General features: G+C 32.4%; 15 protein-coding genes across 27 annotated transcripts; 7 read left to right on the plus strand and 8 right to left on the minus strand.

The window, feature by feature from the left end:
• Positions 1-3,679: 3,679 nt before the first annotated feature.
• Positions 3,680-5,077, plus strand: LOC111289980 (heavy metal-associated isoprenylated plant protein 39-like). The gene is made up of 3 exons (XM_022881356.2): positions 3,680-3,831; positions 4,273-4,348; positions 4,459-5,077. The coding sequence occupies exons 1-3, from the start codon at positions 3,826-3,828 to the stop codon at positions 4,788-4,790; spliced, it is 414 nt and encodes a 137-aa protein (XP_022737091.2). The 5' UTR covers positions 3,680-3,825; the 3' UTR covers positions 4,791-5,077.
• Positions 5,078-17,131: 12,054 nt separating this feature from the next.
• ACS6 (1-aminocyclopropane-1-carboxylic acid (acc) synthase 6) lies at positions 17,132-20,332 on the minus strand. 2 transcript variants are annotated; one of them, XM_022880548.2, is made up of 4 exons: positions 19,998-20,332; positions 19,768-19,899; positions 19,501-19,661; positions 17,132-18,489 (listed from the first exon to the last, which is right to left on the minus strand). In XM_022880548.2, exons 1-4 carry the CDS (start codon positions 20,142-20,144, stop codon positions 17,499-17,501), a joined length of 1,431 nt encoding a protein of 476 aa, XP_022736283.1. In that variant the 5' UTR covers positions 20,145-20,332; the 3' UTR covers positions 17,132-17,498. The 2 variants fall into 2 exon arrangements, with proteins under 2 accessions (XP_022736283.1, XP_022736282.1); XM_022880547.2 differs by having other exon boundaries at positions 17,132-18,507.
• A 3,908-nt stretch (positions 20,333-24,240) lies between these two features.
• On the minus strand, positions 24,241-28,888 carry LOC111289561 (2-C-methyl-D-erythritol 2,4-cyclodiphosphate synthase, chloroplastic-like). 3 transcript variants are annotated; one of them, XM_022880707.2, is made up of 4 exons: positions 28,112-28,811; positions 27,729-27,859; positions 24,483-24,742; positions 24,241-24,388 (listed from the first exon to the last, which is right to left on the minus strand). In XM_022880707.2, the coding sequence occupies exons 1-3, from the start codon at positions 28,644-28,646 to the stop codon at positions 24,509-24,511; spliced, it is 900 nt and encodes a 299-aa protein (XP_022736442.2). In that variant the 5' UTR covers positions 28,647-28,811; the 3' UTR covers positions 24,241-24,388; positions 24,483-24,508. The 3 variants fall into 3 exon arrangements, with proteins under 3 accessions (XP_022736442.2, XP_022736441.2, XP_022736440.2); XM_022880706.2 differs by having other exon boundaries at positions 24,241-24,742; positions 28,112-28,795; XM_022880705.2 differs by lacking the exons at positions 24,241-24,388; positions 24,483-24,742 and adding an exon at positions 24,750-26,686 and having other exon boundaries at positions 28,112-28,888.
• Positions 28,889-29,746: 858 nt separating this feature from the next.
• Positions 29,747-32,646, minus strand: LOC111289562 (DET1- and DDB1-associated protein 1-like). 2 transcript variants are annotated; one of them, XM_022880708.2, is made up of 4 exons: positions 32,357-32,646; positions 31,079-31,139; positions 30,174-30,235; positions 29,747-30,034 (listed from the first exon to the last, which is right to left on the minus strand). In XM_022880708.2, exons 1-4 carry the CDS (start codon positions 32,438-32,440, stop codon positions 29,957-29,959), a joined length of 285 nt encoding a protein of 94 aa, XP_022736443.1. In that variant the 5' UTR covers positions 32,441-32,646; the 3' UTR covers positions 29,747-29,956. The 2 variants fall into 2 exon arrangements, with proteins under 2 accessions (XP_022736443.1, XP_022736444.1); XM_022880709.2 differs by having other exon boundaries at positions 29,747-30,031; positions 32,357-32,638.
• A 1,607-nt stretch (positions 32,647-34,253) lies between these two features.
• LOC111291063 (G-patch domain-containing protein 1-like) lies at positions 34,254-38,023 on the plus strand. 5 transcript variants are annotated; one of them, XM_022882616.2, is made up of 12 exons: positions 34,254-34,531; positions 34,616-34,700; positions 34,878-34,954; positions 35,059-35,083; positions 35,164-35,254; positions 35,379-35,445; positions 36,187-36,283; positions 36,627-36,805; positions 37,073-37,300; positions 37,379-37,495; positions 37,633-37,671; positions 37,830-38,023. In XM_022882616.2, the coding sequence occupies exons 1-12, from the start codon at positions 34,454-34,456 to the stop codon at positions 37,875-37,877; spliced, it is 1,131 nt and encodes a 376-aa protein (XP_022738351.2). In that variant the 5' UTR covers positions 34,254-34,453; the 3' UTR covers positions 37,878-38,023. The 5 variants fall into 5 exon arrangements, with proteins under 5 accessions (XP_022738351.2, XP_022738350.2, XP_022738352.2 ...); XM_022882615.2 differs by having other exon boundaries at positions 34,255-34,531; positions 35,056-35,083; XM_022882617.2 differs by having other exon boundaries at positions 34,258-34,531; positions 35,056-35,083; positions 37,633-37,703.
• Positions 38,024-38,177: 154 nt separating this feature from the next.
• Positions 38,178-40,626, minus strand: SPO11-2 (sporulation 11-2). Of its 2 annotated transcripts, none has more exons than XM_089767799.1 (11): positions 40,456-40,626; positions 40,264-40,347; positions 40,044-40,173; positions 39,805-39,942; positions 39,591-39,679; positions 39,303-39,409; positions 39,086-39,217; positions 38,941-39,003; positions 38,639-38,715; positions 38,426-38,553; positions 38,178-38,312 (listed from the first exon to the last, which is right to left on the minus strand). In XM_089767799.1, the coding sequence occupies exons 1-11, from the start codon at positions 40,534-40,536 to the stop codon at positions 38,178-38,180; spliced, it is 1,164 nt and encodes a 387-aa protein (XP_089623925.1). In that variant the 5' UTR covers positions 40,537-40,626. The 2 variants fall into 2 exon arrangements, with proteins under 2 accessions (XP_089623925.1, XP_089623924.1); XM_089767798.1 differs by having other exon boundaries at positions 38,426-38,589; positions 39,086-39,180; positions 39,281-39,409.
• A 3,160-nt stretch (positions 40,627-43,786) lies between these two features.
• On the plus strand, positions 43,787-45,303 carry LOC111290534 (WRKY transcription factor 22-like). The gene is made up of 3 exons (XM_022881882.2): positions 43,787-44,304; positions 44,410-44,526; positions 44,650-45,303. Exons 1-3 carry the CDS (start codon positions 43,934-43,936, stop codon positions 45,107-45,109), a joined length of 948 nt encoding a protein of 315 aa, XP_022737617.2. The 5' UTR covers positions 43,787-43,933; the 3' UTR covers positions 45,110-45,303.
• Positions 45,304-47,300: 1,997 nt separating this feature from the next.
• LOC111290469 (Transducin/WD40 repeat-like superfamily protein) lies at positions 47,301-55,657 on the minus strand. The gene is made up of 9 exons (XM_022881785.2): positions 55,450-55,657; positions 52,349-55,018; positions 52,160-52,263; positions 51,291-51,360; positions 50,192-51,004; positions 49,516-49,718; positions 48,563-48,686; positions 48,092-48,298; positions 47,301-47,684 (listed from the first exon to the last, which is right to left on the minus strand). The coding sequence occupies exons 1-9, from the start codon at positions 55,603-55,605 to the stop codon at positions 47,541-47,543; spliced, it is 4,491 nt and encodes a 1,496-aa protein (XP_022737520.2). The 5' UTR covers positions 55,606-55,657; the 3' UTR covers positions 47,301-47,540.
• Positions 55,658-56,014: 357 nt separating this feature from the next.
• Positions 56,015-65,943, minus strand: LOC111290470 (RING/U-box superfamily protein). 3 transcript variants are annotated; one of them, XM_022881787.2, is made up of 16 exons: positions 65,624-65,943; positions 64,918-64,990; positions 64,647-64,712; positions 63,956-64,021; positions 63,635-63,717; positions 62,946-62,997; positions 62,788-62,859; positions 62,496-62,563; positions 62,358-62,406; positions 62,164-62,248; positions 61,977-62,078; positions 61,805-61,856; positions 58,758-58,809; positions 58,080-58,196; positions 57,153-58,004; positions 56,015-57,045 (listed from the first exon to the last, which is right to left on the minus strand). In XM_022881787.2, exons 1-16 carry the CDS (start codon positions 65,803-65,805, stop codon positions 56,272-56,274), a joined length of 2,745 nt encoding a protein of 914 aa, XP_022737522.1. In that variant the 5' UTR covers positions 65,806-65,943; the 3' UTR covers positions 56,015-56,271. The 3 variants fall into 3 exon arrangements, with proteins under 3 accessions (XP_022737522.1, XP_022737521.1, XP_022737523.1); XM_022881786.2 differs by having other exon boundaries at positions 61,805-61,859; XM_022881788.2 differs by lacking the exon at positions 63,956-64,021 and having other exon boundaries at positions 61,805-61,859.
• A 2,355-nt stretch (positions 65,944-68,298) lies between these two features.
• LOC111290437 (serine/threonine-protein phosphatase PP1-like) lies at positions 68,299-72,476 on the minus strand. The gene is made up of 4 exons (XM_022881740.2): positions 72,120-72,476; positions 69,861-70,420; positions 69,278-69,490; positions 68,299-68,669 (listed from the first exon to the last, which is right to left on the minus strand). Exons 1-4 carry the CDS (start codon positions 72,295-72,297, stop codon positions 68,655-68,657), a joined length of 966 nt encoding a protein of 321 aa, XP_022737475.2. The 5' UTR covers positions 72,298-72,476; the 3' UTR covers positions 68,299-68,654.
• Positions 72,477-78,923: 6,447 nt separating this feature from the next.
• LOC111289460 (uncharacterized) lies at positions 78,924-84,581 on the plus strand. Of its 2 annotated transcripts, none has more exons than XM_022880526.2 (6): positions 78,924-79,350; positions 80,076-80,405; positions 81,699-81,854; positions 82,097-82,434; positions 82,814-83,321; positions 83,798-84,581. In XM_022880526.2, the coding sequence occupies exons 1-6, from the start codon at positions 79,203-79,205 to the stop codon at positions 84,313-84,315; spliced, it is 1,998 nt and encodes a 665-aa protein (XP_022736261.1). In that variant the 5' UTR covers positions 78,924-79,202; the 3' UTR covers positions 84,316-84,581. The 2 variants fall into 2 exon arrangements, with proteins under 2 accessions (XP_022736261.1, XP_022736263.1); XM_022880528.2 differs by having other exon boundaries at positions 82,097-82,260.
• A 791-nt stretch (positions 84,582-85,372) lies between these two features.
• LOC111289461 (protein LURP-one-related 17-like) lies at positions 85,373-86,384 on the minus strand. The gene is made up of 2 exons (XM_022880529.2): positions 85,995-86,384; positions 85,373-85,900 (listed from the first exon to the last, which is right to left on the minus strand). The coding sequence occupies exons 1-2, from the start codon at positions 86,259-86,261 to the stop codon at positions 85,520-85,522; spliced, it is 648 nt and encodes a 215-aa protein (XP_022736264.1). The 5' UTR covers positions 86,262-86,384; the 3' UTR covers positions 85,373-85,519.
• A 20,835-nt stretch (positions 86,385-107,219) lies between these two features.
• Positions 107,220-116,098, plus strand: LOC111289430 (respiratory burst oxidase homolog protein A-like). The gene is made up of 14 exons (XM_022880472.2): positions 107,220-108,054; positions 108,155-108,314; positions 108,565-108,613; positions 109,077-109,190; positions 110,382-110,804; positions 112,508-112,891; positions 113,009-113,104; positions 113,388-113,503; positions 113,872-114,039; positions 114,161-114,320; positions 114,432-114,629; positions 114,717-114,845; positions 115,052-115,130; positions 115,219-116,098. Exons 1-14 carry the CDS (start codon positions 107,457-107,459, stop codon positions 115,326-115,328), a joined length of 2,784 nt encoding a protein of 927 aa, XP_022736207.2. The 5' UTR covers positions 107,220-107,456; the 3' UTR covers positions 115,329-116,098.
• A 1,152-nt stretch (positions 116,099-117,250) lies between these two features.
• LOC111290639 (late embryogenesis abundant protein At1g64065-like) lies at positions 117,251-118,060 on the plus strand. Its single transcript, XM_022882039.2, has one exon. It carries the CDS (start codon positions 117,329-117,331, stop codon positions 117,884-117,886), a length of 558 nt encoding a protein of 185 aa, XP_022737774.1. The 5' UTR covers positions 117,251-117,328; the 3' UTR covers positions 117,887-118,060.
• Positions 118,061-121,175: 3,115 nt separating this feature from the next.
• Positions 121,176-122,395, plus strand: LOC111290582 (late embryogenesis abundant protein At1g64065-like). The gene is made up of 2 exons (XM_089768703.1): positions 121,176-121,822; positions 122,254-122,395. Exons 1-2 carry the CDS (start codon positions 121,176-121,178, stop codon positions 122,393-122,395), a joined length of 789 nt encoding a protein of 262 aa, XP_089624829.1.
• Positions 122,396-141,588: the final 19,193 nt, after the last annotated feature.

A 141,588-nucleotide genomic window follows, 5' to 3' on the forward strand; every position in this document is an offset into this window, starting at 1 on the left:
AAATTCAATATCAAACCCAAATTTCATTTTTATGTTTCCCTGTGAATGCATTGGTAATCCTATCAAATATAAAATACAATTTTTTTAAACTTTTTTAATAAAAAATTTAGAATTAGAAAGAAACATTTGCTTTTACATGTATATATATAACTCGTTAGTACACAGTAGAAGGGAAAAAAATGATTGATCAAATACTTATGGGAAAACAAAAGAATAAAGAAAAAAATATGAAGAAATAATGGGCTTTCAAAAATCTTTCTCATGTACGACAACAAACCCAAATTAAAAAAAACAAAACAAAACAATAATAATAATAATAGGAAAGCTGCATATGACACACTCAAAGGCTCCTTGTTGGAGAAGGCTACGTTGTGTCTCATATCCAACCTTTTTTATTTGACTCGTTTTGGCGTTTTTGTCAAGCCTTTGTTCACCCGGAAAATATTCCCACCCTTGTTTCCTCTATTGCACAATTTTTTTTTTCTCATCGTATAATGAAAATTGTTAGACTTTTAAAAAAATAATAATAAATAAAAGATAAGAGATCGAAATAATATATTTCTCTTTTACAAGTAATTTCGCACTTCATCTTTAAAATTTTAAGTTTAAATCTTACTCTATATGTATTTGATTGTTTAATTAAATTATAATTTATTAATTAATTAATCAATGATATAATAGTTAATTATTCAATTGATTATATAAAAATAATACTTAATTATGAATGTAATTTAAAAAAAAAAGTAATATGGCACCTTTTGCAAATATATATATATATATATATATATATATTACATATGATGTGATTATTAGTTTTTTAACTAGATTTAAGCTCATCCAATACACGGGTGATAATTTTATTTTTAATAATTTTAAAATAAGTAAAGTGAAAATTTTAAATATTAATAGTTGACTAACAATAACAATAAATTAGAAGTAATTATATAAAAAAGATTTGAATTAGTAATAATGTTCATTTAATCTATAAACACTTTAACATAAAAAGAAATAAAAATAGAACGAATGAAAATTTTGATTATGAGATAATTATGCATATAAATATTTGAATATATGAGTAACAAATTTCTTTTTTATTTTTGTAATTGAATTTTGCTAATAATTAGAAACTTTTATCAAATTTAAGCTAAAATTTATAACATTATTAAAAGTTAAATATTATCAAGTAAATCAATTTGGATATGTGATACTAAATTAGATTGCCGCGTAAAAAAAGATAGATCAACCACAAAATTAGATAGTTTTTATTACATATATTACTATTTAAAAGTTAAAATATTATTTATTAGAAAAACATTAGACTATTTTATTTTGAGAAACGCTATATTTATAATTTTGACAAAATTATTTTTTAATAATAAAATATGTTGTTAGTATTCTCATAAAAAATAAAACTTATCAGCTTCAATATATATAATACTAATAATTTATTATGCACATTTAATTTTTTTTTTTTGTTGATTGTATATTCCAATATATTAAAGGTAATAAAAGTTCACATTTGGATTTAACTCTTCTTAAATCCAAATGATATTTTATATATTTTTTAAATTATAAGAAGTTCAACTTATTCTAAATGTTTTAAAAAAATTTCACATCCTTAAAAATTTTGTAAAAAAAATAATAATATAGTAAAATGTTGAATAAAAAATTACCTTTTTGAATTATTTGGAGAAAATAACTATCATTTACCGTAAACCTTATAATACTTGTTATATGTATCAAAAAATTGAAACTAAAGAACTACTTCTATCAATTTGCATTTACTTGGATAGTAATTAGCTTTGCTTCAAGTTAAATCATGAAAATGATAATATCAAAGCAACAAATATAATATCAAAATGACAAACAAAAAAATCATATCACTAAGAAAAGAAATAAATCAATTCACTTCATACAAAAAATAAAAAATAAAATCCATACTTGATACATATGATAGGATAGGTGATAAGTGATCATTTTTCTCTAATTTATCATTGAGCTTATTCTTTTATTTCATGATAAAGTATAAAGGGAATTTGGTATATAAATCGATATCATATCAAAAACTAAAAAAAAAAAAATTGTATAAAGATGTATACAATATATGAATAGGTAAACTATAATAGAACTAATAGTAATAGCAAAAACTTGAAAAGAAATCCAAAACATTAAATTTTCATGAAATTTTGCTTAATTTTAAATTTTCTTTCCAAAATATTTTTTTTTCAAAAAATAAATCATTATACAACTATGATGAAGAATTAATCTAAAAGATCCTAATACAAAAGAAAAAATAAAGGAGCACCTAAAATAATATAAAACCAAACATAAAGTAATTTGTGCATTTAATCCATCTATATATAACATCACAAACAAAAAGAAAGAGAATCTAAGTTAGATTTACTATATGGTAAAAGAATATCATGACAATGGAAAAAATATTGTAAGGATGCAATTTATTTTTTAAGCATTTAAGAATACCCTTATTTATATGATGGGTCTTAAAAATAATCATTGAATGATTTGTAACTTTTGAATGTTTAATTGATTAAGATGAATTTAAGAATCAAATCAATATCAATAATAGTATTTTAAATTAATAGTAACTTATACTTGACAATTAGAAAAATCAAACATATTATGTATTTAACTTATTAGGGAGAGATGAAAAAACAAGATTTTGAAATTAGTGTAATAATGGTAATGAAATTCATTTTATTTGATATATTTCAAAATTAATTTTAATTAATTTGATCATCTATTAATCATTTTTAAATTAATATATATATATATATATATTAAACGTGTATACAAAACTTAAAAAGTGAAATAAATAAATAGGTCATAGATTTCAAAATTGGAAAGTAAATTTTTTTTTTAAGACAAATGTAATTTAAGAGTTGAATATTATAATTGAAAAAAGAGAATACAAAATTATCCTATAATGATGGCAATGAAAGTTGTATTATCTTCAATATGAATTTAATTGAGAGCAATTTAAAGTAATAATAATAATAAATAAATATAATTAATTTAATATTTTAAAAATAATTCAAATAAAATAAAATATATGACCCATGGTGATTTTTTAAGATTATTCAAATGTCATAATATAAACCATTCATATTGAATTTTTTTTTTCTCCCAAAGACTTTGACTTTTATATATTTATATAAAATAAAAAATTATTGTTTAAAATAAATTAACAATGGAACATTATATTTCTAATACAAGTTTAATTACAAGAGCCAAAACCAATGGATTCTATTAATACAAGTCATATAATTAAAAAAAAAATCACTGTCAATGTAAATTAAATTAAGTTACAAGAAGTAAATAATTTTTCTTTTTCCAATGAAAAATGAGAATTAATAGTAGAAATTCATAATGACAATAAAGGAAAAAAATTAGGAATACAAAATTTGTTATATAATTCGTTAAATCCATAAAAAAAAATGTTTGAATGAACTTACAAAAAATTATATTGTACAAAACTTAAAAATCTCTTATGGTTAAAAAAATTAAAAAATAACTATTTGGAATACAAAATTTGCCCTTGGGTGCGGTCCATATTTTGTGCGTTCTTAGACAAGGAAACGGTCAGAGTTCAACGTCTTTGAAACCAAAATTTTCCAGTCTTTTTCTTTTTTTTGGGACGAATTTTTTATTTAATTTTCCCAGCCTTGTTTCCATTGGTTATTTATTAGTTTATTTATATATTGTCTTCCTCTCTCTCTCTCTCTCTCTTATAATTTGCGTGTGTTGTGGGTTAATTATATCAGTGTATGTTCTGAAGTCTTGGCGCAGCTTTAAGTTTCCACAGCAATGAAGGTGAAGTTTCCTTCCCTCAATCTGTTCTTCTGATCCCAGTTTCTTATTACAGAAATGAATCTTTCTTTACTTAATTAGTTTTATATTTTCATCAATTCACTTGTAACATCAATCATCTCCTGCTCTTCATATTGAAATATAGAATAATAAACAAACAATCTTTGATGGGTTTTCTTGTGTTAAAAAATATGGTTTTTCATGCTTTTTAAAATTCTTTTATTAATTCAAAGCCCATTTTTTCATGGGATTTGCTTTTTCTTATTAACAAACAATCTTTGTTGGCCGCTGTTCGAGATGCTGCTGGTTTTTCACTTTTTTTGAGTTATTAAGATTCTGTTATGGTTACTCAGAGCAACAAAAAGCACAAAGTTTTCTTTCAATCATGGTCAGGACAGGGGTGTTTTGTTGCCTCTGACATGAAAATCTTATTTTTTCTTACAGAAAGTTGTCTTGAAATTGGATTTACACGATGACAAAGCAAAGAAAAAAGCCTTGAAAGTAGTTTCTGGTCTATCAGGTACTGATTTAAGCCTTTTTTTTTTTTTTCTGTTGATTAAATAATTGTTTACAGATACTTGTTTTGTTTGTAATAATAAACTTGTCTCTGTTTTTTAATGAATTTTGCAGGTATTGATTCTATCTCGATGGACATGAAGGATAAGAAATTAACAGTGACCGGCGATGTTGACCCAGTTAACGTGGTGAGCAAGTTAAGAAAACAATGGCACACAGAGATTTTAACAATAGGACCAGCGAAAGAAGAGAAGAAAGAGGGAGAGAAGAAAGGCGGAGGCGGCGGCGGCGGCGGCGGCGGCGGCAAGAAGGAAGATGATAAAAAGAAAGAAAGTGATCAGATTGCTGAGCTTGTTAAGGCCTACAAGGCCTATAATCCTCACATGACTACATATTACCGGGTCGTGAGTGCAGAAGAGAATCCGAATTCTTGTGTTATCTGCTAAATTTGAGACTCTTGAAAGACATAACACAAGGATTTGGAACATTTCCATGCATCAGTGAATGAACTTTGAAGATTTCAAAGCCCCCATTGGAGACAAACCCAGAAAAGAATTTCTCAATCCTATGCATATAAATAGTTTAATAATACAAGGATTGATATTTTGCTGTTGTTCTGTAAAGGACATGCTGTAAAAAAGTATAGAAAAAATGAATAAATTTAGGACATACAATGCTACAAATGTATTTTGCTTGATTTTCCAATTGTAACTACAGCTTGTTTTTTTGGTAATGTTTAGGGTTTAGGGCCATTTGATTAATCCAGGATTGCTAACCAATTAGTGAATACCAGTAATGATTTGGTGATAAAAAATACCAACACTGAATCCCACAGAATTTCTGATGGATTAAAGAATTACATAGCCTTTGATAATATGTTGGAAGCCTTGACTGGATTCTGGAGGGTGAAGGTTGATCGGATGATGAATAAATGATGCAGAGATGTATTTTTCTATTAGGAAGAATCGATCTTTTCAGTTGGGCATACATCAACTAATCCACTAACTAATACACCAAGAACAGGTATTTGTAATTTAAATTAAAGACTGTGGGCCAGTTATCAGCATGCTTACAAACAATTTGACTCCAAATGAGAACGAGAGAGCACATTGGTTGAAGATCATTGTCCGTGTGTAACTGTGAGAGTAAATTATTTTTCATTTGCAGACCCTACACGCTGTTGGAAACGCTTGTTTGATGACTTCAGAAAGTCGGGATGGACGTTTCAATTTTCAAAGCTGATGCCTTCTGCGAAGTCTCCAGAAGTAGAAAACATAAAAAAAAACAAAAAGGAAAAGTCTCCGGAAGTAGAAATTGCTTCCTCCCTTGGGTTCAATCTCTTCAGGACCGACTCTCCTGGGGTCAACCTAAGCCCAACTTTGGGCATTTGGGTTTCTTTGTTGCCTTTAAATAACAATGTAATCATGAGCCCAAGTTGGAAGAAGACAGAAGGTGCCGGCAGCTTAGTCCCCACAGAAAGAGAATAAAAAATCAGAAAACTAGGAAGAGAAATATAGATGGATGGCAAACAAAAATTATTAAATGGTAGATTTAAAGAATGCCCATATTTCCCTGTACCCACTCGAGAACCTCTTAATATTATAGGATGTATTTGTCAAAAAAAAAAATTGTCTTGCCGATTTTCAGTTCTAAACTCTCTTATTCTTGCAAATACTCTTTATTTTTTTTAAATAACATTCATAATTAAATATTATATTTCTAAATAATTAATAAATTATAATTTAATTAAACAATCAGTACAATAAAACTTGAACTTAAAATTTTAAGACCCCTTCTTCTTCGTTAAACTTAAAAGTCATTGGTCGACAAACACTTCTTATTGAATTAACAAAACCTGGTCAAAACCCTAAAGAAAAGCACAAACAAGCAGGTCATGCAGATCGAGAGCAGCTCAAGTGGCCGAGTTCTCAAACGGGATTGCCTTATCACATTTGACAGTGACATCAAAGTCCTGAAAAACTAATATTATGAATTATCTGTTAACGCAGGATTTGAATTCAATTTAAAATCAATTAAAAATAAGTGAAAGAATTTAATTTAGATATAAAATTATAAAAATTTAGATATTTATTAGATATATGATAAAATTATTTTAGTAGGCCTTTATAGTGTGTAAAAAGAGACAAAAAAATTTATCATATGATAAATTTAAAAGTGATAATATAAAAAAAAATCTTAATTTTTATGTGATATTAATCATCTAATTTAAAATTAATTAATATTAAATGAAAGATCTTAACTTAAATATAAAATTATTAAATATTAAATATTTATTAAATTTAAAATAACATAATTTTAATAAGTCTTATTACGTATTTATGAAAATAAAAAAAACTTACTACTTAACAAATTTGAAAAAAAAAAAGATATACTAAGAATTAAATCTAAAACCAATTTAAATATAAAATTATTGACATAGGAATTATTAAGGCATTAGCAACTGTCTAGGCTTTGGAGGTACAGTTCAAGTTGGTGGTCAAAAAGTAATCATGGAAGGGGATACAAGGATTGTCATCAACAAGCTAAAAGAGGATGAAGAAGAAAACTCACACATCGATTCGTTGGTGTCGAGTTTCAATTTAAAGGTGTTTTGGTGAATGTAGAAGAGAAAGACGGTTAGGGGTAAAGGTAGTTAATGTTTTATGTGTTTGTACTTTGATATTTAAGTCAGTAAAAATTAAGTTGAGAAGAAAGTAGAAAGTAAAAAGAAATGAATGGAATTAACTTACTTTCATGGTACTTGAGTCTTCATATTTATAAGTAAGTTGAGGGGATCATAAGGGGACAATTAAGATAAAGTTGAGCTGAGGTGATACTAACCATGTTAAGTTAGGTTGGCACAAATGACAAAGATACCTCTGATTGTCTACTGAAAGCTTTGAGAAGGAAAAAGACCTATGTACCCTTTTAACTATCAAATGTCTTTAACACTCTATCCCTTATCAAGTGGTTTGAGTATTAGATTACCAAATTTATTACTAACGTCCCCAGTGTGGGATAGATTGGCTGCATGGTTTGTCAAAGGTCGACGTTATATGGGGAGTTCGATTTTGGATGATGATTAGCTTTGAGTCACGGTCCAACTAACAGTTATTCAATCTCGCGCTTGTGTTCTAAATTGATTGCATAATCGGTGATAATAATTGTCTGGGATGATTCGATATTAGTGTTGAAGTTTGTTTGATTGTGGTGAGATTTATATTTTCTTTCAAAAAATTGGATTTGAACCTCTATTTTGGACCCTGAAAGTGAACCGAGCTCTTGGTTTACTTTAGATAGTTGTCCAGTTTAAATGGTCTGACCTGGGGTTCGTTCAATTTGGTTAGTTTGACAGCATTAAATGAAAAGATATGTGGTTTAAGTTGAAAAATTTAAAGCAAAAGGACGAAAAGACATCTTCCCAACCATGCCTCGACATGTGGAGCAGAATGTGTCGTTTATCTGATTTGCAACGTGTTTATATAAAGAGCTGGTAGGGCTTTAAATTTTCACCATTTACCTTTTTTGTTCTCCATTCGACCTAAAATTTGCGATCTTAATAACTTTCTAGGCTTCAAAGTTTTTTTTCTCCTATTCAGTACGTATTTCTAACCATGTCCTCTAGTACAAGTTTTGAAGAGGCTAAGAGTTATAGGATAGATTCAAGAGGAGGTCAACGAGGGTAGCAGGATGATGACCTGATCTACCCTATTATTGGGGGTCGTAACCATACGAAGACGGCTTATTGGTTCAACCTGTTGTCCGATGAAGGGTAACGGTGCAATGAAGAGAATGCTCGGGCAAGAGGCGAGCGAGTTTTGAGCACAGAAGAGTTGTATGCTCAAATCGACTTTGAACTTCAACATCCACCTGCTTTCCCCACCACTCAGGTTGATCCATCTTCTATGGCCAACCTTCTTTCTTCTTTGGTCGTTTCCTTTTCTGGGGTTCGATCTCTTCCACCTCCTGCGACTTTTACTCTCCCCCTCAATTAGTTTTTCTAGACATCTTGTCCTTTCCTAAGGGGTTTCCACCTTATCCTTCTTTTTTTGGGATCGAACTGCTTTCATCCACTACTCTTTCTCGAGATTCGTCTCCTACCCAAAAGTTAGATTCTTCCAAATGGGGTTTTTAAGAAGGAACAAGAGGAAGGGAGCACCTTAACCAGAGAAAGTGACAACGAGGGGGAGACTGTTGTGGTGAGGGACGAACTTGTTGAGGCTCTTGTATATACTTTGTATGACCTCGGCGTGATCTTCAAAGACATGATAAGCGAGCTAAAGGGCAAGACAAATCTAGAAGACTATCCTAACATGTTGATAATTCTAATTTTTATAGAATTATTATGAACTTATTTGATTTAATTATGATAATTACTTGATTAATTTTACTTGATTCTTAGCAATTTAATTTAATTATCACCAAAGTTTATTTTATTGTCCATCGTGTAGGTCACTTAAATAATTAAAGTGACTTAACATGTGAGTGACCAAATTGGTTAAGAGTCCATGGCACAAGAACACAAAAATTAATTGCTGCATGTCACGGTTCTTTTTGTTGAATTGGTGCTGTCACAATTGGTTGCTAACTTTGATGTGCACTTGGCTTATGATGAAGATATTATTGGTGAATGATAGACACCTAAATAGTTGCTACATTCATGCAAGAAAAGAGAAGAAGCCAACTGGACATGCAACCAAAAATTTCTCCAAAGAAATGACGCCTCGATCCTGGCTGCTTCTCCAATTCTGCTGCTGCTTCCTTCTTATTGATCACGGTTTAGAGATCTAAGGTTGGTGCTAAGTTAGCCAAAGATCAAGGCAACAGCTGGACATCTTTGCATGACCAAGGGATGACTCACAATGGGATAAATAAATGATAGCTGCTACGTATAGGGAATATGGCCTGCACGGGGTGAGCTTGCTCGAGCTGCTCCATCAGATTTTTGTTGCACACTTTTGCTAATAAAAGGGAGGTAACGTGGCAGCATTGTAACTGGAAAATTTCTTACTAAAAAAGCTCAAGAGCGCTACACAAAGAAAAGAAGACAGCTAGAACATGAACAAAGAAGATTCCACATGAAGTCTCACTAAATACTATATGCGTTGTGGTCACTGGTTGCAACCAGAAACTTTCTTCAATTAGGAGCACAATTGAGCTAAATATGAGCTCGCTGACTTGGCATTTAGCAGCATGATGATTGGCCAATGTTGGAGACTTGTGGATTATCTCATGTTCAGCATTACAAGGGAAGGAAGCAAGCTGAAAACGTGACTGGTTGTGTTGGAAATTAACGCCAAAGTTGTGCATGTGCTCTCAGATGCATAGTTCCATTTTCAAGAGAGTTTGTTGGCTGTCTTTGACAATAGAGTGTGATAATTTTCAAGTATTAAAAATGGGGACCAAAAAAAGGAGAGCCGAACAGGGGATACATTTAATTTTTCTTCTTGCACTTTTCTAGTTGTAACGTGAGTTTGCATTTTTTCTAGTCTTACCTTAACTTAGATACATCTTCCATTGACATTTGGTGAGGAAAAGAAACACTAAGGGAAGATTTTTATGGGCAAGACTCATGCATTTAATGGGGAGAAGCCTTGCAAAAAAGGGAAGAACCGAACCAAGAAGTCACGCCATTTTCCTGCTCTGTTCTTCTCCAAGTAGCAGCAGCAGTTTAGTTTTTGTTTTACCGTCTTTCTCTGAGATTTTTCCTTTGCATTCGTTCCCAATTCTGTCCTCTTTTATTACCTTTTCTAATATATAATTTTAGATTAAAGGTTGATGAATTAAACAGCAACAAAAAAGCTTGGAGGAGGGCCAAACCATGCTGCTTATTCTCCATGGCAGTAACGGGTTGAGCCCTCCATGAAACTTCATTTCCTTTATTTTTATTAGTAGCTTTTGTTGTTCTAGATTCATGTTTTACTTCTTATTTTGTAGCTCATTCCAGCTTTAAATTTGAAACTTAAGCATGTATGTTTATGTTTTTTTGTTTTATTTTTGTTCACATCATTTCTCCCAAGTGTGACGCCAAATCTATTGCATTTCATAGCAGTCACGGTTTTGCTGCATTCTATGCTTTTTAATTTCTTTTTTAGTTGCTGTTTTTGATTATTTTAATTCAATGCTCTTTAAGTTCAATTATTCATTTAAATTTTTAGTTAATTTTTTAGTCCAATCGCCTTAAATTTCATGATGTTTAGTACTTGTTTATGCATTAGTTTTCTGTTCTTGTCCTTTTTAGATTAAGTTTCTTTGTGTGCTCTTTAATTTTCTTGTAATTTAAATTTTATATGTAATTTATGTTTCAAACATTTTAATTTTTTATGTTATTTAAATTTATTGTAATTTTAAATTTTCATGTTATTTAAATTTTTGTAATTTTTTTTTTGTAATTTAATTTTAAGTGTTTAAATTTCATGGCCTCATTTACTTTTTATGTAATTTATTTTTTATGCGCTTTAAATTTATGTAATTTAATATTTTCATGTACCTTAGTTATTTGCAATTTAAATTTAATGTTTATTTAAATTTTTAAGCTTTTTAATTTTTATTAGATTTGAATATATCTAGGGTGCCCGATTTTAGTACTTGACTTTAGATACCATTGCAATCCTCGAGAGAAGATATTCAGAGTTAATACTTTTACTTTATTATTGTACAATCCGTATGCTTGTGATATGCGCAACACATGTGCTCAGCACATCATGTTCGTGCTCTAAGTATCACTTTCCTTTTGCCTAGAAAGGGGTATAGTATAATAATGCTGAACTCCTCATATCAGGTTACTGATAGATTAGAGCCACATTGGCTCTACGTATATTGGGATTCGTTCATGGCTGATATGAGATTTTCACTTCATCATTTATTCATTTCAATTTTTAATTCTTACAACTAGACCATCACTCAGCTCACCCTAAATTGTATTCGGTACATAGTCACTTTTATTATTTTTTGTCAACAACTAAATATTCTTCCTTCTTCCTCTTTATTCAGAGAATTTTTCTTTCTTAAAAAAATATTTCAGTGAAAATATGTGATTTTATATCATAGCTAGGCTAAATAAAAGACTTCTCGTCGATTGCTTGACCTTGATAAAAAATTGAAAGCTGCTATTTTTATGCCTTGAAAAGCCAAAGGTAAATAAATATGGTGAGCCCAAAGTTGAAGCCTGAAAAATAAAAAGTACATCCAGCTCATTTGTGGATATACCAGTGGCCCTTTCCATCTTTGATTTATCAGATTGGGATAAGTTTTTGGATTTTACACATAAGGAGAGCTCGTTATCAATGCTCATGAGCTGATTTCCCTAAAAGTAATATACATGAAAAAGTATTGGGGTAGCTTTGAGGTAACCTCAAAGTGTTTTATTTTAAATTAATTTTTTATCTAACCGTTAGCTCAATTTTACAAAGATAATCGATAGAGATGACTTCAATGCCTCATTATACCAATATGCTCAAGACCCAAAAAGGGCAAAAAAAAGATCTAGCTCGGGGCCTTATATCATGAGAAAGATAAGGTGGTCAGCACCTTTATGCTCCGCTCTTTTTTAGATTAAAAATCGAAAGCTAAGGCAAGACAGGACCTGTCATCCACATTAACACCGACACCATCATTTCCAGTTAAAATATCATGGATAAAGACCTCATTCTCTGCTCTTGAGAATCTTGAAGCTAGGGTGATGAGGTCTAGCTCAAAGAGAATATCCATGGAATTGGAGTATGTTCTAACAGATGACCTTATCTCCAATCTTGATATAGCTAGTGGGTTTGCAAGGTCATGGTTCCTCCTTTTAGTGAGTATCTCCTAACCCCAGCTTGATTTCTTGTTATTGTTATTATTTTTATTTTTTAAGTCAGGTCTTTCCATGTAGTCCAAAAAAAGTTTCCACCTTAACTTGTGGGGAACAGTAACCAGGCCTACCGCCATACTTATCTTGTCATAAGGCATATGCTGAAAGTTGAAAAGGATATAGCTGCCCTTATTAAAGAGCATAAAAAAAGCTTAGAGGCATTAGGTAATGTTAGGTCAAGCCTTAACGTGTCCCACAAGAAGAAGGTAGAGCTGAAAGAAAAGGTGAACGAGCCGACAACGATGTTAGAGGCTATCTCAATTGATAAGGCCTCAACCAAACCTATGAAGGAACAAGCTGAGCTGAAGCTTAATGATGCTCAAGCTGAAATCACAAGGTTGAGGTCCGAGCTGAAAGCCCAGGATAAGAAGAAAAAGGAGTTGAAAGTGAAGGTTATAGAAGAGTACAAAACCTTCAATGATTATCTTTGGGTACAAATAAAGTTTTCAAAAAAAAATGTACTTGATGCCTTCCAGCTGGCTAAGGATAAAGTACAGTTTAAATTCCTCTCTCTTAACCTCAACTTTTTTTATATTGACATCAATAATATCAAATCGAAGGCTTATCCAAATCAGCCCGAAGAGGATAAGGATGAAGAAGAGAATGATGAAGATGAAGCCATAAAAGGTGAATTGGAGGCCATTTTGGGGATCGAGGAAGAAATTATGAAGGTTGTCGAAGGTGAAGTTGTCCTTCCTACTCCTACTGATGAAAGTACTCCCCCACCACTATTGCTACTGATGAATAAATTTTATAATTTTTTATTTTTGACTTTGTAAAATTTTTTTATGTAAGGTCAGCTTTTTGTAATAACTTCTCATACTTTATTCGATATATTTTGTTAAAATGAAATAAAAAGGAAATTTTTTTCAAGTTTCAGCTTGAATTTATCATCATTTCTAAAGACGGATAATTGGACTGAAAACTTACATAATTGCTTAGATAAGATGAACATAATTACATAACTCTAGGTCAGATTTCTTTAAATCACTTAAACGTAAGCTTACCGAAAATAATTTAATTCATGTGTTTGCGTATAAAATAATACAAGTGTGAGCTCGATTTGAACCGACCTACTGATAATAGATTTGATTTGTATTTCACATCCTTGGAATGGTAGTGCCATTCATAAAACAATACAAGTGTGAGCTTTTTTTGGCCAAGGTGAACTCTTTTAGCCAAGTTAATCACTTTGATCGAAGTGATCTCTTTCGGTCTATGTGAGTTTTTTTGGTCAAGCTGAGCTCTTTTGACCAAGATAATTAAGCTAAGCTTTTATAAAATTAATTTATTAAGATAAGCTCTTTGGTCGAGATAGTTAAACTAAGCCTTTGTAAAGATAATTTACCAATGTGAGCTTTTTTAGTTGAGGTACATTCTATCATTACCATGCTCAAGTTAAACTTTCTTTTTGTCGAGGTGAAACTACCTCTTGTGATCACATTAATCACCCTGACAATTGATCTACTATTGTTAGCTTAGCCCTCTTCTTAATTCGACTCTTTTCATCAGGTATCCATTCCTTTCTGCTCTACCTTCCTTCTTTGCCCTGGGCGAGCGTTCTGTGGTCTTGTCTGTAGTCCATTCTAAGTTGGTTTTATTTTCTCTACCCCATAAATCTCTTTAATTAACCTTATCTTATCAGAGCTTCAATCTCATTTTTTAGGTCAACACAATCTTTAGTGTTATGACCGATGTCTCTATGAAAGTTACTTTTTTTGTTAGATCCTTTCTTATGTTTTGTCTCAATGGCTTAGGCCATCTGAGGTCGGGATTTCTTTCAACTTGCATCAGAATCTTCTCGTGGGAGGTATTTAGTGTAGTGTAGCTCTTTTTTTCACTGAGAGTTCTAGCTTTATGCTGCCTCTCTCTTGAGAGAAGATCATAAAAATCTTTATCTTTTTTATGATCGAGAAAAGGGGATGAACCTCTTTCACCTCAACTACCGAAGAGGAGGGAAGACCCTTTTTCATCTTGGTTAGTTTTTATTGTAGCTTCAGTATTATGTCATCTTTCTTTTGAAAGAGGATTGTAAAATTTTTTACCTTTTTTATCACAGATAAGGGGGCATGAGCCTCTCTCACCTTAGTTAATTTTCATTATAACTTCAACATTATGTCGTCTCTCTTTTAGGGGAGGAGCATAAAAATTTTTACCTTTTTTATGATCGATGAAAGAGAAAATTCTCTTTTACTTCGATCGTCGAGAAAAGGGGATTAGCCTCTCTCACATTGGTTCCAAGCTATTGTATCAGGACCAAGCTGCGCCTTTTAATGTAGTGGGTAGACCTTTGCATATTATAGCCTTGTTTGCCCTCTATATCATCATGTTAGTTCTATAAAATTTTAAATGATCAAAAGGGTCGAAAGTACCATCATATGTCTCCAAGGTTGGCATTTTAAATCCTTTGAGAGGCATAGCTTTATCAATTTCTTCAATAAAGGGTAAGGTCTCCAGGAACTTCAACTCATCTTTAAATGCCACTGCCTTTGTTTTTAGCTCTTTTTACATGGCTTGCATCCAAGCTTTCAAATCTTTGTTCAATTGAAATTCATGGTTTGTTTGTTTGAATTTTTAAGTTATGGCATGTGTGAAATTATGGATGGGGTAGTGATAAGTTGGGTTTATGTGTTCTTCTTTTTTGAAAGCCGAGAATGCCTCCGCTTCTTCGTAGCTTGGTTGTTCGACAATAACTTTTAGACTAGGTGTGATTAAGTTTAATATTTTTGAAACTTGTTGTGGGGTTATAGTTTGAAGTATCTACTTGAAAGCTTGTATCTGTTCTATCGGGGCTTGAAATTGTTTTATTATGGATCCCGCCTATAGTTAAGCTGAGCGAACAGAATGTTGGATAAGGTGAGTTTCTATTTCAACCAGGGTGGTTACCTCTCCTTCATCTTGGGTTCTTTTTATTGGTGGCATTGTTTTGTGCTTAGCTAATACGAGATAACCCCTATCTTATGCATCAAATGTTGGTGTTGAGCTCCAATTGAAGGGTATTCTTATGAATACATAAGAGAAAGACGATTAGAGGCAAAAACAGGGGATGTTCCTTGCATTTGCACTCCAACATGCAAATCAGTAAATATTAGATCGGCAAGAAAGTAAGAGGGAGAGGTGAATAGGATCAACTTGCTTTCATGGTGCTTGAGTCTTCATATTTATAAGTAAACTGAGAAGGATCATAAGAGGATAATTAGGACAAAGTTGAGTTGAGGTGACATTAACTATATCAGGCCAACTTGATATGTCAAGTCGATACAAATGATAAAAACATTTCTGATTATATGCTAAAGGTTTTAAGAGAAAAAAAGACTATTATATGCTTTTGATAATCAAATACCTCTAACACGATCCAATTATACAAGATGGAAGAAAATGGAGGGCACACTTTGAAGAATGTTTTGTAGTGCGCACTTTGAGAGAAGGAAATGCAGTTGCTCATGAGCTAGTTGGGAAAGGCCTATCAATAGTGGATGATCTCTAATGGATAAGGGAAATTTCTCAATTTATACACTCAACTGTTTCAACTGGCATTCGAAATAATTTATTATGAATGGATCCTATCTTTACTCAAAAAATGTATATATAAAATTATAAAATATTAAATTTTTATTAGACATAAAATAACATCAATTTGTCGTTGAAAAATGCTACCAGGATAGAAGTCAGCAGCTTATGTATGGAACTATGATGAAAATTTGTTTTTCTGAAGATCCTCTCTCTAGCTGGATTATTCTTTTTCCCTATGAATTAACAAAAATTTGTAAACCCGCAAATATAGAACGTAAAATTACGGTGCTAGGGATGTCAGACACCTAAGTTTGGATCAAGTACAGAATCGCAGACCAAGCAGCCAAGTCCTCGTGGGATTAGCTCGGCCTCATTTGACGCTGTTATTTAATGGGAAAACTACCAAGATACTCCGGAAATTTTACTCTCCGAACAAGGCTGATGCAATTGAAGTCATCTTTTTATGTCATGTCCGATGCCTTTATATCTGCTAATAAGGTCGTTGGATCAATAACCTCTCCATTATGCATAGCACATGATGTCATCTACTGAAGCATTCCTCCACCAATTAAGCAAAACTCATTACGGTTGTTCTTGCATCAGCATATCATGGATGCCATTCGGATAGCATGCAATTGACAATGACTGGCTATTAAATTGCAAAAGGATCAAGACAAATGGAACAGGCATTATAAATTAAACCGCCGGCTGCCAACTTGTTTGCAATACTTTTATTATTAGATGATCTCACACATTCTGATTATGGCAATTAATAGTTTGTAACTTATAAAAAATTGAATATTGGACAAACTGTTTGTAATCCATTCGTCATGAATAGCCATGAAACAGTAAACAATGGGTTTCCTTGTTTTCACATGGTTAGAGTTTATACGACTTCGAGAATCCCAAAATGTGATGAAGAATTGAAGCAATTTGCTGCTTCAAATTCCCTCTTTCTCCCCCTTTCTTTTTTTTTTTTCAGGATTATTTGCATTGCTGGGACTGTTTATCTTTACCAATCCACTGGTTGGACTGTCTAATGGGCCAATCTTTTTTCCTTGGTGAAGAAAAGATTTTATTCTATATAAAAACCTTATTGATTTGTTAAGCAAACTGTCACCCTCATTTGCATGTTCCTGCAGAAATCTCATCCTAAAGGTTAATCTCAATGAGCGTGTGCAACTTTCAGGAACTTGAGCAGTAGTTGGAGCGATACTGTTTTGCCCAACAGGTTCTATGATCTCCTAGTAAAATTGATGTTTGACAATTTACATATGTTGTTACAATTTCATGGGTGAAATCTGTAATCAACAGCTACGACCGTACAGACTATAAATATATATTTGCAGTACAGGCTTTGCATTTGAGAAGTTATGCACTGAATGACAACCATAATTATATTTACCGCTACGAAAAAAAAAATCAAGAATTAATCCTTTATTTAGCACATCGAATGGATTCACTCTTACAAATTCAGAACTAACAAAAGACAACATCAAACAATAGTATACATGTAAAGGAACAGTGCTCACCAACATTGAACTTTCCTCACAATATTGCCCTTTTGCATGTGAGGAAAGAAAAAAAAATGCAATTGTTGAAGCAACAGGATAATGATGCTTAAGAACAATGAGGCCACGGGTTATCTCCATGGGAAAGAATGCAGCAGATTCTCTAATTTGCATATTAATAAAAAAACAACTAAAATAAAGTTTCTAGGAATGAGGAAAAGAAAGATTCAACCCTTTCTTAGTAATGTATAATGGCTTAAAGTCGTCGTTGATCAGCTTTAACTCCTAGCTCGGACGAGGGGTGATTGAGGTAAGGGAGAGTGAGGAGACATGATGCCTGGTGACATGAAATCATCCACTCTTCGTGAAAAGCTGAGTTTAAGGCTGCTTCGCCTGCAAAGTTTGTTATGAGGAATCATGGCCGCGTTGTTCTTACGCATAAAGTCTCTGATTCTCAACAAAGCAGTTTCCATGGTGTCGTCATCCATGTTAGCAAAGCAAACCCTGAACCAACCTGGCTCGTGGCAATGGAAAGAAGAACCGGGGGAAACATTGAGCTTAACTTCATGTATTATCACCTGCCACAAATCCATTTCTGCTTCAAATGTCTTCGCTTTGAGGAGTTTACGCAGATCCATCCATATAAACAGGCCAGCATTGCTCTTCAAAGAACCAATACCAACTTGAGAAAGACTCCAAGTGAAATACTCGTGCCTTTTGAATAACTTCTTTTTGCTTTTAATAATAAAATTATCAACAAAATCATCATCAGATAACATTGATGCAATTAAATGCTGAGTTTGTGAAGACACCAATCCAAAGCTGGACATTTTGCGGGTACAGCTCACCAATGCATCATTGTATGAGTATACAATGCCAACCCTGAAGCCAGGAAACCCCATGTCCTTGGAAAGACTGTAAACAATGTGGATGAGATCACGATTACATTCGACTTCTTCTATAATCTCAGAAATACTGACGAACTCAGGCTCCATGAAAACTGTGGCAGCATAAATCTCATCACCGATCAGGTGGATGTTCTTTTCGTTTATGAAGCTTACAATACTCTTCAACGTCTCTCTATCCAAGATAGTACCCAATGGATTTGATGGATTTGTTATGAGCAAACCCTTGACTCTAATGTTATCTTCTTGTGCTTTTTCATATGCAGCTTCCAAGGCATTTCTAGTGATCTTGAAATTATTAGAACTCTCACAAATGACCGGAACAAGTTCAACCCCTGTTCTCCATCTCAAGTCACGATCAAATCTGCATAAATTAAGGATGCTAAATATTTTGAGTAAAACAGGAACTAATTACATCATGAAAATACCAAATAATTATTAAAAAAATTAGTAGTAATTGATCATTTTTCGATTCCAAATTGCTTAAATTAGTCAACTCATTTAAGCCTTAATCTCATCGGTCACCTGTTTTCCTTTACAACATCATATTACGTGTCTATTTCATGCATCCAGCTGTTATGCTTCAGAGGTGGGTCTATATATAAGAGAAATGATCAGTAGACTGATTCAAATTGAAAATGACTACTCAACTTTCTAAAACTTACTGTCCCACTGAGGTTTATGAGCCTCATATTTATAAGATATATTTTTATTTCCTTTCTGTTTTCGCCAAAAATTAGCACGAATTGTTCAATTATGATTATCCTCCATCCTGCATAAAAGATTATGAAATTTTTCTATATCTGTTAAAGGGTATCTCTGTACTTGACAATTATATATGTCCTTGCATGATTCCATCAATAATACAGAGATATGGGCCAAAAGCTTAGAAGTTTTTGACATCAAAACGAAGGAGACAATGTTGCTTTCATGAATCCCATCAGTGGAACGTGCATAGAAAACTTGGATGTCAAGAATTTTTTCCTTGAGAAAAAATCAAAAAAGAAAGCGGAAAGTACTGAATTACCCAAACTCTATCCCCTTCGAACCAATCCCACGCGGCGACGTCGTCACATTTGACATTACAGCTAAGTTGACTAAATATAGTTTCTATTGATTTAATCTCAGTAGTCGTAATTGAATTGCAAATTGGCAATCCCCCCCCCCCCCCCCCCTTCTTCTTACTTTCCATGTGTGGGTGGGTTTGGGGACAAAGGTCAAGGTTGGTCATTACAAGTGTGAAAGAAAAAACTCAAAACTCAAGTTAAGCAATTCGAATTTGAGCTCTTGTGTGCATCTAATTTCCATTTTTTAGTATATATTTTAGAGGAAAAATCCCAAAATAAATTAAGAAAAAGTCAAAATGATGTATTACCCTGGATAATATGGAGTGGGAACCAAAAATGCTTCACCGGGATCTGCCAAGCAAAAGGTAACCATCTCATGAGCTCCGGTTGCTCCACCGCTCATAACAATGCGGTCTGGGTCAAATTTTACTCTATCTCCCCTCACTTTCCCCATAAATTTTGCAATAGCCTGTAGTAAAGCAAAGGTTTCATTGATCAGTATTAATTAATGAGATTAATCAACAAATTAACATGTCATGAAGTAGATGAAAGAATTCTGTTATTATTTGCCATACTTGTCTGAACTCAGGCATCCCATGATAATCCTGGAAAAGTGCTGTCTCCTTGAATTTGTTTACACCTTCTGCAGTACAGAGAGAGGCTTCTGGGTGTTTCATGAGCCACTTTTTGATGAAGTCAAAGCAAAGCTGGAGATGTTAAGAGCAGGAAACTATCAGTTTCTACCAGAGTCCAGAACACAGATAGTAGTCATGTTACTACAAAATTCCTGGAGGTTTCTAGTTACCTGATTCTCAGCTAGACCCATCTGAATGACTCCTTCAGGTCTGTCTGTGGGATGAAAAGGATTAGTCTCGTATGCCTTCCATCCATCGAAGTAAGGAGAGTTTTCACCGTGACCATTACCAGCTGCGATCTTGGACAAGGCAGCCATTTTTTCCTGCTTGAAAAGAATCGTTTCTTTCGAGTACAAAGAATATATTAGCTTCGGAGAAAAGCAAACAAGTAGTTACAGAAAAAGAATAGATCAGCTTTCGAGAAGCAAACAATTAGTTACAGAGATGAGAAAGAATAGGTTAGTCTTGGTTAGAGTGTTGGAATTGCTTGAACTATTGTGGCTTCGGTTTGCCTGCTTCAAAGCGTTGCTATTTATAGTGTTGATGACATCAAGTCTATGGTGGATGGGTCTATCGGGGAACTTCCCTGAAGGATGAAAGGCAGTTTACGTTTGACAATTTGGTACGCATTTTAACATTAAATTTCCTATTGGAATTTAGAGAATTACATAATAAATTTGAACTTGGATTCCTCCTCTTTACACACAAAAAAAAAAAAAAAAAAAAGCATGAGATTAAATGGTCATCAATTAGGTTAATGCTGACTCCAGAACATGATAGGCGGCAGGTGTCATTAGTAAACTAATACTTTAAAGGACTGAATCAATGTTTAAATAAATTTTATCTTGATGGCTATATTTCACTTGAAATATTTAGGTTAAATTTTCGTTATTAATAGGTTTTTTGTGGTAATTTGTAATGTAAAATTTTGTTAAGACTGTGATATGCTTTAATCTCGAAATAAAATAATCTTTTTATTTAAATTTTTTTAATAAAACAAAAATAAATCGTACTTATTTACTTATTGTAATTGTTTTCTATTTAAGTGTACAACATTCGTTAATACCGTTTTTTTTTTGTCTTATAATTAGACCTGTGCAAAAAACCCTTTATTTTATGATGAAATTTAAAATTTTCATAAGTATTGAATTATGAAATTATTATATTTAATTTATCAAAAAAAAAAGAAATTATCATATTTAGTTCAATAAATACGACACTTAAGTATATACTGATAATTGATCACTCAATCATAAAATACATAACTAGTATTTAAAGAACTAGATTTGGATCTCTCCATCAAATTATATTTGATCAACAAAAAAAGTTCAATTATTGCTAAATTGTATAATTCTTAAACATAATTATTATCATATAAAATAGAATAAAATATGTCATTGTTCACTTAATTATGATTGAATTTTTAAAATAATTACTTAATTATTAATTTTTTGATTTAATCATTTATATTTAAATAAATAAAAATTTTTTATCATTCAATCGTTAATCTTTAATAATATATTAACATGACATTATCATATTAATTATCAAATATTATATTATTTTTCACGTGAACGAACTATTAATATGTCTCGTGACATATGATCATTGAGGTGATAGTTTTATATTAATATATAATTATAAACTAATGGTTGAATGATAATAAGATATTTACTCAAATTTAAATAATTAAATAATTATTTTTAAAATATTCATATAATTAAATGATTAATTGTATATTTTATCTTACATAATAATCTAGTTTTTTTTTTCCCTCCATTCCACACGCTATTTCTGTTTAGTGAAAAGAGTTCCACAATTTATACATTTTTTTTTTGTGGCCAAGAATTTTTAGTAACATTTATAGGATGAAAAACATTTTCCATGACAATTAGGCCTCTTACGCAATAATTTTGGTTTCCAAAATTCGGCAGACGGGGGGGAAAGTGGATTTTTTGGTTCTCACACGCGGTACCGTGTGTCAGTCCACAAATAACACGTTGCAAAGCCACGAACTAACTAAATTTAGTAAAAGGGGTTGCGAATACATCAAGTATCGATTAAAACCAAAACCGTCCCATGTGACTATCATACTACTTTTGTACGTAAAAATTATCATTTTTTACACGAGGAAATGCTTCCCCTTCCGGTACTTTCCTTTTGGTTTGCCACGTGGCATTAGGCATTGTTCCATTTTTCATATGTTAAATATGGACTATGAAATCAATCTCAAGATTTATTTAACCAAACGATAAGATTAAAAATAATAATTAAAATAATTAAAAAAATTATTGTAATTATAATTTAAAAAATTTTATATAAAAATTTATATTAAATAAATTTTATTTAAATTATTATTTAAATTTAACTGATGATGATATAAAATCAATTATATCACGTTAAAAATATGGTGGAATTCGAAGCCCCCGTCAGTTCCGTAGTTTGAAAATGCTGTAAATACTTATATATCGGTCTAAGCATACAGTATAGCTCCCTCTTGGGACAGTGACAGCAGGGCTGTGCAGCCTCCGACCAGGTCGTTCAAAGAATATCAGGCGACTAGGTATCCAAGTTATTGGTGCTATCCTTTGGGCCTTCTTCAGTAATTAGTGTTAGTGTATGTTTTTTTCTTTAAAATCAAGTTGCTCAAAACAATGATAGTTTCAAATTGAAATCAAAGTAAATGGAGTGGACATTGCTAGAACATTGCTTGTAAAGCAGGATAGAGTTAAAAAAAGCATATATTTGCAAGATGCACACCGACACAAGGGAGCTAATCCGCAATCACCAACAATTAATTAAGAAATTGGAGATAAGAGAGACAGACTTCACTCCGACAAAAAGTTAGAGGAATTGAAACATCCGAAGAGAACTTAGTGTCAAATTAATTTGCCCATGGCTCAATCAATTCAGTAGAAGGTCTCAATCTGCTTATCTGCTATATGTGGCCCTTCTCAAGAATAATTCAACTCTCTTTGGCCCCATTTTATAAATGCAATATTACTCGGGAAGTGTGATCAGAGAGGCAGCAGCAAGCAAACTGTCGACTGTTATGCAATGATTTTATTTTTTTTATTGGTTAGTACAGTTGGATTACACAAACTAAGATAATGGTTTTATATCACTTTTATATGATGCTTAATCTTTTAAAGGAAGATTTGATCAAGATTCTGTGTGTTAATCTGTCTGCTAGGTTAATTAGCTGAGTAGTTTCCTTCGATTTTTTAATATTTGGTAAATTAGCTTACTGTCCTCCATCGACCTTTGACTGCAATCTGCAATCTGCAATTCTACCATTTTTTTTTAATGCATTTAATACCCTTTTCTGCATTTCTTGTATTACCCAACCTAACCATAGTGACTTAAATTTGATTGGACTTGAATGAATGATTTTATTAACTCTCAACTAAAATCTAAATTTTAAATCTCGAATTCTTATGTCTCCCACTATTGAATACATAAATAAAATAAACATTACTAAAGCATAGAACAATTCATCCTCCGACATTGGCAGAAATTAAGTTATACAAAAACTCAATGAACTTTCACATGTCCTTCTCACTTACTCTGTGCTGATTTGATTTGCCTCTTTCTAAAACTTGGTCGGGGGTATGCGACAAAAGGAACAATATATGACAAATTGGAACAACAAGAAAGAGATGTTCTCGGTGGCTTCTAACTTGGTTACAGACTTTGTAAACCTCCGGGGAGGCTACGTAGTGGTCTTCCTCCGAGGATTTTCATGGTCAGAAACTGATCGAATGAGACCTTTGAGGCCTACATAGGCGTCGAATTCGACCCACTTGTTTGACTTTCTCTTTAATAGTTGAAAGCTTGCAATTCCTTGTTCCGGACGTCAAGTTTTTTATTCCAACTATATTAGCGTTGAAAATTCTAATCTAGAACAATAAACCTTGAGCTAATTGAAAAACCTGTTAACAGTCTGACCGGGTCTTTAAAATGGTCGAAGCATAACTTGAGAGACTTTTCTGGGTTTATTGTAGTGGATGACAATCAAAACACCAGAAAATATAAATAAACGATAATCATATGGGGAATATCATCAAAAAAATGAATTCATTGCCAGTGGTCAGAGAGAGTTCTAAAATTGGTTTTTAAGTCTTATAGTTTGAGCTTATTTTTCCAACAAAACATCAGTGGATTCCAAAAAAGCTAAATTCTTATTCCCTTTGCGGTTGCCGTGTTGGGATGGGGAGTTTACAGGGCGCAAACAATATTTGAAAAGAGTGAACTCACCAAACTTATTCCATAATCATGTGTGATTCATGGTTGTCATGTATTTGAAGATTTAATGTGAAACTTGAGAATGATTCAAATTCAAACAAACAAATGAGTAAATTCTTGAACACGTGAAGGCAGCCATGGGCACTTTAATGCAGTAGAAAATAGGAATTGAGCATTTGACTTTGGTATGTATTCTATTTCAAGTGTTGAAACCTTGACAAACTTCATAACCTAATAAGCAATTTGGAAACTGTAGCCCGTCAAAACTGAACATCATTGTTCATTCGGACAGGTAAAGTGTCAATAACACAACATCCTGGTCCAACCAAATACATTAAGTTGTCACACCTAGTAATACCACGTTAATGACGGTATAGAATAATGCTCAAGATGGACAATTGCCACCATACCTTAAACCGATATCCAACACCAATATTTACGTCCTCATCAGTAACACCACGGTATGTGCTGCAATACTTCGATTTTCACCAAGGCTATCAACCTTCTCATGAGTCTTTGCCTTAAGATTGACAACAGATGGGTCGGCTCCCAGCAACTCAGACAAGTTGGCTTTGATAGCCTCCTTGTGTGGGCTCAGTTTTGGTCTTTGAAGAATTAAGGTGGCGTCTAAGTTTCCAATCTCATAACCTGCCTCATGCATGAGTCTCACCTGAAATGAACCATGCTGCAGAGGATTAGCATGATTAATCTAAATAGTCTGAACAGCTAAAACTTAGTATAAGTTCCTAGAATGGATGATATATACAATGATGGCCTAGCATAGCTAACTTGAGCAGAGTACCTAATGCATAAGGGGAAAAAATCCCAGACAAAAAGTCTTTCAACTCATTTTATTTTTTAAATAATACATTATTAGTAAAGTTTCTTTCTGATTGTGCCAGTATATCAATATGTACAAACTTAGCCAGGGAGTACTTCAAATGATATACACATTTAGTTACTATTACTTTCTAAGATCTGAATTCAGTAGAAAGAGGACAGCTGCCTCTTTCCTGAATTAAATCAGTTAAAGGGTCATCCACGTCCATATTTCAAAACAATCATGGTTGTCATATATTACCCCACTTTATAGTTTGTTTTGCCTTGCTAATTTGTTAATCATTCTTCCTTATGCTGGTCCTACAAACAAATTTTAGGTCTACCAATTTAGGTTTGACAATCTCACATTAAGTGAAACTTTTAGAACACTTAACATTAAGTTAAACTTTTAGAACACCTAACAGCCAAATCCTCAAGAAGAAAGTAGCACTAAAAGAGTTGGATGAGAGGAGGCATTGGGGCACATTTCAATGATTTAGTTTCTTTTCTGACTGAAGCAGTATACATGTAAATTCAGGCCAGCAAGGATTCTTCCACAATACTATACATACAGAAAACCACATAAGAACTTCTAGGTGAAGTATATAGCATAAGATGTAAATAGCATTTCATTTTACGGCCTAGATTGACATCAGCATAAAGCATCACTTTGCACCTTGGGTATGATACAGGGTTTTCCTGCATGTACATGAATATCCATAGTTCGGTCAATAATAAAAGTTGATTCAATTTCCAACCACAAACAAGTTTGGCCGTTTTGAAGAAAGGTTCATTGCATTGTAGTAGGTGATGTCACCGTCAAACAAAGCATCACAGTTTTTACAGAATTCTACAGTGAAACAATATCATACCCGATATATTGCTCTTAAAAGCATCAATTTTTATTTTTTTTACCTATAAATTTTAAGTGAAAAATAATGTTTACAAGGTGCATCTGCTTGTACAATCACTTTGCAGGCTAAATAGAATACAAGGATATATAAAGTTTTCTTCAGTTATGTACATGCACATACCATATTAATTATTACAGTCCAACATAATAACTTAACCCCATTCCCAACAATAAACAAATTAAGCTGTTCTGAAGAAAGATTCACAGCCTGTTAGTGGGGCTTGAGTCAGTTGGCACTCTATTTGTAAGCCTAAGTCAGAGGGTGGACTGGGGCTAAAAGATATTGAAAGCTGGAATCAAGCTAGCACTCTAAGGTTATTTTGGTCCATTTTCGCTCAAGCAGGTTCCTTGCAGATTGCATGGCTGCAGAGGTATGTGCTGAAGGGAAGGAGCATATGGGAGATGCCAATCACCCAAAATCAAAGTTGGAGTATGAATAAGTTACTCTAGACGAGGGGAATTGCTACCAGGTTTCTAGTGCAGACTGACAATGGGATGGTTTGGTGCCAAAAAGGCCATGGGTACTCTGCTGCTGCTATATGGGATGAAATAAGGATAAGGCAGGAAAAGGTCAGATGGCACAAGCTTGTTTGGTGTAAGCCTCTTATTCCCAAGTATGCTATAATAACCTGGATGGCGGTACTCTACAGATGAGGCTTGTGTGCTATGCAGGCAGGACAGGGAGAGCAGGGAACACATATTCTTTAGCTGCAGGTACTCAAAAGATGTGTGGATGCAGTTGCCGCTATTGTGCAACCTAAGGAGGAAAGTTGCAGATTGGGAAGTTGAGTTCCAATAGGCCATAAACAAGCTCCAAGGGAAGCTCCAAGGGAAGGCTCTGTTATCTGTCATACTTATGCTGGCCTGGAGGGCATATATATACTGGACATGGGCAGAAAGAAACAGAAGAGTTTATAAGGCAGAGGAGCTTGAAGAGAATCAGATAGTAAAGCAGATAAAGGAAGCAGTTCGGCTAAGGTTAACTGGGTTTAAAAGGGCTTGCTCATGATCATGTAAATATACAGCTCTGTGAACGATGGGGGCTAAGTAGATAGATGTTAGAATAGTGAACTGAAATAAGTTGTACTTGTACCTTTGTAGCAGCTTACTGCTTCTTGGATTATGAATACATTACTTATCCAAAAGGAAAAATATTCATTGCTTGTTAGGGTCATTGTATCAAATAAAGAACAACATTCATTGCATTAGGGTTGGCATGTCAGTATCAGAGTCAAAGCATTGGAGTTTTGCTCTAATCCAGCAGAGTCATATGCACTTCTCCACTCCTCATCACAGCAGACATCTATTAATTTGCTTTGCTAATGCATCTAAGACAAACTACCAATTCTTTTGAACTAGTGGAAAGTTTTCATTTCTAGGCAAATAAATTAACCAGCGATGCCCCTCAAGAAATCAACAAGTAGTGCTATAAAATTTATGGGTTAACCACAAAGACTGACCATGTAGTCCAACCCACTCAAGAAGTTTCTTTTTATTTTTGTTTTTTTCTTATTAACAAAGCTAAAAAAGATATGTCATAAAATTTTAATACTAAATATTGAATCAAAGTATATTAGTGCAGCCTTTAACTTTAAGACCCATTTATATTTTCCGTGCTTAGCTATGCATCTGAACTAAACAATCGCACAATTCAGCTCTGCGTTGTCTTTCTTTTACTTTCTATTCAACTAGAGTTTTGACAGTACTATGGTGGATTGGCATCCCAACCTAACACGTTCCATCTAAACAAGGCCACATTACATTTGGAAGTTTCATAGTCTTTTCTTTTTTCCTCTGTTTTTAAGGTAACCAGCAGTTAATCAGTCAAAGGCTCAAAGAACCCACAGGAAATAAACACCCCCAAAAAATATAAATAAAAAGAATTTCTCAAACTATGCAGAATCTACACCAAAGAAAAACTCACAGCTTCTTTGATAAAAACTGAAGATGGAGCCCCTTTCCACTTCGGATCAGAGTCTGGAAATATCTGCCCTATATCAGGAAGCCCTAAAGCTCCCAGAATTGCATCCACAACACAATGAAGCAGCACATCCCCTGCAACACATTAATCCCTATATAGTTAGAATTAAAAGCAAATTGTGGAAAATTCAAACAAAAAATACAACCAAGAAATACAGAATCCAAGATAAAATATGTTAGGGAAAACAAAGAAATTTTATAAATTAAGACTATCCAAATGCAAGAAATTAAAGAAATAAAAAGTGTGGTGTTGACGTGGAAAGGAAAATAAATAGGAAAATACATATATTTAGTAGGAAAACGGGAAAAGGGAAATGAGAAAAATACCATCAGAATGAGCCTCACAACCTCTATCATGAGGAATATCAATCCCACCAATGATCAAAGGGTAGCCAGGCTCCAAGCGATGAAGGTCGAAGCCATGACCCACTCTAAACGGCAAAGACTTGGAAGGTTTAGTGGAAGTGGCCGGTCCATCGAATGCAACTGAAGTAGCAGCTGGTGAAATTGAAGCTCGAAGAGCAACAGCTGAAGAAGATGAAGATGGTGCGAGTTTACTATGATGTCCGGCGGGCGAGATACGAGGATTAGGCAACAAAATGGACTTGTTTGAAATCGCTGTGGAGGTGGGTTTTGCTGGAATCGGTGAACAACTGTAAAAGTTAATGGCCATAGCCGTTGAAATCTTTGTTTTAGCAAAGAAGGGGCTATGTTTTTCGTGGGGCAGTTTCAGTTTCTTTGTTGACTCGGTTTCGTGGGTTTCGTGTTTTTTTTTTATTATTATTATTATTATTATTTGTGGACATAAAATTTTCCCTTTTTTCTTTTTTTCTTTTTTAATACGCATAGTTACTAGTGGCATATAATTGCAGGAACCAAACAATTTCACTCACTGTTTCAAGTTTCAACTGGTCTGCTGGGATTAATAACTCCATTTAATGGCAATTTCCAATGTTTGATCAATGATTCATATTAGCTTAAACATGGCCACTGCAATCCACTTACTATATGAACAGGGTCCCAAATTCTCAAGTAACTGTTAAAAGGCGTTTTTTCAGAGAGTTGCTTGGGGCAGTCGATGCCAAACTTGAGACTTGAGAGGCCTAACATTCCCAATTTTGAAACTCCACAAATAAATGACCCTTTACTTCCTGAAACATGAATGGTTATCTTAAAGTCTCCACCTCGTGGAATATTCTGCCAGCCTCTAACATTTATTCCGTAGAGGATGCGTCTACCTCTACACGGTGTTTTAAATCTCAATTGATTCCTAAAAGTTGTTCTTCGAATCTCATCTTTGGGCTCCAGCACTGAGTTAATCAGGTCAGGACCACAACTATTTATTTGCCTGGACCACAAGGAAAAGAGAATTTGAGGGTTGGAACGAATGTATAACACGAATTCTAGAATTCTTGGAACGAAAGTATAAACACAAGATCCTTGTTTGGCTCTCTCTTTAGCTTTGTCTCTTATCTCTAGGAGGTCTCCCTCCACTAGCAGGATTTTAGGAAAACTCCATTTATTCTGGTGTGGGTGTTAGGCAGATCTATATTTTTTGGTTTCAATACGACTTCTTTGGAGCGTTGTTTCTATCTATTATTATCTAAAATTAATCAAGTTATTAATGACTGGTCGAAACCATGAAATAACCCCTCATGTGCGACATTATAGAAGATTCTTTGCCTGGACCACAAGGAAAACCTTCAATTTATATAATTGTAACAGGCAAAAACAACTTCATAAAGAGGCTCAGCAAACCAGACAAAACAAATGCATATGATTCCAGTTAAAAAATGCAGTTCCAGGAGCCCCAAGTAATATGTTCAAACCTGTGATTACCTAGACATGCACTTGTGCACATCATTTTAAGATGAGATATTGAATACTTAAAATGAACATACAAGGATTTAGCATTTCAGCAATTCAGCCATGCCACATGGAATGAATATCAAGAAGAGAATGTAGAACTAAACATAGCGCTTCTTGTTATTGTCATAACCCAGCAATAGGTTTGATTTGTACACACAAAATATACAAATATACAAGTATGGCATCCCGGTTTACAACAATGGGGTAAGCAACTTTCCTCGCAGTTTCTAAAACACACATTTCATATGAGAAGATACATTTACATGTGCACCAAAGAAAAGAAGGAAAATCTCATTATGACTATTAGGTAGAAGCCCTAGGCTGCTTGCATCCATGCTCTGGTATTAGATGTTCAGTGGCAGGTCTCTTCGGTCCCAACTGCTACAAGAAAAGCAGTAAGAAACTAAATGAAATATACACACACCTGCTCTCAAAGCGAATGCATGTGTCTGTGAATTTCTATCAGTGACTGAATTATTTGTATGCTCATAACATGTAAAAACATAAATGAGTTACCAACCTTCTCCTCAGCACGCTGATAGAAATTTCTAATAAGTATATTTTTGGCCTCAGTAGTTATAACTGTCAAAAGTGTTTGAGAGGTCAGTTACATATAAAAATGTTCAAAGGTCAATTAAAAAATATATTCATAATAAAAAGTCTAGAATTTAAGTCAATGAGCTGTGGCACTCTGCACCAGAATGAAATTTCAGTCAGTAGTGCCTTTGTATCAGTAGCACAGGTAGTTCAGAACACACATACAAATAAGATCCTCAACATTTTCATTCCAATTGATAAACTTCAAACAACTATTTCAATCATGTATGCAATCAATGATTATATTCTGATTAGAATTCTCTATTTTTTTCAATATCAAATCAAAATTGAGAGAAGATGGAAAATTCCAGATGAGTAATCTATGACATCTAGATTACTGCAGAAAGAAACAAAGAACTAAACAAACAAGGTTAAGCAATTCCACCATTTCAGAGGAAGATAATAAAAAGTATATAACAATAGCAGCAGTGGCATGCATCAAGTGCCGCATAAAAATCAATTTCTCAATCCATAACCATTTATTTGAAGCCCATTTGTCAAGACAATACCATTTTTCAAGCAAAATTATATCATCTCAAGTTCTAATTCAGGCATCACAACATACTTTTCCAGCACTCGGTGCTCTCAAACACAAGTCAACATTCAAAATCCTAGAAGGTATCCTAGCCAAAAAATTATCACAGTATATGAAACACATTATAAAATATATTATCACTATGTGGATAAAGCCTGAAAGAATTTACCAACCAAAGGCTACCTTCCTATTGTTACTGCAGCCAGTTTTAAGCGCCAAGAATATCTCACTTTCACTCAAACAAATATTGTTTCATAAGTAAATACAAGGAGATAGAAATATCTGTTCAATACCTTGATCAGGAGGTGGAAGAGTCCGGCTATGAGTAGGGCGGTAGATGGCAGGTACCATTTTCTAGCCAAAAAAGAAAAGGTTAGACTATAAAAGATAAGTGCAATCAATTCTTAACAAGACTGAAAAATAAGGAGAAGCATTTTATGCTCCTAAAATCTTCAAGCAAAGTTACAAACCATACAAGTGAAGTCAGTGTAATTTTGTTATAAACTGTTTATTTAAAAACATAGAAGAGCTCAATATGAACTCCATGCAATAGCATAGATGTCACATGCTAAAATAGCTCAAAAGGATAAAAGGATAGGTGAAAATTGTTCTATACCATTTGGACCTTTCAACTATTCTAGGCTTAATCAGAAACGTTATAGCAGTTAAGGAAGGAACCACTGTAAACTATTGAAACAAAAATAGATCACAAATACATATATCAACATGTCTAAGTATATGTATGCACACATAGAAGCAAACTCTTAACTTCCGTCTTCGCTAGAAAACATAGAACTTCGTGACCATTGTTAAGAACCAGTCCTAAGAACTAAAACTACCATGTACACAGCAAGATCTAGAAAGCTTCTAAAGCATAAACTTAAAGTCTTAGTAGTTTTTGAAGCAGAAAGTGACATGCAATGGGCAAAATCTCATGCTCACGAAGAATAGTTACAACCCATTTTAAGGAAACTCCCTTCATTATCCCGTGCAAGAAAGCATTTCCAGGCTAATACTTGTGTTGTATAAAGATCTTAGTCATTTTGGCAAACAGATAATAACTGGTATTAACATTACACAGATGCCTCACATAGAAACATCACCATATTACACTCCATTCAATCACATTAATCAACATCCTAACAATAAATGTATCTTGCAATGCAAACAATAAATCACTGCAGTCTAATAATACCAGAGGTAGAATTCCATGAATCATTTAAACCCTACAAATCAGGAAGCAAAATATTCATTTGTAACCACAAACAACTTTATCCAAAAAGCAACTAACTGATTACATGGACTACAGTATTAAGGTCCACATTTTAAAAAATTACTGACAAAAAAAAAACCACTAAACAAAGTACACCATATCTGGGAAAACCCATAATCCTAATCATAAAAATGAAACAGTTTTCCACTACTCATCTAAACTAAATATGGTGATTTATTGCAATATCAAGAAAGCTGAAACAAACAACTTATTTTCAGATCAAACCCAGAAATAAAATTCGTTTGTTATGTGTTTTAGCAAATGGGGTTGGGTTGAAAAGGATTGTGGGGATACTTACAGACGGATTAGAAGGATCCGAGGGACGAAGTTGGCTGAAGTTGTGGGGGTCAAATGACGGCAGGTCACCAAGCATAGACCCCATTGGAAAGGAAAAATGCTGGTTTTCTGGCCTGCACCCAAAAAATCTCTGGAGACTAGAGAGAAAATGAGAGAGAAACCACAACAATGCCTGCCCTGGTTCTAGAATCAGCCTTATTTGTGCTAGTGGTGGATGATTAATCGGTAAATTGATGATTAAAACTTTATGTAATACAGGAATAGCTTAAGCACCTAATAAGGTGGATTCGCTTTGATAATTTGGAATGGAATTAATTAAAGTATGTTATTTTATTTTGTTTTATTAATTGAATTTAATATGTTAATTTTAAAATTTTATTGAATTAATTAAATTCAATTGATTTAGTTAATTTTTTATTAATAATAAATATATTTAAATTATATTATATTTTAAAATTTAAAATTTTTTATATTTAAAATAAATTAAATAAAATTATTCAATAAAATATAAAAAATACAAAAATATTAAATTAAAAATTTTAATAATTTTTAAATTAAAATAATTTATTTAATGTGTTTAAATTTTATATTTCAATTTTATTATTTTCAATTATAATTTTGATTAATTTAATTTTAAAAATAAATTAATTAAAAATCAAAATTTTTAAAAATTATTTTTAATAATCAATCAAAATTAATTCAATTACAATTAATTAATTAAATCAATATAATTAAAATTGAATTTTGAACATCTCATTTATTATGGTTTGTGCCCTGTTTTGTTTGTACCACTCCATTCCATTGCTTAAGTGGAAAAAATGTGGATGTCTTATCTATTAGTGTTTGTGTGTGTGTGTATTTTTACTTATCTTCTCAAAATGGAAAAATAATTACTAGCCTAACCTTTTTTTTTTTTTGTATTTTTCCTTAGTTTTTTAAAGTTAAATTTCTTCTCATTTTGTAAATATAAAAACTTGTGGATTTCAATTTTCAAATTCATTTGTGTTTTATGTGAGTGTGAAATTTTGAAGTCCCATTTTAAATTGTTAAAAATTATATACATTACTATCAAAATTTCTTATTTAAAAAAAAATTACACTATTATGTTTATAATTACATGTTTAAATTTGTAATGATAATTATTAAAAATTAAGGAAAGAAAATAAGCAAGTGGCAATTTATAATGTGTAGGCACCAAGCAATATTATATGGTATAGTGGAATTTTACAATAAGGTAGCATGTAATATTTTTTAAAATACGTGTTGTTATTATATTTTTAATGATAATTATAAAATATACACAATTTAATTTTAAATTGATATTGATAGATTTTACATCCTTTAATATTATAAAAATTCAAATTGTGTGAAATCAAGAAATCTCAAATTAAAAGAAAATCTTAATTGTAAAAGTGAAAATTTTTACCAAAATAAATTAAATTTGAAAAAATATAATTAATGTTAAGCATTAATATAAAAATATATTTTTTAATCCAAAGACATGCAAACCAATAAATCATAATTATAAAAAATAAAAATAAGAGATATTTTTTAAAAAATTAATCACCGTCTATTATATAATTTACTTAAAAAAATTGGTTGAGAAACTCTTAGTTGCCAAATAAAATAATATGGATCTATATCTCATTAATTTTTAATTAAAATACGAAAAAAGTATAATTAGTTTTGAATAAAGATATTTTGCCTAGTCTCCACAGTCCACAGAACAGCCGCTGCTGAAAAACGTCGCCGTTTCTAGCGGTAGGTGAAAAACCAACCGTTAGAAACGCATGTCAAAAGTGGAAACTGAATAAGCGCTTTACAACCATCAGATCAGTCAAACATCACAACTGAATAAAGGGCACCTACACTCCAATTCTACAACCTATTCACAACTTAATAAACTACCCACCGCTAGATCACCGCGCGTCCACCGAACTTCAAAACCCTCGATGCACCGCATATCCCCTCACTTCCACCTAGGCTTTTGTGTTAGAGCTCCCGCTTCGACATTTTCTTTCTCACTTCTCAACCTTCAAAAAACACGGCTCAGAATCGTCGACGGCGTAGCAGAGAGGAAGAAAAAGAAGAATCAAACATGGCTGCACCCGAATCTCCTCTCTGCTACGTCGGCATCGCTCGCCAATCTTCTGCTTTTCGCCTCATGAAGCAAATGGTACGTATCCGTATGTACGTATATTTTGTATATATAAGCATATTTGTAATGTGTATTTATTTATTGTTTGGATGGCCCGGTTAGGGATGGGAAGAAGGAGAAGGGCTTGGGAAAGATAAACAAGGGATCAAAAGTTACGTTAGAGTTAAAAACAAACAGGACACTAATGGTTCGTTTCTCTTTGCTTTCTTTTAAATTTTTTTTTTTTATTGATCTGTTAAGGTAATTGTTTGCCTTTTTTAAGTTATTTTTTAAAAAAATTATAGATATTGGTTTGCTTATAATAGGAAGAAATGATGAAAAATATTTGAAAAATGGATTTTTATTTTTGAAAAATATGGAGCAGGTGTTGGATTAGATAAGCCGAATCCATGGGCCTTCGATACAGCTCAGTTTGATAGTATTCTCAAAAGATTGAAAGTGGTGCGTATTGCATTATTTTTTACTGAATTTGATTGGCTAGAACAGTGTTGATTTGATACAAAGCTCATTTTTGTTTTGTTTGTTTTCTTTTGATATTTTAGCAGCAAGCGGTGCAAACTAATGATGAAGGTATGATTGATGCCAAAAGAAAATTTCATCTCATATTTATACTTTATAGGATTGAGAAGTGATTTTATTTTACTAAACAGCCGACAAGAATGAAAATCAAGTAGAAACCAAGACCAATGTGTCTAATGACACTGAAGAACAAGTTTTGAAGGCTACCCGACCACAGGGAAGGTTGGTGCATTTATTCTTTCTTTTTTTTTGTTACCATGTTTTTATTGATAGTGGATTATTGCCAATTAATTTAATTAATGCTTGATGCTAATTATACTTGTTTTTTACTTTGTTTGGTTCTTAGATATAAGAGAAGAGAAAGAGGGAAGCTTGTGGATGCATATTCTTCAAAGGATCTTGAAGGAATTCTTGTAAGCTCTAAACCTTCATTATGTCCTTTCACCTTTGTCTTCTTCAAAGTTATTTGTACGATTAAAAATATTTGTTTGAAGCTGTGCCAATCATGCCCTTTTGATGCATATTTCAGTATGTGATATTTGTTTTCCTCTAGTGTTATTTTCAAGATACAAAACAATTCTATTATTACAGCAGATCAAACTGTAACATGTTATGAGTTTGGTTTGAAATGTTTTCACTTGTCACTGATTATTCAAATTTGATGTGTTAATAATGTCTGACTTAATAAGACTCTCTTGGTATATAAATACATGAGAGCTCAAGGAAAAGTAAATCTTGAATATTGTCTTCTTGGATGTGGTTGTAAGTCAAACTGTCAGTATAATCGTATATACTTGATCTATCTGTTCATTGTTTCATAGTAGCACAAGTCACTCAACTTTTTGAACAAATTCTAGATGCCTTTACTTGAGTTAGTAAGGCAGAAACACAAAGCACTTTTGAAACATAGTGATTTAGAAATAAATAGTTCTTATGTTTTGGTTAAAGGCTAAATGATCTTACAACATCATATAGAAGTTGAAATAGTCATTCTAAAGTAGTTTTCATGTTTTGTTTGATAGAATTGCCAAATTCCTTTTTAGATGGATCTTTTTCCCTCGTAATTAGTATTTGATTTGATGCATCTTTAACATTTACTAGTATTTTTTGTTTAAACAATCACTGTATATTTACCCATGCATGCTTTGCAATAGGCCAAAAAGGTTGAGGAGTCATCACTGGCAAATCCTGATGTGGGTGGTGAAATTGAGTTGATAGAGACGACTGAAAGTCAGGATTTTACCACTGAAGGTAATACTACTAGCAGATTGATGAAAGACATTGATAGTAACTCTAGTTCATACTCAAAACTTGGGGTGTATTCTTGTAGTAAGGTGTATTTTCCGTTCCATAATATTAGCAGTGGAGTCTTTATAGTCCATGCAGTAATATTGACGGTGGAAACCCGGACTGGACTTTTATTTAGATTTTTTCCCCTCAAGAGTATGTTATCATGCACTTGAAGACCTGTTATAGTCTTTTGCTGGCAAAAGATATTCTTGGCCTCCTTCTGTATCTTGCTTGCTTTTTGCTGGTGGCAGCTGTCTGATGTTGATCATTTCTGTTTCTGAGATAACTTGGCTCTTTGACACAGGGAACAAAGTTGAAAGTGTTTCCCCAGAATGGTGGGGCCATAAATATGGATTTGTTTCTGGAGGTTTCCTGGGAGAATCTACCAGAAAGAAATCAGTCAAAGCTGGAAATTCTAAAAATTTAACTGAGAGAACTGTATTTTTTGAAGATGACCAGGAGAATCTGTACAAACTTGCACAAGTATGTCGCTTCACCATTCAAATATTTTTGCATGAAAACCATGCGAAGGTTATTTGTACAATGAAGAGAAGAATTATAATTTTTCTTTTAATTTAACCTTTCAGCTGAAGATGAAACACTAAAAGTCTTGTGAATAAGTGGTATTTTAATTGATGATTTTGCATGCTTTTGTTGTATGTGAATTCTAGTAGCATGTTTTGGATGGGGAGACTAAAGGAGCTGAGCACGTTAGATAAGTAATATATGTCTTGTATTACAAAATTTCAGGATAATGCCACAACTGGAAAGCAAGGTCTGGGTATTAAAGTTCAACCAAAGAAAATAGCTGGAGTTCGGTTTTTGGGGAGAAAGACGTCATTTAGTGATAGTGATAGTGAGGATTTTGATGATGTTGGTCCTCCAGCAAAACGAATGCGTGAGAATGCACTAGATATGGAGAAAGCTGATGAACCAAAAGTGAAGTTGAAAAAGCTATGTAAACAGCTTCTTTGGCAGGTACTTGATATAAAATGCAAGCTGTTTAAAATTGTGGTGCAATTTTATCTCTAATTAATAGTTATCTGCCTACTTCAGGTACCCGGAGAGTCATTAAAACTAAATCGGCTGAAAATTCTTATTGATGAACAATCATCCTCAGTTTTTTCCAACTTTTCTTCAAAGAAAGATGTTCTTGCCTACTTGAAACGAAAGGTATGCTTTGTCTGAGTCCATCTAACAGTACTTTTTAATACTTTGTGAAATGACTTTCATTTTTGTTGAAGAAAATGGCTTCATCTCTTCATTGCTTTGTGGTTCTGAATTCTGATATTTCTTGCTTTTGGCCACAGCTTGAAGGCAGTAGCAAGTTTTCTGTGGAGCGGAAGCGAGTGAGTCTTACATCACAGAGCGGCTAAATTAGGTTTTGATACAATTCTGATATTCTTTTTGCGTGTGTATATGCTGAGACTGAATTAGTGCATTTTTATACATTTTGCGTTCATATTGTTCTTGTAGTAATTCAGTTTTCTTCTCTTTTGATATTTAGGCTTCATTGGTATGGTTTGATCAGTTTAATATTTTCATTAGAATTTAGAGATACGAAAGTTGTAAGGATGACAACAACCATGTTTGCCGTACCAAAAAATTTGATAGAAGTGGCCAAAGCATTGGATGTTTATGCGAATATTATCCCAGAGATTTCGAGGACTATCATTTAATGAAGTGTTAATGATTTATCAATGTTTACTCGTTTCACAGTTGCCACAGGTATGTTCTCTTCAAGCAGTTATATCTTGGTACTGTTTCTAAGCTTTATTGCTTTGTAAATGTAAAGTCTGAACCCAACAATGTTATCCACATGCTTGCATCGAAGATTAGACAATGCTAACTGTTGTCAAATGTAATTGGCTTGTACAATTTTCTTTGCTAAATACTTACCCAAATAATCATATCCATGAAAATATAGAGCTTCGATCTCAGCTCTCTGACCACCCTGCATCATTAATGCCAACTCTTCCCTGTAATGCTCCTGTGGAACACCATTTAAATCTTAAAATAGGGAGATACGGATACTGGGTTATCCACCAACTTCCTAGAAGGATATTGGGAACATGAAGTAGAGATGGATGAAGGGTATAGCACCTGCAAGATTTGTGAGGAAATCAAGCTTTTAGCAATTTGAAGGTCCCGTGGCTTTAGTGGAGCTAAAGATTGGTCAGGTATCAGTTTTAGATCATCACCACGCAATCCCAGCCACTTCACGTTGCAAGCTGAATGGTGCATGAAAAATAATTTTAGTTTACATCCTAAACAAGAAGAAAACGGGTGCAAATTGGCGTGACTTCAAGAAATTACCATATCTATATGCCTCTAGGCCCATCCCTATGCTTCCAAACTTGTAGGTACACAATATAGCCAATCCGGCTGGATTCCTATAAAGGTTCTAGTTAGCGTCTATGGTGCACAACTATTGACTATGCTCAGTCGAGCTCGAGAATGAAGAATCCTAGTGCCAGTAAGGTGATAAGTGTAAGGGGCAAAGACGTAAGTGTCATCTCAAAGTAAAGAAAGTTGTGCTGAAACCAGTTTAATATTTTTAAATTGTACCATCACATAGTGAAAAAAAGAAGTCCTTGGTATTGACAGGAGATCCATACCAGTCAACCAGTGCTAAAATTGGCAAATCTGGAAAAGCCCGACTCATTCGGTGAAGAAGAAATCTATAGGTATTGAGGGTCGTGATTACAATGACGCATCCAAATGACAACAGGCTTAAGCTACAAAAAAAACAATTATAGTTACCTTGTGGCTATATCTGGGTAACCTTTTGCTGTGAGTAGAATGCTTGGAATCTGGTTAAATACATTATCCTCTGCCAATCGCTGGAATATTGCATGCTTCAAAACAGAATCATGCCGGATGGTGTGTAATTGGATGTAGAAATCATAAATTAATTAGTGATTTCTGATTGGATTCCAATGAAGATCAAGAAATCACCTTTTCTACCACTATTATATAGCGTGCATCTGTCTTCAAGCTCAAGCTCTCCAACAATTTCAGATCACCAGAAATTGCATATCCAGAAGACCCACAAGCAGAACAATCAACAACCTCTTGGTTTGGCTCCTGTCACATGGTCCGTAAGTGAAAAAAAACACAAGGAATCACCCACATGTGCATGTTCATTATTACATTATTGGAAAACAGAAGAGGCGAGTGGCCTGTGAAATTTCATCAATTCTTTCCTGAACAAGATTAATGATATTATCAATTCGATAAAACATAACAGGAAAGAGAATTGAAGTGCCTGAAGCAAGATACGCCCAGCAACAAGTCCTCTGCTAGATGCCATGATTCCAAGACTGTAACGACTGCACCGAAGCAATGCTACGACATCTTTGGCACAAAGTTCTCAATTATTTCAACCATTAAAATGATAATAAAAACCCTTATAGTGAACACAAACCATCTTCCAAAATGATTAATATTACTATAAATGAATCAGAACTTAGAGAAGTAACCTTGGATTGTCCTATTGACCTGCAATTGAGAAGAGAAGTAATCTGGTGAATCACAAAGCAACTTGTAAAAGAGTTCCCTCTGCGTAACTCGCTTCTCTTGAATCAGAATCTCAAAGCACATCTCCATAACCTTCCATACTTCAATTTTTTTTAGGTATAAAATCAAGAACCAATTCAATTTAGAACAAAAAGGATAAAAAAAAGGGGGTAAAAGTTAAAACCATTACAAAAGAAAATACCCCTAATAAAAGCCTTAGCAGCGTTGGCTCTTATCAATGATCTTGTACAAAAGGAGTGAGACAGAAAAAGCCACGAAACATCAGTCAAGATGCTTTCACTCACTCTGCTATTACTCGACGTCCTATTGATCTATATCATAATTGGAAAAAAAAGAAAACTACTCAGAAAATATTTCCTCAAATTTCCGGGCAACCAAACGAATAGAAAGTTTTAATTTACCAGAGGGAGATCGGAGATTGCGGGATCAGGAGAGTTCAAGATCTTGAGGAAATTGAGGACGGCTACTTGGATCCTGGCTCGAACCTGAAAGAGAGATTTTCAATTTTTTATTTTATTTTTATTTTTTATACAAACGAAAGAGGCAGAAAACAATGATTGATGGATCATCAATGATCGCTGAAGAACAATTACCTCTTGAGGAGGAAGGATATCGGCGTAACAGAGCTGTTGATCGGAGAAGAATTTCATGGAGCATTTGCAGAGATCGTCCATTGTTTTGTTGATTCCGTCTTCCGAGTTAGTGGCGCGAAATGATATTGTATTTTTGAATTTCCATGAGTCTGTTAAAACTGTCCGCTTAAAATCGGGCTCGTTAACATTGAAGGCCTACTATACTTGGGCTTCTAGGGTTTTGAGCTTCAAACTCTTCAATCGGGCTTCGTCTCACACTCTGCAACTCTTCTTTTTTTTTAATTCTTTGAAAAATAAATTACAAAAATTATATAATATATTTTTTAAAATTATAATCAAAATCAAATATTACATTCTCAAACAAATTAAAATTATTGAACCAAATCAACGCATAATAAGGCTTAAAACCTCAAGATTCTAGAACATTCTCTTTGCTACTAAACCAAAATTTTATTGGCAAAATTTATATTATATATTATTTTTCCATTCCCTCAACCATTCTTTTTTTATAGAAATTTTGAGCCATTGTTAAAGATTTATAATTTTTAAAAAATTGATGAGTTGTAACTTTTATTGTGAAGCTTTTTTCTATTATTTTATTAAAAGGAGTCAAATTGAAAACTTTTAATTAGTACTTCCTTAAAAAAAAAAAAAAATCTATAACTTTTAAGGATTTACTACAGTTTCAATGTCACATGTGTTTGTTATATGGTCAAACTAATGTACAATCAAATTAATTTAGACTTTGTTTGATAAACGTTTTAATTTTTTGTTTTTGTTTGTTTCGAAAAAAGGAATGAAAAGAAAAAAAAAAGTAAAACAGTAAAAAAGTAAAATTTGACTAGAAGCTAAAGACAAATAATAAAAGGTAAAAAAAAAAAAAGCGTTCATCAAATGCAGTCCTATTATATATCTTTTCCTTCTTAAAAGATTATGATTTTGTTTCAAAAATATTCAAAAATAATAATAATGTATTAACGTTTAAAAAAATTAAATCAAGTATTTTTTTGGTCACTTGAATCATTAGTATTGTTATTTTGATTAAAAATAAAGTTACGTCGAATTCGATTTAATTTAATTAATTTAAATAATTATTTTTTAAATATAATATTAATAATTTTAAATTTTAATATTTATAAATTTTTAATTTTCAAATTACAAATTTCTTTACGGAAAAAAAGAAAGATAAATTCCTAGTAAAGACCAGCACTAAATGCGTGCCGGAACAGGTTAGAGAGGAACTAAAAATATGTTGAAAATTAGTAAGTCCTAAGTGCCGAAATTCCCAGATACTTACCTCATTTATAGAAAAACAAAACAAAAAACAAAATCTTAGTACTATAAAACATTAATAAAACACTATTTTTTATGACTTTTGTTACGTTAATTTCTCTTCAAATGTCGGTTACCAATTTGCCATATGACCATTTCATTCTTCAAACTTGGCCGGTGAAAAGGAAAAATTCATGATCAGTCCATTATTTTATATTATATATATCGTATTATTACGTACTAGAAGGAATATAGCCAGCAGGAAATGTTGAACGAAACCAGACCAACAAGACTTTGGGATATCATCCGGTTTGGTGTATTCAGTTTAGATTGCAAGAATTTTCGCCCTCCTTTCCGCGTGGTGCAGTCCCCAAAGACCAAAACAAACAGGTTTCAAGATTTTTCATTTTTCAAACTTTTATAGGTTTATAGCTTCCATTATGATTGCTAGGAAAATGATGCGGGAGCCCAAATTGGAGTTTGAAGTAATTGACAAAAGTGACCAAAAAAAAAAAAATTCTCATGGGTGGGTTTAGTAGCATTTTTTGTGGTCCAAAAAAGCTCCATTCTTTTGAGTTTTTCCTTAGCTTACGTAATGATAACTTTCTTTTTTTTTTTTTTTTTTTTCGATAGCCAAATACCCGCAAGCCATCACCCCGCACTGCTGTGCTCAACCCTATGTGCAGAATCTTTTGCAGGCTGCAAATGGAGTGCTAAGAGAAGTGTTTGCACTTTGCAAGTTGCAGACAGCTACCGATCATATGTTCCAAATGTAGTTTCTTTCCTTGACTTTGAATTTGTTTCGCCTGGACCCTAGCTTTGGATGATCGAGAATTGGCAGGATAAGCTGATGAATTCCATGAACAGGACCTCCATGGACCATGCAAAGAGAGAATGTTAAAAGACAAGCCTATGGTTTCATATGTATATGAGGTTGGGGACCAATAATGGCAATGCCATATATGCAAACTGGCAACATATGGGGTTTGTGACATAGCCATACCCTATTTCTTCATTCAAATTCAAGCATATTAATTATAAATTTTCATGTTTGGGTACCTCTATTTCTTTGGTAAAATTTCTGGCAAAGTTTGTTACTCAATTATAAAAATATTTCCGCCTAAAATTTTATCTTCCAACCATCTTATTAGATAAGTTCAAGTTGCTCAAGAGGAAAGGGACAGGTTTATCAGGGTTCACAACATATATTTATACAGTACATCCACAATTTCCAAATAATTATTTGTCACAGATGAAATCATAGAAAACTGCTTTGGCAGTGAGCAATATGCAGCAGCAGTTTTGTTTCCCCTCTTTTGTTGAAATAAAACTTTAATTCCATGATAATTTATTCAGCTCAGAGAGAAATTGTATTTGTTAAAGTTTTGTATGTTAAATATATGATTTTACGTGGTTTTATATTTAAGTTGAAATTTTTTATTTATTATCAATTGATTTTAAATTAAAAATTTAACATATATTTATTAGAGTTTAAATTCTGTTATAATATTTTATCTTATTATTTTTAAGTTAATTACATGATTGGTTTATATATCTGGTTACACGTTATAAAGATTTATTTTTGTCATGTAATAAGATTTATTTTTATCTCTTTTTACATATGATAGAGATTTTTTAAAATGATGTTATTTTATTTTTAAAAATCTATTAATCTAATATAATTTCATATTTATTAAATATTTTATGTGATTTTATATTTAAATTTGACCTTTTCAATCTTATATTAAAATTAATTTTAAATTAATGTTGACAGTATTCAAATTAAAATTCCTTAAATAGCCAAAAAAACTTTTTCTTTTCACACCGACGTCGTTATTAGCTACTGAAGTCCCCGAACGCCAAGGATGGACAGCTAACTGGTAAAAATTTTCAGAAGTGAAAAGTGCTAAAATGCTGAATAAATGAGCTTTAAACAGCTATAACCCCTTTGACTTTTGAAAAGTCAACTTGGTGGAAATGCAAAACCAGCCTTATCGAATTGCTGCTTAATTTCCCAGTAAAAAAATCTCTCTTTCTTACCAATGTATATATAGACAAAGGCCTGATTTTAGATTTTCTCACATATCTCTTCATTACAATTAATCTCTGACAGGTCTCAAGTCAGCGCCACAGCTCTTTGTTATCTTCTCTCCTAGTGTTCCTTCTGTATATCTCTCCTTTCTTCATAGAACATAAATAATTGTCGATGAGTGAATTCTACATGGAGAAGTGGGATTTGCAAGCAGTAGTTGGAGGAAGCAGCAATGATGCCTGTATCTCTGATATTATGGAAAACCCACAATTCAGTTTTGAATGTCCTTGGAGTTCTCAACAGGAAGATCTTACGAGTTTCCCAGAAATTTTTGAAACGAACCCTCAAGTTTTGGATGAGTTGGAGGAAATTTACAAGCCTTTCTATCCCGAGTTAAATCCATATTCCACACAAACCATCGTTACCAGCTCCCTACCTGTCCCCCAGGATGTGGAAGAACCAGAGAAACGAAAAAAGCGGCAATCTATTTCTGATTCTGCTATGTCTGGTACAAATAAACATTCAGCCAAACCTAAAAGATCCAGGTTTGTATTCGTGCTTATGTTTAAAAATAAAGAATTTGATTATTGGAAACTCAAAGTTATTGTAATTTATTAAACAATTGATGTTGAAAACCTCACATATTTCAGCCGGAAGAATCAGCAAAATAGAGTAGTGCAGCATGTAACAGCTGACGGTCTTCACTCGGATACATGGGCTTGGCGAAAATATGGACAAAAACCCATCAAGGGGTCACCGTATCCAAGGTGAAAATCTCTCTCTCCATTGTCATTTTTGTTTTGGTGTATCAAGCTAGAGAGTTTGAAGGGTAGTTTTCTTCATGACATTGAATAAACTTGTTGCTTAGTTGGTTGAATGAAAAAACACAGGAGCTATTATAGGTGCAGCAGCTCAAAAGGATGCTTGGCAAGAAAGCAAGTGGAGCGTAGCAGTTCGGATCCTCGCATTTTTATTATCACCTACACCGCTGAGCACGGCCATGACCACCCAACTCGTCGAAACTCGCTTGCTGGAAGCACTCGCAACAACTCATCAACACTACCCAAACTTCTTGCCAACAACAATGAACCCCATGAGGCAGCGGGAACAACTCCAACAACCACTGAAGATGAGTCTGTGCAACAAGAGAGCGTAAAGATGGAGGAATATTTACAAATGCTTGAAGATGGTGATCAAGGGGACAAAATTCTCACGCCAGACATCATGTTGAGTGACGAATTAGTTCAAAGCTCAGAGAATTTTGAGGGTCTCTTTCTGGACCAATTTCCCGAGTTGTCTTATGAATTATGGTCCATGAATGAATCTGCAACCTTAACCGGCGGTTGGTGAATATTAGTCTTAGCCTCTTAGGTAGCTAGACCAGACCAGGCACAAGCCATGCTGCAACCAAATTGCATTTCTCTAAGAGGCACAGTCGTCTTTTGTTTTTTGTTATATTTCGTTTTCATATAGCCTTTCCTTTTTGCTCTTTCTGCTTCTGTAATCCATCTTACAAGAAGTAATTGCATATATCATAGTGATAATCGATTAATATATATATATATATATATATATATATATTAACAGAAAAGAATTTGTTTTTTGTTGCACTAAAACAATGAAATTTATACAAAAGATTTATTGTTGACAAAAAATAAATGGAAGTAATTACCATTAAAAAATTGGATTACATTTAGAATCCATGCCACCAACAAAGCAACCATACGTTTAGCGCACAAGACACGGCTACATAGTACTTGTATTGTTCTTTGTAAGGTTTGATTTTGAATATCAATATACTTCTAATATTTCTTAAAGTATAAGAGTTTTTCATTGATTAAATCTTTACTAGTTACCCACACCATCATCTTTTTCATTACAAAATGAAAATAGAGTGTAACTTAGTACATTTATGAGGCTAAAAAAATGCATGAGATTTTGAATTACAAGTTAGACAAACTAAAAAAAAAGAACCTCAAATTTTGCTGAATTAGGTTCCAGAGAAGAGGTACCCAAAATTTGAAAAATAGTTTGATAGTTTAAAAAGTTTTTTGAATGACATTAATATTTAGGGTTCAATTAAAATTTTGATTGAGGAATTTTAACGTATAAAAAAATACATTTTATAATTGAACCCGTTGAATCAAGTTTTCAAATAAAATTTTTTAAACAAAACTAGAAAAATATTGAACAATGTAATAAACAAGACAAAGAAAAATAAAAAGAGAGCAAGCACAGCATTGAATACATATATAGTAAATGTTGAATGACAAGAAAGTCAAGTTGACAAAGTTTTCCAAATGCTTATAAGATTAATCTCGATTAATATTTTATTATGAATATGTCCAATTAAGATCCAACCAACTTGCATTTCACGGAATTCTTTTGTTTAGGTGCAAAAAATGCGACAAACCCGCGTGCCGCCGAACTGTAATGGAAAACGACAGTAAAATAATACAGTATATTTTGAACAAGATAAAGCTTTTCTCAGAGACCAAAAGCATGCTTTTATTTTGTCATCCACGGTTTATTCTATGATTCTATCACTGCAATCGTGGAAAATGATTGCTTTAATTCAATGAAGTAAATATCTTAATCTGGTATAAAATTTAAGATTTGTTTTATTGTTTTTGCTTATTTCTCCTATCACCTGCTACCCCTTAACAAATTATATATTCTAGTTTGTCATAATTCTAATTCAGGCTTTGACTAGTGAGAATAGATACAGCTGGCTTTGACTCTTTAATTTGTTGCTTAAGATTAGGTTTGAACTGGTCAGATCCTCGGAATTTTTGTGTACTGTGTACAGTGGTATAGATATTCTTGCTTGTAAGTTTAAACTACTGAATCCCCATGACTGGAAATTCATGGGTTTCTATTAACCAGCAGCAGTTGCAGAGGCTCCTGCTTACTTTCATCGGGCAAAGCAGCCATTGCACCCACAGAAGCTGCATTAATGCAAGTTGTGGGTTCGGAATGAATGAGAGTAATCGACATCAAATCATTGAAATAGTCATTTGAACCAGGACCACCGACAATGGCTCCGACATGTTGATTTGGATTTGGATTGTTAGAAGAAAGATAACTGGGGTAACCATCATTACACCCCACCTGGCTCGGGTGACCGCGGACGGGGATACAAGGGATAGAAGGAGAAAAAGGAAAATTGAAGAAAAGGAAGGAAACCAAGCCGAGCGGGAAGACTGAAGCCTGAAAAGTAGAGAGCAAGAGAGAGAGAGAGAGTGGTTTATATACATGGTTTAATGAGAAATGTCGAGAGTGGAATCACTTGATTATTAAGATTTCATGCCTACAACCAAATTATTAATCAATTTATCAAGAGAAGAGAAGAGTATCTGGAGAGGAAACGAAGATTCTAAAACAAGGATTAAATTGGCTTAAACCGTCATCTGGTTGGTCAAAATCAAACAGAAAAAACGGCAATATATGTGTAAGAAAATTGAATACAATGGGCAATTTAATTTTATGCTTTTGGATCCTCCATGCTGCTGAAAAACAATGTCACAACAAAGACGGAGCATATCAGTAACCACCACGTAAAAAAAATCTCATTAATTCAGCACTCTTATGTCATCAATAATACATGCACGATCTTCTGACCAAAATTGTTTGTACCAAACTTTGAAGCATTCAAGGGGCTACCTGAATATACATGGACCTTGTCTACCAGGAGAAAAATACATAGAATGTATGCATCCAATGCTGGACTGCTCAAGTTGGAATTTTCAAGGAAAAGTATTTCTTGCAGTTGCCAGCATGATTATAATGGGAAACTGCCTATCTCAAGGCCATGTCTTGTAAGCAGTACTTTACGTTCACCAATCCATTCGAGCCGGTAAGAAAGGTCAAGGTTGTGAATCAACAGTTTTAATCTGTCTGCATAACACAAAGTCCTAGCAGTCTCCTGCAGAAACGAAATAGCAAATGGTATTACACTTTCGAAGGAACAACCGCAAGAGCATTAATCCTATGGAAGTAAATCAAGTGTGGAGCCTATCATGTTCTCAATTGTCTTTTCCACCTTTCCTAAAAGCACATCCACGGCAGGGGAACAGGTACATAAAGACATCATTCAATAATGACTCAATACTCTTCTTTATTCTTCATCACACTAGAATTTTCCTTATATCGCCCTTCATCCTTATTTAAGTTTCATATTTATACCACACTATTTTCAAAAGTAGAAATTAAAAACCGTTAGTATTAACACGTCCTCGTATGAAGCATTTAAATTAATTGAATGAAAGGTAATAAATATCGTGGGTAAGACACTACTTGATAAAAGGGCTACTAATGGGGACAAAGAATTACCTGTGAATCGGCCTCCCCATCATGTCCCAATATGCTTCCCATTATGCTAGATCTTGAAGTGTCGGGCGAGAATCCCTCTCCTGGAGGAATGAATATCACTTTGGTGCAATGAACAGGAGCAAGATTCCGGCTCAGCTTCTCCCACCACACAGATCCCAGGGACCACCATCTGATCATCAGCCCATGTTCAGAGAAAGCTACCAACCCCTGCAAATAGTAGGATATTTTAAATGGTTGTAAAAACAGACACATCAGCACACCAAAGTTCACCCCCCCTAAAATGATAATAAACAAATGATAGAAAAGAGTAAAAGGAGAAGTGTGACTGCATAAAAACATTTCGAACATTTTTATAAAGGAATAGAAGCATAAAAAATTATTTAAAGATAATACCAAAGATGCAATGGCATTAGAAACCAGGACAAGAATTTGAATATCTGGTTATGGGGCCAATGGACTAATTAGATATACCTCTCCATCTGGAGAAAAGCTCAGAGCTGATATCACAGTAGTCACTGACGTTTCTGGTGCTCCTAAAAGCAGACTTGGCAGTCCAGGAGGTCCACTTGCATCCAAAACTTTGATTCTTGTCACGCTACAGAGAGGAACAAAAATACAGTACATTGAAGTTATTGTTAACTTCTTAGTTCATTCCTAATAGAAGAAATATGAAAGCTACTAAGATCAAAGAACATGTAGCAAGGAAGAGAACTGAAAAGACAGCAATAGAAGAACAGTTAACCAACAAAAAGAAAAACAAAGGACAAGATATTATTGTCACATAACCTTTGAATGCTACAGATAAATTCCTCACTAATCCAGATGAATAACGGAAAATAAACAAATCTCGAAAGCCCCAAATCCAGATGAATAGATCAGGGTAACTTAAAAACCATAATTACATTATTCTGTGTTTTTAGTACAATCATTTAGCTCTAAATGATGCAGAAGCCTCATGAAGAAGACGCCTGAACCTTAACTGGACACACAAAAAAAAGAAAAACAGACAGGCTATACTGAGAAACAATGCAATTCATATTTGATGGCATGAGTAATGCAAAGGCAACAATCATTCTATTGATCATTATGCAGTACAAATAAATAGTGACAATAACCAGTCAAGAGTCGTCTGATTCAGCTAGCACATTCGGAACAAGGATATCTAGCAAAAAACTTAATATTCAGCTTAAATTATTACAAGAATAAATGGCTGTCCCATTTTCACATTAAGCTTCACTGCAGTGCAAGTTTCTTCTCACAAGTCACAAAAACTTAGATAGGATAAAACCCTATTGAAAGAACATTGCAAAATTTACTTGTTAGATAAATTTTATTTTGTGACACATGGATGCAATGATCAAATAATATTTTTCTAAACCTAATTATAACTTCCTTAATTCAAATCTATATTTGATCTTCAATACCTTTGCATGTCATACACCCGAATGCTAGCACTGTTAATCTCCGCAATGGCATCACCAAAAGCCAATTTGGTTGAGCTTTCATTCATGGCTACCATAGGAAATACACGTATAACTTCTTTCAATGCTGTCATTGAACGTTGAAGGCAAGTTTTGCGCATGACTGAGTTGCCAGGGTCCATAGTTTGCAGGATGAAGTTAACCACCTGTGAGTCAGTCCAAAATCAGAATAATTCACGCTAACATTTCGGGCACAATAGTTCTGCAAAGTCTAATTTACCATTTAAGAAAGTAACCAGGATTCTTGACACCTGATTTAATAAGGAAAACCTGAAGTGATTCAGACTTCTGTGAGCAGGAAATACATGTTGACAGCCCATGAAGAATTTAAATTTATCAAAAAAGAAGCAACATGGACAGACAAAGAAATCAAAGCACAAAGCAGCAAATAAACAATTTTTCATGGAAATACCATGGGCAATAAAGAAACAAATACTATTGTTAAGACTATAGTATGTTGAAATATATCAACCTAGATATGCATCAGAAACCTGATCTACTAAACTTTGTTTTTTTTTTCCCCATGTATTTAAGAGTTAATCTATTTTTAGTCAAATCAAAATGAAGATACTAATATGTAGTTATGTACTGTGACTCACTTGGAGCAAGATATACTAACCTTATCAAGGTACTGAACCAAGTTTCTTGAAGAACCATGCACAACCCTGATCAGAGTCGTGAGAGATACCAGGTGGACAGGTGAATCGGATGCAGTAGACCAGATTTGGCTTTCTATTACAGTTAAAAACCCTAGAATATCAGCCATTGCTAGACTTGGAAGAAGGGTCCCAACTAAGGTCTCACGGATGGAACCTGGTACAACTGGATTTTGACCAGCTGAGTTGGCTGATGGGCTACTTACACACTCAATTTGAAAGAATATGTCACCAATTAAACGAGGTATCTCAGAGCCAATGCACGCCCTCCATGTACTCTCCATGCCTTCTGCAAGGAGCTCTGCTGCAGTGGAGCTATATTTTTCATTCATTGCCATAACCAACTTCACCAGTGGTTGAACAACTATTGTGGCAAGACTTGGCTTCACGAGACTAGGGTACCATATTACCAATGCTGCAGCAACAATGATGTGAGACGTCATTGCATCTTGACTTGTTCCCCCAACACAAGAAATCCAGTCTTGCATTTCATAAGATTCTAGCCATGCAAGCAGTTTAGCTTCCTCAACCTGAGAAGTCCCCTGTGTTTCCAACAAACGTTGAGAATTCAATCCAACTATAGACGTTCCTTCATTTCTTGAAATTTCATTTTCACTTTCTTCAATTCCAGTCAGAGATCTCAGAACTTTTGCATGCTGAGTTGCTTGTTGACTATACAGAGGAGCTGGAATAGCTCGTGAAGCAGCACAGTGAAATAAAGACCGTGCAGCCATTCGTACATGTTCACTTTCATCTTGCCAAAAGCTCACTAAAAGCTGTAAAGAAAATTAAAACAATCCGAGCATAAACACAGTGTTGACTATGACAATAATTTAGTAAATGAACAAGAAACCACATCAACCATATCACCAACATAACCAACAATCTTCTGCTATTAAGGAAACAATTAAAGGCACTTTGAAAATATAATTATGAAAACCTCAGAAGATAAAAAGGAAAAGGCAGACAAACTATGAAAGCATTGACAATTATAAATTATTACACACTTTTTAGCTCAGAATCAGAGATTCAAAGAACCAAATTATCAGTACAAGATGGGACCTGTAGTAAAGGTGGCTTTATATCTGGAAATTTGTCTGCGAAATTCCTAGTATAGAATGCGGCTAAGGCACTGCAATAAATTGTCAATAAAGGCAAAATCGTTAATTACTGCTAATAACTGCAAATGGCTGGTGACAACAAATGAACTATGCACGGAACAGTATTTAATAATTGCTCAATCAAATTGTCTGACTGTTAATCTTGTAGAGGAAAAATACATACTTAAGAAATATATCACCACTAACACAATACACAGGTAAATCATCATGCGGGCATAATCAGAAGCCAGACCAGACATCCAAGTCATTGAAGACTACTCCTATAGTCAGTGCTACCTTCTAGATTAGCCAGAATAAAGATAACTTAAAAGAGGAGAAGTTAATCTTCCAGTTAATATAATTTACCAAGACAGTATCATTTCATAGATAATGCATGGACAGGATAACTATTCACTTAAACATAATTGTATCCTGGACTGATAAAAAGGTAGAATCCACTTCAAGCAATATGCCCTTATGTATGGTCACAAAATGTAGAAACCAACCTTGAAAAGATCAACCTTTCTATCCAGAACAAAATCTCAGAATCATAACAATAAATATCTGCTAAAGCTTAAATTTTGACCAAAATACTTTATTTTGTTGACAGCTATTTGGACAGTGGTTAAACAAAAAAAAAAAAGGATTTTTGTTGCAAATCAGCTAACAGATTGAACTTGGTATAAATAAAAACAAAAACAAAAAACAAAGAGAAAAAGGAGATAACAAATATTTTAACAGGGCAAAGTAAATGGAGAATAATCAATGTAAAAATAAATAACAAAAGTTCATTGATTCTGTGAACTGCTTTTGATGGAAAAACTGTGCTACCTGCTGGCAGCAGAACTCGAGTGGGACAGGCTAATCATGTGTTGGGCAAGTGAAACCATTGTCAGTGACCTCATTGCACAAAACTCTGATGATGATTTCCAAAGCTGAAATGTTAATCAACAACTCAGGAGAGATTGGAACAAGTCAAATAGAAAACAGGCACCAATATCAACACAACCTCCAAAATACCTCAAGAGTTGCAGTAAAATCAGGAAATGTCAGCGTCAAGGACCCTTTATCACCTTGCAAACCAGATGATACTATAAAATCATTTGGTCTCTTCAGCTTCATGTCAGTAATTAATAACTCATCAAGCCCACAATCCACATCCCATAGATGCAAAAAGGACAAGCTAAACCGAACTAGATATTCTTCAAGCGACCTTATCCATTCATGCTCTTCTATGGCATCTTTTGAACTCCAATCAGTATTAAAGCCATCATCAGAAATCATATGATGGGGACTAAATACCTCACTTCCTTGCTGCTTGGTATAGCTACTCTCTCGCTTATCACTATCCTTTGCTAAAGGCTTATGCTTCTGACAAGGATTAAGCATTGCTGCAAGATCAAAACTCAGGGTGGCAATTCCAGGATATGGGCAAAAGCATTTTATGGGTTGCTTTCTGGTTTGAAAAACAAATGGTGTGATTGGGACTGCCTTTCCAGAATTCACTTTATTAATATTTCCTAGTGAAGAACTAGACCCAGTCATTTTTGACAAAGTGGCCCTACTTTCAGAATTATTTAAATTATATTGAGATAAGCTCCCATCTTCATGTATTGGAAGAAGTAATGAGGAAACTGAGGTATTTCCACAAAGCAAAGAACCAGAAATGGAAGTCATACTAATTTCTTGGCAGAAATGATCAAACATCGAATGAGAAGCAGTCCCACGAAGAACCCTCTCTCTAGCACCAGTCTTCACATCCCATATGTAGAGAACATCAGTGATATCAGAAATTCTGGAATGGTGCTGGCAGAGAGATGCAATATAACCTCTCGCACCATCCCAAACAACTTTTGCAGGATAGTTAGGATGTCCAGGAAACATTCTCTCTACCCTTAGAGTTTCAAGAGAAGTAAGAGCAATACAAGAGTCCTCTCCAACAGAGAGAAAGCAATCGCTCCAAGGGCGTTCAGTTCGAGTAGGGGGGAGAATAATTTGGCGCACTGGACCAACATGTTGGTGCATCACTGTAATGAGATTACCAGAATCAAGATCCCATATATGAATTGTGCAATCCATGCTTCCAGAAACTAAAACCTGACTAAAACTCCATCCTTTTGCAGCACCCACCATCCGATGTGCTGCCAGACATAGTATAGCACCAGTGTGCCCTGCAAATATTTGTTTGGATATATGAGAGTCTACTTCAATGCGTGGACTTCCAGCAGGAGAATCAAGCGCCCGAAACAAATTAAACCAAACAACTTGAATTTCACCGCTAAAGAAGCCATATACAATCGCAGAAGGAGCATAAAGATTTTCAGAAATAACCATGGAAGAAGATACAATTTGTCCCTTAGGGGCGGAATAACAACTATCATCTGCGTGTATTCTATTCATAGTTTCTGACAAAGAAACAGAGCTTTGAATAGATGTTAATTTGATCTTGCATCCACCCAAAGACTCATCTGAAGTCCATCCAAGAAAAGAAATGCCTTCTCCAAGCATTCTGCATACGTGAAAGAGCTTGCCATGATCATCAAGTTTCTGATGAAGTGACCAGAATGTAACACGTGGTCTCCACTGAAATGGATCTTCAACATTGAAGCAAACTGATTCAATGCGAAGAAGAATTTGGCTCAACTGGACAAAAGAAAATGACAACCTCGCATCAAGGGAGTAAGAAGCAGCAGGGATTTCACAAAGAGGCTCAGAATTAAATGTGTCATTTAAATATGATATTGCATACACAACTGCAGATCCTGTATTACTCCACACTAAAAAATTTTCATATTCATGGGCTTCACCAATTATTTCTGCATTCCCAGAACTGTTATTTTCAAGAAACTTACCCCCCGCTACATGTGATTGACCATAATCGCCTTCAATGCAAAGGACATTGTTCATGAAAAAAATCACTCCTATTGTAATAGCACTGCCCAACTGCCTAAATATAGATCGATCTTTTAATACAGTAGCAACAATATTCCTACATGTTGCAATTGACACAACTTGTCCAGCCTCAACAAAGCCCTCTTCCCATGTCTCTATTTCCTGCTGAGAAGAATTTCTCTGCAACCCAGTTTCATCCTGGCCACCTTGATGAGAGTCCTTTAATAAAGGAACCAATTGTAGCTTACCAAAGGAGTCAGCCATGAGTGAAAAATGTTTTTCTCCATCAACTGAAGAAACAACATCCATAAACCTCAAAGGCCCAATGGACAAATTCCCATGAAAAACAGTCTGTACAATGGTGAGAGTGTACGTATCAACAATAACAACAGTACACTTAGGACGCTTCCTGTTTTGAGATTCTTTATCCACTGAAATCTCAACCCCTTCAGCAGATTCCATCAAATGATGGTCAGGTAACTGGGCAGCATCAATAAGACAACAGCCTACACAAGCATATCTTTGATTCCAAGGCAATGTACGAATAATGGAGGGGCTGCCCACCCAAGGAGGCAGCTTTCTTCTACACCTGCAGTGGCCACTACTTCTGCTCCAGACGCACAACATGCTGTCAGTGCAAGCACTTATTAAGGCACCATCATGATCAAAGAAAGAGTTTAGAGCAACATTACTTGAATAATCTGTATTTGGTTCCCCGGATACTACAGCAGGACAACAAATGCCGAGATCAGCTATTGGTGCGGCATGACCACACAACATAGCAATTGGTTTAATTTCCTGAAAAATGGCAAAATTTTCGACCATCAGTCATTAAAATCAACAATCTGAGCTGTAACCTAACAAAAGCTGGATTTAGCACCAAGAAATTACATGAATGGATGCATCACATTATATCTTTAAATATAAAACCAAAAAACAAAAAGAAATAAACGCAAGCTCTTTGGTTATTCAATTGTATAATACACAATATAATAAGCAAATTTCTTCTTTAATAAAAAAAGAACTGAAATCGGAATTTTTTTAGTTATATTATCTTCATAATTTGAATAAAACTAGCTAATGAAACAAAACTTTAACTATTAATCACCATTTAGTTTAAGTAAACTAGGTATTTGATCAAATTAAATAACAACTAATCAAATCTAATTCAAAGAAAGAATGTCGAACTAAATTTAATATTGGAAATGAAAAAAGGAAAAGTTTGTTACCGAGTGAGAATCGGAGTTGGAGAGGTTCCACCAGAGGATGGAGCCATCCGATCCGCCGGTGTAGAGAGTGGGAGGGTAGTTGAGGGTGGCGGTGGCGGTGACTTGGTGGACCGGAGGCGTGCCTGACCATATACACGCCACGGATCGGCACTTCATGGCCCCGAGTTCGGCCGGGATGAGTGAGTTAAGCGAGTTATTTTTCGAAGTTGGAAAGTTCTAAGTTCTAACTTCTTATAAAGGCTAAAGACTAAAGACCAGGAAAAGCGCTCGGCCCACGATTGTGTTTAAATCTCTCCGAATCTCCCCGCTCGGTCCGTACCTTGTGGTTTACCGGTTGGATAAAAGCAAGAATCGGATGCAGTCCAACGGAAGTTTTAATCGCTCAGCTCGGGTTGAGATAGTGGGCTGGTTGGGTTTCCATTGCAAATGGGATAATGGACTAAGTATTAAAACCTTCTTAAAAAAGGAATAGCAACCCAGACTGGCCCCAAAATCCATACTCTGGTAACTCGTGCATCACAAATCCATAATCTAGATGGAGTTGTACAAAAAATGCCATCAAAACTGGAACAAGCACACACTCTCCCCATAACATGCAAACATGATAAACCAAGAAAATACAAGTCTACAACAAACACTATTAACTAAGAGCAAGCTCTTAAACCTTATCGGATACAGGTGACAAAACCAAGTATAGGCGAAATTGAAATCACTTTACAGCCCGGGGAGACACTGTACAATGACTGTGTGATACTCAAAATTGACCATAATGTTATATAGAGAGCTTCATCATATTCATTCCCCTTCCACACCAAGTCAACACTAACGCATCCCCCCCGACCTATCTGGCAGAACAACAGAACTACCATTCATGCCAGCAGTTTCAGTTATTGCATTATTTTGCATTTGAGGGACAGCTGGATTCCTGCTATTTGCGAGAAGCGCCTGCAGATGTGGTGGAACACTAGGTGAAGAGGTTAAATTTGCCTGTGGCCTTGCAGCTTGTGCTGATTGGGTGGGTTGAATCATTAACTGGCTAAGAGCTTCAGAATACGCTCGACCTGTGAGACTTCCTCGCATTCGGCCTGTAGGGCGCCAATTCTGCTCAGACACCAAATCAGCTGAGGTGTCAGCTCGTGAAGCTGCTGGTGTTAATCCACCCATGTTCAGTCTCTGCTCCACAGCTGAAGCCCTACTCCCATCAACATTTCCAGAATAAGATGCTGCTCTTGATGATTGGGTTTGAACTGCCACCATTGGGGGCTGTCTAGCCATTTGGGTAGCTCTCTGGGCAGCAGCCATAAATCTGGTAGGATTGCTATTCACATTGCCTGCTGTGTAGCCTAACCCAACTTGTGCAGCTCCTTGTTGAGTCTGTGTCCGTAGTAGAGGCGATGGTGACCGAATTAGACCTGGAGATGGGCTCCTGGGTTGAGACACCCTTGGGTTCAGTGCTTGTTGCAGGTGTGGGTTTTGGTATTCACCAAGAAGCCCAGAAGATGCTCTGTATGAACCTGGGAGTTGACTTGAAGCTGCAACACCAACTTGTTGAACTGACTGACCAGGAGCAAATAAACGTTCTTGCTGATTCCAACTCTGCATTGAAAAGATCATAACCTAAAAATTAGCATGAAAGCCTAGAAGAAGAGCATAAACAAGAGCAGACACATAATAATAATAATGATGATGATGATGATAGTGACCTGATGTGGATTAGCAGGGGATCTAGAAAACTGTGGCTGCCTCTCCATGTCACTGGAGACTGAAGGTGCCATGGACATGTTGGCCTGGGGAGGAAGTGGAGAACCATTTGTGCTCAAAGTATTCAGACTATTTCTTGATCTCTGTTGCAGGGTTGGTGTCTGAGACAGAGCTGGGAGGGCCTGAACTGCAATTGGTGTTCTGTTTAGATGTCTGGGTATGTGCTGCAATGTTCCATATTCATGAGTTGGCATTGAATTTATCAATTGTGACTGCTGTAACTGCAAATTACTAGCAGCTGAAACTTGATTTTGAATCCCAAGTGCTGTAAGATTAGCATTACCACGAGCCTCAGTTCGATTGGGTGCCGGAGAAATAGCATCAGAAAACACGGGTGATACTGTAAAATTTGACGGAGTAGACTCAGATATGCCACCAACTTGGGCATCTGTCCTAGCAGTGGAGATGCCAGACCCATGACTTGAGTAAAGTCCAGACCAAAAATCTTCATCCATATGAGAAGCAACGTTTTGATTAACTCCAACTGTGTTAGTCAATTCTGGTGTTATGGTTAATTTTGGAGCAGCAGACTGACTTTGAAGATTAGCCACCACAGGCTTCCTATCTTCAATTTCAATAGTATCCATTGCATCTACCTCGTCATCATCCTGAGTAAGATCCAGAACAATAGGAACGGCCTTAGCAGATTCTGGCTGCTCAGACCCATCTTTCTGGTAATTAAGAATCTTATCATGCAACTCATCTACATTATCATCATTATCCAACACAGCTTTCCATGATCCATCCGCAGAGATAATCACATCAGACACATCCTCTGATACATCTTTCAGCACCTGAGGACAAACCAAAAATTTAATAGAAGTAAAACAAGATATCATAAAGGCAAAGACAACTCCTTAGTAACTTGCCTTAAACATATTTTGATCAACACGGATGTCAGTGTAGCATACATGCTGATTGCAATGTGGGCAGCGCCAGGATGGTCTTCTAGAGTTTATGTCAACATAGTTATTGAAATCAAAGCACTACAAAATATAGAAATCAAAGACATTATAAACATCAGGAACAAGAAGAGATAGATCACCATATGAATAGCAGCAAGACATTAGAAAGTAAGAAATCGTTCTATGAAGTACTCGTGTCTATCTAATACATCTATAATAGTAATTTCGAATCTTGTGAGGACCTTCTCAATGGGTGAAAGAAGGAAAAAAAAAAAAAGGTACTAAAGTCTGGACAACCCAAAATCACAGAACCAATTTTATATTGTAAGTATATATTTTAAATCAGGCTTTTCGAATTGAAAGCAGGACATCTTAAAAGCTTCCATGTAATGGGGGCAACTGAACCATCTAAGCAAACAGAACCTGAGAAACATTAAAGACATCTTATTAAAGCACTTAAAGCACATGCTATAATGATAAAAGTTGGCAGACAGAGGACCGAAAGCAAAAGTTTGAAGGGAATAACATTCATCATAAGTAATTCAGCAATTGGTAAACAATTATCTCAAGTCAAGTACTGTAAAATTTCTTCAACAAGTTTCACAACTTGATTAATGCGAAAACACCTTAAGAAAGACTCACCTGAAGATGCTTACATGCATGCCCTTTGACAGGAGTTTTGATGCGTGTTCGGCTGTTGGAAGAGAGAGTCAATCAACAGAATTTCAATACATAAATGGAATTATAATGTCAAGATGAACTAGCAACTCTTAGTCCTCAAGAAAAATAAATGTCATAAACCATTTATAAAACATTTACAAATAAAAATAATAATAATAATAGAACACTAGAACCAAAATAGAATAATGAAGAAAGAACAAAACTGACTAATTGCATGCACTGTCCACTCAAAGTTTCGGAAAGGTGGAAAAATGGTGGTATAAAATTAACACTATGTTTGGATTGAGGGGAGAGGAAGGAAAGGAAAGAAAAAGAAAGGTAAGTAATGAAAACAGAAAAACCTTTCCTTTATTTGGATAAACTTTTAATATAAATAAAAAAAAAATGTGAAAACCCAATAACCTTTGGTTTCTCTTATAATCCTCACCTTTTTAATATCTCAATTTAGGGGAAGAAAAGCTAAGGAAAGGAAAGTTGAAAAATTTTTATTTTTATAAAAAGACTATTATATCCACATTTTTATTATGACATTAGATTTGATTATATAACTGATAATTTTTACAAAGATAATTTCCTTTTATGAGTATTTTATATAATATCACAGTTTATAAATATTTTATGATTTTTCAAGTCTTAATAACAAAACAAGCCAAATTATTGTCAAAATAAATTAAAAAGTTGAATTAACCACAAAATTAAGAGTAAATCAATAAATAACTAATATATCTTACCGTATTAAACATACTCAATTTTGTTCAAAAAGATTTGTTTATAAAAGTTAGGCAGTATAAATATATATTTATATATTATATGTTACTTTTTTAAAAAAAAAAGTTATAATTGAAAAAAAATATTATAATGATTTATTTCCTTTCCTTTCCACTATTTATCCAAACAATAGTTGTTAAAATTTCTTTCATTTCCTTTATTAATTGTAACTATCCAAACAAGAGGTATATGTACCATTTCCTTTAAAAAACTTTCCTTTCCATTCTTTTCTTTTCTTTTCTTTTTCTTTCCTTTATTAATATCTATCCAAACATAACATAAGTGAATGTAAAATAAATGTAAAATACGTAACAAAAGCCTCATTTCAAAGATGTATTCTAATTTTATATAAAAGAAAAGGTATTAATCAAAATAGTCAGGTGCAACTATTAACCCTGGCATTTATTTTGAATATATTTGCAAATAAATAACATCATGTAAGAACTATAACAATTAGGGTGTTAATTGACAAAAAGATCTCTGCCCCAATAACAAATATGTCGAATGTACGATAAATTTGCATGCCATGTCCTGATGCTTTTAAAATTTCATTTAAAATAAATAATCCAATTACAATAAAAAAAGGTTAACTTGAATTTGAAATAATGCCCATGTAATATGGGGTAAATACATAAACCCTATTGACAAAACCTCTAAAGTACACTTACCTCATTTTAGTTTAAGGGAGTAAATGATACACCAATATTCACAAGCTACTCGGATTTGACTCGGATAAAACTCAAATTCAACTTGACCATTGTTGAGTTAAGCTCAAGTTCGAGTAGCTCAATTCATTAAGCGAGCCTAGTTCGAGCATCTTAATGCTTGGCTAAAATAACTCACGAGCCTAATCAAGTTTTTATGTTTTAATATATTTTTTTATTATTTTACTCATATATATATATATATATATATATATATATTTGAGCTTGAGTTCGAACACAAAAAATCGAACTTGAAATCAAGCATGCAAATCGAACTTGTTTTTTATTCTATAAATGAGCCTAATTAAGCTAACTCAAGCAACTCAATTTTTATCTCAAGTCGAGCTCCTCGATTTTTATCTCAAGTCGAGCTCGTGCTTCTCATTGTATCGTCTCAGCTCGATTACACCTCTACTCTAGTTTGAAAATGCATTAGTTTCCCATTTACGCCATCCAAAGGAGTTAGTCAAACTATTAATAAAAGTTAAAATCCTAAATTACCCTTTATTCCTTAATCTTCAATAACTTCACAAATTCTCTCTCTCTCTCTCTCTCTCTCTCTCTCTCTCTCTCTCTCTCTCTCCATTTAGCTCCTCACTAGTCATTACCATCGATTCTTTCTCTCTTCCTACCACCTGATCCACCTCCATCTATATTCTCCATCCTTGCGTTCTTTTTTTTACTCAAAATGAACAGTTTAGAACCCAACAACAAAAAAACTAAGAAAAGTAAAGGGGCATTAGCTTTGGTGCTTCATTCACTGTTGATGGGGATTGAATTGAATCACTTGGGTAGCACCCAATTTATTGGAGTACCTTAGGCATGTACACTTTAATAGATTCAAAATGAGAAGAAATCTGATTTAGGTCAAGCTTTTGTGCAATGGATTTTTTAGTGTTTATGGTGAAATTTTGTAAGATTCAAGTTACTGTTGCCAGTTAAATGTTGCACTTCTGTTGATTTTGTTCGAAATTTGCTGTTGATAGTCTTGGTGTTGGTTAAGGTGACATTGGGTTTCAATTGCAGCCATTTCACTTAGAAAATCCATCACGTATAAAAGAGGAGAGAGAAAAGAAAAAGACAAGAGGAAAGGAATAAGAATTGTAACAAGTCCAATTCCTATAGTAATTTTTTATAGATTTCTGTTCTTTTCTCAGGAATTATGAGCCCTTTTCTCAAAAAAAGTTAATAGAAACATTCTAGTTAGTTCTTTCATTTTTAGGAGTTAATAGATCTTCAAGAAATATTTTCAATAATCTTTAGTCAAATTTGTTTATTATTGCTTGGTTAGATTAAATTAGATTCTTAACAATTGAAATTTTTCGGGTAAGTATGTCTTTTTACCATTGCAACTATATGTTGACTAACATTATGGGATGGTCCAGGGGGTAAACATTGTATTTTGAGACTAGAGGGGGGAAGTCTAATTTGAGATAATCCTTAGGGGGGTTTTTAGATGTCACGTGTAATATGATTGATGTACAATTGCATGAAGGGAAAATTCTAGCATGACAAAAGACAAGTATCATGGCTTACCTTATGGGACACTTGAGTGATATCCGTGATGGCCCTTCAATTATATCAGAATCTTCTGTACCAAAAGAAAGAGAGAAAAATTAACAACAATTTGAAACTCTATATAACAGGATGAAAACATCATCAGGACACAACAAAAATTTTCTCCTCTATCATATATCCTCATACATACCTGAATCTAGTGCAACATCACCAGACTGAACATAATCTGGTAGCATGGAAGGGTCAGGTGATGACTCCATACTCATGAAGGCAATCACTATGATGTAATGACCTTTTTCAATAATTAGTCTCTGTCAGCAAGCTCATGCAATAAAATTAGGATGTTTAGACAAAAAAGAAATAAGTTCATGTCATACCACAGAACCGGCCCACAGCTTGGAGAAGATTTGTCCCATATTTCAACATTGCAGTCACATTTGTTGGCATCTGAGGTCCCATATCCTGATATAGGAAACAGAGTAAAAGTGAAAATATTGATGACAGAATCTGCACCCTATGCAGTCTTAAACAAAAATAATCAATAAAGAAAATAATGGAATAGAAAACAAACCATTAAAACATTGGTTCTTCTCTCCACCCCCTTTCCGTTTAATAGAAAGCTGCAGAAGTAGAAAATTATCAGAAAAGATCCAACATGACCATTGGCACATTAGACAAAGAGAACAAGGAAACACAAAGTGATTCATACTTCACTTGTTGTGGACTTATAATACAAGCAGATGTCTCTATGTTATCTATTTGAGCTACGAATAACCTCTGCAAGAGAAACAAAAGAAAGAAATACAAAGTGAGACACAGGACAATTTCCACAATCATTGTTTTCAATTTAAGTCTAAACGACAAGAACTGCAGAAACGTCAACAGTCAAGAAGAGAAAATCCATAACTGGCAGTAATAATTTTTTCAAAGGAACTGTTTTCTTCCAAAAGTATCAGCCATCATCCAAAAATCAATATTTAAAGTAAAAAAGAAGTTCTTACAATTTTCTCAAGAGGAGAATGTGTTGCATTCTTTGATATATGGAAATCAATCACAAGTGCCCCATATCCAGGCTACAATGCAAAAGAACAAGATTAAAACATGCTCACATGAATATAACAATAGGGTTTATAATGATGGGTTAAAAAAAAAAAACTACCTTAGCTTCAAGAGAAGCGAGTATCTGCCCCATCTTCATTAATGGATAGAACCTAAAAAGGTGGGTTTATTCTCAAATTATTCATTAGCTGTAGCAGCAAAAAAAATTACTATTTCAACATCCAAATGTAAAGAGATGTTCTTATAACAGGTTTGATAATCAACACATAAAACTTTAGGAGATTGGCAACATGACAGTTCTTTACCTCCAATCGGAGCACATACGTTAAGTATAGAGATATTAAAAACACACAAATATGGATTCAACAGACAACAATAGCATGAACCACTATCGTTTAATTATTAAAAATAATACAGGCACCTGCCATGCTCATGGCAATAAGAAGGGGAGAGGGAGAAAAAGCCAAAGAACAAACTTGGCTTCAATTAATAATATGTCAGCATCAACATTTGATATCTGACTCAAATTTCTGAAGGTCACATCACATATGATATAATGGCAATTCAAAATCATTAGGAATATCTCCACTATCTTGCTTGGGCAGAATTAAAAATGAGCACTTATAGCAAAAATTAGAATTTGACATTAATAATGTTTGTCTATGGTGCTGTAGCCAAGCTAGAAGTCCAACATCTTTTGGTAAGTATCATTTTGAACAAAACATTAAACATGGAAATGGAAATACCATTGTTCTTGCAAATAAAATATAAATAAGTAAAAGCCCCTACCTTGACATAACTGCCAAAATAGTTGACAGTGAACCATCTAATCCATTGTTAATATCTCCTGGGCTGCAAAAGCAACTGCCCACCTAGATATGCAGAGAAACTACAATTAGCAACCCAAAGGGTTACACATCAATAAAGCCGGTCTATTGTAGTCGGTTTTCACCAACTTGTTAAAGCAGTATTTATGGGGCTCAAGGCCAGGGCCTCAAACCTCTACAATGGCTCATGTATCAGAGCAGTAACTATTTATCATGTAGCAAATTCAGATAACTAAGAGGAGAGAGCGAGAGAGAGAAGAAAAGCATTCGCTAGGAATCAAACCTCATTAGCAAGAGCAAAAAGTTCTTGACTCTCTTTATCCGAAAACCAGCTCATCTTACAGGCATTCTATCATGTACACACAAAGTCATCAAGAAGATGAACATAAAAGAATGTATTCAGTTTTAAACACAAAATCATTAATTCAAGACAAGCTAATAGATGATTCAGCATTAAAAAAAAGAAAGACATGTTAAGAAACATAGAGAAAAAATTAAGACAGGATTGAAGACAAATTAAGTAGAACAACCTTCCACTAAACCATAGGTGCTACAAACACACACAGAGGCATGCAGGCAGCCACGTACAAGCAATATAATGATGAATAGAAGTATACTGATTTAATGTGAACATCTAACAAGACTATAAATCTATAATACATAACACACCACAGTTCTGAGAAAGAGAAATCTAACTCAAATAAATCTCATAAATCAGGCATCCTATCTTGTCTTAAATTACAAAAACCAAATGATATTAAAAACAATCAAATATATAGGATATTATAATACATCTTTTAGCCAAGTATAACAGTAAATGAAAACCATAAAAGGAATTAGCTTCAAGAATCAAAATAACTGCCGATGAGCAACACATACAAAGATGTAGACCATTATTTAAGGTACCGATTAAGATTCAACTGATCACACAACCAGCAACAAAGATATACAAAGATGAAAGTATTCAGAAGTACCTTTACTGATATCATCAACACCATAATAGCCGCTTGCAAGAAGAGATCATTTCTGCGTTGGCATATCTATAAAGAAAAGAAACAAATGTGTAATACAGATTCATTGCCCATACAAAAACGTAATATTACAAATTCCATGCATTAGATGATGGAAGTAGCAAAAAAAAAAAAAACTATTAGCACTTCCTACTAGAAAGCGCTTGCAACCAAAAAAGCTAATGCTTAATATATTTAGATGTTAAAATTTAAGGGAATGCAACGTAAGCCATACCTGTTTCAACAATAAAGGTAACTCTTTCGCTTTGGCAGGAACCTCATTGTTGGCAATTGCATAATCAATGCCTCTGTATATTTCAAACAAATCCAGTCATATATCCAAAAAAGATTATGAAATGGAGAGTACCAATAAGCTCAAATTGTGTTCAAGTGGAATCAAATAATAGCGGCCAATGGTACGAGAAGCAGAGGACGAAAGCAAAATAAACAATGAACTCAAATACAGAGCTCATTCAAAACGAAATGGCAACAAATAACACATGCAAAAACAACTTCCATTTTCGAAATTTGAAGACCAAAAAAAGGATCAACCGCTTATAATTCTCCATAATCCCCACTCTTCTTGCATAGTTGACAAACCCTAATGCGAAAACACATCATGGAAAAGCAAATATAAATTCACTCCATTAATCATCAAATTTTTTCGAAACCTACAGGAAAAACATGGGAAATTAAAGCAAATTGAAGGGATGAAAAGAGAGCTAATATGAGAATTTACTGTCCATATTAGTTCAAAAAAAAGGCATGATTTCAATACCAAAGCTAAAACTCTAACCAAGTATCATTAAAATTTTGAGCAAATTAAAACCGTCAAAAAGAACAAGTAAAATGAAGCAAAATATAAAACGTACAGATATGGAGGTTTTTTTTTTTTTTGGCACAAAAGAATTGGAGAATATTTTTATATATAAGAAAAGTGCCTGGCTAGAGAGAGGCAGAGGCTGAAGAACTCCGAGTTTTGAGGCTGTCGACCGGGCTGAGTATGAGTAGCCAATCGCTCAGCTACTGCAGCCACTCGAAACGAGTTCACCATTGACGCCGAGATTTGCTGCCCCACTCCTAGTCCAGATGCAGTCGCCGCCACCGGTGGGATCGCCGTCATTTTTCTTTTCTACCAATGATGCCCACTAACGAGGGAAAAACAAATAAAAAGCTTCGTGTCCATCTTTTTTGTTTTTTTTTTCTGATAACCTTCTTGTCGCTCTTTTCGGGGGACTTTGGATTTTTTTGGTTGGGAGTTGGAATATTAACATAGGGTTCTTTTGGCTTTAATTACCGAAATGCCGAAGATTGGTGTGTGGTAATTTAGGATGAATTTCGTATCGGAGAGTCAATTGATGTCAATATGTTGCTTGCGAAGGAAGAAAACCGTTCGAATTGGTTATAGGTTACAGCTGGCAATTCTTACGTGGCAGTATGTTTAAACATAGGGTAAACTGTAAAATAGTAAATAAATAAAAATTTGGACACATGCGATGATCTAATTAAAAAAATATATAAATTACAGCATCCGCACCAAAAGTTTCGGTGATCCCACGACGCATCAGTACTGCCGATATCATTTTCTTTTTTTTTTGCCACAGCCGTTACCATTCTGTTTAGGGCTTCTAAATATATTATTCAAAATTTTCTTTATACTCCATCACTTTTTTTTAAATACCCATATAATAAATATTAAATTTTTCTTTTAATAAATTACAATATTATCATCTTTTTCCTTTTTGATTTTTTTACCTAATCGAATCTAATTTTTTATATTTTTAAAAAACTATTTTTTAATACAATATAATTTTTTAAAATAAAATTTTGAAAATTATAATATAATTGCGAAAATAAAATTTTTCAAAAATAAATTTCAAAAATCTTAAAAGTTTTTCGAATACACTAATAAATTTTCAAAAACTTTAAAGGTTTCTTATAAATTTTATTTTCAAGAAATTTGAATTTTATGAAATTTATTTCGTAAATCTTAATTTATTTTTGCATGGATTTAAATCAAATTAATTGAAATAAATCTTAAAATTTTACTTTTAATCAATGAAAGAGTTTAAAAAATATATAATTTTTGGATTAATTTGATGAATTTAAAGTTATTTTGAGTTTGAAATTGAAGAGATAAGAAAAGAGAATAAAAAAAAATTGAAGGTACGAAAGAAAAATCAATTATTGAAGAATAACGTGTATTTAATAAAAATAAAAAATTTAAATTTAAATTTGAGATATGTGTAGCAGCAGAATGTGTTTAGTAAAAATAAGGGGTGTAAATAAAATTTTCCCTTTTTGTTTAGTTGGCTGTTCATAATGCCTAAAATACCCTTTTGCTGGGTGACTCATCATCATGGCAACGGCCCACGGAGCGTGCTGCATTTTAATAATTTTATTCAAATTTATTAATTTTGATATCCAATTTTGATTTATGGGAAGCGATTAACTTACGTCAATATAAATTTTTTTAATTTTATATAATTTTTAATAATTGATTTTAATAAGTTCAATTTCAATAGATGACAGTAAACCATTTTTTTTATTTGTCTCTTTTATTTTTTAAATTTATTAATATCAATGTTTATAAAAACATGTAAAATAGTGTAAATTTTTTTTGTATAAATTGATCCCTCTCCGTATTCAATTCATATATCTATAATTCATATCTAATTCAATTTTATTAGAAATTAATTTAATATAATATTTATAAAAATATTATTTTTAATATAAATTATATTTTAATTGTATATAAATATAACAAATAATAATTTTATTAATTTAATATATATATAAACATAAAATTAAATAAATAAGATATATATTTATATATATATGTATATATCTCAAAATAAATTGAGATGAATTATTTTAAATCTGTTTACGATTTAAATTTCAATTCAAAAGTTATGCCCCTGTCAAATTAGAACGATAAAAAATTATAGATACAAATTATTTCCTAATCAACTGACTCTTTTACTTTCACTTTTATTTGTCTTTTGTACGAGAATGAAAAAAGTTTTGCTCAACACTATCTATGTTAGCTTTATTTTTTCTGTTTGCAAATCAAAGTAAACAAATTTAACTTCTAACCAGGCACATATAACAATGCTAAATATATATATATATATGTGAAAATTAAATCACTTCATTCTAAGACGAACAAAGCCGTGGTTGCCAACAATTGCTATCCCAGTGTGATCCCAATGCACAAGGTGGACGGCCAGACCTTGGCGAGGGTCATGACTGGTGCAAGAGAATTGTTCACCACCAGGAAGAAAACAAAAATAAACAAGTAGCTGACTGGAAGGATGGGTTTTACAAGATTGATCTGACAGCATGCTACGATATTCTCTTGGCGGCCATGTGACAGAGTTGCTGATATGATCAAAGGAAAGACGTCAGTAAACTTTGAATTTTAATGTTTATCAATTTCCCCAATATGCATGCATATAGTTAGTAGCTGCATCAATACTTTGATTTTATGACTTTGTGTTAAGCCAACTCATTAGTTGATGTGCCTGAAATTTATTCAGGATTTGCAGCCACTTGCTTGTCATAGGTCATCAAAAATCTCAACAGAAAATCATCCAACGAGGGATCCACAGCCACCTTGTTCATAATATTTTTTTGCATTCATTTGGAAGGGAACAACTACTCCAGTCAAAACTAACAGAAGCTGAAAAGTTATGATATGAAATGAAAGTGTTACCTACAAGAACTAAAATTCGACACACTGAAATCAGAATTCCATTTTACACAAGAAAAGAAAAATTCAGTGCCAATTGATAACTGGGTGCCTTGGCTCTTCTCATTTGCAATTCCAGTAACTCTACCTTCAGTTAACTCCTTTTGCATATAACAGTGATTAAGCCATGGCAGCCATCAGAATTTGATTCAACAGAACAAGGGAACGACACCATTAGTCATGCACTTTGGACTTTATGAATACGGACTCTACAGTCTTACTCAGCGCTTCCCACCCTGAAAAAGAGAAGGTAAATGGGGCAAAACTTGTTTAGCACCACAAAGCTAAAACAACATACTCCAGGAAAGAAACACTTGCACAGTCAATTGCATGCCGATTACAATGAACCAAACTGAGAAGAAGAAGAAGAAAAGATCTTCTCGGAAATGGATAATCTAATTAAAACTACAATTCCATCAATAAAAAGTGAACCCAGGTAAAGGGATGTCTTAAAACCGGCCAAAACTTGGTCAGCAAAGAGGATTTATAAGGAATTGACAAAGAAGTTATCAAAGGTAAAAGAAATCTTGACAGTAAACGGTTGAATCTCTTTCTCTCAGTGGCATATTTATTCATAGGGTCAATCTGTAATAATTGATCCATTGCCCAGGAACAGCAGGACGCAATCCTCAGATGAGTGGTGACTCAAATTTTAAAGCAGATAATCAATATATATTATAACACACTCACCTTAATTTTAATATCCAAAAGGAAGTCAAAATCTTAAACTTTGCATCACAAGTCTTACTCATCTCACGTTTAATGTGATGGCGTCTAGATAAAATATGTCAAAAGCCTGCAGAATGCATTGCCTTAATAGTTCAGAGTACCAAAGGTTTCTTACCTTGTGAGGTGGAGTTCCTGGCCTTATCGCATTGTTGGCAAATCCAAACTTTCCTTTCTTCTCTAAAGATTTAAGGATCTGAAAGGAACATGTTAAAGTATCATCCACGCTCATCATGGCACCTGCATTATCAAATTCACCACAGTAGTTTGGTGCAGAGAATATGGTCACCAATTGCCGCTTTGCAAAGAACTCATAACCATCTTCTACAACCTAAATGAAGCATAAAAACATTAAAAAAAAAGGAGAAAAAAATTTACAAGTCAGTAAGAAAGTAATACATGGATGCACATGTCTCTATTTTGGCAAGATACAAAAGTTAATTACTAGAATTTAGCCAGTGTGCCCACATTATTATATTGGCAGTAACAGGAAGCTTTCAGTTGCAGGAACATGGAGATCAACGCATCTGCTAACATGCAAAGAGATTATCTATAGTGATGCACTAAACTCTTCAGTTTTCACATATTTCCCACAATTGCCTATTATACTATCAGGTAATGCAAATTTAGCAAAGAAATGTGAAAGCTTCCATACACGTATGCTGTAAGCCAATTAGGAAGGTTAATGAAAATGACAATACCTGATGAGCTCGGCAAATGAGATCAAGTTCATGTTTCTGAAGGAATTCCGAAACTGTATCAGCCCCAAATGTATATGAAACACCCCTATCATTCTCTCCCCAGCCTTCAAGATCTTTATCAGGATCAGCCCAAAGAAGATCACAGAGAAGGCCTTGATCTGGCACATCAACAGGGCGAGCAATGTTCCGGATCTGATCCAATTTTTTCAAATCAGGAGATAATCCACCATGCATGCAAAGGATCTTCTCATCAATTAGAGCAGCAACAGGAAGGCAATTAAAGCACTCTGTAAATATCTTCCAGACACGAACACTAAACCTTCTCTTGCACTCATCATAGAACCCATACATACGGTTGATTGAGGCGCATTCATGGTTGCCTCTAAGGAGAAAAAAATTCTCTTTGTATTTGACTTTGTATGCTAGGAGAAGGCAAATTGTCTCAATGCTCTGCTTGCCACGATCAACATAGTCTCCTAGGAATAAATAGTTTGCTGTAGGAGGGTACCCTCCATACTCAAACAAGCGTAGAAGATCTGAAAATTGACCATGAACATCTCCTGCCAAAATAGTACGAAAGGAAATGCAGAATATTTACATTCTCAGTTTGTTAAAAATTGCTAAACCAACAGGAATTGAATTATATACATGCAAGCCAGCACATGCACAACAGGCATGTTTGTGATATAGTTAATGAAGATCAAGTTAGTGCGGTACTAAACATAAGATAAACTCAACTTCGAGAAGTCCAAGCCCCTTGAGGGCCAAAAACTTACCATATAGACCTTAACAACCAAATTAGAAGGCCTTAAAATTAGTGAGAGTGAGATCCTAGTTCCTATATAAGAAAATAAAAAGACCACAAAGAGCTCATTTAAGGCTAAATAGCTTCTGCAACACTCTAATGCTTGAAGGCCCACTAAAAACGATCACAAACTCTGATGAACCGTTTCGACAAATGTTGTAAGGATGGCAATAAACTTACTAGACACCCCACCAAACATGATTACAAAGAAACATTAATACTAAAGAGAAGAAAAGAATAAGACAAAAGGGAGAAAGTCCAGCTTTTTAGAAGGATGTAAAGAAACAAATAAATAACCAGGATAGTGCAACTTTCAATTATTATTTTAAGTTCAATCGAACACGAAGACATTTCAAGTTCATGCCTCAATTTAGAACCTTCCTACGATCACATTAGTCACAAAAGTTTCCCTTCATAGTATGAAGTTCTAACTTTCCCTTAATATCAAAGCGAAAACAAGACTTTCCAGAAATGTTGTTATTATTTCCCACCATGTGGGGGACACAATTACTTTAACTTCCCAATGGGAAAAAATGTCAACAACTCAAATTTCTTGTTAAATGAAATTTGTCCTGTGTCCACCAAACAGCATATACCAAAGTTCAATAACAAAAACTAGGATCAAAACACACTAATTGGTAACAAATACACATAATAACTTTTGAAAGTCTAAAGTATCTTCTCGTTATGTCATATGGATAATGCATGTCACATACAACTAGCTCTAACCTCATTGAGCCGAGTGACGTGCACAATCTATATATCTTTACAAAAAATTCACTCACTAATGATGCTTCCAAAGCAACAACCTAGAGGCCAACAGCCTTGTGGTCCGTTGGTATAGTGTTGGACTCTTAGTTCTAATGGTTAAGGTTCAATCCTTAAAAAATAAATAAAAAAAGGAGCAATAACCTAGAGTTGTATTACTAAGAAATACCGTATACACGTGAGATTACATTTTAGCCAAAAATTGTAGTATAATTAATTGCAAAACTCACATTTGAAAAACTGAGGCTACTAAACAAAGCACGTGCATAATTTCATATGCTGCAAAGACTTGCCTGGCGACCAAACCAATCAAGTGTATTGGTTGTTATCTCCCAGTAATGCATTGCCAACGACAATTCAACTAACAGTCTAATCCAAAACCCCTTAGACTACTTTTACTGCTCTTCACAATCTTCCTATTTTTTTTCTTTATTCCACCCTCCAAGTCAATAGAATCTTTTATAATTCACCTCAATAACTCTATTACAATCAGAAGCTAGAAATTTTGGTATAAATTTGCTAATATTTACATCAATAGATATTCAAGATTAACACATTAACTGATTACAATCAATTAAAACTACCCCTAAAGACAGCAATGAAAATACCCCCAAAAGAAAACAACAATCAATTATAAAAATTGTATCTACCAAGTAAAAAAAAAAATTTAAACCACTGATTATTACCACAAATCTTGATAGGAGCTTCAAGCTCAAGAAGATTAGGCTGACTAAGAAAGATCTCTTTGGAGGCAACACAAAGCAGCTTTATCTCAGCCTCCGTCAGCTGAACTTGCTTGGTAGTCCTCCCATTCTTGGCCCCCACCAGCCTCCTTATGATATTATCAAGCAAATTCTCGTCCATCTAAAAGAAAACCCTAAAAGAACAGCACCCTTTTTCTCAAACTGACCCAAAAAACAAGAGATTCTCCTTATTCAGAAAATGGATTTCGTCTGTTTGTTTTAGCTTTGCCGTAATTCAAAAAGCAGCAACCCACTGGAGCTTTTATGAGAGGAGAGGAGAGGAAACGAGAGTAGAGGGGCGGACGGGCCCTTCTGAAAGAATCCTTTTAAAAGTCTTTTTTTAGTTTTCCAGTAGGAGAGCATGCCGTTTGCACGTGCGAAGTGTTACTTTAGTCAACATTTTTTTTTTTTGAGAAAGAGGAAAAAAAAAACAATTTCTTGTAATAATGACTTGATAATGAACGATTGCCATAAAAATAATCAAGATATTTTTTCCATCTCTCTTTCAAATCTTCCTAATATTGTACTTAATGCATTCGTCTTAGAAGTTTTTTATATGAAAAATAGAAATTTCAAATTTTAAAAAATTATGAATCAATCACTAAATTAAATAGTTAAAATAAATTTATTCATGAATTGGATAATTCGTGTATGATTGAATTGATTTTTTTAATCTTTTTTTTATAATTTGATTTGAATTTTAAAAAATATTAAAATTTTAATTGCATTTTGAAATTAAAAAAAAATGTTTATTATTAATTAAATATTATCTCTAGTTAAATTGAGATTAAATTTAAATAATTTTATTCAAAATTCCAATTGAATCTAATAAGATAATTTTGTCACAATCAAATATGTAAATAATCCAATTTTTAAACATGTTTACTTTAAAGTATTATTTTTTTATTCACAACATAAAAATAAAAATAATAAAATTTAAACTCTTATTTTACATATCATTTAAAAATTTTTTAATCTCTAAACTAAAAATTTGAAAACTTTTGGAGTGCCACCATATCAATCTTATAACATTAACCCAGTAATTTTTTATATAGACTTAAAATAGCAATAATAACAGAAGGGTACGATTGGTGAATAAAGAGTTTTCAAAGCATTTTTTTTTTAATTGTTTGAAACGAATAAGATTTTTTTTTTCAAAAGAAATCATTGAATTTTACTGACATTTTTTTTTTATTTTTTGCATTTTTAAAAGGTTTCACTTTCAACATGTACCATAGTCATAGAGAGAGAATCTGTATACTAAGATTATTGACCGTCGTCAAAAACAATGACTCAATTTACATATTTGCATATTTTGTTATTCCTTTCTTTATCCCTCACTCGATTCTCTCTTTTTTCGAGTGAGGGTAGTTAAGGAATCAAACATAAAAAGGAAAGTTGTCAAAAGTGAGGACTATTTGCATTTTATTTTTTTTAATACATTAAAATTTTATATTATATATTTAATTTCTAATAAAATTATTTTAATATTTATTTATTAATTATTTTTTTTATTTTTCACATTTTTTGTAAAATAAATTTTCAAAAATTTTTAAAAGTTTTCATACATTTATTTTTAAAAATTTTGAATTTTCAAAAGTTTTTAAAATTCTTCCGATATCCGAAAATCTTTAAAAATTTATTTTTAAATTGTATTTAAATATTTTAATATAAAATCTTACAAAATTAAAAACAAAATCGAATAAAAAAATTATTTACCTTTAATTTTATGTTTTTAAATTTCAAATAGATAATTTTTTTAATTTAGCTTTATTGAACTTAAAATCCTTTAAAATGTTCGGTTGAAAAGAGAGAGGAGCTGTAGTGTGAGAAAAAAAGAAATGGAATGTTTAAATTTTTTGGTAAATTTATGTTTTGACTGTTGAATATGTTGAATAAAAAATTTGATATTAAAAATAAAATATTGTGTTAAGTAATTATTTGAATGCAAATAGCAACACTATTTGTCAAAACTTATCATATTTTCCTTTTACAGTTTCTATTTTTCAAACGCCAGAGGATAATTGAACAAACGTAAATATGCACTTAATTCTTTGTATGTATTTTTTTAAGAAATTTTATTTCATACATTCCCATGGAGCTTTTAAATTTGATTATTGAGATAATTTTGTTTGTAAAATTTAAAATTTTACTTGATAATATAAATATTAATTTTTAAATAATAAATTTATTTATAAAAAATACCAAAAAATTTAAGGATAAATACAATTTTTAATGATTTGGTTTGAATTATCTACTGTAATTAATACAAGATTCACACAAGATTTTTGCACAAAGGCCAAAGCCCCTAAGGGTCTGTTTGGATATGTTGAAGCTTGTGCGAGAAATATTGTTCTATAACTGCTTTAAAAGTATAAGCATTGTAGGAGGTAGGAACTTGGTTGACAATAACATTATAGAAAGGCTATGAAATGTTGAGATTATAATTGTTTTATTTAAAAAAATTATTAAATTTATTTATTTATTGGATATTCGTTATATTCGTAATTTTTATTAGAAATAAAAAAGGATAAATTTAGAATATAATAAAAATATTATAAGCATATATACAAATTTATACATATATGAATTATAAACTTAAGTAAATAAATAAACAAAAAATAAAATCTCATTAAACCCAAATCATTATAGGTTTTAATCAGAAAGAAATATGTAAAAATACTAATTTAAAAAGAAAATAAAAGGTAAATGGAATTTAACTAACAAAAAAAATAAAAGAAAAAAAAAAGGAAAGTAAAGTACTACTACAGTAAAAAAGAATAAAAAGTGAATGATTGAGGAGGATAAATGTTAGATTTGTTTAGAAGCAAAGTAAGAATATATAAAATTTTCATTAAACTCAAAACTCTAATGTTAAAAGTCGTTTTAATTGAAGTTACAAATTGCAGTTACAGCTTTAACTTATCAAAATTTAAAATAATGCTATTTACACTCCCATTTCCTCTTTTCACACTCCATTATTATTAACACTCATTTTTTATTCTCTTCGCACCCTAGACTAAAACATTAATTTACTGAAAAACCCAAACATCTCACACTTCTTTTTATTCTTCACCGAAAACCTTAAACCTTTTAAGGATTAAAATCTAACGAAGCCTCGATCACCTATGTGATGTTAAATAGTTTAAAATTATAGATAAATCATTTTTGTTTTTATTTAATTTTGTATTCAATTTTAAAATATTTAAAATTTTAAGTTTAGATGTGTGATTTGAAGCGATGATTTGAATATTTTATAAATGAATTTTCAAAAATTATTGAAGGTTTATAGAACTGGATGTCCAAAAATATATTCAGCATATTGAAATTTTATTTTTGTAATCTTTTAAAAGCTTTTACATAACCATTTTAAAAAAATTTTAACAATCTTGGAAAGTATATTTTTAAAATTTCTTAATGGTTTATAGACATTCATTTCTGAAATCTTTTAAAAAATTTTGAAAATAAATTTTCGGTACATAATAACTTTTAGCTACTAATAGAAATCAAATAACTTTTTTGAATTTACCTTATTATGTCATCAACAAACTGGCAAATTCATCAATAAGGACTTATAATCTTTTAACCATCAGGCATTGTTCATTCAATAACGTTTACAACATTTTGCAATTACAACAGATGTACATCTACAAAGAATCGCTAAGTGTGAAAAGGTGCTTATGCAAATTAATTGCTGCACCACATATAATGAAGCGTGACTACCTCATGTACACGATGCAGTAGCCATTTACACGAGTGCTTTTCACAATTAATAATTTCTTTAAAATACACATTTGTTATAATTGATAAAATATTTCAAATATTATTAAACGAATAGTACTTGACTAAAAGATTAGAGATTTCTATTATCGGATTTAAACATCTCATACATTTGAGAAATCATTACAGACTTATTTAAAGATCGCAGTAAGGGACATCCGATATTATTGTAGCAAACATTGATCAAGATATTGCAACAACAAAATTGAAGCAAAATATTATTTTCATAAATATATTTATGGATAATTGTAATGTTTTACAAAAATAAAATTTTAGTAAAATTAATAAGTTTTCAAAAATCAATTTTCGATACATTAAATAAGTTTTCAAAAATTCATTTCCAGTAACTTACTGATAAAGGGTGTAAATAACAAAAAGGTAATTAACTAATGGGTATTTAAGTAATTTTTTTATTATTTTTTTATTGTGTGTTGAAAGTTTTTCAAGGTGCAAATAATCTTTTTTCAAAACTTATTAACTGCTTCTCAAATAAGGTTTTTAGGTCATGTTTTGTATATAATATTATAATATGATAGGATAACATGATATTATAAATAAAATAGATTAAATTATGTCATATTTCTATATTTGATATGTACAAGCATTAAGATTGGGTAATTTATTTATTAATCAAAATTATTTTTTCTCAAATTTTATACAATTTAAATTATTGATGTAAATTTTAAGGGTATAATAGGATATATAAGTTTGATCTTATGTATTAAAAATAATTATCTCCACTTTAAAAATATTGAATTATGTTATACCAAAATGATGATAATCCTTATTGTAATCTTATCCATTTCAATTTAATACAAATCAAACATAATATATAATGACTATCATACTATTCTATTTATTATCCGATGTACCAAATATAACCATAATGTTCCCAAATAGCTTAAATGGTTAAATGAAAGTAAATGTTGTTTGATAAACTAAATAAGTTCAAAATTGAAAAATTAAGTATTATGATAATGTTTGGTAAACAAGATATGTGTGATAAGATAAGATAAGATAATACTATAAATAAGATTAGATTAATAATGTTATCCTATATTGTATTTATATGTGCAAGGATTAATATAAGATAATTTATTTATTAGTCAAAATTATCATTTCTTAAAGTTATACAATTTAGATTATTGATATAATTTTTAAGGGTATAATAAGATATGTAAATTAAATCCTATGAATTAAAAATAATTTTTTTCATTTTGAAATGATTGAGTTATCCTATATCAAGAGAATAATAATTATTCTTGTAATCGCATTATTATTTTTTAAATACAAACCAAACTAATATAGGATGATTATCATCCTATCATATTAATTATTTTATACACTAAATATGACCTATAAGAATTAAATTTATAATATAAAAATTATTTGGTATACTATTGAAAATTAAATGTTTATTTTTTTTATTAAATTTAAAAATATGATTTTATAATTATTTTTTATTTTTTTGGCTATGATTATAATTATTTTTTATTGATAAAAAAAATAAAATGATTAAAAGGAAAGAGTATGAAATTAATGTAATTAGATAACATTAAAAAAACTTAACTTCAATGCATTGAATAATTAAAAGCTACTTGGCATTTTTAACACTTTTTCTTTAAAAATCTTCTATTAAGCATTTTATAAAAATGATTTATCAAATGGATTAAAAATTTTAATTTTCACAAAAATTCTCAATTGTTTCACGGAGTTAAATTACTTTTTGAATGGTATAATTGTAATATCACGACAAATGACATAAACTGAATGTTGAGTGCTGCTAAATGCACCTTTTTATATTTTTTTTACATTTAGTTTTTTTTTTTAATTTTTTATAAGTGAAATTATTTAATTATCCATTATCTTTTACATAAGTTTTTGAAATAGATTTTTGAAAAGGTATAAACCTTTTCGAAAATGAATTTTTAAAAATTATATAATTTTTTGAAAGATTATAAATATTTTATTTTCATAAAGTTAAATTTAAAAAAAAAATTTATAACTTTGCAAAAATATATTTTTCAAAAATTATATGATTTTTTGAAAATTTATTTTTAAAAAATTATAAAAAAATTTAAATAATTTTACTTACAAAAATTTTAATAAAAAGATTTGAGATGTAAAGAAAAAAAAATGAATGCATTTAGTAGTAATAATTTTTAATTGTTCACATGGTGACATGCTCATCCTCTCACCAGCCGTTAAGGGAAAGAAAAAAATCGATAAATTCAAAAACCAAATTCGGTTTGGATGGAAATAATTTATTTTTATTCTATTCGGGTTAAATTCAGATATTAAATATATATATATATATATATATATATTAGATTTGGATTAAATTTTAGTTCAAAAAATAAAAAATAAAAAAAATAAATCAAATTATATATATTTTAATATATATATTTTAAATTTATATAAATTAAAATAATAATTTTATATCAAAATTTATTTAAATATATTAAAATTTTATATTAAAATAATATATAAAAATTAAAAATTAAAAATTAATAAATCAAATTGAACTAAAATTTTATTCAATTCAAATAAAATGAAAGTTCAGTTTAAATTTAAATTTAAACTTTATAATATTATATAATATATAAAAAAATTGAATCGAATCCAATTTCAATCAAATTATTATCGCCTTTACCGATCCTAGTTAAGAAGGCCATTAACGTAAAATCCATAGTCAATGACAGAGTTGACCAGAAACGTGTCGTGTTTGTAATAGATCATATATGGAACACTTTTCTCCTGGACTACATCGGATAAACATTAGCGAATGGATAACGGCAGGTCAAGACTTGATCGAATAAAAAAGATGTCAGTGTGGGGATGACCTCACCGGAATATGCCCTAAAGGCTCCCAACCGACGGGCGATTTTTCCAAAACAGAGACCAAAAACCGGGCCGTTTCCCGAAAACTATAAATACTTCTCATTCTCACCTTCCTTCCCTCTTTTTGCCCTAAAATTTCCAATTCTTTCCTCCTCACTCCCCATATCAGCCGCAGCTATGGTTTCCTCCTCTCCCAAACACTCCCTTTCCTTCCGCTTCCCTCCCACTTCCTTCCTTCTCCTCCCCTTTCTGTTCCCTTAGCAACATCTTTTTCTCCCCTTTGACTGATAGTTCGACCGTGATTCTCTCAGTTGAAACGCCGTCGTTTTGAGCGCCCTTTTTTTTTTTTTTAATTATTTTAAAGTTCTATCCCTTTTCTTTGGTCGGGGAGGCGGGAGTGTTTGGATGGATGCAGTGGAGTTGAATTATCCGGTGGATGTTCCGAAGCTTATGGGATCTGAAGGGTTTGGAAGAGAGGCTAGGGCTAGTGAAGATTGTAAGCCGCTTCTTAATTCTTCGATTGACTGTTGTACCACGTCTCTTGGACATAAAGGTTCATTCTTTTTAACTCTTTTTTTCTTTTAATTATTTGGTTTATTGTTCTCTTTACGTTTAATTTGTAAGGGTTTTTTTTTGCATTTATTTCTTTCTTATTGCTAGAAATAGATAGGCTTTTTGTTTAGCTTCTTTAATTTATCCTAGGGTAGCAAAAACAATGTTCTGAAATAGAGGATAAAAACATTCAATAACGAAAAGAACCAAAAATGGAAAATAAGGATAACTAGTGAAGCTGTGGTTTTCTTTTTATTGTTTTTAGTCCTTTCTTTGGTATTTGTAGTGGAGAATAGTTCATGGGTTTGAAGCAAATGGAAAGTTGTTAGTTTTTAGGAGATGGATTCTAGTACTATAAATCCTTCTACAGATGGGTTGAGGAAACTTCCTCTTACCTTACTGCTGCAGTAATTGTTATTATGTTCTTGTTTTAGCAAAAGAAGACTGTTTGTGATGATGATATAGTAGTAAATAGTAATTGTCTACATGGTGGAAAATGGGCTATCAATTTTAGTATGTTGTTGCCTTGCTGCAATAATTTATGCCACTTTTTCTTGTGCACTTCAATAATTGGTTGTGGTGCTTATTGTCTTTTGTTCATACATTTATATGTTTGGAATGTTATCCCAACTTTTTTGTTCTCAAATTTTAGGTCATTACTGTGTATTCCTTTGTACTGAAATTCATCTTTGACATACATGTGTTCTAAAAAATCTGATGTTTCAGATGACACCAGTGCTGTTGATGCTTTAGATTCAGCTTCATGGAGTAAGATTCCTGATTCTGAACTTTCTAGGCATGCTAGTCAGCTGCCCAGCCATCATATGGAAGAATTGTTTGAACAGCATGATCACAGGGGCACCAGTTGTCACTTACAAAATCCTAGTCCTGATGTTGTTGACACACAAAGAAAAGCCGGAAAAATGACAAGGAGTAGTAGTGGATGTTCTAAGAGAGCGCGTCTTGCTCAGCTAGAGGACATTATGAGTTCAGCTGGAGTTGACGACGTGAAGGATATAAATGATAAGCTAGAGTCTACAAAATGTAACATTCCAGGTTGTACCTTTTCTTCCCCTGTTTGGCAATAATACATTAATTTAACGTAGATTTATGTCAGTCTACTTAAATGTCAGATTATTGGGAAGACTTTCGTCTCCTGAAAGTCTCTTCCTAGTCAAGTTTTTAGAGTTTATCATGTTTTGCTATTTCTTATGCTCTCGTTTCTTTGCATGTTTAGCTTCCACTATGTGGTTCCTTTTTTTTTTTTAATAGTTGGAATGTCCTTGGAGTCTAATGTTTGGTATAGTAACAAATTTTATTTAATTTGAAATTGCAATTTTGGCAAGTATTCTTGTTTTTGCCTCTGTGTGTGTATCACACAATCATTTTGATTACGTCCACCATCTTATGGGAAACAAGGGAAAGTTTAACAGGAATCATGTTTAAATTGATTAATCTTGTTTCGCTTAAATTAGTGTTGTATCACTAAGATTTGACGAGATGCTTTTAACCACTCGGTACTTAGAAAATCTGGCTCTCCTTTTTAAAGTTTGTGAGGCACCTCTAGAATTTAGATTTGAAGATGCATGTTTTAACAAGTCGATAGCTTTATTTTGTTCAATTTTAAAACCCTTGAGTCAACAAGTGTAAGTGCATCAATTAGAATCATGAGAGTGCCACTTTACTGGAACAAGAATAGGAGCTTATTCACATCACTGTCTCAGATTCCCACTTTTTGTAGGGACTGATTTGAACAATGACCCTTTATGTTATCTACGAGGTGATAAAAGGAAAGCCCCCATGTAAACAGAAGATTTCTGTCTTTGCTAGTAATATTACTGAAATAATGCCCTTTCTTACTTGTCAAATTGTAGTATAAAGTCAGATGTCTAATTATGGTCAGTGACTTTAATTCAAAGTTCTATTGATTGTGTTTTTTGATGAATAAACCTCTTGGATGATTGTTGAATTAATTGCTTTGTTGGATTTGTCACTGTCCTGCTGCTATATAAGTTTGCTTTATTGCTTAGGTAAGCATGAGCTCTTCTTTTCTCGTTCCAACTTGGCCACTCAATAAGGAACTGACTCATTTGGTAAATAATTTTGCTGTTATTTTTTGTATGTTACGAAGATGATTGTACGTAACACATGCAAGTCTTAATGGAAAAATTTTATGAGACTGGTTTAAATGGACTGCACAATCTAAAGGTTGAAAGTTTTCATGCTTGTCATCTACTGCAGACAACAAGTTTAGAAATAGAAATTTAAAAGTAGAATCTGGACTATCCTGGCAATTTGTTGGAGATTATGCTGATTGTCTGTTTTCTCCTTTTGTAAAATAAATTACAGACAAAACTCAAATGTCAAGACAAAAGAACAGCTTTAATGTCAAACGAGGCGACAGGAGAAATTTCAAAGTTCCTATGAAGCCGAAATTTGATTCTTTCTCCATGAAGGCGGGTTTGGGGAACTTCACGATGGCCTCTGGAGGGAACAACTTCCTTGGTATGTCATTGTTACCAAAACCTCTTTTGTTAACATACATGTATTTGTTATTGTATTATGCTATGTTAAGCATATAAGAAATGTTTGTCACAGTTCTTGGGTTTGGATATACTAAAATAGTCCCACTGATTTTGTGGACGATTGACTGCGTGACTATTATCTACTCATTTAGTTTAAAGTTTGCTACCAGTTGTATATTTCAATTTTTTTTTACTTCATTCACCTTTGGGCATCAATTTCAGGTTTATATGGTCTGAAGGCAGATATTCATGACGTCACTAAGCTTGTGGAGGATTTATCATTAAATGAACTCCTTGATGGCACTTATGAGTGCCCCAGTTTAGGAAAGGAGAAGGGGAGGAAAGCAGCTAACCCAACTGAAAATTTTCTACATTCAATTAAAAAGGCATGCTCCATTCTTTCGCTTCAAAGGGTTCAGTCCCAAAATTTTACAGATATAGACAATTCATCCCACAAGAAAATGTCTATGTACCCACCAAGCTCTGTTTCTGTAGTGGCAAGTGGTATTAATGGTGATAAAGAAGACACCTGTTCTATAGACCCCTCACCATGCAACAAGGTTTGTTTTGAGCAAAATCTAATATGCTTGATAGCAACCACAAATGAAGTAAAAATATTGATATCCATTGATTGATACTCAATAAAACACTTTCTCCCTATTGACAGGAGGCTTTAGCAATTTTCATTTTCCCTTTTTATTTATCTGTTTTATTTTTGCAACTTTTTATGGTATCAACGCCATTTGGCTAGGTCCATTCCATGCTCTGAAGTTCATTTGCTGGACCTTTTGAAGCTGTGCATGCATATGACTCGTTGTTATCATGCCTTGAAGTCTAAGGCTCAAGTTGCAAGGGCTATTTTATTTTTGTTTTAAATCCCTCATAGATGCTGACAAGTTAGTGATTAACTTTGTACTATTATTTTTGTTCCAAACTCAGGATTCTTGTAGCAAGCCTGATATGCCTGCCAACCCTCCAGATTTTCTGTTATGTCAGCCCAAAGATATTCTGGGGCGCTTGGCATTGCCTCCATCTAAAGATCTGGACTCTTTGCTTCTTGATGCAACCAAGCCTTCTTCATCCACAAGGAACAATTCTGATATTCGTTCAAGCAAGCAAATATCCCGCCGAGCTAGCTTGCCACCATTTCCCTGGTCACATACTTTTAATGGTTGTAGAACTAATTCTGATGTGGGTAAGCTTTTATCAAATAAGAGCACTTGCCAAGGACGATGGGTAAAAATACCGAACACTTTCAGTACGCCTGGGATTGTAACTGGTTGTTTTACCAACTTGGAGTCACTTGCTTTTGATCCAAGCCTAATTCCTTCAGGTTCAAAGTTTGGTAGCTTGGAAGGTGGAATTGCCTACACTGGTAATCTTCGTTTCTGTGAGCAGGGTACATCATCTCTTGCAACTTATATGAAGGCTTTTAATGTTCCTCAAGGTAAGAATATCTTGAAGAGGTAGCTTCATGGGCTTTTTTTTGGCTTAATCAGGGATTTGTCTTTTCTTGAATTGTCTCTCCTTGTTTAGTAGTGGGCATGTTTGCTATGGATATGGTAATCTCTTTTGAAGGAGTCCTTTACTTGTTTTTCCAAGGCTGTCTTATTTTCTGGATGAAGTAGCTAGTTTCACAACATTCTTCTCAGGAATCCTGCAAGCCTCAGCCCCCATATGCATGCCTATCCCTTTATTATTATTATTATGGGATAAAGAACTGAATGATAGAAATCTTTCAAAGTGGAAGTGAGCGTACTTGTTCTTGTTCTGGCTATCAAGTTTTAGAGTAGCTTTAGGTTGAAATATGGGCCATGTGGAGTGAGATTTCTACTTTCATTCTCGTATTTGAATGTAGGCAAATTTTTTGCCTTTTCAGTTTTATCAATCATTTCTTACTTATAGCGTTCTTTTTGGTGATAGTTGGTCACTGTCCAAGACTATTGGCTGCCGCTCAAACATTGTGTGACATTGCATCTAAATCCTTGAGGCAGAGCCCAGATGGGAATGCAAAGTGGCCAAAGAAGCCTTCACAAAAGGCCATGAAAGCTCGCAAGACAAAATCAATTGACAAACCTGAGGAAATCTATGTGACACCTTCTTCAATGTTGGGATCTGACAAACTGGTGAGAAGTGATATGGACCAGATAATTCCCTCAAAAAGGTCTAAGCTCTCAGTGGTTGAGAATAAGAAGGATCTCATTCGTATCAATGGTGTTAGACCAATAGCTTGGTCTACTCCTAGATCAAGTAGATCATCGCCTGGCAAATCATTAAGAGACTCAACTGTGGAAATAAGACATCCTACTGCCAATGTGCTAAAGCCACCATGTACTATGCATCCGCCAGCAACAGTTTCGGATAAGCCTTGCAACAGTCAACATAAGTTGCGTAAACTGATGCCAGTGGACTGGAAGAGGGGGAGAGATAGGCATGAGTAATTAAGTATTTTTTTTTTCCATGTAGAAGTTGCATTCAACAATTGTTGCAATTTATCAACCTCTATGTGAGGTGGCCGTGTTCCCGGTTTATTTGTATATATTGTGTTGTAGGTGGAATGGAATAGTTCTATGGTGAAGGGAGGAAATGTTACAATAGAAAAGCAGAGGATTTTAGTGTTGTAACATCAAGGATAATTGTAAAATACAGCAGGGAATTCTTTGCCTTGTGTAGAGCAATTGATGAGCCAATAGAAATTTCAGTCTCACTTTGGCTTTTGAGTCTCATTGTCTTAAAACCAGGTTGCAGTACAAACCACTCCTGACAAGTACGATTAGAAACTTTGTAGAAAAGGCATAATCCCACCATTTGCAAATGCTCAATGATAAAAGCAGCATGAGAATATTTGGTTCAATGGTAAGTGCTTGTATCTTTTATATTCAAAGATTGGGATGGTCCTGTCTTTGCAATAGTAATATAAAATCTGCAGAGCCTTGTTTCAATTCCTGGAAAAGTCTTCATATTTTCGGCTCTTAGAAAAGTCTGAAGCTCCCAAATAGCAACTTGATTAGGCAGACGTAGCTCATTCTAAGCATAGCCAGTAGATTTATGATGGAAAAGATTTATGAACCATGCAATCAGGCCATATCGTGAGTTTGAGCATTTTTAACACGGTTCAAACAAACTTGTTTTTGAAGTAAAGAAATTTGACCGAGTAAAATGCTGGAGAATAGCTAGGCTTGTTGGTTCAACACTTCAACTAACTTCCAGAATTGCATGGAAGAAACCCACTAACTTCCAGAATTTCATGAAAGAAACCCATGTTACCCTTAAGCAAACATGTGATCCAACGAAATATATTGTTGACTTTCTGCAAAATAATGAATCTAATTGTGTGAGTAAACGAACCTTAAACAGAAAACTTTTTACAGAGTTTCCTGGAAATCAACCAATTACATAAAGTTGAGATAAATCAGCAAGGAAATGAAAATGAACTCTGCTACCGAATTCAGAGTAGTTAAATGGTAAATGGTTTCAATCAATTTTAATTCAGTGCTTTCTGTAAAGTCCCTATTTATTTATATTTACATGGTTTTTGATGCTGTAGCAGCTTATCATTAGAACAGCAGCTTTGGCTTGAAAACAGGAATGATTAGTTCTCATAAAAAGAATACACCTAACCAAAACAAAAAAAGAGAAGAAAATCTAAGAAAACATTTGATCCAGCAGAAGAACAAGAGCCATAACAAATCCAGGATCAAATCCTGCCTGTACAATCAACAGAAAAACATCAAGGCCGAAAGAAATGCCTTCCATTATTGCATCTTTTCTCCTGATCTCTGCCACCACCCTCTTTGTTTCATCTAGTACTTTACATGATCTATGCGAATATGATCCTTCAATCATATAAGCATACCTTTTGTCGGACGACGGGCGATATACATATGCTAGCACATTAGGGTTGGCATGTAAAATGTTAATGCTCTTCTTTACATAGAAAATTGGCTTTTCTGATGATTTTGCTGGTGTACAAAATTCACCCACTTCACCTCCATAGACAAGCCAGGTATCTACTAGTCTAAGGTTCTGTCCATAAACATGACAAATTAAGCTCGATATTACTACTATATATGCATACATGAAATCCTGCAAGAATTATATGAGATGATCATGGTAGTACCTTGCTACGTCGCATTGTCAGGATCGATTTTCCTGAGCCGTCCATAAGAATGAGTTCCTTGGGGCGTCCAATGTAGTTGTCAACTCGATAAACTAGTTTTCCATCAGAATCAATAACAGTGAATCCATTACAACTAAGTATAAGCGATTTTCTCCACACTGTTAGTGATGTGCACAGATCATCACCTTGGGTTTTGGATGACTCAGGCTGCTCTTGATGTTCTTCATCATGGACTGATCTTGACAAGGATTTCAAGAAAAGAAACATTTTTCATGTCTTCCTGTCTAACAACTGTTTTTGAAGCTTGAGAAGGTTATGGGAAAAGATTTTTATAGGCTATAGTAAGACTCACTAACCTATGGTAGTTAAGCTATAATTATTTCTTTTCCCGCTGAAAGTTGTGAAAGAGGCAACTTTTTTACCTAACTGTCATGCCTCTTTTTCTACGGGCAATTTTGATGGGATTAAAATAAAAGGTTTATTTAATTTCATGTTGTCTAGATTTCACATATCAAGTACGTTGGAAAATGGGACACTTTGTGTTTTCTTCATAGATGTTATCCAAGTTTCCAAAGTTTCTCTTCTTTCAATTAGTTTTTAGGTCCTTATTGAATTCGTTCAAGGATTCATAAGAAAGCGACGAAAATATGAACCATAAAATCTGTGAGAAATTCAAGATAGACTGTGTAGTTTTTTCCGTCACAGTTTCCCATCTGTTGAACTTAATGTCAAAACAAATAAAACAAAAGAGAGAATGGCGAGACGTGACCATCATTGGCATATTATTTTTGTATCCAGATACTCTTATGTCGTTGGAATTGCTAGTAGTCATAGTTTTTCAGCATTTCAATGGTAGGCCAGCTTGGTGGAGACGTTGCTCCCAGGGTATTTGTTGGTCACTTGGACTAATATAATACGAACATTAATGAAGAGAACAAATTGATAAGTCTAAATCCTCACTTGGTCTATATATGTTTTATGCAAAGCTGCTCTATACATCAGACAAAATCATTCTGTCTTGGGTGTTCTGATAGTTCTGATCAAGCTTAAACTATGTCAATAGGTTTCCCCGAAGCCAGTGGACTTTCTCAAGTTGGTTTTTGGGGACGTTTAACCAATGATTCAATATTGCCAGTAGATTTGAACTGTTTCTTAGTTGAGAAAATCAGAAAACATCATCAAACATTCAAAGTTCAGACTCGAGAGCATACGTTATAGACTGGTAAATCACTACTATACGTAGGTCCACGTCCACTGCTCTGAAATATCTAGCAAAACTATAGATTTTTCCAAAGTTCTATAGTTGCATTAAATTTCTGGAAGATCCACCGAATAATAATCATAGAATGTGCCTATGAATTAGTCATATTCTCTTCAAACACGTCTTTCCTCCAAGATAGAGATTAGAGAGGGAGAGCTGAGAGAGAGATCGAAAAGGGCCAATTGAGAAGACATTCGGTATTAAGGGACTTAATAGTAACACACTTTCATTTTTCACTTTTAAACAATGAAGAGAACATTTTCCCTTTTTTTGTTTTCTTTTCTTATTAGCAAGAAAACTCTTTATCTGAATCAATACTTAATTTAGTTATTTCATGTATTCAATTTTAAAAAATAATAATTAATTATAAAAGTTAAATTTCAACACTTATAACTTCTTCTTTTGTTTTCCTATTTTTTTATTAATTAATTAATTTTTTATTTCAAAGTGAGTAGATCTTAGCACAAAAATGTGAATTTTACGACTAAACTTGACCGACATAAATAAGAATTGTGCAACAATTCATCCTCTATATGTCTAACCTAAAGGATGTTTACAACATGAACTGTCCACTTCAAACTTTGAAGTGTTTTGTTGCCATGGGCAGCCGACCAAGACTTTTTTAGTAACCCATCTTCTATTCTTTCATCAATTTTCCTTCAAACTTTCTGGTTTGGGCTTCTTTTCATTGTAACTATTTCACAGTTATTATATATATTTATATAATGCTTGATAAAATATGTGGACTTGCACAACCAGTCTCATTTTGACACCACTGCCTAGAGCTCATATTCTATAGCAGGGGGTCACCACCACTCTTGTCCTTTTTTACCACTACAATTTGACAATTGAAACTAAATTTGCACCAAAAGTTTTATTAAGCAGATTCTCCACTGTTTTTGAAGTAATTTAATAAGAAAGCAACAAAATCTTCTTATGTCAAAGACACCCCAAAATCAAAATTAGACCAGAACTTTTCTTCAAATTACCTTTATACGGCTTAGATTTGTCTTTCTGGCTCAGGATTTGTATAAAACATGAACATGTTATCATCAAATTGACAAGCGGCCTTGATTACAATCAGACTAAATCGGGTATGGTGGGTCCCTTCGAGATATTGTTCCCTGCCAGAGTCAGAAAACTATTCCAAGCAAGCATGCAAGTTCCTGTACGAGTATAGGTGTCAAACCACGTGCAAAATTCCTGGTTGAAGTGGTGATTTTCTGATAATCTTCTTGGCAGTGACCGATCACAGGGTTTTTTGTTAGAGAAAAGAAAACGTGTTCACAAGCTTGGACAGATTTGTTCTTTGGGATGGAAGGATCGAGGAAGTCTGAATTGGTCAATTAGGTGCAATAGTTTCCCTCTCCTACCAATATGTGAGGTTGAACTTGAATCTGGAATGCGTATACCCTACTTTTCTACATCCAATGGACTGCAAAAAGATTTGGTTTCATATGACGATCTAAACAGGAATTATACCTAAAGCAAGATTCCAAATCACCCCAGCGGCGCCTAACAGTTATTTTATATAAATGAGATTTTCTTGATCTTTAGGATATGATTTTGAAGTTGCTTGCATGGGTTTATTTATTTTAATATTTTAATTATCACGAGGCAACAGGATTGCATCCGCAGACGGAGGTAACGGCAAAAGTTTTTCACCATGGGTCCTGTCCATTGGCAGTAAGAGCAATGGCAAATTCAATCTTCTCCAAGCCCAAGGCTATCCGGCTGGTTGTGTCAGTACTCGTCTGAAAAAGAGGGTTGCGTAGATAAAAAATGAAGAACTCATCCAAGATTTATGGGCCAAATTTCAATCTACTTTTGAGTCCACTTATTGGAGGCCGAAGGGCATTAATCCACATGCATGGATCATGGATGACACATTGGCTGGGCAGATGCTTAAGCTTCATGGTCTTAAGGGATGGTTGTGCCTAGTGGACTCATTTATGGTTTATTGACCAAACCAGTAGTGATTTACAAAAGCGCCGGCTGGCCTACTTTCAAGAAACATCCAGCCACTTTTTTTTTTTTTTTTTTTCTTTTTCCCCTTTAAAGCTTTACTTTTGGTTGTGATGCAATAGCAATTCCCCCCTTTTTTTTTTGTTTTTGTTTTCTATTTTCGATGAATAGATGAAGACAACTACTATCAATGTACTGGCTGGCCAAAAAGATGAAAATCCGATTTCAGTAAAATGTGATGGAAATTTGATTTTCATCCAAAGTACAAGCTTTCTTTGATAGGAATCAGGAACGAGACAAAATATTGACGTGTTTAAATCACACACAGCCTGTCTTTTGCTGTCCTGATAATTATTAGATTTTCAGTTTGAATTTTCTATTTTCTTAAAAAAGCGAATACTTAAGTAAAAGACAGAAAAAAAATATTAAATTTTAAATAAGAATAATTTGTGAACAGAAAAGAGTAATGGAAAGAAAAAAAAAAGAATATAAAGGGATATGTGGTTCTCATGAACTTCCTTTTCCAATTTTTTTATCTATTTTTTTTTGAATATTTTAAAATTATGTTTTTTTTAACATTTAACATTTAAAATTTATTTTTATGCTTTTCTTTTAAATTTTAATTTTATAAATTTTTTTAATTTTAATATTAAATATATTAAAGTTAATTTTTTTCTTAAATTTCATGAAAATCAATTCCTCTCAAATAATTTGAAACGAAAAAAATAAATTTATGCAGAAAAATCTCAAAAGGTTCCATTATTTATATTTTTACTTATATGAAAGAATAAGTGAAACTCTTATTTATAAAAGCAGTATTTTACACAGTATACGAAAATTTTAATTTGTTGTTTTCTTCAATAATTTTTTCTCTTATCACATAACATGTGATAAATTTTGTATTATGTCATATACTTCAATCACAAACATTTAAAAATTATATGGTCAATATCTTCTTTTCTTACTATAATTGCTGCAAAGAATTAACAAGACAAAACCTACATATTGCTTCCCAGCAAATGTAAAGCAACTTTACTAAAAGTCTAAGAAACCTTGATCATTTCCTTTATAAAGCAAAGTAGCATGCAAACAAGTAAAAAAAAAAAAAATTAAGTGATTAAGCCTACGTTGAATTATACTCTCCATTTCTCACATCAAGACTTAGGTAATACCAGAAATAATAATCATTTAAGGATTCCATTTTGAGTGGATTGCCCCTTCTTTTTTTCCTTTCAATGTTCATAGGCTGTCCTGTCTGCTACGGCAATTCATGAGGTCAATTCATGAAACACTTGTCTTTGTTTCGATTCTTACCTTTAATTTTGCCGTATTTGAAACTCTAAAAAAAGCTTTATTCGGCGCACGTAATCTACTTTCTATTCCCATTTATGAACTTGTTCAACCATTAAAAAACTTCATAGCAAAATGAATTAGTGCTTCTTTGTTGCTGCCATTAGATAACTTATTTTTATATTATACAAAACTTAGTGGGATTTCATGTTTTTTGTTCTCTGTACAGGAATAAAGCGATGCCCACTTCACTTTCGATGATTGAAACCAAGCAGTAAGCAATCTTTCAGGTTTTAATATTTAAATGTATATATTACATGTGTTAACTTAATAATGCAGATAGGACATTGTATGTAATATGAAGAAAGGTGGGTGATGATGATCAAGATTATTGCCCACAAAATGGGCAGCGAAGTCAACTCTTATACATTAACATACAGTACTTGTGGGGTGACTTTATCAAGAAGAAACCTTCAAAAAATAATTAAAATTTTGGGGACCACCCCGCCTCCCCTTTGAATTGCATGCACCGAAAAACTCCATTATATATGCACCAGAAAGCAACACGATCAAAGAATTTCACATTCCTTAGAAAAAAAGGTGAGGGATCTATTCTCCTAAATTTATAGTGAAATAAAAATGGAGTACAGAAAGGGTTGGTAAATCCACTATAGACATGAGGTATTGAATAGTTTGGCTGGTGCAACCTAATTTCAATATTCAATGATCGTATATTATATTATATTAACAGCAGTTTCCTTATTAGTTTTTTTCTCCACGTTTTATTATCTAAAAAAAAATGAAATTATATCAAATTTGTCTGTCTATAAGAATACATTTGGTCAAAAAAAAAAGTTGAATCTCTTTCAAACTACATCCCATCATAATCAAAGTCCACATAGTCCACTATGCTACTTCAAAAGTCAATCCTATTATATATCAAATATGCATCAATACAATTTAACTGACCACAAAAGTTATCTGCAAGCAACTAAAATTTACAATATTCAAAGTCACAAAGCGTGCTTTGTAAGTGTGTGTTAGTAAATATTTTAAGGGATGTTTGGTTTGAAAAATTTCATAAAAATTTTTCTAAAATTTTGATGGTGACTATTTGATTTTCACGTTTGGTTTAAGGTAATCAAATTACGAGAGAAAGTAACAGATTCTTAACAGTACGCAAACTTCAAAAATAAAAAACCTACCTCTCATTGTTGTATTTTAGAATTTTGAAGGAGAAAGTTACATTATTTCTAAATTTGATCTAAATAAAAGATTATGAAATAGCTATTATCATTTTGAAAATCATGTCTGAAAGTGACTGCAATTTAGTTGTAAGTTGTTATTATTAAAATTTTTTTATATTGCAATTAATGACATTTAGCATGAAAAAACGCCTTAAATAATCTATCATTTAAGGTATTTGGTTTGAAGAAACGCCATAAATAATGATCATTTAAGGCATTTTCCCTAAAAAAAGCCTTAAATGAACATCAAATATGGCATTTGCTTCTTTAAACGCCCCCCCATATAATCTTTGCATCAATTATTTAAGGCGTTTTCCCAATTAAAATGCCTTAATTGGTAATTAAATTTTTTTTTATTTTCATAAATCATAGTGTTATGACATGATCATTTTTCAGACATGCCTACAAACAAATGATTAAGACATTTGTATGGAAAAATGCCTTAATTGGTTATCAATTGAGGTGTTTCTTCCTACAACTGCCTTAATTGTCCCATATTAAATTTTTTTTCCTTCTCAATGATTGTATTTTGATAATATGAACGTTCTAATGTTTAATCATGAAACAAAAGAACCTATAATTTATATATCAAACATGGCGTTTGTATATATGGAATGCCTTATTCGATGTCTTCATCATGTTTCAATAACCAATATGTTTTTTGTACTATATTTCAACAGATCTCAACTCATTACATTTACTTTTCTCTTTGAAAAAATTTTAGCTTCCTCATTCGTCATTTAATCATCATCTTATTAAGTTTAACTTTGCTTTTTTTTTTTTACATAAAACATTGTGTATACTTTTTTATTGATAGTGTATAATTGATGTTGCCTTCTAATTAACTTATTTTTTATTTTTTTGGACATTTTTTAGATATGAATTTATGTTTCTGATATAAACACTTTGTTTTGTGGTTACTTTGTTTTAGCTCCTTTCAATCTTCCAATGTTTCATTTGTGATTTATATTTTATTTGATGATGTTTGATAGATTCCATCTACCATATGCCAAGATTTGCTTTTCATTATGTTTTCAACTTTAACGATATTCTATCTTTTAAATAGTTATGGCTGATTTATCAATAAGAAGGAAAATACAATTAGTTACATTACTTATGATGTATTTGAACCAGACGAAAATTTTGTTGCATGTGTTATAGTTTGTTGCTATAACTTTATTAAATATTAATGTAAGAAAACAACGTAGACTATTTTATGGTAAAATATCTTATGATATGCTACGCATTAGAGAGTTAAACTTAAATGTAATAGTCTTTGAGAGTAATTTATAGCGTCTAGATAATACTAGAATGAACATGAAGGCTTTTATAAAATTATGTCATTTGCTTAAAACAGAAGAGAGGTTACAATTATTTAGACATATGTTAATAGAAGAACTAGTAATTAGTTTCATCCATGCCATTACCCATCATACAAAAAATAGGGTTATAAAGTGTCAAGTGACTAGATTTGAAGAGACGGTTAGTAGTCAATTCTATTTTGTGTTGAATTCTGTTTAAGATTGCATATGATGTTGTTTAAAAAACCTAAATCTATACAAAAAAATTCAACATATAATAGATAAAAATAGTTTAAGGGTTGTCTTAGTGCCTTAGATGGGACATACATCAAAGTCAAAGTATAAGCAATTGACAGGCCTAGATATAGGACTAGAAAAAATGAAATTACTATCAATGTCTTTTATGTTTGCACACCAGATAAGCAATTCATATATGTTTTACTGGCATGAGAATATTCTATAATAGATGACAGAGTGTTAAGGGATATAATTACATGCATGAATGGGTTAAGGATCCTACAATGTATTATTTTTATTATGTTCATGTAATATTAATAACGAAACACCTTATTTTCGTATTACTAATGTTGTTGAGCATTCTAACAGGTAATTACTATTTGTGTGATGCTGGATACACAAATGGAGAAAGATTTTTGGCACTTTATAAAGGTCAACAATATCATCTTAGTGACTGAAAGGTAGGAATCCAACTGACAACTCTAGAGGAATACTTTAATATGAAATACTCTTAAGCAAGAAATTATATCGAGAGATGTTTTAGCATATTAAAAACTAGATGGGTAATTTTAAGGGAGTGGTTATTTTATTCAATTAAGACATAATGTAGAATCATTTTTGCTTATTACCTTATCCATAATTTATTAGGTCTAAGATGATTTTTAACCCTATTGAAGGATACGTTGCTGAAGAAAGTATTCCCCAACTAGATGAATCTAAACATCAAGATTGGATTACGCATGTTGAGCCATATGATTCTTAAAAAATCAGTTTAAAGATAATCTGGCTAATAAGTGTTCATTCATCGGTTGCAATCTTAAGGATAATAACATTATAGATATGTTTTATATTTTATTATTTGTTTACCTAATGGTTTTTATTGTATGTACCATATGGTTGAGTGTATAATTTACTTTATATCAATGTTGAATATCAATGTTTACAATATATTTAAAGCATTTTTAAGTATCCAATGAATATTGCAATTTGTAGTATACACTTATTTGCTTTCTTTCAATGTGTATTTGTTTATTTCATTCGCTTGATTGTTTTTTATTTATTATATTGATATTGTTTCATAATGTCTAACCATATGATTAGGAATTGAACATGTCTTCATCACGTGCCAATCCATCACAATCCATTCAAGACGTATTCAGAAGAAGATTTGACAATTCAAGCTGTTGGTAACTATTCATAAACTCCAAAGGATTCCTATCTGGTTCAATGTCTAAATTTTTTTGGCTAAAGATCCTAGATGGAGAGTGAATAATGGGACATTCCACTTCGAATATCAAGGTTATATTGAACGAATACTGGAGCAACTCATTTTTATTTCACAACTTAAAGCACTCCCCAATCAAATTCAGGGTTAAGCTGTTTAAAAGACAATATCACACAATTTGTGATATGAAAAATTCTAGTGGATTTGGGTGGAATAGTAAAAAAATATATATCACAACTAAAAAAGAAGTATTTGATTAGTGGGTTCAGATAAGTTTTTTAAGATTATATTATGGCTTATCTATCTTTTTTACATTTTTTCTAAGGGTTTTATTTAATTCGTATTTGCTTTAACTTATGGCATCACACCCACATGCTAAAAGGTTAAGGAACAAACCTTTCTCATTTTTCTATGATTTTAAAATGATATTTAGATATGATAAAGCAACCGATCAATAAGTCAAAACAGCAGCCTATGTGGTTAAATCATTAAATGCTAATAAGGATACTTACTTATCTCTTGAGTCTGATATCAATGCCGAAGGAAATGCTAAGAGAGGTGACCATGATGAAGAAATTGGTTCTGCTACTTCGAGCAACGTTAAGAGGATGTTGTTAGGCAAAAAGCATTTTAGGTTCGATGATAGATCAATTGTTGAGTTAGTGCATCAGATTAACAATATTGGTGCTTCATATGATAGGGTTATGAATATGATGAAAGGCATTTCAGCTTAGTTCTAGACAAAAGTTGAGAATACATATAGAAAAAAGTCACTTTTCAATGAAATAATACAATTCGACAAATTCATGCCTAATGAAATACTCGTTGCTAGTGAATATATATTGAAAAAAAATTATAAAGTTGAGTTTTTCTTTATGATTTGGCTATATTTAGAGGTAATTACATGAGAAAAAAACTAAACAAATGTAATGCATATTGCCTATTGTTTAACTTTCCTTCTATTGGACACATGTAGAAAGTTGTAAATATGCAAATTGTGTGGCATGTTAAACATAGATTTATTTAAAACAGATATTGAACTTGTGTGAATCAAATACATATTTGTGATATTATGAATTTCATTTTTATATTTATATTATGAACATTGTAATACTTCAATATTACACCACAATTTGAATTTATAACTGATAATGTTGGTGTATAAAAATACTTTTTACAAATTTGTGCTTATCGTTGTATGTGTCTTTATAGAATGTGATTGATATAAAACAAATATATACGAATAACAATAAACGAATACCCAATTGAAAATTAAAAGAATCCAACCAACATACCTTTATGAAAAAATTAGAATTAATGTAATGCATATATTTATAGCCAATCAACATTCTCCAATCTTAAGGTGTAGTGAATGATAATATATAATCAGACTACTCTTTGTGAACTTCATCAAGTTTATCTTTTGTGAAACTTCCTTTACTCTTCTATTATAAACAAAAAATCAGAAGTCAATGTTATTAAACGAGCACAAAGTTTAGCTTTTTATTGAAAGATATTACTATTGTATAGAATTAATACTAACCTTGAATGGTGTGCTTATAAAATCATATAAAATTATCTCTTTCACAAAACGAATGACATAATATCCACATTTGATAACTTTTGATTGATGAGGTACCTAAAAAATAAAATTTAATAGGTTTAGGAAACATTTACCTAAACAAAATCAATATAAAAGAATATATTTCACATTTATTGGTAATGAAACCCAATTTATCTTTAATTTCTTATCAATTGCGGCCATACCATTAAATTTAACAAAAAAATAATAGTAAATGCAAAAATAAAAGTAATTATGAAGAAACACAATATGATCTAATAATCTTTAATTAATAACATGTAATGCGTCTTTATTAAATTATTACTATCGGGGTTAGGCATCGTCGTTAGTTGAGTGAAGTTAAATCAATATGGCATCCAGGAATTGGTATCAATCACAATAAGCTGCTAATGACAATTGTAAAATAATAGGCATGATGTGTAAATATTAGGCATCATTTTAGATGTTATAAAGTAGGAAATTTAGTTTTACAAATAGAACTTATGCAGCATTATAAAGTATCAGAATATAATCATCCTATTTTTGTATGCATTGACTCACATAATGATCACGAATAACGACAATGCCATTCTTCTGACTAATCACATTTAAGTCAACGAATCTGAATTTAAAAGTCATTTGTCTCACCTTGGTCTCTCTCTATATAAGATGTTGCATGATAACAATCAACAGTACAAGTTAGTAATACATCATAATATAGAATAATAGATATTGATTTTGAATATTTAAATTAATTAATAAGCTAACCTCATATAGGCAATAATATCATAAGATGATATTTCATCCAGGATTCAAAATACATCAATCTCAGGCCTCCCAATGTAAGAAATGGATGGATGATTAAATAAACCATCCTCAGACTCAATGGTAATGATGTTTCCTCTGGATAAATGATCAAGTGCATAATTAGATAACGCATTAATGACAACCTCAGTAGGAGTTACTTTTGAGTCCTAACATCTTGTTATAATACATAATGAAATATAAGTATTAAAACCAATCAATAAATATAAAATACAAATAAATATTAAGTGAATAAACAAAATAAAAAAAATGAATATTACAAGAGTTTGGGTTTACTGTCAGACTTGTTTCATGAAAGCTAATCCTTGTTGGATGTCGATAATAGACTGCCCTCTACGCATTTTAGGCTACATTGCTGCCAACATTATCTCCAAAGTTGCGAGTCGTTATTATTGATCATTCAAGCGTTGCTCTTACTAATTAAAATTTTACTGTTGTTGCTGAATAATTGTTTCATATTTTGTATTTTTCATTGGAGGGGGTTTAGGTTGATTACTAAGGAACTTTGATGGCAACACAGATCTGCCAACCCCATGAACTCGACCATATTTTTTTTCGATTCTAATGCTAAAGATAAATAATTTTCATCATAACTGATTGGTAGTTCACTAAATTTAAATTTAGTAGCAAATTTATCTTGAAACACAATAAGATAGTGCGTAACAACAAAATTATATAATATATAGTCATGCATACAAGCACCAAGCCAATCATATGTGATAAATTGATTAGTTATATATATAATCTTTTTAGTCGTTTCTTCAGTTGCTTTTTTTACGAATAATCCATCCTTTCGTATTTGTCTTTTTTTTTACACATCTCATCTAAAAACTTTGATTCAAGAGCTAAATGATTCCTGATAAATTAAGGCGATATAAGAATAAGAATATATTAAATGAATGTTCATAAATATTCATATATGAGTATAAAATAAGTGTATGAATACTTACAAGATCATGCTTGACATTTGTATAACTCTTTCTCGATATCTGATATAGTTATTTGGCACGAATGTTCTTTTGTTATTTTTTTGATTTTTTTAAAAAAATAAATAAGGTAAATCACATATTAAGATATCGAATATATTACACAAAATATCATAAACAATTAACATAATGGGTATGCATATTGAAAAATTTTTTAATAGATGATTTTGAACAAAATGCGTCTACTCTTGATAACTGATAACATCTACATATGACAATGGAGGATCGGTCAACAAATCATTATTATTAGCAAACGATAAAATATATTGGGTTGTCAATCTACTCTTAATGTCTCTGAATGCTTTCTTAGCCGATTGTAATATAAGTTTTTTATACTTATTTGGGACATCAAATCGTTCCTTAAAAATTTAAAACAATTAGTATGAACAAATTATTTCAATTAAATTTCCAAATTAACAAATTTTTGGATATTGTTGAATAAAGATACCATAATCAACTCCTATATATGATCCTTTTGATTATCAAGAACTATCTACCAATTATGATATATAGTATAAATACTACTACGGACAATTGCTCTAATGTGACTAGCCAACTTGGCAACTTCATCCAACATAGGCTACCCACTTTGATTGAAATTGACGTGAATTTTTGTGTCAGTCGTTTTAATTTGTTTACCACGTCGTCTTGCTTTTTTTTTTTTTTTTCATTACGGGTGTATCTTTTTCATGTTCAGTAGTAGGAGATATATGTTTTTTGGATTTCATAATATTTACGATTTTGATCATAACTATACAAAATATACCAAACTGTCTCTCGAAATATCACACAGTAAAAAAAACCAATATCCACTATAGTTACTAGACCAATATACATAAAACATTCTAAACCAATAACATTTTATAGTTACAAGCCATATTATGATTCCCACCTTAAATAAAAATTGCATGCAAAACAAATAATGAGTAAAAATATAACAATTAATTTCCACAAAATCATTCAGTAAACCACAATACTAAAACCAAATAACAAAGAAACACCACATATGCAATGAAGGGAGGTTAAGCAACGTAGGTGACAGTGAAATATGCAAATATATATATATATATATATATATATATTAAAGAAGGACAAAAAATACTTATATCGAAGAATATAAATAGTTCAAAAATAATAAAATATATACCGCTAAAAAAGATGTGCGACAATGTTGAGTGGTTGGCGGTTAGTTGTGATGATAGAGATGAAAAAAACAAAAAATCAAACTAAATGGATTGATGGGTTTAGGGGTTTACACGTAATACAGCTTTTTACCATTTATTGTATTAGCCATTTAGTTTTTCAAGGTTTAAGAACGGATAATGAAACTTTTAAAATGATTATTTAAGATATTTTTGTATGAAAAACGCTTTGAATAATCTTAATATGTTTAAATAAAGAGATTATTGAATGTATTTTTTTACATAAATACCTTAAATAATTTTTTTATTTTTTTATAAAAAAGATTATTTAAGGTGTTTTTGTATGAAAAATATATTAAATAATCTTTTTATATTTAAATACGATGATTATTTAAGGTGTTGTTCGTACAAAAATACCTTAAATAATCTTTTTATATTTTAAAAATATAAAAATACTCTTATATTAAAATATAAAAATATTCTTATATTATAAAAATATAAAAATAGGCCTTAAAATTGCCTTTCTTTATAGAAATATTATAATATAAGAATATTTTTATATTTTAATAAAGTGATTATTTAAGATGTTTTTGTACAAAAATATTTTAAATAATCTTTTTATAAATTAAAATATATTTATTAAATAATCCATTTATAAAACATTTATAAAAGGATTATTAAAGCATTATTTTATAAAAAACGATATAAATAATTTTTTTATATATTTATAAAAAAATCATTTAAGATGTTTTTGTAGAAAAAATACTTTAAATAATTTTTTTATATACAATCCAAAATAAAAAATTGAAAATCCTTAATTTCGATAATTTGGTCTGAAAATATCTAAATACAATAGATTTTGTCCGCGTGCTAAATGAAGTGTCCATGCTACTTCAATAGTCACTCCGATTATATATCAAATGTGCACCAGTACAATTTAATTGACCTCAAGAATTTATATGAAAGCAACCAAAATTTACAATATTCAAAGTCACAAACGTGCTCTGCAAGTGTGTGTTAGTAAATATTTTAAAGAAAATTGAATGAAAGTACATCTTTGGTAAATACTTGAATTTTTTTTTAATCTTAAGTTTAGTTTGTAAATTCATATAATAATTTTTAAAAGGAGACAATCAATAGATATAAGATTCAAATCTTAATTTTTGTAATCTTTGTTTTATTATTATTTTTAAATTGTGGTTTCTTACTTTTAATGTACAAAAAATATAAGATAAAAGATATAAAAAGCTCTTGAATTATAATTAAAAATTTATATAAGCCCTTATTTTTGTATTAAAATCAATGAATCCTTTTACATTTATTTATATTTAATTAAACTCTTATTTGGATTAAAAAATTAACACTATTAATTTTTTTTACCAACTTAAAAAAAGTTTCATGTGGCATTAATAAAATAGAAGAAAATTTGTTACATGATAAAATTAATATATGTGAAAATTAAATAAAGTAAACTTTTTTTTTTTATTTTCTCTATTCCTCTCTTTTTAAGAGCCCTTTAAAGATTTAATTTATTGTCATTGGGGAATTGATTAATTAAATTTTATTAGATAATAGATTTTGTCCATTTAAAAGTTTAATTGAATTAAGATAAAAGATTAAGGATTTAATTAATTGTAATAAAATGTTAAGAGTTTAAATAATTATTGAATTATAATTCAAGGATATTTCTTATTCTTAGTATTTTTTTTTTTTTTGCGAAAAATGTAAGTACCCATAAAATTAACTTATTTTGTTAGTTCCCATAAAATTAACTTATTTTTAGTGATATTTTTCTATGTATCATCTATAAATCATCACTTCATCGGTTGATAAATGGTCAATGACATGAGCTAAGCCATTATTCAACCACCGCCGTTGAAACAGACTCTTTGGCAAAAGTCTATACCTAATCGAGATCATAAATGCTTTCAATTTTTGCAAGAGAAAGAGATGGACGGACTTCGTGCGGTCTTTTTACGTAGCAATTGACAAGGCAGCAAGTAATGTCTTTGCCAATATGAACAATATTTCCTTTTGAATTACAGCTAATGAACTCTACCAAACACTTTCAATTACCAAATAAAAAAGAGATAAGGACGTCTAATTTGACAAGAACCAGCAGATTTTTATTCCTTGATTCTTCTTTCAGAGGGATGAGCTGTTTTCCCTCTCATTTATTCAACCTGGGTTTCTAGTATTCCAAAATTTGGATCAACTGTTCAATTCCCATTAATAAGTATATAAATATATTCAATCAGTTATGGTGTGATTTCTATGGGGCACTCTCAAAAAGAGATTTGATTTTTCATCCAAAAAGTCAGAAATCACCTCCATGAATTAATATTGTACATCCTTGATTAGGAAAACAAAGAATCATGATGCTACATTTAAAACATGGGCTGCTTAGAGGCATGGTATTTTCAACCTTATCAGTATCAGCTTTTTTGGGTTTCATTTTTAATTTCGTTTATAAAATTAAAAGTTCTCATTGATAGTGTATAAAAAAAAAATAATCATACTAAAAAAACAAATCCAACCAAAATTCGCTGGTAGATTAGCCAATTGATGAGAGGAATGGATGATGTTTGTGCAAAGAAAAAATTGCACAAACTAATAATTAATGACCACAAACACAAACAAGGCCTTGAAAAAAAGGTACTCCATAATTCTAAAAAGGAGTTGGTGGGCAATTGACTTGGGATTGGGAGTAAAGGAAGATTCCCGCGGGTGGACCCAAAGTCTCATCTGTGGGCTTTATACGTTAAAGGACATTCTAGAAGCCCATCCATTCCTTACCCTTCAACCCCACCTTTAACAACAACAAAAACATTAAATAAAATAATTGAAGAAGAAATAAAGTTGTTTGTTTTTATTTGTTTAGCATTTTCTATTTAATTTCAAGACACTTGGATTCTTTCTTTTATCTTTTTGAGAGCCACAAATTTTGAGCAAAAAACGTTCCAAGTTTTTAATTTGCAGAACCCAGGAACCCAACGTTAAATTTAAGTTTTTGGGGTCTTTTATTTTTGTTTTGTAGCTAAAGATTGGATGCATGAATGATGAAAATGTGTACTGTTATGACCATTAATATGTTGTTGAAGTTTGAAAAATGAGATTGTGATTTTGGAATGCAAAATTATTTGTGGAAAGCGCTTTGATCCATCTCCAATACAATGAATTTAATTTTACCTTGTCGTGCCCCAATCCCAAGCCTCTTTTTATTTAATCTTCTTCTTTTTTTTTTTTTTATTATATGTAAAATTATCAAAATTTAATTTTAATATTTTATTAATAGATTACGTGATTATTTATTTTTTATATATATTTTTTTTATTTTAAAGGTAAAATTATATTCTCATGAATCTAACATACCAACTATGGGAATATGCTTCCTATCAATTAAAATTCTAAAAATATAATCACATTCCATCGTACCAAACACTCCTAAGAAAATATGTATATTATAATTTCTTTAATGAAGAATATGTACGCATGCTTACATTTACATTCCGTTGGCCAAGCTAAATTAGTTAATATGTGTTTGTCTTCGATTTTGACAACACCAAACTAAGCATCTCTTCGTTTTGAAGTCTACAAATATATATGATCAATCCATGCACGTCATTTAATCAGGAAGAAAATTCAATTAAACAGCGACATCAGTCGGAAAACATAACGTAACAAGTCTTCCTGTAACTGTGACCAGATATCTGGCTTTAGAAATTAACATCTGCATGTACGTAGTCCCCCAATCCAAATCTTTTTTGACTTCTTTTCCTCGTTTTGTCTGAGTGAAAAATCAGACTTCTCCAGCTGATCAGCTAGGCTTACGATCAGTAGCAGACAAATTGCGTTGTTACTTTGTTTCAGGTCAAAAGTTAAACATCAGATTTCAGTGTACATATATGGTCAATTGATGCATCTTAATCTGGCTTTACTCAGCTTAATATATATAATTAGTCTTCCAAATTCCAAGCACATTTTTTTTGCCAACTTATGCAGAGATATACTCCTTTATATATTTTGATTTTAGTTGTGTTAAATAAATATATATTTAACAAGTTAATATACAAATTTGACAATTTTAAATACAACACAATGACAAGATATATATAAAAAAAAGAAAATGATACGATTTAAAATTGATAAAAATTGTACATATATAAAAAAATTAAAGTAATACAATTTAAAATTAATAAAAATTGTATATGAATTTAACAAAATTCAAAAAAATATTTTATATTTTCGGACTAACACAAATTATAACATATTAATTATCTTATTTCACACGTATTTAGGACAAACAAATACTACACCAATACATTAATATTGCCAAGTCTATAAATGTGTTAAATATGTTGTTAAATTTAAGAAAAGAATTTTGTCAACAAAGTATTTAACAAACTAAAACATGGAATTATATATAAAAGAAAAAAGAGTTCTAATTGGAATAAGTGTATGATTTATTCTTTCCACCCTTTTCCTTTTTCCTTTATTTTCTTTCATTTGGATATTTTTTCTTTTCCGGGAGTGGGATGAATTTGAAAGTAGAAATGAGAATTTCAAGTTTCAATAGGTTAGGTGGGTGAACTCCCCTACTTTGATTCTTCTACCTTCTAAGCATGCATATCTTTGATCATGTTGAAACAAGAACCATGAACTAGCTAGCCATCCTTTTCCATGAATGTTATTAGCCAATTACAGAGACCTTCCTCTAAGCTAAACTAAAATGCAAATTTCCTTGAAATTAACATTCTTTGATGATGGTGAAGTTTAGGTGAATGGGATGTTTGTAGTGCCAAACAGCTTCGAATGCATACACTGGACTTAAAAAATTTTTTTTTCTTAGTATACTGGTTGGTTGATGATGATAGTCAGCCTGATATTCTTTTCCAGGAGTAGAAACATTGCATCTGCATCATATATCCCTTGTGGGACAAGTTATTTTAATTTCTTTGGTTTGGAGGAGGGAGAAAATAATCAATAATAAATATATTATATTAATCAGTCTTATATTCCCTTGTGATCAATTAAAAAAATGAAAAACTAATTCATTTGATCTACTAAACTACCAATATAGCTTCAGATTCAAAATATAAACATGTATATTTCTATAATTTTCTGATGGGGTTAGGTCGATCTGTTTGTTTACATAAATTTTAAAATCTGCTCTTTTCATGAAATAATTGCAGGAAGCATTACAATTTGGAAATCGTTTTCATTCTAGAATTCCCCTTGTTCATACTGATTGAAATAACTAGTTTTATGCATCAATAGTACTAAAATTATGTTTGGATGCTTCCAGCGAATAGAACACAATCATAGATATATGCAGAGGAGAGAAAAAGAACTAATACCTTGTAACTGAATAAGGCTGTGCGAACAGCTCTATGATTTGTCAGGATTTGATTTAGGGGTCCATATAATATCTCACATTTGTCACGCATGAGAAGAAAATATTATTAAAGATTTTATAAAACTAAAACCAAATTGTGCTTTGCATAAGTATGAGTGCTGAAGGATTGGACTTTCTTTTTGTCAGACTGTTCTAAGAAGCATTTTTCTTTGATAATTTTGCTTTTACTGTCATCAAAATTCACTCTTGAAACTTCTCCTAGAAACTAAAATTATAGAGTCAATGGATCTGAAACTGTAATTCAGTGGTTGGAAAACAAGTTTGACGGGTTCAAGATTCAAGTGTATAAATATGCATGTGTAACATCATGGTACTCCAAATACAATAGACAAATTTTGTTGGCATGTTGTGTTTTTGGACATATTTCTTTTAATATCTATTTTTGGCTATAAAACTTGAAAAGATGCATTTATACCATATGATGCTAAGCCCTTTAGAGAAATTCCATATTTGAAGCAGACTGAAACTGGACATTCTGTTATAGTTTGTTCCTTCCGCAAACTATATATCATAATCTAACATTCCTGCCCCTAAAATTGGCAGAATATGAAGAATATATAACCTGATAATTGAACCAAACTTGGTCATAAACCGTCTAGTTAGGTTCCTAGGCGTTTCTATTTCTCCCTTGGATGGAAGCTATATGTATATGTATCTGAGGTAGCAAAGTCAAAAAAAGAATTTCAACTTCTTGTCATCTGTCATTTGATCATATATATGTGACATACAAGTTTACAGAGATGTGGTTGAAGAAGTTTGTCATTCAAATCCTGCAATGATGTAAGACAGATCTGTTAGTTGGAAGTAAAATGTAATGAGAGACTTAGCATTATCTTTAACCCAAAGACAGAATCCTACCACACAATTTTGCTAAAAATGAGAATCCTACCACTCATAAACTGTTTATCATTTGCAATATATATATATATATATATAGTATTTTTAAAAGGTCATACACAAGGAAATGAGTTTCTACCATCTAACTGTCGGTTAAGATCGAGGCTAATTCAAGTCAATCAAGTTATAAACATGATTATTAAGAACAGTTTAGCTTTGTCGAAAAAACATAATTATTCAATGTTTCTAATGCGTAACCAAGAAAAACAAGGGGTTACTGCACAAAGATATTGTGCCGTGTTTGACAGAATCTAATTATATGTCTCTTTGTTTTTGCACGTTCCTTTTCCCAAGTCTACAAGTGGGAAAAAACTAAGAAAATTGCAGACCAAACCAACACGGTAAATTCTTAAAAATAAAAAAGTATACGAACTTATGGTACATTTTGGCAAAAAATCTAAAATCAAAAGTACAAGATTGATAAAAAAACAAAGATTAAAGTTGTTTTCTACATTTATATGCCGACGGTCAAATCAATACTCAAAAGAGAGAGAAAGATAGGAAACTTGGAGAGAAAAGGTTGTAAATTAATTGTCCTTACTTAGAATGAGAGGAAGTACTTATATACGAAGGGTGAACTAGGTGATTTTGAGCTTTGAAAATTGGGTTTAAGGTTAATAAAATTGATTTGATTTGATATTATATATAAAAATTAAATTAAAAAATAATAAATTAGTATGTATTTAAATGATATTATGAATTTGATCGAATTGACGATAATTCAAATCAATTTGATTCATTAAGTTGATCTAAATGTCTAAAATATATCAATTAAAATATGAGTCACTCATTTTATCCTTATGACTATACAATACCACCAAACAACAATAATTGTAAGTAAGTTGTAAAGATAAATTAATTTGTACTGTCATTTCATAGATCGTAGTTATTGTAGTAATTTCATAGATTGCATGAATTATAATTTGTACTTTGACATGGTAAATTTGTTAACACTTTTGGTTTAGCACTCATTAATTTTTAATTAATTTTTTATTATCATTTTTTTATCAATCCAATAGATACATTGACATTAATTATTGTATTTATAATTTTTATTCTATACTCGTTGAAAAAGGAAATATTTTTTTAAATTATTTAAAAATCAATGAGAGTTTTTACTATTTTAATTAAAATGATAAATGTACTTCAAATTAAATTTATGATTGAAAATTAATAATTTTAAATTAAATATAAAAATAATTAAAAAATAAAAAATGATTTAACAAATATTCGTCATAGATTTAGTAGAAAGTACATCACCCTTAGATGAAGCAAAGAAAATTTTTACTAATCTTTAAGTACTGGAGAGGAACATCTCTCATTGAAAAACAATTAAAAAAAGTTAAATCACTATAATATCTGACGCAAATTGTGTATTTAACTCTTTTTTTTTTCTAAAGGCAAATAATTTTATTTTTTTATGAAATAATTCTATTTGTATTTTGGTTTTTTTAGTTACAGTAGATTTTTTTTTAACATTGAGACTTTAATTCTTATTTAATCTTTTACTAATGCAAAATGAATTATAATATTTGAAATTTGAAAAATTTTTGTTCATTAAAAAAATTTATAGGTTGTTTGCAATTTAATATCATTAATTTAAATTTAATGTTCCCATATACAAAATTCAAAAGCAATAATAATAAAATTTCGATATACGCGTGAAGGTACGTAAAGATAAAAATTCAAAAGCAGAAGAAAAGGACTCGCCAATCTCCAAGAGGTCCCAAACGAATCCCTACCTTCCTTTTTGTACATAATATTAAAATATTTAGTTTTGTAATATTATTATTTCACGCAATAACCGTAATAATCTCTGACAAAATCCAACATATATTTATATAAATAAATCTCTTCTCGCCCACCCCCACTGCCTTTGGTCCCTGCAACCTTGTCCTTTTCTTTCCCTTCTCTTCTTATAGAGCTGCTTTCCCCGCGTTCTTGTCTTTTTCCTCAGATTCCCTCCGCGTTTCCTCTCCACCTTTTATATATTAAACTCTCGTGTTTATTTTTTTTTTTCTCTTCAATAACTAAACCTTAATTTAACTCCTCCTTTCCAATAACATTGACTGTATCTGTAAGCGAGTATAATTAATAGTTGTTGGCTCAATGAGAGGCGGTTCTTTGCCGACGCATGAGAGGAGGTGGGCCTCTGACACCATTCCTGCCAAAACCATCCTCAGTTCAACGACGTCGCCGGGGACTGATTCCAACTCGGCCGAGGAGTTCGTCGAGGTCACTCTCGATCTCCAAGACGATGACACCATCATCCTTCGTAGCGTCGAGCCGGCCACCGTCATCTCCGTTGATGACGGGGCCGATACTCCGGCCTCCGCTTCACGATCACCAAATATTAAGCGGACCTCATCCAATATATTGAGACAGTTTTCACAAGAACTAAAAGCCGAAGCCGTGGCCAAAGCCAAGCAGTTCTCACAAGAGTTAAAAGCCGAACTACGCAAGTTCTCATGGGGCCACGGACACGCAACTCAGGCTATAACCGGATTCGACTCCGCTTTAGCCGCTCGAGCTCTGAGAAAGCAGCGAGCTCAACTCGACCGGACTCGCTCCGGCGCTCAAAAAGCACTTCGCGGACTAAGATTTATTAGTAACAATAAAGCCAATGCATGGGAAGAAGTTGAAAACAATTTCAACAAACTCGCCAAAGACGGCTTTCTCTTTCGTTCCGATTTCGCACAATGCATAGGTTATCATTCATTTCAACATCATATTTTTCTTTCAAATCCAATTTTCTCAAACGCTAATGTTGCTAACTTTTTTCTCTTCATCGTTTACTGTATTTCAAGGAATGAAGGACTCGAAGGAGTTTGCGTTGGAGATGTTCGATGCATTGAGCAGAAGAAGAAGATTAAAAGTTGAAAAGATTAGCAAAGATGAGCTTTATGAATATTGGTCTCAAATCACCGATCAAAGTTTTGATTCTCGCCTCCAGATCTTCTTCGACATGTACGCATTATTATTAAACTACCATTATTAGAACTAACTTTTAATTAATTAATGTTTTTCTTTTAATTAATCCATTTTTAAATTAATATAAAGCTTCAAGTCCACACTCTCCCTCCGCTTTGTTTGAGACTCGCTACATAATTTTCGAAACCAGTAAATTGGACAAAATCGTCTTTTCGCAAGTACGTTAACGATTAATATTTAATTTTTTTTCTAATATTATATTATATGTTGTTTAATTTATTTACAGGGTGGACAAGAACGAAGATGGTAGAATCACCGAGGCTGAAGTAAAAGAGGTAAAAGTAGTTCTTTTCCAAAATTTTGTTCTTTAAAATGAAATTGCCAGGCCAACCTTTCTTTGTCAGAGTGAAATAAATAATTTAAAGTTTAAAGCGATTACTTAAAAATTTGGTTACAGGGTGTCATTTGGGTTGTTATAATCAACGTTAGGCAGGGATTGGGTGACCTTAAATCACAAGGAATTCTTAAAACTAACGACTCCTAGATAATAAATGAAATTCAAATTAAAAAAAAGGACTTCAATTTTGTTTGTTGTCTGACGTGAACCATTTTTTCAAGCATCTTATCTATAATTAGATTGATTTTTCATTACTACAGGTTGAGACAGATGGCACCTCTAAGTTTTTTTTCAGAATTTCCTTCGGCATGATCGTTTTAGTGGGGTTATTGGGGGTATTTTGGTCTATATATAATTATTTTAATTATTAATACAATGTTTATTTTCCTTCTTGTATATAGATTATCATGCTAAGTGCTTCAGCAAACAAGCTTTCGAGATTGAAGGAGCAGGCAGAGGAATATGCTGCTCTGATCATGGAGGAGTTGGACCCTGAAAGACTTGGATACATTGAGGTGGGTCCATTATTAATTTGTATGTGGTACACTTATATTTCCATGGCCAAAATGTTTCTCTTTGCTTTTTGCATATATTTTTTCCCTCTTACTACTTTTTAATTTTTTAAGTTATTAAAAAAAGGGATGTTCTAGAATGTTTAATAAAGCAAGTTGAGATAATCATACGATATATTGAGATTCATTTTCAAATTAGGTTCGACACTCATAAATTGGTTTCAGAAAGATAAATCCAATGGATCATCACTGACTTGGAATTTTGCATAATATAAAAAAAGAAGTAAATGAAACAGTTTTTAAGTTTGAATTTTTCTTCCAAAGTCTATTGTTAGGCGACAAATGATTAAATCGTCCAACAATCCGGTTCTGGTTTTGTTTAACCGTGACGAAGAAAAAATAATCAAGCAATTAGAATAACGATCTTTTTTACTCGAGACAGCTCAACTTTTGTTGTTAAACAGTAACTTACATTTAAGGTCGTTGAACAGTTTTTAATACTTCCTTTTCTGAGTCCAGGCAGATCGAGCTAGATGTTGAGAAAAAAAAAAAGGTTGAAAGTAGTATGTTTTCCGTGATATATAGTACAACCCAAAAGAGAGAACTACCATAGTAATATTTTCCATTTTAATCTCTAAAATTGCAGGGTTATCCAGTTAATAATTACCACATTTAATTTTCAGTTTTTAATATTTTCCCTTTAATTGATTTGATCTCCAGGTGATATTAGGGAGAGTATAGTAATAAGACCAAAATCAACTTGTCAGGTCACTATCTGGCATCTGCCTTGAAATATTTTTTTTCTTATTTCTTTTTTTTGCATATTGACGTTTTTCTGTTGTTTTACTTAGCAAAGTTATTGAGATGAAAGAATTGAGCAAAGGGTATTGTGGTTATTTGGTCATATATTGAAGGGTCCTGACCAACTACATCCCATGATTGACCGTTTTGAAGTCATGATCCTACTAAATGGCGGACCTAACACAGTTGGGTTCCCATGTGAGCTTTACTTTCTGTTTATTCCCCTCTCCAATACGCGTTCTTTTCACTCATTCATGAGTGTATTCTGCATCACTTATGGTGTAACGTGTTGACAAAAGCAAGATAACTTGTCGTTTGCATGATAAAAATTTCCTTATCGTTTAATATTTCATATCCATAATTGCATGATTTGGTGGATGATGACTGATGCAGCTATGGCAATTGGAGACACTTCTCCTGCAAAAGGACACCTATCTGAGCTATAGTCAAGCCCTAAGCTACACAAGTCAAGCCCTTAGCCAAAACTTACAAGGATTGAGAAAGAAGAGCAGAATCAGACGAATGAGCACTAAACTTTTGTACTATCTGGAAGAAAATTGGAAGAGGATATGGGTCGTGTCATTGTGGATTATGATTATGATAGGGCTCTTTACTTGGAAGTTCTTTCAATACAAGCAGAAGAATGCTTTTAAGGTTATGGGTTACTGCCTCCTCACAGCCAAGGGAGCAGGTGAGACCCTGAAGTTTAACATGGCTCTTGTCCTCTTGCCTGTGTGCAGAAACACCATTACTTGGCTCAGGTCCACCAAGCTGGGTCTCTTCGTGCCTTTTGACGACAATATCAACTTTCACAAGGTATGTGAACTGTATATACCGGCTCTTTTCTCCTACAGTATACTTTTTTTACTTCTCCTTTACGTTTATCCTGTGGGTCCCAGGTGGGGACTTGATGATAGAAGTTAATATGATTGTTATTTTCAGCCATCAACGGCAATGATCGATCGTTATTTGTTTTTTTTTTTTCGCTTGCACTTATAACTGTGATATCTACAGACTACTTATGTGCGGGCATTACACGTTCACGCAGCAAAAGTAGACAACTAAACAGATCTCAAATTTTCGTTTGTGGTGAAGGAATTTGCCCAAAAACATTGACTTATACAAACCAACAAACAATTTTTTTTCTGTTTTACTAACATAGAACAAAAAAGAATTTGTAGAAATTAGGAGATAAATATTGGAAGTGAGGTACCTGGTACTGTAGCAATGCTATCTGGAAGAAGGCTATAGCCACTTAGCTAGGGCCTGGGTTTGGTTAAATGCTTCTCAAAATTGCAAAACCTGCATTTGCATAAACCTTTTCCTCTGTTTGTGAGAAATTTCATGTTATCTGGGCTAGTCTATTATTTTCTCTTTGCTGTTCCAATTTTTCAACATTAACTTTTAGAAAAGAAGACAACGGGCATTCAGTTACCGTATATTTAATTGATAGGTTTACATGGGCTATCCAGATGAGATGAGAAGGAAATTGGTGCTTTAATGAAAAGATAAAACAACAAGTTGACCTAATCAAAGGTTTATATTTGATATACCATCAATATATAGTACTATATATTGTTAGTATATCATAAATTATTGTGTAATTATAAAAATATTTAAAAATATATATTTTTAAATATTAAATGTTTAATTATATTAAGTCAAAATAATGATGTGATGATTTATGATATATTAATGGTATATAATATTTATATATTGATAATGTATCAAATATAAATCTATTAAAATAAATTATATTTGATAGATTATTAGTGTATAGTGCTATTAATACATCACAAATTACCACGTTATTATTAAAAATTAAAAAAAAAATATTTTAAATTTTAAATATTTTATTATATTAAAATAAAATAATGATGTGATAACTTATAATGCATTGAAAGCCAATAATTTGCATTTTAGTTTCAGTTTCTCGTGTCCCAATAGCTTCTAGTTGAACGTGGTCAGTCGTTTATACTTCCTAGATAGACAGACAAAAGTGCCCCAATAGATTACAAGTTTACAGCTCTAGAACACTGGATCATGCATGCTTTATGGTTTTATGATTAAGATGCAGCTATTAATCCATCAGTTCATCATGTCTCTTGCATGGAGAATAATTTCTCCTGTAGCTCATGTAATTTTAGGTGCTATGGCCACGAAGAAGTAATCTGATGCACTTGGGTCTCTGGAGTCAGACCTGATTACCTGACATATATATTGATATATCTAAATTTTCGATTTGGTAGAATGAAAGGCTAGCAAGAGTTAGCTAGTGGATCTATGGTTTTCATGGTACTGACTTTTTTATATACCTGAATTATCCATGTGCTTCAGTTAAACAATGCAAACATTTGCATATTAGTCCATAAGGAAAAGAAAAATTGATGCATGGCATACTAAAATTGCTACTTGTAACTGAAGTCTGGAGTTCGTTATTAAAGTATGAAAGTTGTTCTTTATTCCCATCCAATTAGATCTTTTTTATGTTATCTCCTTTTCTCATTGAATTTGTGCAGACAATAGCTGCAGCGATTGTGATTGGAGTCATTCTCCATGCCGGTAACCATCTTGCCTGTGATTTTCCGAGGCTTATCAAGTCTTCTACTAATAACTATGAGCTCCTAATCCATGACTTTGGAAGTCAAAAACCAACTTACGTAGACCTGGTAAAAGGCCCTGAAGGAATTACTGGAATTCTAATGGTTATCTGCATGACAATTGCGTTTATACTAGCAACAAAATGGTTTAGGCGGAACCTGATTAAGCTGCCCAAGCCTTTTGATAGAATCACTGGCTTCAATGCTTTCTGGTACTCACATCACCTGTTTGTCATTGTCTACATCTTGCTCATTGTCCATGGCGTATTACTTTATCTGGTGCACATGTGGTACTTAAAGACGGTATATATTTAAATCTTCTTCTTTTCTCAATTGATTGTAGAAATTCTAACAGTACGATTTTATTTTATTTTTAAGTAACTGTAACTGCAAGTTAAGGTATGGAATTCCTGGTTGCAGACTTGGATGTACCTAGCTGTTCCAGTTTTGTTGTATGCTGGAGAAAGGACCCTGAGATTTTTGCGTTCTGGTTTCTATGCTGTCCGGCTTTTGAAGGTAAGCGTAACTCTTTTAACTATGATTCAGTATAGACAACAAGTTCCATAATTAATTAGAAACTGCTCAAAGAAAGAGGGTTGAAAAAATAAAAGAGAAGCATTTATGAGACCAACTGACTCGGAAGCACAATCCCAAGAATTTTCAAGTGAGGCCGATCAATTTACTAAAGTTGCTTCTCTTTGTGATCCTTTTCGAATGAACCCTGAATTTTGGTCTAAATCCTAGCTGCTTTGTATTTTGACTGATAATCTTCTTGTACCCCTGCATTCTTATCATATAGGTAGCAATTTATCCAGGAGGTGTTCTAACATTACAAATGTCTAAGCCACCTCAATTTCGGTACAAGAGTGGACAGTACATGTTTGTCCAGTGTCCTGCTGTCTCTCCCTTTGAATGGTAAGTAAAAAATTTAAAGCATATGTAACGTGTTAAGGATGATTTCAGCTATTTCACTTCCTCTGATGCTAGTAAAATGTTTTCAGAATTTCCAGAGTAATATCTCTAGAGATAAATCCAAAATAGAGAAGGATGAAAATGCGTATTAGGTAGATCAGAAACCAATTCAATTTTCTATCGACAATAGCCCTTTTATATGAATAGAACCAGGTTCAACGCATTTGATTGCTTCGTAAGCACGGAAAGGAAGTTTAAAATAATAAAAGTTTCGATAGTTGATATCCTAAATCAGTTTTAAGATAGGGGTGTACGTTTTGCATTATGCAAGTTTTTTCTCAACTGATGAGCATTTCCATTTTGTGAACCAGGCATCCATTTTCCATCACGTCTGCTCCTGGTGATGACTACCTTAGTGTTCATATCCGTCAGCTAGGTGACTGGACACAAGAGCTCAGACGGCTATTCTCAAAAGTTTGTGAACCGCCTATAGCTGGGAAAAGTGGGCTTCTCAGGGCTGATGAGACAACTAAGAAAAGGTATATCTATTTTGCTTTTTATTAATATATTCAACATTTTCTCTCTTGTGTTGGGAGCATTTAGACCCCAGGAATTATTTAGTAATTTCAATGATCCTTGATATTCTTGTCTGAATAACAGTTTGCCAAAGCTTTTAATAGATGGGCCATATGGTGCCCCCGCACAAGACTATCGGAAATATGATGTCCTGTTACTTGTGGGACTTGGAATTGGTGCAACACCATTCATCAGCATTTTAAAAGATCTGCTTAACAACATTGTCAAAATGGAGGAGCAGGCAGTAAGTAACTCGTGCCAAGTTAATGAGTCTGCTTTTTTTATTCTTTGGTAAAATCATTGGTTTCTCAATGTTTTCTTATCCGAGTCACAATGATGCTTCTTCAATTTTCAGGATTCCGTCTTAGATTCCAGTAGGACATCAGACCTAAGTATTGGGAGCAATGATTCAACCACTTCCAACAGAGTTTCACCAAAACGAAAGAAAACACTTAAGACAACCAATGCTTACTTTTATTGGGTAACCAGGGAGCAAGGTTCATTTGATTGGTTCAAAGGAGTCATGAATGAAGTTGCAGAACTTGATCAAAGGGTAAAAGAACTAATCAATTTAAAAGTTTTTTAGTTATAGTTTTCTTTGAATGCCCAAGTGTTACTAACTTGTCACTTTGAACACTAGGGTGTAATTGAAATGCATAACTATTTGACTAGTGTGTACGAGGAAGGAGATGCACGTTCAGCTCTCATCACCATGGTCCAAGCACTAAATCATGCCAAGAATGGAGTTGACATCGTTTCTGGCACCAGAGTAAGATCTTCCTTGTCTGTCATTTTCATTCTGTTAGCATATTCCACTACGTGATTGTCTTTTAGGATTCTGAATGTCAAATCTCTGCGATCCGTCTGTGTCACAAATTCCTCATGTAGATATCATGGGTAGCTCCCATGCATTAACAACAGCATGGCTGTTATAATTTTTTAAACATGATAACAGTTCGTCTTTGCCATTATCAGGTGCGGACCCATTTTGCAAGGCCTAAATGGAAGAAAGTTCTCTCTAAACTAAGTTCCAAGCACTGCAATGCAAGGATAGGTGAGCCCCAATTCCATTTAAGCAAATGAAAATGGCAATCTTCTCTGTGTCCTAATATTGGTGTTATGGTTTTAATGTGGTGGAGCAGGTGTCTTTTACTGCGGGGCACCGGTTTTGGCTAAAGAACTCAGCAAACTCTGCTACGAGTTCAATCAAAAAGGTTCCACTAAATTTGAATTCCACAAGGAGCATTTCTAAGAGAATTTCCAGGGGAGTAAATAGAACCCTAAGTAACAAGAATTTTTGCAATAAGCCAAGGAAGCAGAAGTCACTGTACAGTCTTAGAATACAAAAGGAATGGAAAACAGAAACCGAAAAAAAGAAAGGCAAATATATTTCATTTTAGGTGTAGTATCGAATACCCACAATAAGGAATGGGAAAAAAAGTAGGCTTGGGAATTGGCTTCCAATTCAAAGGTGAACCTCTTCATTGCACACGTGGCGCACATAAGGGATAGAAATGTGGCAGACGTGTTGACCCAGAATGATATGTTTGGCGAGCAAGAAGAGAAGAGGGATGAGTGCGGTACAGCTGCAAGGGAGAGGTTGAGGCTGGTGGTCATGAAATAGAAATGATATAGGCAGGGAAGGGCAGGGCAGCCATGATTGGTTGACATTTATAGGTGGATTAGAAAGAAGACAATTTTGAAAAGCGGAGATTTGTGGGCTGAGGCCTGAGGGCGGATGGATGGGATATAGAATGACGAAGAATTTGTCTCTTCTAGAATGTCATCCATGGTGATGAAGATTTCAAGCTGCTATTACATATTATTCATTACACTTTTGTTTGCAATAAGGATCAGATTGTAAATGATGTTCACACTTTTTCGGTAAGTTAATTTTGCTAGTTTTATCTCCCTCTTAATACAGATTCAAGGGAGAGGGTTTTTTTTATAGTTCCTGGTTAAATGTAAATGACTACGATCAGTTCTACTATAGAATTTCAATTGGTTTCTTTTCTTCTTTTATATATTTCCATCAAATAATTAATAATCGAATTTCATAACTTCCGTGAAGTTTATCATTTGCAGTTCTCTATATATATTATGGTAGAGTGGTTCCAAATTTAGAGATTGATCAAAGGAACTTTAGGTATGAGGTTTCACTTTGAGTTCATTATTATTATTTTTCTATTATTTTTTTACTTCTTTTTTATAATAAAATGAAGAAAGTTTTCGGACCATGCATGGTCTTAATCACTTCTAAGAGAGATTTTAAAAAACATATTTTTTTTCATATTGATTTATTTAAAATTTTATTTTTGGAATTTTTTTACAGAAATTAAACACTAGTTTATAAGAAAATGAGATTCCCCTCAGTTTTTACTATTTTAATAGTCACCACAAAAACAAATTTCTTTTTAACGGATGGAGTCTGCATAACTGCGCAGGTCTTATTTTTTTTTGGATTACTGTACTTAATTAGATGGTAACTAAGCCAGCAACAGCCTTGATACTCACAAGCCCTTTTTTCGTTTGGGCTCAAATTGTTAGCTGACAAAGGGAAGGGATCTATCCACAAGTTTAAACGCAAACCAAGCCCACAGATTACAAAAGCCCTAATCACCCCCTAATGAAAAGTTAGAGAGACCCATATCCAATTGGTCGATTGTTTATTTTATTTTATTATTACTTCAGGTTCAGCTAATATACTTAGGACTCTAGTTTTAGATCTTACCAAAAGAAAATACAAGGAAACGAGCAGTCCTTCTAGTAAGGCATCAATTAGTCAACGAATGTCAAGGATTGCTGTCTGGCCCTGCCTTAATATTATATTATATCACACGCCTTCCCTCGTTTTCATAATTGTAGTCCATATCACAATGTAAAACATTATAAAGTTTCAACGACGGCATGCGCTACGCGCTAAGGTGGCTTCACTTTCATCGTTATATCATTTTCTTGAACGTCAGGCATCTAGAAAGAGAAGACCTGCCTAAAATGAAGTTATAATAAAACCCCACCTGCTTCATAATATTTACGGTTTTATTTGACTTTCAAGCCATTTTGTCCAATTTTATTTGTCTCATACTGAACATTTCTTACACGGTGAAGTTAAATCAGCAATTTTGATCACTTAAATTTCAATGTTTCAATCGAGTCTATAAATACACCCAAACCTTTGCGTTGAGAAACCACATCCTAACCAACCTATTCAAAAACTAAAGAAACAGAATTTTCCCTCAAGGAGCAATCAAAATGAAAGGAGAAGGAAAGCGAAACAATGCAAAATGCTGGGCATATGTGGCTGCATTTGTTGTGTTTCAGACAGCAATCATCTTGATATTTGCACTAACCGTTATGCGTATCAGAACTCCTAAAGTCAGGTTTGCTGCTGTTTCGGTGGAGAATTTCAATACTGGTAACAGCACTTCACCTTTCTTTGACATGAAATTGATGGCTCAAGTGACTGTGAAGAACACAAATTTTGGTCACTACAAGTACGAAAACAGCACCATCAAAATCTTATATGGAGGCAACCAGGTTGGGGAGGCAGCTGTTGTTAAGGCTCGTGCAAGGGCTAGGCAGACCAAAAAATTCGACGTTACAATTGATATTAGTTCCACCAGCCTGTCGAGCAATTCGAACCTTGGTAATGATATCGCTTCTGGTGTTTTGCCACTGAGCAGCCAAGCCAAGTTGGAAGGAAAGGTGCATTTAATGAAGGTGATCAAGAGGAAGAAGTCCAGTGAAATGAGCTGCACCATGGGAATTAATTTAGGAACTCGCGCTGTACAGGATTTGAACTGCAAATGACACTTACTTCCGAAGCAGTTTTAAATTAGATATTAGATGCTTGCGTTTCAGTGTAGGTTTTTTTTTTTTTTTTTTTCTGTTTTTCTTTGTTCTACCATTTCTGATTTTGTACTCTGCCAGTCTGCCTCAGTTTGTGTTACAACTAGAAATTGATTCGTATTCATATATTTTCAACTCTAATGCGTATTAAAAGTCGGGTTTGATGTACTTACAAACTGTATCTTGTCCAAATCCGTAACTCCAAACTCAATTTTAATAGCCAATGGTTTACAAAATATCCAAATATCCAACATAAAGAGGATATATAGTAGTCCAAATTGAGCAATGACAAAATACTGTTAGATTATAAAGCTTCAATCTAATTAAACATTTAAGCTAACAAAATAATTAATCAATTATATAAGAAGTAACAACTTAATATGGTTCAGTTCAATTAATCTATGTCTACAGATGAAAAAAAAATTTATTAATTATAAAAAATCATAAATATATAATTTATATTAATAAGTAATCAAACAATCAATATTCATAAGATCTTCTCAATTTTTTTTTTAATTTTATAAAATATTTTTAACTCAAATAATTATATACTCATATATACTTGCATATCCATACATATATGAACTTTTTTAGTATCCTGTAATCCATTTTAATGTACACAATTATAAAGACGTTAATTTTTGATAATCTTATGATGTTTATCTTATAAACTTTATAATTTTTTTATGTATTTTTTTTATATTTAATCTTATAAAGATTTTATCTTTTTATAAGCATATAAATTTATTTATCAAGAATTATTTTTTTTAAAATTTTTTCAGCAAATCTACTTAGTAATCGATTTAAAATAATTTTTTTTTTATGAAATTTGAGTCAATATTTTTAAAAATAATAAGTTCAAGATTATTTGAAAATTTCCTAATGGCCAACAGCTAAACTCGTTAAGGAAAGTCAAGGTATTGACTCGGTTATCCTTGCACCCATCTTAATGCATATCAGAACCTTTCCGTATGGTAGAAAAGAAAGGAAAACGGTGATTGAGTGTGTGTTTAACATAATTCAAGAAAGACATTAGATCCAAATTTAATTTTAAGCCTCGTCTAATAATTTTTAATGAATGTGAATGGTCGTCCATCCCAAAAAATTATGAATGTAGATAGTCAATGAAATTTGATCATAATCAAAAAATGATCAATTGAATCAATTTTAGTTTACTTTCAACTTAATTAATTTACTTCTATTTTGTTTATCTTTGAATTTATTCATCTAGTAGAAGTAAAGATTGGTTGATATGATTGTCAAATTGTCTCTTGAGCTAAACTATAAAAATCAACTGATGATCAAGTCCTTAATGGCTGCTGTACGTCAACTATACCACGTCAACTATGCTGTTCATAGTCTGGTTTTCTCCATGTGGAAACACACCAACTTCACTTATTTTTTCAATATTAATGATGAATAGATTTTATTTATTTTATTTATTTTTTTCATTAATCAGCTTTGTGACTAATTAATTAAGCAATAATAACCACGTAACTATTTATGATTTTTTTTTTCCAAGCAATCTAGAAGGAGGTACGGTCCGTATAGACGTTGTTTATACCCACCCACTGCCTTTAAAAATTCATGTAAAAGGTCAAAAAAATTCAGCCATCTTATTTGACCAAAACTTCAATTAACCATAAATGTTTAATGGATATCTGATGTCAAGGGTTGGGGATAGACTAATTCTCCCAATGGTTTATGGTTTCCATTTGATTTAAAATAAATAAATAAATAAAAGTTAATACTAGAATAATTAATTGATTATCACAATTTGAACACCTACACGAGTCATGTTTCAATTTCGATGAAATTAAAAATAATAATAAAAATTATTATAATTATGATTAAAAAAAATATTATAATTATGATTAAAAAATAAATTTTTAATAAAAAATTTATATTCAATAAATATAATTGGAGTTAATATTTAAATTCAATTATTAATATAATACACTTAATTATATCGCATAAAAAATGTGATAGAATTCAAACTTAATCCTAGTCCTCCAAACCTAACCCTAGTCTTGATCAGTGTATAATTTCCCATTTTTTCTCATTTACCATACTACATGGTATTAATTACTTCTTTCTAATGTCTCCGAAATTAGTAAATTTAAATTAAGTTAAATTGTTTGGAATTTTGGATCAGAAACTTCTGTCTAAGTCTCTTGTCAATATGTACCAAATATCCGAACATTTGATTGATTTAATGATAATTAGTACATCCTCTTCTACGCTTAAAGAGTTAAAAATTATATTTTTTATCCCTTAATATATATATATATATATTTATATATAACGTAATATTGAACCCCTAAAAAAGTAAAATTCAATATAATATTAAACTATTACATCAATGCAAAACTAGTTTTATTTATTGAAATTTTCGAGTGCATTTTTTTTATGGTTAATTAGTTTCATGCTAGTTAATTAAATATCCATATTTAATATTTTGTTTTATTTCATTTTTGGGGTTTTTGGTAATTTTTTGATTAAGTTAATGTCACTTAACTATAAAATTAAATAAAATACTTGTGAAATTTGATTTTAAAAGATGCAATGTGTTTCCTGCAAAGGCAAACAAGAAATTAAGAGGACTTAATCACCACATATTTTAACAATTATTATTTGATAGGCCCTGTAAATTATAAGAAAAAAGCCTGTAATCATCAGGAACTCTTGAAATTAAAAATGAGTGATAAATTGCTAATAATTTATTTACTTGATTAATTTACTCATTTTCATCCTTATCGGAGAGAAAAGAAAAAGGTAATAAAAGAAAAAGGAATCACCAAGGCCTAAGAGTAAATTGCACTTGATCAGCCCATCTCATAGCGCCAAAAACATTATATCATGACCCGGCCAGGGCAGGTTAGTCCAATGAACAGATAGAACAGAAACTTCTTTTTTTTATTTATTATAATCTCAATTTTTACGATGAGAACTCCCTACCATTTACCAAAGTTACAAGACCATCTAGAATGAATGTCACAAAGTCCAACCTTACACGCGTTTAATGCTTCAACAGAGAGAAAAAAAAAAAAAAAACCCATTTCGAGGAACCTGTCTGACCATTTCACGATGACAATTCGTTTATTCCTATGTCAAATGCCCTGTCCTAATGGTAACCGAGAACTATATATACCAGGTTGCTCTGCTAAGCTTTCCTCAACTCAATTAAAACATCAAGAAAAGTGATAAAGAGGTATTTTCTTTTGATCAGTTTCATAGCTAGTAAAGAAAAATGGCTGAGAAAGACAAGCAAGTGCATCCCCTAGCACCAGCTAACAAGCACCCGAGGAGTGACGAAGAATCAGCCGGGTTACAAGCGAAAGAGCTGAAAAGAAAGAAGAGAATCAAATATGCTGTGTATATTGCCGCTTTTGCAGTGTTCCAAACCGCTATCATCCTGGTTTTTGCACTGACTGTCATGCGCGTTAAGAACCCAAAGGTGAGAATTGGAAGAATCACCATTGAAACAATGGAAACTAGTAACACCGAAGCAGCTGCTGCTGCTTCATTTGATCTCAAGTTCATTGCCCAAGTTACGGTAAAAAACACCAATTTTGGTCATTACAGATTTGATAACAGTACTATGAGTTTTCTGTATGATGGTGTAATAGTAGGAGAGGCAATTATTCCCAAGGCCAGGGCCAGGGCTCGTTCTACGAAGAAATTGGATGTTACTGTCGAAGTGAACTCCAGAGCATTGACAAACACTGCACCACTTGGTTCAGAATTGAGTTCCAACGTATTGACATTGAACAGCCAGGCCAAGTTGAAAGGAAAAGTGGAATTGATGAAAGTGATAAAGAGAAACAAATCCCCAGAGATGAATTGTACCCTCACATTCAATGTTTCAACAAGGAATCTCCAAGATCTAAACTGCAAGTGATAGCATAATAATTAAGGTTGGCATTGGCTTTCAAGTTTTTTGGGTTTAATTTTTAGTATTTACTATACACTCGATATTCTTCATAGCATTACATATGTATACCTTCATACGAGGTGTCATTACTCGTTTTATTTGTTATTTTTTAATTAATTTGATTTCATTTTTGTATTTTTTTATGCCCAGTATTTTTCGTTCTTGCAGCTAGCCTTTTTCTTTAACATTTATAATTCTTATGTGTATTCTAGTGTTAGTCGTTTAAATTTTATGGAGTTCATAATTTTTAAAAATTTAACCAGCATAGTATGCTGAATTAATGCTCCGTTAGCAGAAAGCAGTGTCTTTGACAAATATTAAATCAATTAATTAAATCTAGCACATCATCTGATTGAAATTTCGCAACTTATTATTCTTTAATAGAATATTACAGGTCCAATAACTTAAACATCATTGTAAAACCCAAACGTCAAAAAGTTACACTGCCGCTATATATTACACAACATATCAAAGAGATAATTTTACCGAGCAAGTGGCAGTTAAGCTGCATGTTTCAGAGGGATATTGGCAGATAAGTAAATGAACAAATAAACAAATAATCTGGATTCATTGATCTGCATTATTATGCCATTTAATGTTTTGATCTTCATTTCATCAAACTTGATTAAAAAGGAAGTTTTTAGTTTCATTGATGCAGAACTGGATGCTATATATATCAGACCTTTTTTTTTTCTTTCGGTTGGGTGGATATGCAGGATGCAGGGCTAGAATTCCAAATGAAGTTCAGGCTTATTAACTTGGAATTATATAAAGAGCTTAATTTTTTTTTCTTTTCACCTTTTTCCTTCCCTTTCTTTTCTTTAATATGGGCTATGACAAAGCTTGTATAGTATCGTTTCTCATCCTGACCTGGAAAGGATGGGAAAGCCAACCTGGGGTTGGAAAATGATTTAATTTTGGGCTTGTACTCATCACACAATAAATACTCTTTTCGTTTTAAATTATTTGAAACTAGTATGGTGCCAGTGTTTTGTTATGGGTTTTTTTTTAAAAAATTTTTAATTTAGTATAATAGAAAATTTGAAATATATAAAAAATAGCAACTAAGAAATAAATAATCAAATTAAGAATTTATGCATAAAAAAAAGTAAAATATAATACATTTTCATCTACATAAAGAGAGTAATATGGAGTTTCTTTTAAAAAAAGGCAATGCAAAGTCCATTTAAGAGAGGAAAACGAATTAAAACCGCATTTCCAAAAAAAACAAAGCAGTTATAAAGAGGTGTGTTCATCAATTCAATTGGGAATGAATTTTTTAGAAATATCTAAAAAGCCAAGAATTCTGACTAAGTTTTAATATTCTATTGTCAACATTTTGCCTAAAAGAATTGAACTCAAGCATAAAATCTTTAAGTTTATCATGGTTCAATGTGGGAAGCATTGAATGTGGAGTTATCACAGGAATTCCTCCAAGTAACTGTGGTTTCATGGTAGTAACGCGCAAATTTTGACCATCAGTAGCAAAATGATTTTTCATGAATGGGTTGCTCACAGAAACAAAAATCAACTGATGTTTTGCTGTTTCTACTAAGAAGCAAAGGGAGAGACTCTAGAATTTAATAGTTTAATATATTTGAGGTATAAAAGGCAGTTCCTAAACACCTCACTTTTTCCAATATCTAAATGTTCGGCTAAAAATTTCTCTGATCATAGTAGAAACTAAAGCACAAAATGTGATACGGTGTGAATTTCAGTATGTGCCATGCATTCATCTCATCAGAATGAGTGCACTTAAAAATGCATCATTGCATGCTGGACTGGTAACTAAAATAAATTTGAAACTATTACATACCAGTATCAAAGCAGCAGTAGGTAAAAATTCAACTTGATGGGTCACAAAAACAACAGTCTTACTTGCCAGTGCTATCATTATGTGTTCCTGCAGTTCCAAAATGAATTGTTCAGCCAAATTCTATTGATAAGAATAGCAATGTACAGTACATCGACTAAATCAAACCTTGAACAATTCTGAGCTAGTGTGTGCAACAACAGCACTAAAGGGGTCATCAAGTGAATAAATATCAGCATCTTGATAAAGTGTCCTTGTAAGCCGCACACATTGTTTCTGTCCACCACTAAGATTTATACGCCTATCTCCAATTATGGTCTGATCTCCATGTGAAAAGAGTTCAAAATCCATTGGACTACCAAAGAGAATGTTCTCTTCAATATTTCCAACCTGTATCCAAGCCGACTGAGACATATAGGCAGCATCATCGTACACTCGAACTTGTTCAAACACCAAAGTAAAAGAATAACAAATTTAAAAGCCTTTCCTTTAATCAGGAACAAATCACAAAACTAACAAAAAAATAAAATTTGAGGTAGACAATAATTTAAAAGTTTTATGAATCAAACATACTTCACCAGAGATTTTAGGAATCTCCCCTAGGATGTAAGAGAGAAAGCTTGATTTCCTAGAGCTAACCATGCCACAAACTGCCACAGGCATCCCTCTTTCTACTTTCATTTGTATTCTAGATAAGGTGGGCCTTGAAGAGGAAGGGTCCTAGCAAAACTCACCATCCTTAATCTCTACAGCCACCTTTGACATGCCGCGGGACAGAACAATGGTGGCATCTTCCTGCAGTTCTTCCTTCTGCAGGAATCCAGAAATTCGATCAAGAGAAACCTTTTTCTGTACCATCCTAGACACTAGGTCTTTAAAATTCCTGAGTGGTTCTTGAAGGATTCTGAAAGTGGCTAGTGTAGAAAGAACACTGCCTGCTGTGAGTTGACCTCCGAATAGTATAGAAGTTGCAAATGTAATAGCTGCAACAAATATGAGGAAGCTCCAGAAAATGAATATAATAAAGGCTTGAGAATAGAGGGCTTTCCGTAGCCACTTGAATTCTACACCCGGTATCTTCTCCAATTTCACTCGGTACCTATCCTCCCAAGCTTGTAACTTTAGAATCCTCTTGTTCCTTAAACACTCAGAAGTCTTCAACAGAAATAGAGCGTTAAGAGATAGATGCAGTCTAAACATTTAGGTCTTATACTAAACAAAAGATAGAGCATCGGCATGAAAGTGGCACATGCTTGGATGCTGAGATGAAGATAATTCCAATACTATCACATGGTTGACTGTTTTTTATTTTTTTAAAAATCTTATTGCTGAAATAGTAGCTTGGTAATAATTTATTGACAACGATTACAACTTACCTTTACAGAAAATATGGCAGAATACGAGCAGCAGTTTAGGGAAGAAGTAAAGATCACTCTTGAGGGTTTTTTTTTTTTCCTTGTTTTCATTTTTTCTTATATACTCTTCTATAATGTGTAAATGCTATCATAACTCTTGTTTGGTGGAATAATAAATCTATACATAAATAACTTTAAGAGTTTTGAATTTCAATGGCTTTATTTTGCCGCCAGATGCTGCGGTCTAGCTTAGCACTCCTTTATCATGATGATAATTAACTCAAAAGTGGAGAAATCTCTAAGAGAATCAACCATAGGGTTTTATCTACTAAAAACCTTACCTATTGGTTGTGCTATAGACATGGTTATAGATGAAATCTAAAATGAATACATAGCGATAGATTAGTATAGAACCTCATGTTGCTAAAGTTAACATCGAGGAGACTGATCCTAACTTATTTGTCATCATTTAGAAGGCTAGTTCCTGCAATGCTAGAGTTTATTTCCTATTTTTATTTGCACAACACATAAAAGCAAGTGCTTGATCATGTTAGTTATTGTAGGTAAATAAGACTCTTGAAAAGCATATGCAAATGGTTTCTTGAAAAGATCTCAGTGCCTTGGGACATTGATAATTTAATGGTGATTGGGGAATTAAAAGTATCTTACGTTTGATAATATGCTCTTTATTTCCTATTTTTGTTAGGAAAATGGGGTCCAGTCCCATGTAAGTGGTTTTGGACCAAGTAAAGGCCATGGGCCTTGATCTTTTATTTTACACAGAGCCCTAGCTACTTAATAAAAAAAAAAGAGGTGGGGTTGTTTTATGTGTGTGTCGAAAACCAAGCAGAGAAAGAAGAAAAACCAGGAAAAGCAGAGAGAGAAAAAGGAGAAGGGAGAGTTGGTTGAACGGAAGTCGATCCGTGGTCCGATTGAGTTGGAACCTTGTCAGGAGGTTTATGATTCAGAGTTTGACATTCTGAACGGTGAAGATCGGGTTTGAAGCTCTCTAGGAACAAATCCAGGGTGTATTTGTTGAGTCACTTATTTGGTGAGATTTCTCCAATTGTTTCTCTAGTTGTTGATTAGCTCTGGTTTTAGCTAGAGAAGAACTTTGTATAACTATTATTTGATAGTGAAGATTTTTCTGGCGGCCCGTGGTTTTTTCCTTCTACACTGGAGGGTTTTCCACGTAAATCTTGGTGTGCTTTATTTTTCTGCGCATTTGATTATTGATTGTTGTCTATTGCTTCTGTATTGTTGTGATTATTGCTTCAGGCGCAACAAGTGGTATCAGAGCGAGGGTTATTTTGAGACATCGATACAGAAGCATCCCAGGATAGAAGTAAATTCTGTTTGAGATCATGGAGGGTGATACAGGTTCCATGATAAAATTGACAGCATCAAATTATTCAATTTGGAAGCCTATGATGGAGGATCATCTATACTGCAAAGATTTGTATGAGCCAGTATTGGGTGATTCGGCTAAACCAGCAGATATGAAAGATGAAAGCTGGAAGAAGCTAGGTAGAAAGACGCTGGCTACAATCAGAAAATGGGTTGATATCAGCGTGTTTCATCATGTAGCGCAGGAGTCAGATGCTCACATTGTTTGGGAAAAATTGGCAGCATTATATGAGAGAAAAACAGGTATGAATAAAGTTATGCTTGTTAAAAAAATTGCAACTTTACAGTACAGGGATGGACGATCTGTTACAGAGCACTTGAGTGATTTTCAAGATATATTTAATCGGATGACTACTATGGAACTTAAGATGGATGATGAAATGAAGGCATTATTTCTTTTGGGTTCATTGCCAGACAGCTGGAATACTCTAGTTGTGACTGTTCTTAATTCAGCTCCTGATTATAAGGTGACATTAGAGATGGTAAAGGACAGTATGCTTAATGAAGAAGCGAGGCGAAAAGATGTAGACCCTGGGAATCAAGCTCTGGTCACAGAGAACAGGGGTAGAAACATCGACAGAAGTCAGGACTCAAAAGGCCGTGGTAAGTCTAAACATAGATCCAAGTCTAGAGGTAAAGTGAAGTGTTTCCATTGTGGTAAGACGGGTCATATAAAACGAAACTGTAGAATCTTAAAGCAAGAGCGAAAAGATGAGAAAGGCAAGAGTTCAGATGATGGCAATGTTGCAGCAGTGAATTCAGATAGTGATTCAGTTACTTTGATTTGTACACATGGTGATTGTAATCATGTTAGTGATCCCGACATTGAGTGGATAGTTGACACAGGAGCGGCATATCATTGTATTCCTAAGAGAGAGTTGTTTACAACTTACAAAGCAGGAGACTTTGGTTGTACCAAGATGGGAAACAAGAGTGTGTCGCAGATTGTTGGGATTGGTGATATTGGTGTACAAACTAGTACAGGCTGCATGTTGACTTTGAGGGATGTCAGACACATTCCAGATATGAGAATGAACTTGCTTGCTATTAATGTCCTTGATAAGGAGGGATATGAAAGCCGACAAAAGAATGGACAGTGGAAGCTTCTCAAAGGATCTATGGTAGTTGCAAAGGGAAAACTATGCTGCACAATGTATAAGACATGGATGCAATTGAACGGTAACCAGGTAAATACCGTTGAAAATGATGCTTCAGCAAACTTGTGGCACAGGAGGCTGGCACACATGAGTGAAAAAGGGTTACAGGTTTTGGCAAGGCACTCTCTCATTCCCTTGACCAAAGGTATGTCTCTCGATTCATGTGATTATTGTTTGTTTGGTAAGCATCATAGAGTTTCTTTTCGTAAAAGTTTTCAGAGAAAAGAAAATAGATTGGAATTAATTTATTCTGATGTATGTGGTCCCATTGAGGTTGAGTCATTAGGTGGTAGCAGATATTTTGTTACTTTTATTGATGATGCTTCACGTAAAACTTGGGTGTATATGTTGAAATATAAAAGTCAGGTACTGCAGTATTTTCAAAAATTTCATGCCATGGTTGAAAGGATGACAGGGTTACCCTTAAAGTGTATTCGAACTGATAATGGTGGGGAATACACATCTAAAAGCTTTGAAGAGTATTGCTCAAAGCATGGGATCAGGCATGAGAGGACAGAACCTGGAACACCGCAGCATAATGGTATAGCTGAAAGAATGAATCGCACCATTGTGGAAAAAGTCAGATGTATGTTGAGGATGGCAAAATTACCAAAGCCATTCTGGGGTGAAGCAGTCAACACAGCTTGTTATTTACTTAACAGGTCACCATCAGTTCCTTTGGGCTTTGACATTCCAGAAAGAGTGTGGACAGGAAAAGATGCTTCATACTCTCACTTAAAAGTTTTTGGGTGTAAAGCATTCATGCATGTACCAAAAGAGCAGAGGTCAAAGCTTGATAGTAAAGCTACACAGTGTGTGTTTGTAGGATATGGTGATGAGGAATTTGGCTACAGGGTATGGGATCCAGTAAAGAGAAAGACAGTCAGAAGCAGAGATGTGGTCTTTCATGAAAAAGAAACCATAACAGACCTTGAGAAAAATGAGAAGACTACACGAGTTACTGTTGAGTGTGATGTTTCAACACCGACAGGGATTTCACAGGAAAGAGTCACAGATGGTGAAAATGAGCCAGAAACAGAACTTGGGGATATGAATGAGCCAGCCATAGTTGGTGATGAGCCAGATGCTATTAGTTTTGAGCAGGGGGAGCAATCCTCTCTACCTGAGAGTGTTGAGCAGGGGGAGCTACCTTCAGCATCAAGTGATGTAGAGTCTCAGCTCAGGAGATCTACTAGAAAGCGCAGGCCATCTACCAGGTATCCAAGTTCAGATTTTATTTTAGTTACCAGTGAAGGGGAGCCAGAAAGCTTTCAAGATGTACAGGCTACTCCGGATAGAGAGCACTGGTTAAAAGCAATGAAAGAAGAGATGGAGTCATTGCGAAAGAATGGTACTTATGATCTTGTTAAACTTCCAACAGGGAAGAGGCCATTAAAGAATAAATGGGTGTTCAAGTTGAAAAAAAAGATGGTGATAAACTAGTGAGGTACAAAGCTCGATTGGTAGTAAAAGGTTTTTCTCAGAAACCAGGCATCGATTTTGATGAGATTTTTGCTCCAGTTGTAAAAATGAGTTCTATTCGAGTGGTACTGGGATTGACAGCTAGTTTGAATCTTGAACTTGAGCAACTTGATGTTAAAACTGTATTTTTGCATGGTGATTTGCAGGAGGACATTTATATGAATCAGCCTGAGGGTTTTGAAGTGAAAGGGAAAGAGCACTTAGTTTGCAAATTGAAGAAAAGCTTGTATGGCTTGAAACAAGCTCCACGACAGTGGTACAAGAAGTTTGATTCTTTTATGGTGAGTCATAGCTATAAAAGAACAGCAGCGGATTCTTGTGTGTATGTTAAACAATTCCCTAATGGTAACTTCATTATCCTATTATTATATGTTGATGATATGTTGATTGTAGGACAAGATGCTAGTATGGTTTGCAGGTTAAAAGAACAATTGTCTAAGTCTTTTGATATGAAAGATTTAGGTCCAGCAAAGCAGATTCTTGGTATGGACATTATCCGGGATAGGAGAGCTGGAAAGCTGTGGTTGTCACAGGAAAAGTATGTTGAACGAGTGCTTGGTAGATTCAACATGCAACATGCTAAATCAGTTAGCAGTTCACTTGCCAACCATTTTCACCTAAGTAAGAAATCTTGTCCAGTGTCTAAGGAAGAGCAACTAGCTATGTCTAGTATTCCTTATTCTTCTGCAGTCGGTTCTTTAATGTATCTTATGGTTTGTACAAGGCCTGACATTGCTCATGCAGTTGGTGTAGTGAGCAGATTTCTTTCTAATCCAGGGAAGGTTCACTGGGAAGCAGTGAAATGGATTTTTAGATATTTGAGGGGTACCTCAAAAATGTGCTTGACTTATGGAGTTTCACAACCAGTTCTAGAAGGGTTTACTGATGCTGACATGGCAGGCGATCTTGATGGTAGGAAATCTACTTCAGGGTATTTGTTTACTTTTGCAGGAGGAGCTGTATCTTGGCAGTCTAAGTTGCAGAAGTGTGTTGCTTTGTCAACTACAGAGGCTGAGTATATTGCAGCAACTGAAGCATGTAAAGAAATGCTTTGGATGAAACGTTTTCTTCTTGAATTAGGGTTGAATCAGAAAGAGTATGTGGTATTTTGTGATAGCCAGAGTGCTTTAGATTTGAGTAAGAATACCATGTACCATGCTAGAACAAAGCACATTGATGTTAGATATCATTGGTTACGTTCAGTGATTGAAGAACAGCAGATGCTATTGAAGAAAGTCCATACTGATAAAAATGTGGCAGATATGTTGACTAAGATACTTCCCAGGGAAAAGCTTGAGCTTTATAGTAACTTGGCCGGAATGAGTTCCCTGGCCAAGGTAAGTTCCAAATGAAACTGCTATGGTGATGAATCTCCTCCTAATGGGGCTGGAGGGGGAGATTGTTAGGAAAATGGGGTCCAGTCCCATGTAAGTGGTTTTGGACCAAGTAAAGGCCATGGGCCTTGATCTTTTATTTTACACAGAGCCCTAGCTACTTAATAAAAAAAAAAGAGGTGGGGTTGTTTTATGTGTGTGTCGAAAACCAAGCAGAGAAAGAAGAAAAACCAGGAAAAGCAGAGAGAGAAAAAGGAGAAGGGAGAGTTGGTTGAACGGAAGTCGATCCGTGGTCCGATTGAGTTGGAACCTTGTCAGGAGGTTTATGATTCAGAGTTTGACATTCTGAACGGTGAAGATCGGGTTTGAAGCTCTCTAGGAACAAATCCAGGGTGTATTTGTTGAGTCACTTATTTGGTGAGATTTCTCCAATTGTTTCTCTAGTTGTTGATTAGCTCTAGTTTTAGCTAGAGAAGAACTTTGTATAACTATTATTTGATAGTGAAGATTTTTCTGGCGGCCCGTGGTTTTTTCCCTCTACACTGGAGGGTTTTCCACGTAAATCTTGGTGTGCTTTATTTTTCTGCGCATTTGATTATTGATTGTTGTCTATTGCTTCTGTATTGTTGTGATTATTGCTTCAGGCGCAACAGTTTTAACACTTGTTGCTCAGTCGTAAGATGTAGAAGGGCAGGTGAACAGAAAAGTATCATTGCAGAGATATCTTGAAAAACGAAAAGACAGTTACTTATACTAGCTAAGATATCATTTACTATGATACCACTAATTTCAAGTTACTACAACACTTTCAAGCTATACTAAATCTTTCCAACGTTAAATTTTAATTTCTTCTCGGACTAGTCTTTATTAGGGGAAGATTTTTGAAAGGTGGGAAGAGTTAGGACAAATTTCTTCTAGCGTGGAGATGAACTTGAACCATCAGATAAGAAATCATTACTCAAATGGACAATCAAGTTGGAGCAGCACGAGTTCTCCACCTCAATCTGGATTGCCACATGCATTTTGTAGCTCAGCTGACAACCAAGCAAAGCTTGCAAATCTTTCTGTAGATCTCAATGATGAGAGTAAGCTACGAAGTTATTTTCTTTACATTTTTTATTATGTCAAGAAAATATTCTATCTAAACACTCTTTTGATTGATGGATTACCAAATTAGGACCTTGAAAAAGAAAATTTTCTGAATTAGATCTAAAATATTAGCAACTCTCACTGAACATAACTTAAAGTATTAGAAAAAATAGGGATGCTCTATTACAAATATATGTAAGACTTTAAACAACCCAAAAGAATAAAATATCTCATTTCTGCAGATAAATCAGAAATGTATAACATAAATTAAATAAGATTATGTTATAACCATTACAAGGCATGTTTAATGAGATAAACTAAATTGAAGAACTATATTGCTATTCAAAATTGCTTTCATTTAGAAAAATGGTCATGAAAGATTTGACATTGAAGAGACCATTATGGAAAATCTAGAGATGAAATTAGTGTCATGTGCCAAACAGATAACGGCAAGACAAATTTTGTCTTTTCAAGTTTTTTGGGCTATATTAAGAGTTTACGTGCTACAATTTTAAGGCAATTTGTTTGGGCACTTTTCAGCTGTTATTTGGACATTGAACTTTAGTAAAGCTTTATTTACTTAGAATTAGCTAAAAATTTCTCGGAATTGATGTAGTTTTCCCAAACCAAGAGGATTGAAAATTCAACAATTTCAAATTTTCAAAATTCAAATTTCAAAATATTTTCAATATTTAAATTTGTATAGCAACAAAAATAAACAAACATGAAATGAAATGCATATCAATTTTATATCAAATAATCACCATTAGAGTGACTAAATTAGTTACAAAAAGCCCTTTGCTTACACTTACCAATGATTTTCAGCATCCGGGTAAATGATTCAACCAGAGTTCATCTGATTCTAAAGAGAAATAGAGAGAATATAAAGGAGGAAAGCGAGAAGAGAAAAGAGAAATCTGGTGAAAAAGGCTAAAATTGGGCTTTTATACTTCATCAAAATGACGTCATTTTGGTGTTAAGAAACCACTTAGGATCCGCGTGTTTTTACGCTTTTGCCAACCCACATTCAGCCCACTCTTTCAGTCGAGTCAAGTCGAGCCGAGTCACCAAGCCGCTTTCTGTGTTTGGAGCCGAGCCACGTCAAACCCTCCAACCGAGCCGTTTCATTTTTTTGGTATTATTTATTTTATTTATTTATGAATTTGTTTATTTTTTAGGGGTATTTTTGCATGATTAAGTTTAAGGAAAATATAAAATAAAATTTGAGAATAACTATAAATTATTCAATGATGAAATTTATAAAAATTTCAAATGATAAATTTTTATAAAATTTTTAGGTGAAAATTTTTATCTAAATTTGTCATAAATGATAGAATAATTTAGATAAAGTTTCAATAACAATACCTAATATATATTTTCAAACAAAAAAAGCCAAATGATAATAAAAAAATAAAAAATTTTAGTTGAAAATATTTGACAATTATCCATGGATGAGATTCTTAAAATTTTCAAATGGTAAATTCCTAAAAAATTTTTAGGTGAGAAATTTATTTAAATTTATCCCAAATGATGGAATAATTTAAATAAAATTTCAAGAAAATAACTTTTCGGTGTTATTTTCTTTCCAAAGATAAAACAAATAAATTTTTTTTTCTAAATAGGCCCAAATGGTGAAAAATTTAGAAAAAAAATATAAAAAAAATTTTAAATAAGCTCAAATGGTGAAGAATTTAGAAATTTCGATAAAGAATATTTCTAATTTGGTCCAAATGGTAGAATAATCAAATATATTTTCAATAAAAAAAATCTTTCCAATGATGAAACCTTTTCAAGAAAATAAATGAGATTCTTGAATACTCTTAAAGTGAGAAAGTACTTTTAAGAATTCTACTAGATTGATGGGGAGTTTTAAGAATTATTTTCAATATTTAACATTAAAACTTAAAGCCATTAGAATCAAGACTTTAAGATAAATTTAAAATTAAATGGTACCATTCTTTGGATGGGCATGTGGAGGTGCTATAATCTTTCTCATATGTAACCGAACTCTTGAACCCTATTCTGATTAGTATACTTGAACCTATTCTTTTAAGGACCCTTAATCAAGATTAAGATCTATTCAAAATGGTAGATTCCTTAGGTGACCAATCACATCTAATTAAAAAAGATTGGTGGTGACTCAATTTGTTAAGTTTAGCTATAAATTTATGAATCTATATGTTATGATAGTCTGACAACTCCACTGAAAATGCTATAGAGAGTCAAGCCATAACAATTTTAAATATATCCTATCTTTCGATCTAATGGTTTTAAATTATAATTATTTGTATACTAACATTTTTTTCTTTTATTTTATTTTTAGGGTTTGAAAACCAATATGTTTTTTCACAAATACTATCATATGCATTTACATTACATGAGCTATATACTCGAGTTTCGTCACTCTTAGGAGGGAGTAAAGTACCTATGCTCTCATAAGATGATAATCTTCGCAATGGCAAGTGAAATACTCCCACTCAAATTGAATTATTTTCGTTGGTAGCCTGTGTGGGTGAGGATTGGACTACCTTACTAGTCTGTGATGGACAATGATGTAAGGAATAATTTAAGAACCTTTAGTGGTCAAAGTCACTTAACTTGCATATAGTGTACACTTAAAAGGTTAGCCTTATGATAAAGCTATTCCTATCTAGTGATAGATATGTCTTGAAACTAGGACAAAAGAAGAAACAATTTGTGTGATATATTACTTGTCTAACCATTTTATTTTTTTGACTTTGTGTATTTGCATTTGTATATCATGCATCATTTTCATTGTCATATGTAACATTGTGTATCTACATCGGTTTCATATTAAATTTCATCCATGAAAATATACATTTCATTCATGCATCAACATACCAAACATAAAGCGTAGCATATCATTTTTTATCATAATTAAAGTATTCAAGGTTCAAGGATAGCTCTACCAATCAAGAATCTCATACACTCGACTCATCAATATAATACAAAAGCTCAAGTTAGACAAATGAAACAAAAAATTTTTTAATTATCTCGAGAGAATAGAGAAAGCTTAAGAGAAGTTAGAAGGGGAGTTGAGTAAAATCTTGAATGTTTTGAACAAGTTGAATAAGGAAAACGGTATAAAAAAAGTACCAACCAACAGGACTATCCATCTCAAGAAGTGATTAACCCTCTATACACTTTTGGCTTCAGGTTGTATCAAGCCTAGTCTACACAAGATCCACCACCATAGTAGTTTATATATCCGATAGGGTATACATACCTAAAATGTCATCAACTTTAAATCTAAGGTAGTAACAGAGTTATGTAAATCTTATTTTTACTAAAAAGATAGTAGAACCAGTACCAATCCTCAACTTGGATAATCTAGAAGAGAAAGAAAAATTGAAGCCTAAAGAGAAGGAGATTTTAGAAGCCTTAAATGCTAAACAAAAGATGAACTTATTAGAGAAAAAATTATGAAACATAAAAAGAATCAATTTTTATTGATTTGTAGATGCTGCTGGGCTCTATTTAGTCTCAGATGTCATTATTCCTCCAAAATTCAAGGTTTCAGAGTTTTAAAAATATGATGGTATAAAGTATTCGAATACCTACATTACTATATATTGTCGAAAGATAGCTGCCCATGTCCATAATGAAAAACTCTTAATGAACATTTTTCAAAATAGTCTTATGGGTTCTGTTGCTAGGTGGTATATCTAACTTGATAGAATTTGTATTTGTTTTTAAAGTGATATGGCCCATGATTTCATTAATTAGTATCGGTATATTATAGATTTAGCTTTTGATCGTCATCTTTACAAAATATGAAAAAAAAGTAACTAAATCATTCAAAAAATATGCTCAAAGATGGAGAGATGTAGCTTCTCAAGTGCAACATCCTCTAATTAAGAAAGAGACCATAGTGTTATTTGTAAGCATTTTAAAATCTTCCTATTAAGAAAAGATAATAAGGAATGTAATAAAGAATTTTGTCGACATGGTGATCTTGGACGAAATCATTAAGAATGCCATTAAAAATGATAAGTTAAAAAGAGAAAAAACTAAAAAAGAGTAAAAAAAGAAAGAAACTAAAGCTCAAGCCGTGAACTTAGATAGACAGTTTAGGAGATATTAGTTCAATTCATCACAAGGTTATTCTTCATACTATTCTGCATTAAACCATACCTCACCCTACCTATACCAGCCTTTTCTATAATATCTTACCTATTAACATATTAACCTGTTCCTATATACAGCCTCAATATTTAACCTTCTATAAGACCTTAAATCCGTTTTGCTAACCCAACAAGTGATTAATGAGAGCAACGAACTACCTGAGAAAAATTATGTTTGACCCGATCCCTATGACTTATACAGAGTTATACCAAGAGCTTTACAATAATCACTTGATTGCCTTCAGTCTTCTGGAGCCAATCAAGCTACCTTATCTCAAGTGGTATGATCTTACAATCCACTGCGACTATCACTATGGAATTACTGATCATTTCACTGAAAATTACACTGCTATGAAGCATAAAGTGCAACGATTAATTAAGGATGGAATGATAAATTTTGATAAATGAGGGATAACAACGCCTAATGTTAGTGGCAATTTATTATCCAATCACAATGTCAATACTTCGAATGAAGATCAAGAACGAGTGTGATCTAAAAAACTTAGAGAGTTGTAATGAATGAATGGGTCAAATGTCAAAAAAAATCTTTCACTTGATCGCATGGGGGCATAATTTTGAGAAGGGTGTTAAGGTTGGATGTTGTTTGTCATTCTAGATTTTTTTCAAAGTAATGTTAGGAATTCTTTCATGTAATAAGATTTCAGTTGTTATCATTTTAATAAAAGGCAAGGATGATGCATTTCATTATATTTTATCTTTCATCCAGGCCATTATTTCATGCTTTGCTATTTGTTACATCTTTTTATTCTTATTCTTAATGATGAATGTTTAGACAATGATAATAATAATTCTAAAATTTAATTTTGAGAACTCATTCACATTGATCTGAATAAATTATTTGAGCAAAAAAAGCAAGCTACTAGCAGATCTAAAATTAATATGTCCTAAAAATTTATAGTCTTTTATAAAGATCTATGAGCTTGTTTTTGTTCAATAGATGATTTTTAAGGAAAGCATTCATATTTGAGATAAAAATGGTCATCTTTCTTTTACCATTCGAAAAATCATGTATTGCTACCTTTTTGAGCCAATTATAATTTTTTTTTCTAAATAATTCTGACCAAAGATCACCCTTCACATTAGAGGTAATTTTTGAAAAAAAAAAAGGCAAAAGATTGTAAAAGGTCTCAAAGATCAAAAGTAAAAAAAAAAAAAAACAAAAAAAGTAAAAAAAAAAAAAGAGAAAATAAAAATGAATGTCACACCTGATTTGGGGCAAAGTAATGAGAATCTTTTTGTAAGGAATGGGATGAATGAAAAAGAAAAAAGTAGTGAAATGATGTGAAATGGGACAAAATGTCAAGATGCATCAAATGATGAGAAATGATCTATTAGTTTTGAACCCTTTAAACATGTGTTTTGAGCTTATTTTATTCATTTATTTCATAACCCCTTATTATTGCCTATGTTACAATATTTAAAACTCCATTTTGATCAAGTGTGAATGCTTAAATTAACTGATCATATATTAGGCCAAGGCATGCATATGATGGAACAATAGAATTGTGTTATGCTATATGTATTAGAAATTGATTTGTGGGAGATATCAATAGTAAAAAAAATATAAAAAATATAAAATAAAAAAAGAAAAAAAGAAAAAAAAGAGAAGAAATAAAAAAATAAAAAAATGAAAAGGAAATAAAAAGAAAACTCAAATTTAAAACCCAAAAAGGTGATTTGAGTAAAAAAACCTTTAAGCTAAGAGTTGGATAGACAGTTCAAATTCATATAAGATTAAAAATATCTAAAGATCCTTTAAAACTGGGATAAAGTTTGATAATCTTAAAATGATTTTGATAGTCAATGAAATGAGTTTTTGAAAAATAATTTTGGATTAATGTTCAGAATTGTTTGAATATTCATTGTTTGGATATACCATTCATCCCAATGACATGTATCAAACCTGTTTCTTTTTTCATTTATTTTTTGTACTAGACTCGTTCTTGTATTGATTATCTTTCTCTCTATTCACTTTATACTTTCTTATCCCTAGAGCAAATCGAGAGAATGTATGATTTCATCATATTTATCATGATCTGAAATGATAATTAATGAATGACAATGTTCATAAAAAAGTCCTGCATTTTTTAAAAAAAAAAATTCAAGATGATAGGAAAAAATGAAAAGAGTGCAAAAACCTGAAAAGATGATTTGAAAGGACATATGGTATGATCAAATGATGAATATGGTGATGGATTGATCAATAAATAAAGAGAGGGTAAAAATATGAAAAGAAGATGATCAAGAAATGAATATGGTAAGGGATTGGTCAACATAACTTATGAGTTATGGTCAAATGATGGAAATAGTGAGGATCAAGGGATGAAATTTGTTTTGCTAAGTGCTAATAAGCCTATGAGTTGTGATCAAGTGATGAAAAAGAAAGTGGATCAGTTGATGAGATAACTAGTACTGAGAAGCTAAAAAAAAAATGTAAAATGGTAGGGACTTGAGAATCATGTTACCACATTTAATTAGAATTTCATGACATTATTGACATCTGCATTACATGTATTACATTTGCATTATAAGTTGGAATAATACTTGTACGTAATTTGATTTGGCTATGCACTTGCATTGTGCTGTAAAAATTTGAATCATGATTGAAAATATGGCATTTGTAGAATTATGATGATCTAGATTATTGCATTTGCATCATTAAGAAAGTATTTGCATCATTGATTATGACATTTATTACATATAAAATTTTGATTTTGGTAAAAGTTTGAAAGTCATCTAAAAAAAGATTTAAAATATTTTGATGAAGTCTTTTCAAACAAGATTGTGAATCCTTAAATGAGAAATATTTGAATCTTTGAGTTTTCAAATGAGAATCTTTGAAATGTGAAACCCTGAAATTTGTCGGATGTGAATCTTCGAACCACAATGAGAAGCTTGAAACTTTTAGATGCAAATCTCTAAATTTATGAATGAGGGCCTTTGGAAAAGAAACTTAAAAATAATTCGAATGTGAATATTTGAAAAGCTTTAAACTTTTTGGATGTGAACCCCAAATTTGTCAAATGTGAACCTTTGAACTTAGATGTGAAGCCCTAAGATTTGTCAAATGTGAATCTCCAAAATTTGAATCTTTAAATGTTGGATGTGAGTCTTACAATTTACATGCGAATCCCTGAATTAAAATTTTAGATGTTCATTTTACAAATATGAATTTTGAAATCATGTGAATTAGAACTCTTGTGAAGTTGAAAAAACTTGCGAATCTGAAATTTTGTGAATCAAATTTTTGTAAAACTAAAATTTTGAGAATCAAATTTTATGAATTCTTGCAAAGCTAAAAAGTTCTTGTAAATATTTGAATTATGAACCTTCAAATTTCGAACTCAAATTGTGAATCTTTGAGTTTCGATTACAAATTTCAATAGATATGGTCTAGACTTCTCTGAACATGATTGTCGATAAGCTTTATTTATTTTTTTCAAAGTTGTTGAGCCTCTGTTTAAAGGAGTATTTATTTTTCTAAAGTTGTTGAGCCTCTGTTTAGAAGAACAATTATTTTTTTTCAAAGTTATTGAGCCTCTGTTTATGAAGCATTTGTTTTTTTCAAAGTTATTAAACCTCTGTTTATAGGAGTTTTTAGGAAATGTGAGTGTGCTTCAAAAAAAGGCATTAAGTTGATTTTGATTGAGTTGTCTACGTTTTTGCACAATTCTTGTTTCACAAAAAATATGCAAAGAGGGCAGCTATAGACACCCTAATCTGTCTGGGGGTCTACTAGGTTTTGATTTTGTTAATAAAAAGATAAAAAAATAATAAAAAATAAAAAATAAAAAATGAAAAAATAGGTGTTGAGTTTGTGTGAAATTGTATGAAGAGTTTAAGTTGAATTAAAATTTAGAGTTAAAACTTAGAAAGGATTGAAATCTTTTTTGATTTAGGGTTCTCGAATTTGAAACCTTATAAATACATGCCCATACAGAGATCATAGAATATGAAGGAACAGATCAGAAACACACAAAGATAAAAAAAAGGCAGATCACACAAAAAAGAAGAAACTAGTCAAAAAAAATTTTAAAGATTTTTTTTGGTTTTTTTAAAAAAGGAATTTTTTTAGAAAAATATGGAAAATTTTCACATTTTGGTGAAAATTATGTGAAAATTTTCAATTTTTGATGAAAATTTTCTACATCTGTTGAATTTTTTGATGAGTTTTTCTGTGTCAATTGAATTTTTCGATGGACTAACCTAAATTCTGGTAAGATTTCTAGAATCTGATAAAGGATTCAATTAGAGCTCATCCGGTTCTAGAGAAAGAGGGAGAAATGAGATTTGGTGAAAAATGCCGGAATTAGGCTTTTATACTCCATCAAAATGATGACATTTTGGCGTTAAGAAACCATCCAGGATTCACATGTTTTTATTTGGGCGACTTAACCTGTATACAACCCACTTTTGCCAACTCACGTTGTAGTCCACTCCTTCAATTGAGTTGAGCCAAGCTGACCTTCTGGGCCAAATCACCAAGCTGTTTTCTGTGTCTAGAGTCGAGCTGCGCCAAACCCTCAAACTGAGCTGTTTCAATTTTTTTGGTATTTTTTATTTTATTTTTTATTTATGTGCTTGTTTATTTTTTTAGGGGCATTTTTGCATGATTAAGTTTAAGGAAAATATAAAATAAAATTTGAGAATAAATATTAATTTTTTAATGATGAAATTTATAGAAATTTCAAATGGTAAATTTTTATAAAATTTTTAGGTGAAAAATTTTATCTAAATTTGTCGCAAATGTAGAATAATTTAGATAAAGTTTCAATAACAATAATTAATATTTACTTTCAAACAAAAAAAGCCAAAAATAATAAAAAATTAATAAATTAATAAATTTTGCTTGAAAATATTTGACAAATACCTAAGGATGAGATTCTTAGGAATTTACCATTCTTAAAAATTTCAAATGGTAAATTTTTAAGAAATCTCTAGGTGAGAAATTTCTTTAAATTTATCTCAAATGGTGAAAGAATTTAAATGAAATTTCAAGAAAAATATTTGACAAGTTATTTTCTATCCAAAGATAAAAAAAAATAAAATTTTTTTTTTAAATAAGCCCAAATGGTGAAAAATTTAGAAAAGAAAAGATAAAAAAAAAATTTCAAAATAGCCAAAATGGAAGAGAATTTAGAGATTACGAAAGAGAAAATATTTCTAGTTTGGTACATATTGTGAAATAATTAGATGTGTTTTCAATAAAAAAATCTTTCCGATGATGGAACCTTTTCAAGAAAACGAATGAAATTCTTGAATACTCGAGATGAGAAAATATTTTTAAGAATTCTACCGGATTAATGGAGAGTCTTAAGAATTATTTTCAATTTTAATATTAAAACTTAAAACCATTAGAATCAAAATTTTGGGATAAATTTAAAATTAAATGGTACCATCCTTTGGATGGGCATGTGGAGGTACTATAACCTTTTTCATATGTAACTAAACTCTCAAATCCTGTTCTGGTTAGTAGACCTGAACTTATTCTTTGAGGGACCTTTAATCAAGATTAGGATCTCCTTAAAAAGATAGATTCTTTAGGTAGCCAATCACACCTAATTAAAAAATATTGGTGGCGACTTCATTTGTTAAGTCTAGCTATAAATTTATGGATCTATATGTTATAACACCACTATTTGTGTTTTTTTGTATTCAAAGCATTTAATTCTATTCACTAGGAAATATATATGCCTCCAATATTTTTATTTTAAAAATGATTACTTATTAAATTTATTTTATATTTACAATTGCATGAGTGGTAGAAAATTATTATGGACTCAATTCCTTGATTTATTTTTCTCTAAAGCTAGCCAAGAATATCTTTTAAGAGTGACTCAATTCCTTGATTTATTTTTCTCTAAAGCTAGCCGCAATAGTAAGATATTATGCTTTTGTAAGAATTGTTGTAATTTGTGACTCCTCT

This window comes from Durio zibethinus, chromosome 11, assembly GCF_047325235.1.
Source record: "Durio zibethinus cultivar Kanyao isolate XHJ-2024 chromosome 11, ASM4732523v1, whole genome shotgun sequence".
NCBI classification, from domain to species: domain Eukaryota; kingdom Viridiplantae; phylum Streptophyta; class Magnoliopsida; order Malvales; family Malvaceae; genus Durio; species Durio zibethinus.

Excerpts from the sequence above, each read along its gene's own strand:
- LOC111289980 (XM_022881356.2), top strand. Across the intron at positions 4,349-4,458 it reads AGTAGTTTCTGGTCTATCAG|GTATTGATTCTATCTCGATG; the intron begins GTACTGATTTAA and ends TGAATTTTGCAG.
- ACS6 (XM_022880547.2), bottom strand. The coding sequence starts at position 20,144 with ATGGCTGCCTTGTCCAAGATCGCAGCTGGTAATGGTCACGGTGAAAAC. Across the intron at positions 19,900-19,997 it reads TGGGTCTAGCTGAGAATCAG|CTTTGCTTTGACTTCATCAA; the intron begins GTAACTAGAAAC and ends TAACATCTCCAG. Across the intron at positions 19,662-19,767 it reads GGATGCCTGAGTTCAGACAA|GCTATTGCAAAATTTATGGG; the intron begins GTATGGCAAATA and ends GCTTTACTACAG.
- LOC111289561 (XM_022880705.2), bottom strand. The coding sequence starts at position 28,646 with ATGCCACTAGTAACTATGCGTATTAAAAAAGAAAAAAAGAAAAAAGGG. Across the intron at positions 27,860-28,111 it reads TTGTGAGGCTCATTCTGATG|GGGATGTGCTGCTTCATTGT; the intron begins GTATTTTTCTCA and ends AATGTGTTGCAG. Across the intron at positions 26,687-27,728 it reads CAGTTTTTATCAAAGAAGCT|TATATATATGCCCTCCAGGC; the intron begins GTGAGTTTTTCT and ends GCCCATGTCCAG.
- LOC111289562 (XM_022880708.2), bottom strand. The coding sequence starts at position 32,440 with ATGGGGTCTATGCTTGGTGACCTGCCGTCATTTGACCCCCACAACTTC. Across the intron at positions 30,236-31,078 it reads TCTTCCACCTCCTGATCAAG|TTATAACTACTGAGGCCAAA; the intron begins GTATTGAACAGA and ends CACTTTTGACAG. Across the intron at positions 30,035-30,173 it reads ATCAGCGTGCTGAGGAGAAG|CAGTTGGGACCGAAGAGACC; the intron begins GTTGGTAACTCA and ends CTTTTCTTGTAG.
- LOC111291063 (XM_022882615.2), top strand. The coding sequence starts at position 34,454 with ATGGCTGCACCCGAATCTCCTCTCTGCTACGTCGGCATCGCTCGCCAA. Across the intron at positions 34,955-35,055 it reads TTCTCAAAAGATTGAAAGTG|CAGCAAGCGGTGCAAACTAA; the intron begins GTGCGTATTGCA and ends TTGATATTTTAG. Across the intron at positions 36,284-36,626 it reads TCAGGATTTTACCACTGAAG|GGAACAAAGTTGAAAGTGTT; the intron begins GTAATACTACTA and ends TCTTTGACACAG.
- SPO11-2 (XM_089767798.1), bottom strand. The coding sequence starts at position 40,536 with ATGGACGATCTCTGCAAATGCTCCATGAAATTCTTCTCCGATCAACAG. Across the intron at positions 39,943-40,043 it reads TGCTAAGGCTTTTATTAGGG|TATGGAAGGTTATGGAGATG; the intron begins GTATTTTCTTTT and ends AAAAAATTGAAG. Across the intron at positions 38,313-38,425 it reads TTTCCTCACAAATCTTGCAG|GAGCATTACAGGGAAGAGTT; the intron begins GTGCTATACCCT and ends GGTGTTCCACAG.
- LOC111290534 (XM_022881882.2), top strand. The coding sequence starts at position 43,934 with ATGAGTGAATTCTACATGGAGAAGTGGGATTTGCAAGCAGTAGTTGGA. Across the intron at positions 44,305-44,409 it reads GCCAAACCTAAAAGATCCAG|CCGGAAGAATCAGCAAAATA; the intron begins GTTTGTATTCGT and ends CACATATTTCAG. Across the intron at positions 44,527-44,649 it reads AAGGGGTCACCGTATCCAAG|GAGCTATTATAGGTGCAGCA; the intron begins GTGAAAATCTCT and ends GAAAAAACACAG.
- LOC111290469 (XM_022881785.2), bottom strand. The coding sequence starts at position 55,605 with ATGAAGTGCCGATCCGTGGCGTGTATATGGTCAGGCACGCCTCCGGTC. Across the intron at positions 55,019-55,449 it reads CCAACTCCGATTCTCACTCG|GAAATTAAACCAATTGCTAT; the intron begins GTAACAAACTTT and ends GCCATTTTTCAG. Across the intron at positions 52,264-52,348 it reads ATTTTACTGCAACTCTTGAG|CTTTGGAAATCATCATCAGA; the intron begins GTATTTTGGAGG and ends TTAACATTTCAG.
- LOC111290470 (XM_022881786.2), bottom strand. The coding sequence starts at position 65,805 with ATGACGGCGATCCCACCGGTGGCGGCGACTGCATCTGGACTAGGAGTG. Across the intron at positions 64,022-64,646 it reads TGTTGATGATATCAGTAAAG|AATGCCTGTAAGATGAGCTG; the intron begins GTACTTCTGAAT and ends TGTACATGATAG. Across the intron at positions 61,860-61,976 it reads TGATGTTGCACTAGATTCAG|AAGATTCTGATATAATTGAA; the intron begins GTATGTATGAGG and ends CTTTTGGTACAG.
- LOC111290437 (XM_022881740.2), bottom strand. The coding sequence starts at position 72,297 with ATGGACGAGAATTTGCTTGATAATATCATAAGGAGGCTGGTGGGGGCC. Across the intron at positions 70,421-72,119 it reads AGCTCCTATCAAGATTTGTG|GAGATGTTCATGGTCAATTT; the intron begins GTAATAATCAGT and ends CTATTTTGGCAG. Across the intron at positions 69,491-69,860 it reads TCATTTGCCGAGCTCATCAG|GTTGTAGAAGATGGTTATGA; the intron begins GTATTGTCATTT and ends TGCTTCATTTAG.
- LOC111289460 (XM_022880526.2), top strand. The coding sequence starts at position 79,203 with ATGGATGCAGTGGAGTTGAATTATCCGGTGGATGTTCCGAAGCTTATG. Across the intron at positions 81,855-82,096 it reads TGGAGGGAACAACTTCCTTG|GTTTATATGGTCTGAAGGCA; the intron begins GTATGTCATTGT and ends CATCAATTTCAG. Across the intron at positions 83,322-83,797 it reads GGCTTTTAATGTTCCTCAAG|TTGGTCACTGTCCAAGACTA; the intron begins GTAAGAATATCT and ends TTTTGGTGATAG.
- LOC111289461 (XM_022880529.2), bottom strand. The coding sequence starts at position 86,261 with ATGTTTCTTTTCTTGAAATCCTTGTCAAGATCAGTCCATGATGAAGAA. Across the intron at positions 85,901-85,994 it reads TGACAATGCGACGTAGCAAG|AACCTTAGACTAGTAGATAC; the intron begins GTACTACCATGA and ends GTTTATGGACAG.
- LOC111289430 (XM_022880472.2), top strand. The coding sequence starts at position 107,457 with ATGAGAGGCGGTTCTTTGCCGACGCATGAGAGGAGGTGGGCCTCTGAC. Across the intron at positions 109,191-110,381 it reads AAAGACTTGGATACATTGAG|CTATGGCAATTGGAGACACT; the intron begins GTGGGTCCATTA and ends TGACTGATGCAG. Across the intron at positions 112,892-113,008 it reads ACATGTGGTACTTAAAGACG|ACTTGGATGTACCTAGCTGT; the intron begins GTATATATTTAA and ends TCCTGGTTGCAG.
- LOC111290639 (XM_022882039.2), top strand. The coding sequence starts at position 117,329 with ATGAAAGGAGAAGGAAAGCGAAACAATGCAAAATGCTGGGCATATGTG.
- LOC111290582 (XM_089768703.1), top strand. The coding sequence starts at position 121,176 with ATGGCTGAGAAAGACAAGCAAGTGCATCCCCTAGCACCAGCTAACAAG. Across the intron at positions 121,823-122,253 it reads CTCCAAGATCTAAACTGCAA|GTCCAATAACTTAAACATCA; the intron begins GTGATAGCATAA and ends AGAATATTACAG.